Source organism: Nothobranchius furzeri, chromosome 13 (genome assembly GCF_043380555.1).
Source record: "Nothobranchius furzeri strain GRZ-AD chromosome 13, NfurGRZ-RIMD1, whole genome shotgun sequence".
NCBI classification, from domain to species: Eukaryota; Metazoa; Chordata; class Actinopteri; order Cyprinodontiformes; family Nothobranchiidae; genus Nothobranchius; species Nothobranchius furzeri.
Window position 1 is genome coordinate 44,162,488 of NC_091753.1, and position 144,179 is coordinate 44,306,666.

The 144,179-nt window shown below is 41.4% G+C and overlaps 3 protein-coding genes across 3 annotated transcripts; 2 read left to right on the forward strand and 1 right to left on the reverse strand.

The window, feature by feature from the left end:
- Positions 1-3,464: 3,464 nt before the first annotated feature.
- On the reverse strand, positions 3,465-42,710 carry cog6 (component of oligomeric golgi complex 6). The gene is made up of 19 exons (XM_015951329.3): positions 42,505-42,710; positions 42,216-42,359; positions 35,511-35,582; positions 35,330-35,388; positions 21,100-21,211; positions 19,914-19,996; positions 19,679-19,749; positions 19,050-19,143; positions 17,649-17,777; positions 14,699-14,790; positions 14,540-14,604; positions 14,327-14,418; positions 12,690-12,807; positions 9,831-9,962; positions 8,716-8,883; positions 8,170-8,277; positions 5,398-5,451; positions 5,228-5,307; positions 3,465-3,835 (listed from the first exon to the last, which is right to left on the reverse strand). Exons 1-19 carry the CDS (start codon positions 42,637-42,639, stop codon positions 3,688-3,690), a joined length of 1,956 nt encoding a protein of 651 aa, XP_015806815.3. The 5' UTR covers positions 42,640-42,710; the 3' UTR covers positions 3,465-3,687.
- A 3,717-nt stretch (positions 42,711-46,427) lies between these two features.
- Positions 46,428-120,154, forward strand: lhfpl6 (LHFPL tetraspan subfamily member 6). The gene is made up of 4 exons (XM_015951328.3): positions 46,428-46,760; positions 47,521-48,038; positions 106,227-106,325; positions 119,432-120,154. Exons 2-4 carry the CDS (start codon positions 47,654-47,656, stop codon positions 119,548-119,550), a joined length of 603 nt encoding a protein of 200 aa, XP_015806814.1. The 5' UTR covers positions 46,428-46,760; positions 47,521-47,653; the 3' UTR covers positions 119,551-120,154.
- A 14,354-nt stretch (positions 120,155-134,508) lies between these two features.
- On the forward strand, positions 134,509-143,430 carry nek3 (NIMA related kinase 3). The gene is made up of 13 exons (XM_054742630.2): positions 134,509-134,759; positions 136,528-136,621; positions 136,722-136,819; positions 136,889-136,972; positions 137,232-137,299; positions 137,374-137,460; positions 139,310-139,364; positions 140,009-140,209; positions 140,326-140,440; positions 140,513-140,656; positions 140,743-140,874; positions 140,946-141,063; positions 142,844-143,430. The coding sequence occupies exons 1-13, from the start codon at positions 134,643-134,645 to the stop codon at positions 142,902-142,904; spliced, it is 1,374 nt and encodes a 457-aa protein (XP_054598605.2). The 5' UTR covers positions 134,509-134,642; the 3' UTR covers positions 142,905-143,430.
- Positions 143,431-144,179: the final 749 nt, after the last annotated feature.

The window sequence follows — 144,179 nt, forward strand, 5'->3', positions numbered from 1 at the left end:
CTCCCCGCTTGTGTTCAAAGTTTACCAGAAGAGCAGGGCATGAGGCAGCTGTCCCAACGCGGCGTGTACGGGACAGTTTGTGAGACAGGGAGCTTCATCAAAACAGATAATATATTAACGTTGTGGACATCGTGGCAAGTTTAGTGTCACAAAGTCCATCGTTTCGTAATTGATTTCCTAACAGCTTCCTCCTAGATAGGAGAGGCTATCTGTGTGGGAAGATTAGGACACGTTCCCTGGAATGTGGTGGAGGTTTGTGATGGAGGCAGGTTTTAGTTGGGATCAAAGAGGACAAATTTCCTCTTTCATTTCCCATCTTTAAAGAGCAAGTCACCCCAAAATCAACTTTTTTTGCTGATAAACTGTATAAATGAGCGTCTGATCGTTCTATAGACACGTGTAGTCAATAATTTAGCATTTTGGTGCATCTTAGTTAAAATTTAAATATTCTGCCTGGTTTGCTTCTAATTCCTGAAACAGGAGCCTCGGAGCTTTTTTTCCCAGAGATCAAATCCGAAGGCATTTGTTCTAGACACCACCGCAAATGTGTTGAAAAAAGTAGAGAACTTGGTCCTAACCTTAAGGACACTTAATAGTTAACAACGATAACGTTAATAAAGGGAATCTTTGTTTATTAATGCTTAATAATGCACTAAGTAACTTACTAAAGGGACTGTTTTTATGAAGCATTTCCAGAAATGTTACGTACGTTTTATTGCAGCAAACCACACATAGTTTTTCAAACAACAGTTTAGATTATTGTTCTTTTAAATTATTTGAAGATGTAAAATAATCCGTTTGCCTTTGATTGCCCATAACATGGCATGGGTGCAAAAAATATTATTAATATTATTTTTTGCACTTTTGACTTGTTTTTATTTATAGCAATGAGGCTTGTAATGAGATGGAAACATGTTATGAGCTAATTCCCTAAAATATGTAATTTACCCTTTTTTCAAAAATCCCCATGTTTCATTTTTTTTATCATTACGTTTTATCTTCAATAGTGCGCCAGTTACTTTTCTGTAAAGTTCAGTGATCCAACAAACTACTGGGGTTAAAATGCTTAATTGTTGTAAAAACAATAAAAAAAATTTATTTCCTTCCATTTAGTTTAAGCAAAACCGATGAAGTGAAAACGAAACGGCTCATCACTCGTCACCGGGTAAAGAAAAGAGACGGTTTTCTCCTTTAACCCAGACTCCTGCTGGTTTCACGCTCCAGCAGGCAAAAGCCTGGTAACTGGTGTCATATGGAGCGGATGATGGGATGAATGTTCAGTGCGGTGCTCACTACTACCTGCCTCTAAGTGGTGACTCCACCACACCTCACATCTGCCAGCTCATTAACAGTCAGTGGGACGACAAAGCTCCCACATGCATGTGTTCACCTAGACCTGGCTGGTGGCTGAGTGAGGGAATCGTTACTCATTGAGATTATTTTTCAATGATCCTGCATCTCAATCATCATCCCACTTTTTTTTAAGGCTGCAGGTTAAAAACACAGCCGAGTGTCAGGAGCTGGACTATTTAAAGGATTTAACAACGTCCAGATGCTGAACTTTGTGGTATTCCATGTATTCCCAGTACTCAATGTCCCAGTAAGTAACATCCAGCGAGCTGGGGAAATCCTGGGACTTGGTGCTGGCAGTGCTGCCGGGATCGGGCAGGCTGCCATGAACCTTGATGTCAGATAGCAGAAATAAAGTGCAGAGAACAACACAGAGAAGCCTCTTTATCTCCACCGGTTTTTTATTAGCGATGAAGTTGTCTGTGTCAGATCTGCAGAGATGTGTTTTATCACAACACCACTTTGGCGCCATTTGAAGGATTTAATAAGACTGGAAGCTTTAATAGGATCATTTAAACAGTAGAGTTTATTTTAAAGAGGTCCTTTACTCATATTTTAATACATTTGGTCTCAAATAGGAATGAATGCGTTGTAAGTCGTTCTCTGTGGGAAAACAAGCTCCAGTGCACCTGTTTCAGCACAGAGAATTCAGGTGGAGGAGAAAATAGCTTCAGATGACAGGATTTAGAGTCTTATTTCCTGATATTTGGACATCTCGCCTCTGATTGGCTAACAGAAACACGACTCTACCACTGACTCTGTTTACTTTGCAATGATGATATTTAATCACCACAAATAACACAAGCCTGGAGGAGTTCTGCTGTGTGGTGGAGTTGCTAACGCTAACAGTTAGCTTATACTAGTCGAGATGTTCTCTGCCGTTTCCTGGACACTAAACCAACAACAGCCTTCCCCGTCACGAGTTAAAATGGGCAAGTCCATGATTGTTAAGAGAGTGTTGTAGATCTGTCAGGCTTTACAAATCCTAGCGTTTCACCATTTATTTTCTATCAGAAGCTAACGCAGAAGATAGGTGTAGGAGACTATTTTCATGAGGTACTGAACATTTTCCAAACCAGCGAGTAAAAATGGTTTCTCAGTGAAGGACCCCTTTGTTTTGTGGCTCTGACTGAATCAGTTTGGGAAAGTTAGCACAAAGGTTTAGCTTTATTTATTGTGTAAATATAAAGAGATTATAAGTTTTCCCCCAGTACTTTAAACAGGTCCAACATCTTGGTGAAAATTTTGGTCAAACATGGAAGCTGAAACAGAATTAATCTCATTTAAAGGCACACTTGGCAGTTTTGCTTGCTTTTAGCACCTCCTAGTGTCCATTATTAATTATCTGTGGTCAAACCGAAAATGAAACCTATCTCCTTGCTGTGCGTTCATTTTTTTAACACTTTAATGTAGCAGCTGAAATGTCTCCCCGGATCCACAATCTAAAACATGCAGGAAACGTGCTGGAACAAGACTGCAGCACCAGGTATGTCAGCTTAAATTTCTCTAAGTGCCAACAGAGCGGCCCGCCACTCTGAAGTTGCAAATGCGGTATTCTCGCCAAAGAGGGCGGTGGGGGTCTGAGTGACATTTCATTAACCCTGTAAAGGCTCGTTTTTGCACATACTGGCTCAAGACAATGATTTAACCCTAACCCTTTAACAGGAAAGTTATTCTAAAACAAAAAAAATTAGGATTTGTTTTTCTTTTTAAGAATAAGAATTTCCTAAATGTGAAATGTTTTAATGTTTTTAAAATGCTTTAATGATTCAAGACAATTCTAAATGTTTTATTTTATTGTAAGAAAACACTTTAAAAGAACATTTTTACATCGTGAAGGGGCCGGGTTGTACCCCCCCTCTTTCATAACAATGTGTATAAACGACCATCCAACTAATCCTGACCTCGTTCTTCCTTGTTGTCTCAGAAATAAAACAAAAGCTGACCCCGACGGTTTGGACAGATTCCATTTTTCCCTCCAACAACTCCAAACAAGGTGATAATAAAATAAACAGCATGTTTGTTCTGAAGTTTCTGAAGTTCCCCTTGGCACCACTGCTGAATATTTCAGAACACTTTTATGTTCGGAAAACAAGAATTCAGTTTTCGCCGGCTTTATGTAATGCTCGGGTTTTCTTTTATTTCCAATATAAAGACTTTATTTTCTACAATAACAAAGATGCTATAGGATGTGAAAACAAAAAAAGGAGAGACCAAATACCCCAAAACCGTTAAATAAGGGTTATACACATACATGCTGGACCTCCACAAACACGTTTAGACAATCTACTGTACACATTTTCATACCTAACCCAGAGAATGATCTGTCATGCGACATCAGGACAGCAAGGTCTGAACCTGCTGAGGTGATCTGGGCACCAAGTTCTCTGGATCCTTGTAGGCGTTAGCTGGGCTGGTCAGGGCTGCGTAAACTTCTCTATAAGCTCTGCACACCAGCTCTGTTGACTGATGGAAAATCTGCTCCCTGCAAAAACAGATGCAACTCATGAGGCTGTGTTCAGTCAGAGGACAGGAGGCCGAATCAGACGCAAAAAGAACTGATCAGTGTTGAAATTAGTGACTGAGGTAGAATTATGAGTGTGTGGTGCACACTGCCACCTATGGACACACACCACAGCGTGGAGATGCTAATGAGGGCGACTACCACAACAAATCCTTCAACTATGAAACTTTTCACAGATTTAATCATATGAGCAACAAGCTCTGTACAACATGGTGCTTTATTTGTTTTAATTATGAGTTTTAGCATCAATATCATGATCAATCAAAACCAATTTTTAGGATTTTCACATTTTAAATCAAACATAATCCAATGTTTGAAGTGCCGACGGCTACATTTTAATGATTTTAGTCACATTTTCTAACATTTTGAGTACAAAATACAATTTAAACCATAAATGTTGCAAAATGTCAGTGAGTTTCCTTAAACCTGTTCAATTTTATGATCTTTTTGAAAATGTCACCTTTTGCCAGACGTCTATAACCCATTTATTCCCAAATAAAATCCCCACATAGAATTAAAAGCTAATTTCTGCAGAAGAATAACTCATGGAGGATGTGATACTTTGACTCAAGAGCCCAGTGAGAGGATCCAAGGACACAATGGAGGCAACTCGGTTGTATTCCTTTCAGGCTCTTGAGAATTCTTTTTTTTTAATTGGCCCGGAGAGAGCCAGGCACCACTGTGAAGCGTACAGCATCTTATTCCATAATAAAACAAATGTGGAGCGAAGTAAGCAGTAAAAAAAGAGAATGTTGCTTTTATTTGTGCGCTTCCGGAGTGTTTTCAGGCTGTTTTTGTGTGTTTAGGCGAGTGGAGAAGCAGACGTGAGAGATAGCAGGAGAGAGAGCGAGGATGAATGATTTCAGGCAACCAGTATGAGTGAGAAATGGACCAGAAGCTAATTAATGGCGTCCTGCCCATCAGCTCTCCCATGTCCATTAATAGAGAACATTAACCTGAGGTACAGAGTGCTTCTCAAGCCTGTTGCACTTCCCAGCAAGCGTAGCTCACAGAGAGAACCCACCGACGCAGCTGGATTCAGCTAAAAGCATGTGCATTTTCTGATCATCGGGACAAATACGAGCAGTCCTGTTGACCATTCGCTCCATGTGTTGGCGGATTTAGCAATTCAGCATCCAAACTCGCCGTGCATTTAGCTGAGTGTTTTGCTCAGGATGCCATAGTGATTACATCAAACCTGGAAAACTAATAACCGCTGAACACTTTTAGGTAAACGTGCCTGATTTATTTATAACCCCTCTGAACGTGCTTTTCCCCAGACGTTACCACGTCATAAAGTCAACATTGCAAATGATGCAGGGAAAGTGAACATTGTAGACTATAGAGGCTCACTTTATGGCTGCGCTCAGAAGGAAGTTGAGCTGTGGCATCACAAGTGTGTCTGGTGACGACAAGTAGCGATCAAACTGGGTCTGTAATGTGACAGATGGATAAAAACACACGGCCACTAATAAGGTACTTGCAGATAAATCAGCATTATTGATGCATGTTGGGTAACTCACCATTGCTGCTTTCACAGAAGAGCTGTCCATACCGGGGAGGAGGGACAGAGGACCCTGGGGAAAGAGGACATCGACTTATAGTCCAGGTCAAGGTGACAATTTTTCACTATCAACGTACGGAGTCTCACGATGAGGAAAAAAACAAAGCAAGAGAAATCGGTGCCTTAGGTCAGTGTTTCAGCGCTGGGACTGTTGGGTGACAAATTAAATTAGAGAAAGTCTTAAAGGTCTTGTTCACAGAGAAACCATGTCAAATACAGTGATCTCTCGCTACTTCGTGGTTCGTTTATCGCAGATTCACGACTTCGCAGATTTTTTCTTTGGAGCCTTATTCAAGGGAAATTCGCAGATTCGCGGTATTTTTCTATGCGAAATATCAAGAAATTCCTGTTTTTTTTTTCATAAATTTCATCATAAAATGCACTTTTTCTAATAAAACTATAAAAAAAAACAAGTAAAAATACAGTACTATGTAAAGGGAGGGTTTTAAAAGTCTGAATACTGAATAACCTGTTAAATAAATACTGTAAATATGGTGTCACTACTTCGCGGATTTTCACCTATCGCGGCCAGGTCTGGAACGCATCTACCGCGATAAACGAGGGATCACTGTATGTTCTTTTTGAAATACGATTGGTCACTGATATTCACCTGTATGTCCATCGCCTGCATTAGCAGCAGAAAGGAAAAAGATGAGAAAATGATTGGGTCAGAAACAATGGGAAAAGGAGCATTTATAGCCCCGCCCACTTTAGATTGGGACTGCCCGCTGGAAGGAGGCGGCAGGGTATGTTTTGGTTACTAGAAGCTAATCGTTAGCAACGTGACTCCACAACCTGGCGGGACACATTCAGGATTGTGTTGTTTGTGGAGATAAAACATCAACGTTGCATTTTTAACCCAAGAAAGAAGATCGAACAGAGGCAGCGGAAGAGTCGTGTTGCTGTTAGCCAATCACAGGTGAGACGTTTGACTTTAGTGAATAATGAGTATGAAAATGTTCTCACAGTTGCAGCCTGGGGCTGGTGGCGATAAGGAGACACAAAGGTGAATTTCTGTTGGAGGAATGCTAAATAGGTACAAATTACACTTTTGTGACAAGTATGAATGGTCAAGTCGCATGCGTGGGTCAAGACATGATCGTGAACAAAGCGTAGTCGTACTGCAAGATGTGACAATTTATGTGGAAAACTCGTAGGCACTTCCCACACGTACAAGTATAGAGTCTTTGTGAGAAAAACAGATAATTTTGGTGCGTTTGTGTGGATGGAAGGTCTGTAGCTTTTCACAAACAATGACTCAGCAGTCTTTATCTCACACTAACAACAAAAGTCTTTTTTGCTTTTTTTTCTGTCTGTCTCACTTTATACTGATCCCGTTAGTCCTTAAATTTTAATTCCATGGGAGATGAATACCAGAGGAAATGCTAAGTTAAGAATTTTCTCCTTCTGTACATCAATATGTTGTTTACGTGGGGAATCTCGCCACCTACTGGCAACGATGTGCCGCACTCAACAACTCTGACTACTTTGATAGAAAATCGCATAATCAAGTCTCATAAATACTTCAGAAACTCCCTCGAAAATAACGTTAGCAATTTATCACCAACACTCAGAACCCACCGATGGTCTTTTATCATTCGTGTAGATTCTATGGAGCCATTTGGTTCAAAACTGTTAAATAATTATTAAAAGTATTGTTTTTATTTGTGGCTGAACTTTTTCCACTGTTTAATGGAAACATACAATCCATACTCGGTTTGATTTATTCCTTCTTATACATTTTTGATTTGAAGTAAAATGATCATATTACCTCTATATAAGTAAACACATGCCTGACACAGTGTAAACAGCAGCAGGTACTTTTCAGGCCATTAACCATCACCCGCTATCCAAAATGGTTAAATTAAGTCAAGCCTAAAGCCTAAATTACTGGTGTTAAGACTTGCAAATAACAGAAAGTGCAAAGATTGAAGTGGCAGAGCAGCAGCTAGAGCAGTTTTACAGTTACAGGCACCGTCGCAAACACACAGTCATAAACTCATCATCTTCAGCTACAAGATCTGCTTTTCACTTCATTCAACCCAGGCAACATGCTTCTATAAAGACCATCTTTACGTATAAGTGATGTGACATCTTGGATTTAGATGAAGCTACACTTTCATAAACACAACCTTATTTTAGGGCGGACCACCCAGGTGGAAGACAGAACTGAGGAAGAGTGACAGTCTGTAACTGAGCTCTGAGCTTCTGCAGCAGAAGGGTGTGGTGTGTCCTTACATGACCCAGAGTCGAGACTCGCATGCAAGACCACAACTATGGGTTTCAGTCAGCTCAGTGCCAAAGTGAGCTGGGGTGGGGGGGTGGGGGGGCTCTTATCTACACAAGACACTTCTGGAGAAGCCAATATATTTTAATAGAACATGACACAATCTCTTCCCTTCTCCTTTTCTCATCTGTAAATCTGATAAAAATGCTATTATGCTCTAATGTGGACACAGGTCTTGTGGTAACCATGGTGATGGTGACGCCTGTAGACATTGCCAAAGCCCAATGAGACAGTATAAATGGTGCTTTGGAGACTGTATTTTATATATTTATATATATATATATATATATATATATATATATATATATATATATATATATATATATATATATATATATATATATATATATATATATATATATATATATATAATATAATAGGACCATTAGATGGTCTAAAGGGGAACATTTGGAGAAGCAAAATAAGAAAACCCATGTGTTGGACCTGTTCAGTGCCGTGCTGCTGCACACAGTTGTAGATGTAACTAAGTCCAGCTCGGGTCAGCACGTAGGACGCCTGCTCGTTGATCAGCGTATCAAGGTGAGCCTCGATCTGAAAAGTGCAAAAGAGAGCGGCTGCAGGTTTATTCCATGCATTGTGAACCGATGGTACTCATGATTAATGGAGAGTAATGTGTAACTGATAATGAAACTTTGAAGAGCCCTTGTGGGGCTCAATTTCTAAAAGAAGAGGTAAAAATAGCAGGATGGATGGAGCATTGGAGCACGAACAACAATACATGACGCAGGCTCTTCCATGAGACAGTAAATTAAATCAAGAATATTTCAGCTGTGGATTTTTCAGTGAAAGGGACATGAATGATTAGCTATTTTCTGATGAACAATGAGCCTACAGACAACGTGACCATAAGCTGAGCCATCAGCGTTTGATGCTTCATCTCGTTTTATCTTAATTATTACAGCGTATTATTACAATTGTGACTACATTTTTATTTCAGGTATATGTATGCATGTGATAAATGAGACACACCTGGAACTCCAGCATCTCCAGCCTCTTGTCCGTGAACTCAAAGAGAGCCAGAGTGGTTTTCATGACATACAGCGAGTTGACCATGTATGTCGCCATGTCAGCTGTGCCAAGGTTACTGGCCGACACGGTGCATAACTGTAGGAGCGGGTCCAAGATACAGGACAGAACCTAGAAAACCAATAAAGAACAAAAAAGGTGTAAGCAAAGAGAGAAACGAGAAACCATGATTGGTTATGAGAAATAAAATAGATGTTGGAGGTAGTGTTGGAGTTCCTGTAAAAGCTTTTTGAGCATGCTACATTTTCTAAAAACACATTTAAAAGGTCCAACCCCCTTTCTTCAGGCTCCGCCTTTAGCCATCAGAGTACAGTACAAAACTAATGCTGTCAATCCATTAAACCACTAACTTTCCATACATTTTCGACCAGTTTGTTGAAGCTTTCATGCCGATTTAATTTAGTTTCAACCACTTAGCAAAATTCAAGGGCTTTCAATGATTTCAAGTACTTGTTTCTTTTGTCTCCATTGTTTTTTTTATTTTGAGAAACTAGTAGTATAAACTGGAAATCGAAGCTCCACAATCGTGTGAGAATCTATGAGTTCAAATAAAGTGAATACATAAAAATACAAATTACACTCCTGCAAATAGATCACTAGAAAGGTTGCACTTTGCCTCTTACAAGGTGGGCCATTTATATGAATACACCTTAATGAAATGGGAATGGTTGGTGATATTAACGTCCTGTTCGTGTCACATTAGTACATGTGAAGGGGCAAACTTTTCAAGATGGGTGGTGACCATGGTGGCCATTTTGAAGTTGGCCATCTTGGATCCAGCTTTTGTTTTTTCAATAGGAAGAGGGTCATGTGACACATCAAACTTATTATATGTGATGTATATCACCACTCATCTTGAAAAGTTTGCCCCCTCACATATACTAATGCGCCAAAAACAGGATGTTAATATCACCAACCATTCACATTTTTTAAGGTGTATCTATTTAAATGGCCCACCTTGTATAACAGATTGACGTTAGAAGTTGTTCAAGCCATAAAAGAGAGGGAACTTGTGCATGTTGTCTAATAAAAAACATCTTGTAAAAATTAATTAGTACCTGAGCAAAGTCGGCCTGACGGGCGTCCAGAGGAACTACAGAGGAGTCATGGGAGGTGAGCACCTCCCTCAGGAGGGAGAGGGTTTGATTGAGAGATGCTGTAGGCCCAAGGTCTGGGGGCGGCAGCTCCACCTGCTCAAACGGACAAGACCATGAGTGTAGATGGAAAAAACAAGAAAGAAGTTAGTTGGGAATAATAAGCTCACAGACAAATGAACTCCTCGTAACATAATCAAAGCAATAAACAACCCCCCTTACCCACGGTGTCCCAAAAGGTTCTGTGCTGGGGCCTCTGCTCTTCCTCCTCTATCTGCTTCCTCTTCAGTACATCCTGAGCTCCTTCAAAGGAATCTCCTACCATCTTTATGCAGATGACATCCAACTGTACATCTCCTTTAAGCCCCATGAAATGTCTAAAGCCGGGCGTACACTGTGCGACTTTTTCACTCGCAGCGTTCAGCTTCAGCTCAAACTGCACGACTTCCTCGCAGAGCAGATCTCACGAGTCATGTGCTCACACTGTACGACCCAGTTCTCGCATGCGACCTGACTGCTCACACTGTACGTCTGGTAGCAACACGTCGGCCCTAAAAATGTGCTAAAAATAGCAGTTTTTACTCAACACGTCAGACTTTTTTGTCTTGCCTGTTGTCCTTCGGGAGTGCTGCAGGAGGACACACAGGGATTTATGGGGGTTGGATGAGGAAAACGAAATAAAGAAAGTGAATCTGTGTTTTGTGATCAGTTTAATTTGACATGAACACGACAAACACGCTTTCTTGACAATCTTTGTGAGTAAAAAAAACCGTGTAGAAACAAAAACGAACAGCGTGTGTTATTAGGGAAATAGCGAGCGACCGGCCGGCGTTGATGCAGGATTGCGCGCGCATGCGCCGTGAGCGGTTCTGATACTTTTTGGATCGTAGCTGCTCGCAGCTGCTCGCAGCGCCGCTTCAACAGTGCGATACCCTCACGAGGGACGAGCGAAATATTAAACACACCAGAAGTCCCTGCGACCTCACGACTGCTGATCGGCAGCTGGTCACGTGGTGTTAATCGCCTCTCGTAACCCCCTGTACACTACACGACCGCTCGGCGCAAAACTCGCCCCGATGTCGTGGCTTCTCGCACGACTGGAAAATCGGCTCAAAAAAGTGAAAAAGTCGCACAGTGTACGCCCGGCTTAAGCTGCAGCTGTTACACTCCTGCTTAGACTCTATCAAAACCTGGATGGCTGGGAGCTTTCTACAGCTGAATGAAGATAAGACTGAGATCCTCATCTGAGCCCCAGACAAGCTGGTTCCCAAAGTCAGAGACTCTCTTGGTCAGCTTGCTTCACACACCAAACCTTCCGTCAGGAATCTTGGCGTAACCTTTGACCCAGCTCTCACCCTGGATTCTCATGTCAGTTCTCTTGTTCGCTCTTCCTTCTTCCATCTCAGGAACATTGCTAAGTTGAGTCCCATTCTGTCCCGCTCTGAACTTGAGACAGTTCTCCACACCTTCATCTCCTCACGCTTAGACTACTGTAACTCTCTTTTCACGTGTCTGAGCAGAACCTCCCTGAACCGTCTACAGGTGGTTGAGAACGCCTGTGCTCGGCTTCTGACCAAGTCCTCCAAATACACCCACATCACCCCGCTTCTCCTCCAGCTTCACTGGCTGCCAGTCAACTCCAGGGTTCATTTCAAGATCCTGGTTCTGGTCTATATGGCCTTACATGGACAAGCACCATCTTACATTGGTGATCTTCTTTAGTCCCTACATCCCCAGCAGGTCCCTGAGGTCCAGTGATCAAAGCCTACTGGTTGTGCAGCACCAGGCTAAAAACCAAAGGTGACAGATCATTTGCTGCTGTGGCCTCCAGACTCTGGAACTCTCTCCCCCTGAGCCTGAGATCAGTGGACTCAGTGGTCTCCTTTAAAAAGCAGCTGAAAACTCACCTGTTCAAGCTGACTTTTGTATGGCCTTCTTCACCACTCTCTCTTTATTCTGCTCTCCCCACCTATTCCACCTTCATCAGGATCCACTGATTTCCTTCTTCCTATTCACTCTCTCTCTTTCTTAACATTTTTTAAATCACAATTGTCTATTTTTTTAAATATATTTTTAACCATTTTCTAAATTCTTTTTTATATTTTTACATTTTTTGTTTTTGTGAAGCGCCTCGTGATTTTTATCTTGAGAGGCGCTATAGAAATGATATTTTCTTCTTCTTCATGTTAAGCATGCGTCTGAACCTCAATCTGTAGGGCTTTAGTAATGAAGAGGGTTGTGATTTCATTGGCCTTTGCACACATGATACCGAACCGAGCAAGGCCACCTTTGTACACCTAATAGAGCAAATTATGAAAAGGCTGTGTTCCTAGCATTAGCTGGAATAGACATCAAAAGCCCAAGGGCAACCAATTTGATTAACACCGAGCTGCAGAGATAATTCTTGTAACTGTTATTGATCAGGAGACTGACACCGTGTAATGTGGAAGAGCTCGTGCCCGTGCTGAGGTATATTTGGAAGCCAATTTAACTAAAGAGTACTAAGTAAAGAGTTTCTTGGCAGCTAGCTGCATTTTGCTGCTGTGGCCAGGAGGCTGGAACTGTTTACGCTAGGTGTGTTTCAGAAATAGCCTTGTTGACTTTGAGGGGTTTAGATAAAGAGCTGAAATACACAATGTGGTTCCGTGTGAGCAACACTAAGCTTCACTACACTTCCATTTAGACATTTTTATTAGAAGGGCATTGCTAACAATAGAACAACAAGGCCACTTTTTTCATCTCTCTTCATAGCTAAGGATGTTTTTTTCCAATTGTCACATTTATATCTAAACATTGCGTGAATCAAAGCTACTATTACGGCACCTTGTCCATGAGTCTGCTCGCATGAAGGCTCAGGCTGTTGAAGAACATCTTTTTACTGAGGAGGTGCATTTCCTCAATAGTGATGAGCAAAGAGGCCACGCTGGTACCGATGATGGAGCTGGATAGAGATCAATTTAGAGGAGAAAAAAAAGTTTAGACCTTTTAATTCACCCAATTATTTTAAAAGACGTCACAACCTTCAAGTTTTTTCTAGAATTCAAAACCCCTTACATTAGCATGTCCCAACCCACTTCATTTTGGCTAATTTATAAACGTAAGTGGTGGTGATGCTAACTGCAGAACAACACTTGCCTGAGCTACTTTAAACGCTAGCCTGAGCTACTACCAATGCTAGCCTGAGCTACTGCTAACGCTAGCCCGAGCTATAGCTAATGCTAGCCCAAGCTACTGCTAACACTAGCCTGAGCTACAGATAATGTTTGCCTGAGCTACTTTAAACGCTAGCCTGAGCTACTACCAATGCTAGCCTGAGCTTACTGCTAATGCTAGCCCGAGCTATAGCTAATGCTAGCCCAAGCTATTGCTAACACTAGCCTGAGCTACAGATAATGTTTGCCTGAGCTACTTTAAACGCTAGCCTGAGCTACTGCAAATGCTAGCCCAAGCTACTGCTAACGCTATCCCAAGCTACTGCTAACGCTAGCCCAAGGTACAGCTCACACTAGCCTGAATTACTGCTAACGCTGGCCTGAGCTACTGCTAACATCATTGTTGGATGAAACGAAAACAAAGAAGAATGTCGGAGCACACATTTAACATTCCAGGATGTACTGGGAATATACAGACTTTGAATGAATGCCAAATATTCCCATAGATTGCCTATTGAGTTATCTAGATACGGCGCACATAATTTCTAGCTTCAGGCTGCATCACAGTAGCCTGGCCTGCCAGACTCCTCCTGTTTAATTCTGCACAGAGAAAGGGTCTGGGAACTCTCCTATTCAAATAACCCCACCCCCTGAGAATTCTAACCGAGCCAATCAGCGCTGAGTAGCGTACGTCACACACCACAACCCCGAGTTTGTCATAAACATGGAGACTGAAGCGGAGTTCGCTGCAGCTCTTTCTGAATCTGTTCTAAATGATTTGAATGTCCTTAAAACCACAACATTTTAGACTACAGCTAAAAAACTACTGCGTTGCGCGGTACAGTCGGCATTTCCATCTTTTTTCTGATTATTATGGGCCATTTTGAATCCCAGTAAAGTTTCATATGTTACGTTATATTTAGTACAGATTAGATCATTTCACTATAATTAGCAGATTAATAACCAGATTTCTTTTGTAATTCCTCTGTTCTGAAAAAAAAAAGAGTCAGGGAAACATGCTTTTTGTGTTGAGGCTCCATGGGGCAGGAATACTTAACCTGTTAATTAAACGTCAATCACATCTTTTCGTTTGATTAGTAAAGTGGTTTATGAGCATGCGGCGCATGATTGTAATAGCGTTTTACTCCACTGCTTAAATATATGAATAAATAAAATAGAGGCTCAAAGACCAGATTCTAATTGTAAAAATAATTTGTTCAAAGACCCCTTTGATGGAAAGCATTCTTTAATGAACTTTTTACTCGTTTTATTTGGATTATCTTGCAGAATTGCCAACACTTAAACTACCTGATTGTGTGGTGGTAGAACTTTAGCAGGTTGGACAGCTTATAGAGCAGAACGGCGCCTGGTTCTGCCACAATGACTTGTTCTATCCTCACCTAGGGAGCAGATCAATAACAAACAAGTGGGTTCATGAGCAAAACCTGGCAGAACGCAGCAAGCAATCACCGGCAGGCGGCTCAGACTTTATTAGTATTTAAAACTGAATTGGCTGCCCACTTTCAGCGGCCTACAGACTCCCTCCGTGATGTGTCCCACCACTTCCTGCATGTTCTCCTCAACACCTGATGGAAAAGAAATCAACTTTTGATCAGCTAACAAAATGAAATGAAGTGTATTCAAATAAATAACACACAACCGCTTGTGATGTCTTTATACCTTGCAGTGTGACTTGTTTCAGCAGAGCTTCTAAATGCTCTTTCTCCGAGGCGGTCGCTTGGTGCAGCCAGGCTAACATGTCCCCAACATACCTGAAAGAGGGACAAAAATAACCTGGATGAAAGAACACACCACTGTGACACCCAGCAGTGTCACAATTCGCAATTTAAAGGATCGTCATGTTTTATTTTCATCACATTTACTGCCTTTTTGTTTCTTAACAGTCGGGGGGGAAAGGCTTTTTTAAAGCAGCACGAGAAAAATCTGGCAGTTTTTTGCTCTCGGGCTCCCCCCATAATTGTGGTTTGCACCACCAACAGAGCAAAAACAAATCAGTCTGAGTGCGGAGAGCCGAGAATGTGAAAAGGCTAAAGAAGCCAGGACAGACATGACTAGAAGCCACCAAATATGTGGAGTGACAAGGCTGGATAATGTTACAAAATATAACAAGACCACTGCAGAGGTTTCTATCATGTGATGTTGGACAAAAACATCAAAAATGCTAAGCAAAAAAGTGTTCTTTGATTTTTTACATTTTAGGAAGATATTAGGAAGATTTTTAATCCATAGTGGAGTTTGCACAATTAAAAAAAACAGGGTCTTGATTTTGCAAGGTTTACTAAAAACTGATGAGAGGATTTCTGGAGTTTGTAGCAGATGTTGTAACGCTGTGTTTGCTTAGAAACGTGTGACATAAACAATATTATTTAACTTATGAATGACGACAATGTCTTCAAAACTGGTGTGATTTAAAGGATCACACGTTCTGCTGTGCGACTTTATACTTGGTCGTTTTTGTGAGTGTTAGGGGAGAGGAGGACACGGGGCGAGTGTGAGCTGGATGTTCTGAGAACCGCCAAAGCCTCCGATGAAGAGGAGGTGATTCTGTGTTCTGAGAAAATCACCTATTAGACTCCTGGGCACAGAAAGAAGATGTTCAACAACATCTAAACAAAAAACACCCGCTTGGAACCGAATGTGACTGATTTACACACAAACCATGATAAACGTGTTGGGCACACTGAAATGTGTATTTATATCTTATTAAAATCCCCTATTTGTCCAGAAAAGTTAAACAACTTCTTTGATCTACAAAAACATTTCATAAAAAGATGGTTTGACTAAAAAGCCTAAACCCACAAACTGCAACAAGATACCAGAACTTAAAAAATACTTTCCATATTTTAAAAGCTGTGCAGAAATGTACTGACGCAAAACAGTGTCACAGAAAATCAGTCAATCATTATATAACACGTTTTATGCCTCATTACTCTAAAAAGTAGACATATTTGTATTAATTAAATCAATTACTGCATGAATAATTGTTTAAAATAATTCATTTATTAAAGGGACTTTTAGGAGTTTTGAATTTTTATGCTCGCGATTGCCCCCTCAGGCCAAAAGCGTAACGGCAGCTTCAATAGTAGGCTCATCCACAAGGCGCGCATGCTGTACGTGCACACTCCATAATGAAAATAACAGCTGAGACAGTCCCTTGCGTGTGTATGCGTGTGTGTGTGTGTGTATGCGTGTGTGCGTGTGCGTGTGTGTGTGTGTGGGGGGGGGGGGGGGGGGGGGGCGGAGGACAGAGGACAGGAGAACGTGCAGCTAATTAATTAAATAATTTGACTCTGTATCCTTTCTCTTCAGCACAGCCGACAAAGGTTTATGACGGGTCAGTCCTCCTGCATGCTCAGATCATTCCCTTCCCTTGCTTGAACAATTGTTCCAAAATGAAAGTTGAACCCACATCTTTTTTATCTGTGAATTCAATGCCGTTCGGCGAGTCTCAAATAAAAATTGGGCATCTTACTGTAAAAAAAATACCATTAATGTAAAAAAGAAACTCTAAATAACCTATGTTCACATCCAGAATCAAACCCAGGTCTTCTGCACGGGAGTCCGACGTCTTACTAGGTGAGCTTAAGCGCCAGTGATGTCCTTTGTATCTGTAACATTTATATCCTTGATGACAGCTGAAACAACATTCAAAGAACGGTTTGGAGCGAAGATGGCTATTTTGTTGCTAATTTGCAGGAAATACCGAGAAGAAAGTTCTACAGAAAGTAGCTAAGGGTCTTCAGAAATGTAGCTAGCTTTGTCACTAGGCGTTAGGAACAGCGACAAAGTAGCACTGCCTCTCTCTCTGCTGCTAAAGCTACTGATAGCAAATGCTACGGGCTATGCCTGAGCGTGAAAGCGCATGAAGCAGCCTGCTCGACCCGAGCAGCTCTCTTTTTCTGTGATTTTACAGAAAAACAGGCAATCACAGTAAAAATGCCAGGGCTCATTCTACAGGACCAGGGCATTGCAGGAGAATGTATGAAGAAGAAACTTATTATTTCTATACATGTTTTTGGCTGTCAAACTTCCATAATGCCCATTTAAGTAAAAAATAACACCAAATATTATCATACCTATGATAAATTCATTCAATACGGAATCAATTAATGAGGATATACAACTTTTTGCATGGTAAAACCAATTATTTGATCTTTTTCTTGCTCCCAGTGCTTCACTAAACTGTAATTGTGTCATCCACTGATTTTAATGTGTGAGGATGACTGATAAAATAATTAATTACATTCTTAAATAAACATAGTGGCTTTATAAATTTTAAAAATGTGGTTTTTTTTACTGACCGCTAAGCAAACATTTATTCGTTAAGAAAAAAGTGTTGATAATATATGTCAGTTCCAGTCAACATTAATACAACTTTAAATTATTAAGTATTTTGGAAGATTTTGACACTATTTTGGTAAAGTTTAAACATTAAAAGTGTCTGGGATGTCTTGGGTTAATATGGAGCCGTTGTGCTGAAAAAGGCCTTGCTGCCCTGAAGGCTTCCTTCTCCCAACTGCATCCGTTTTCCCAGAATCCACCAGGCGTCTCTGTTTATGGACCTGTTTTTGTTTTTCTGGGGAACATCCAAGTAAGACTGAACATGCACCTCAAAGGATCGTGTGAATGCATCTCTATGGGCCGTGGCGTTCCTCCTGGCCCGCCTCGGGTCAGGGCGTCGATGAAGCCTCGCACCACAGCACATCTGCGTGCGGTTCCAAACTCATCCAGGGTGTACCTGAAAAAAAAAAAAAAAAAAAGATGACATTTTCCAACACTCGTGTGAAAAAGCCAGGAGCTGCGGTCGGTTTTTAAACCAACATGAAGGCGATGTTTCCATAAAAGATGAAGTTTGGAGCAGCTCTGATGACTTGGCAGCAACAACCTCTGTGTCAGACTAAACACAAGATAGCAGCCTGGTCCCCAGCCTCAACAAACCCAGACAGAGCCTGACCTTGGACGCTTCGGGCCCACGGAGGCAGGTGCACTTCAGAAAAAAAATTTAAAATACACCAACAGAAGCAGGTTTGGCCATGAAAACATAAGTAAACATAATATCGTGTAAAACATTTCCTTGAAGTTCATTTCTTATGTTAAAGATAAAACAGTAAGCTTCTTGGCATCTTTCAAAGTGACGTTAGAAGAAAGGGAGCTGGAGGACTCAGGTGAGATTCCAATAAAGGAAACTACTACTAACATTTCAACGCTGCACACGTCGTCATCAGAGTTACATCTGGGTAGTTTAACACTTCGGTCACATACAGGTGCAGACAACTGATCCAGAGACCAGCTGTGAAGATACGTATTCTCATTGGTCTTTGACTCCAAGGGAGGAGGAGCCAAATCCTCCAAAATGACTTCTAACATAAGAAAAAGTTGCCTTCTTCCATTTTTTTAGTAAACAATAAGGATGTAAAAAAAATACTGATGCAGTGAAAAATTAAAACATTTCCTTTAATGATACTGAATGAAACTTTAAAAGCAGTGTATTGACTTTTTGATAAGGATTTACATGCAAACAATAAATATCGGTCTACTCCTTAATGTGAGCAAAAAAGAAATAAATTACAGAAAAAAATCTGTAAAATTTACTGAATAAAAAGACTATTTTTAATTCTAAGAAATGATTAAAAATGTGTCGTCGTGGATCAACTTAAGCCAACGTTCCACTAAATCTGGAGGAAGATTGCAGGAACATTTTGTTACCGTGATGATGGAATAAATGTGTTTTCTCTTTTCTTAAAGGTTCTGAAATCTTCTCCCCTGCTGTCTGATCGGCGCTGACATTTTCTGTTGCCTCGGGCCGTTTGCTTTGTTCTTTTATAACCAAAAACCTCGTTTCTCTCTCCAAATGCAATGCAGCCAAATAAATAAATAAATAAAATGTCCTAAGGTCTCCATAGTCATTTGATAGAGCCTTAAAGAGAAGTCACATTGAACTATGCGAGTTTATGTCACAGACGTAAGAAAACGATTATATGGTGCCATTTTAGGATCTTTTTACCCTTACTTATAAAGAACAGGACGATCCTGCAGGGCGTCCATGGCTTGAGTCAACACGGGGCTGATGTCACACGTCTCCTGAGTCACTCCTCTGCATTCATCTACATGGAGACGAAAACAAAAGGGAAGAGAAACGGGTCTTTACTGTAGGAGAAGCAGCTTTCTAGTAAACCGTTCACGTTGCCGTGGACTCGCCAAGAAGTCAGATGTTAAAACAAACTTCAGACGACGTGAAAACTGGCGAAAACACTCCACTCCTCGCTGCATGCTGGGAATAAAGGTCCAAAAAGAAAAGAAACGGGATCCAATCAAAGGAGAATAACTATATCTGCAGGACCGCAGCCGCTCCGTTTGTTTTAGTCTATACTTTGTTTTTGCACAATGTGAATTTAGAGGTTTGGAAGATCATAACAGTTTACTTCCATTTTGATTTCAACGCCTGGTTAGGATGTAGAAATGTGGGTTTACGGGCGTTCTCTCAGTGAAAACAGAAGATGTGAGTCATATGACTCACACTCGTGGAGTTTTTCTCACTTGAAAGAGCAAACTTCTCCACTTCAAGACTTTTCCTCTATTCAACACAATAAATTATCGTTAACTCCTCATGTTTATCACCAGATCTTAACGTGCACTCACTCTGAGCCCAGCGGTAGAGCTGCTCGTATGCCGTCTCCTGTAACACCGCCATCTGCTCCATGATCTCCAACCTGCAACGGGCATGCACGCCGAAAAAAACGCGTCACAAATGCACGGTGGTGTCAGACGCCGTCAGAGACAGGACTGCCGACCCGGGAGAGGGGTTTGCTTATTATAAATGTAATAAAAAGAGTTTCTGGTGCATCATTACGCTGGGAGACGTGGAGAAGCTTACCCTGCTGTTTGCTGGTTGGTCCTCAGGAGGACTTTCACGTCCTCGTGTATGTGTTTAACCCGGCTGAGAACTTTGAAGAAATCCTGCAAAATGTAAATGGCAAAAACTACAATTATGACCAAATTTACAGAATAATAGATTTGGGATAAAGAAAGCTTTCAACTTTGAACTGAAGCTGCCAGCTTAACCCAGCCTGAGACTCAGCGTAGACCCAAAACCATCACGAGCTCTTTGAGTCGAGTCAACAGCATTTGACCTATACAGCCATGATAGAAACTCACCTTTATGGTGTTTCTTTACCTTCATGTTAGATGTTTCTGTGGTTACTGGAGTATAACAAGCATTTTATAATACTTTCTATTGGCAATTACATTAAATTTGACAAAAGAACATTTGACATATCAATCAGCTTGTGGGCCTTTCAGGAACTGCTCTGGAGTGGTTCTCCTCTTATCTGTCTGTTCCTTCTCTGTGGCCGTCTCCAATTTTCAGTCCTCCACCACCTCCCTCGCCCACGGTGTCCCACAAGGTTCTGTGCTGGGGCCTCTTCTCCTCTTCCTTTATTTGCTTCCTCTGCACCACATCCTGAGCTCTTTTAAATGAATCTCCTACCATCTTTATGCAGATGACCTCCAACTGAACATCTCCATTAAGCCCCATGAGATGTCTAAGCTGCAGCTGTTACACAACTGCTTATACTCTTAAAACCTGGATGGCTGGGAGCTTTCTACAGCTGAATGAAGATGAGACTGAAAGTCAGACTCTCTTGAGAAGCTTGGTTCTCACACCAAACCCTCTGTCAGGAATCTTGGTGTGACCTTTGACCCAGCTCTCACCCTGGATTCTCATGTCCTCCTCAAACTTAAGACTATTGCAACTCACTTTTCATTTGTCTGAACAAAACCTCCCTGAACCGTCTACAGGTGGTTCAGAATGCCTCGCTGACCATTATTACTCCAACACATCAGCATCAAAAACAGAAAAACCAGAATCTTATCTCTTTGGTAGAGCTCTGGATACAGACTTGTCAGCTACCAGAGGTAAGCCGACGATCTGAAGCTGAAGAACTGCTCATGACATCAGCTAGATAAGCATCAGTACTTGATCCTACATCCTCCTATTCTGTGGCAGCCAGAGAACCGTTCACATAATCTGATTTATTAGTCTACATTATGATGGAGATTACCTCGGTAATGGGGGCATCTCGTGCGCATCGTAGTGTGGCCATCTCCTCATTAGAGAGCTGGAACTTGGACAGGAAAGCTTGAGCGACCTGAGCTCTCACCTCAAGCCGCTGACTGAAAGGACCAAGAGAAAAGTGATGTCATTTGAGTCTAAAGTTTATTAAATTGTCTAAAATTACACTGAAAGTATTTTTTTTTGTTTAAATTTGAATGATTTTAGAGAATAATCTTAGTGTTTTCTGTATATTTTTCCTCTATGAAGTTGTTTTAATTAATTCTCAGAGTTTCATCTTTGCCTTTTCTAACAATTCTACCTTTGGAGAAAACTGGAACATCTCTAAAAGCTTTCATCTAACTTTCATGTAATGCTCAACGTTCACCAGCAGATGGCAGTGACACTCTGCACACAAACACTTCACCAGAGCTTCAGTCGATTTCAAGGCTGGGATGCAGCATCAGTGGGAAAAGCAAACATCAGAGGGAATCACAACAGACCAAAAAAAAAGAGAGAGAAAGAAGTTGGATCCTGGCCAGGATTGCCAATGTCAACAGAAGCAGAGCGATCACTATCACTTCAGGAAGTGCCTCCACACAATAGCAACCATGGCAACGGCTCCAGTCAAACAGGGAACTTGACAATGGCGAGCAACACAACAGCAGGTCCTCCCTCTGTTCCCATCTATGTGCCCTCCGTTGGTGAAAGCAAAGCCTGAGCGCTAAATCAGCGGGTCCATTTGGTGGAGCAGAATAACCTGATGACTTTTGTTTCTCACTCGACCGCAGCCAGGGCTCAACCAGCTGCATGAAAGGGTTATAAAAATGCATCATTCCTTATTCCTCCTCTCATCCCAACAGGTCGGACACTCAGAGGACCTGAAGGCTTGATGCGCAGGTAAACCCGGCTGGCACTAAACAGCAGGCTTTAATAAAGCCACGACACCAAAACTGCAAGAAGCAACATCAACAGCAGTGATTTTTCAGCCCTTCATTAATTAAAACGGCCTTTAGAGGACTGTGCTCTCACCACAATTAAAAATAAGAGTTCAAGCTGTTATAAAAATCTGTAATTAAAGCACAATATCCCATTAACAAAACACAATTACACATTTAGGTGCCTGACGTACAAAACTAAAAGATTAAACTACATTTGGATTAGCTCCAGTGGAAAAACAACAAACAAATTGAAATAAGAAGCACTAAATCACCCTGATACCCCACTGCGATTACAATAACCTACAGAAGACAACAAGATATATTAATGAGACAATTTATTAAATCACAGATGCATAAATTAATGCAAATGTTTCATGAACGTTAAAACAGAACCTGTGCAGGGAGGGGTGAAACCCTTCGGATGCAGACGAGCAACTCAGATTTTACAGAAAGCTGTTAGAAAAGTCTAAATGAAAATAAATGACAGGATCAGAAACTGCACATGAATGTTTATGTTTATTTATTTAACAGATGCTTTTAGTCAAAGCAGCTTACAATGAGGAGCCTATTTATACCACGATGAAACGAAAACATCTAAACACGTCGTCTATATAAGTTACTACAAGCGTGACTGGATGGGTTTCGGTTCAAAGCAGTGTGGACAAATGGAAATGTATACACTCGAGCAGCAAAAACCTGAAACCAGGTCCTGGGATTTGCTTGCTAATCTGAAACATTTCAGTTCCTTTGCAGCGCTGTCAACTGTGACAGCAGCATGAAGATGCTGAGGGACAGCATGGGGGATCATTTTGTTCAGGACACAATATCCTCTTCTTCACTGAACACCAAAGAGGCAACATACATGAATCAGTTACGTTTGAGTACAAAGAGTTTACGTGGCAGATCGTGAAAAAGGAGTTCAACACGATGGCTGTACCGTGTTGTATGGAGAGATTTCAAAGTGTTTTCAGAGTTTTGATTCACAGAAAACGTGTAATATTTGTTTCTTTTGGCAATACGATTGGTCACTCTGATTCGTTTATCCGTGGTGAACGTGAAAATAGTCAACTCTCAAAGCCAGTCACAGATAACCCTAGCATTCATGGCCCCGCCCACCCTGGCTCGCGACTGCGTCATGGCCAAGTGGCAAAGTCCTAGCCTAGCGAACTAGGCCAAATTCTTGCTTTGCAAAGTTTAAATAATACATTTATTTAGTCTGGCTTGCCAGGCTAGCAAAGTCCACCTGTCAATGTGAATATTGCAGTTCCCGGCTCATCCACTGGGGGATGGATCCAGAAAGCAGGAAAATCCCATCCGTGTTAAAAATTTTCCAGCAGAAATAAACATGTTTACAGGCTGGTTCAAAGAAAACTTTTAGGTTTATTAAGTCAAGTTTACCATCATGACAACTCTGAGGAAAGGTGCATTTTTTTCTAACTCATCCATTTAGATGTAATTAAAGTTCAAAATTCTGTCCTTTTGATTGACAGGTGTCCGATAACCCATCAGCGCTAGCAGCTTTGCCCTCCTGCTTGCTCCAGGGAAGGCCTCAGCCTCAGCGTCACATCACACGTGTTACAGCCTAGAAGGGAGAGGGTAGCAGAGCTGCTCAACCACGGTTTTCTGGCTAAAAGTACCCGCCAACCTCCGTTAGTCTCAGAGACTGTTGGGTATTAATCATCTGCCTCCACCCTCACAGCCCCGCTCTCAGCTCTAGTCTTGTATTTTCCAGAAGTGACGAGAGATGTTATGTGGCCAAGATGGCGGTGGTGGGAGCCGACTTCAATTCAGGTCTTCAGAAACCTAAGGGTGATGGCGCAAAGGGTTTGTCCCTACCAGAAGCTAACCATTAGCATTAGAAACTCCAAAACATGGCAGAAAAGGTTCTGGTTTGTGTCATTTGTAGACATAAAATATCAGCGTTACATTTTTGAACCAATAAAAACAAGTGAAGTACGGCAACAGATGAGTCATGTTGCTGTTGGCCAATCAGAGGTTGGATGTTAGATGATCATGAATATTAATGAGTAAGTCTTGTAATCTTGTTGTTTATTTTGGATGACAAGTTTGTTTACATTTGTTCAGGCACACACAAACGCTGAAAATACCAGGGGCTGCTTAATTACCCTACGCAGCAAAACAGTTAGATTTACCCACCACCACTAAAAGACTGGAGAGCAACTGATTACTGTAGCGAGGGAAAACCTGATCAACTCACAGGATTCAAAACTACGTATGTGGGAGGGTTAGTCAGTACAATCTAGTGGGAGGCATTTCAAAGAACTACATGAAAACCTGGCATTCACAACCCTGTTAGTTAGCCACGTGACAGCGATCAAAGGCGACATGCAGTTACATCAGAAAAACACAAACAATGCTCACCGCCATATCCTCATTAGCACCAAGCCGGGCTTTGATGATGCACAAGTGTCATATTACACAGGTTGCATTCTCTCTCCGATATCCCTCAGTGTTGCCTGCAGGGTTTCTGCCCTCTTTATTAATTAATGAGTCATGCTGTGAGCATTTGCTTTCTTCACGAAAATAGCCTCGATAACACAAAAAGCCTAATGGCTGATCATTTATCACATGTGAAACACTTTGAGACATGAGCGCTGCCAGAAACAGAATTAGGTAAACATTAGATGAGAAAGCCAAAACGATTTTCACTGCACTACAAAGGTGGAATGGGGGGCGTTTATCTTGCTGTTCAAGCAAGCCACTTCTTAAAATTACACAATACAAAGGTCCAACCCCTTTCCTCACCCCCACCACAAGCCACGCCTCCAGAATACACAAACTCATAATTCTCGTTCCAGAGCGTTCAGTTTTACATTTTTCATCGGTTGTTGGTCCATATTCAACTATAGATCCATACATAATGCACCTACGTGACAGGATAGCAAATTAGCATGCTAGCTGATATAGTGTGGTGTTTTATTTTTTTGGGTGAAAAATGTGTTTTTAGCTTTCTTGGTTTATTCTTAACTTCAAAATAACAGCAGCTCAGCGCCACCAACAATCTGGGAAAAGCCTAACAACAAGTCATAACATCCAGAACCGTCCATAACCTCTTCTCACTCGCTCCTTGGCTCCTAATACACACACACACACACACACACACACACACACACACAAACACACAGACACAGACACAGACACACACACACACACACACGTTCCTAAGACAAAAGACGGACTGACAGCTCTAGCAACTGACAAAGATTAGTAATGATGTAAGAAAGTATCGATACAGTGAAATATTGCAATATTTAGTGTTGTGATACTGGATTGAGATTTAAAAGCAGTGTTTTTATTTTTATTTTTAGAAGTTATATTTAAAGTGACAATGTGCTAGCATCTTTGGGGGGCGCCGTGTTTCCTTCTGGCCGGCTCGGGGCCCTGTGCCTGCCGATGACGTCACACTAGATGATTGGCTGGACGAACGACCAACGGAAGTTATGTTATCACATTCAAAACATTTAGGTCGTAAGAAACACTAATTTAATAACACAACTGCTAAACTCTTTCCAACACCTATGTGAAAGAGCAAATATATTTTGGCCGAGCAGTATTGCCGTAGTTTGGCGCAGGACCCTGAGCAGATTTGTAAACGACAACACCAGAAAACTAGCATTGGCATTGCATTCTCTTGATGGAATTAACTGGACCATCAAAGTCTGAGGAGTCACGCATGCTTTCTGCTCCAGAGGTGACAACATTTACCGAAATGTTTATTAAACTAGCAACAGTCAGGACAACATGGTGTAAAACTACCCTGAAAAGTATACTGCCCCCTATCGCCAGCTAATTACACACTGTCACTTTAAATGAAACTAGGGACTGACGAACCAAACAGAACATTCAGTTCTTTTACACTAGCTAGCCTCGCTCTGGCTTTATTTCCTGGTTAGCGGAGAACACACAGTTTCTGCACATAGAGAGCAATGCACGGAGGAGGGAGGGACAGTCATTGTAGCAGTTTGATGGATGGATCAGGATCCAATCATTAAGAGCGGGACGTTCACCATGATTGTACATTTCATTAATAGTACTCCTACAAAACATTTTATTTATTGGTTACCATCTGTATATGAAATGCATTTCGAGCACTATTTCAAAAAGAGTTGCTCCAAAAAACATCATCCTTTCCACCTTTAACATGATCCTAACTGTACCTGTATAAACAACCTGGTATTAGTTCACTATTGTGTCACCTGCTGCCACTGAGGTCACACTGTCAACAGAAACATCTGCTCTTGAGATGTCTCAGCTTGCTCCACATAATAACATGCCACACTAATACAAATATCACACAGAGCTCAACAGGTAAGCAGCATTATGTTTCATTATGGAACAACATACAACATCAATTTGGTGCAGTTGATGACAGCTTCTTTAAACGGGCCTGGCCCAAAACAAAAAGCTAGGCTACACAGGTTAACTGCACCCTGCTGCTACCTTTCCTCCTGTAAACTACAAGAAGCTACCCAATTCTGTTTCATTAGAGTTGACAAATGACACGAGCGGAAAAGACGGCTAATGGCTAAGTACAGTTTTCCTCTGCTGTTTAGAAATCAAGAGAGTCTTAAATAACAACATGGCTCTCCCAGCAGAGCTGCCCTATGTGGGATCCTAGTACATATGTAGCACCGCTCTAATAAGCTTAAAACAAGACAGAAACATAAAAGCAGCTTGGGACTGCAGAGGCACATGTGACCTGAAAAAGATCTGGCCAAGAGGACTGAAGTGCGGGGATGCAGGAAACTGACTTCTGGGAGGCTGAAGGACAACAACCTGCCTGCACACTTCCTCTGGCAGCTCCTGTGAGATAAAATTGCTAGAGACAAGGTCAACGCCCGATGTGCACAAACTATCTAATCTGGCTGTAGGGTCATTGTAGTTCTAGGCATGAAAATGTCACCAAGACAGACAGCAGGTCCCAGTGGGAGCACTGCGCAAAGAAAAACAGAAGACCAGGGACTGCTCATGAGGACATTTATGTCAAACGTCTGACTGCTTTCATGAGCTGCCCGACATAAAGCCGTACAACGTCTTCATTCACTTCCTACACGTGCTCGCTGCTGGCTTTGTCTGCTGTCTTTTGCCCTTCTTAGATTCAGAACAAACCTTCTCTATTTTTAATCTTGCAGCTTTTTCTTTTTAAGTCAGCTCTTTATAGAAGGAGGTGCTGATGATGTGCCACTGGAGCATGAAACGCAGGGCTACACCATCGCTGTGTGTAATGTCTTTGCACAAATCCACCAGTGCCCCTGCCTTTATGTCAACCCACAAGGTCACTGAGCACCGCAATCGCGTCTGCTACAAATGATAATGAGCTCCGTCCCATCCCGACTCCCAGAGGACGCAAGCGGACAAAACATATTTACACTGCAGTCAACGGTGATGGATAAAAGAAGCCTGGCACGCTCGAAACATTTTCAAAGGTAACAAAAATGAGAAAAATCTGAGACTTTGCAATTAACGCTAACTGGAACATTTTGCAGATAGATTATTCTTTAACAAACAAGAGCAAACAAATAAACGAAATAAAAGAATTAAACTATTGACCTAGTCTGAGCAAAGCATTTGAGTACAAATGTCTTCACCTTACTGTAGCAGCTACCAATTTAACTGACCAAAAGTCGGTTTTGCCTGGAGAGGGCAGCAGGACACGTTCTAAAAGAGCAAATGATCAAACAGGAAGTCGAAGACTGGTCTGGATCGCTGGTTAAATGGCCAAAATCATAAATTAGCAATACTTAGACTACACAGGACACTGGGAAATTTAGAATACGGTGCAAACATTCATTCATTTCAGTAACTGAACTTAAAAAGGTGAAAAAAGTATTTGAGTATCTTGGGGTCTTGTTCACAAGTGAGGGAAAGATGGAGCAGGAGAATGATAGGTGGGTTGGTGCTGCATCTGCAGTGATGCGAGCGTTGTACCGGTCTGTCGTGGTGAAGAGAGAGCTGAGGCAGAAGGCGAAGCTCTCGATTTACTGGTCGATCTACGTTCCTACCCTCACCTACGAGCTTTGGGTAGCGACCGAAAGAATGAGACCATGCATACAAGAGGCTGAAATTACTTCTTTCAGCAGGGTGTTGGTGCTCTCCCTTAGAGATAGGGTGAGAAGCTCGGTCATATGGGAGGAGCTTGGAGTAGATCTGTTGCTCCTCCACATCGAGAGCAGCCAGTTGAGGTGGCTCGGGGATCTATCGTATTTTCCGGACTATAAGCCGCTACCTTTGTCCCACGCTTTGAACCATGCAGCTTATAATGAGGTGCAGCTTTACAGAAGATTTTCCTTCACCTGCCAGGGGGCGCTTTAGCAGAAAGTAAAACAGGTGGAAGTCAAAAGTGGAAATCGAAGAAAGTGCTCATTTTAATTTAGCACATGCAAGCAGCCGGCACGACGAAGAATTATTTTCAAGTCCATACCCCCTCATCATGATAACTACACGTATGAGTTCATATGATGCCGCATTTAAGTTGAAGGCCATCGATCTGGCAGTAAAGGAGGGAAACAGTGCTGCCGTACGTAAGCTTGGCATGAATGAATCCATGGTTCGGCACTGGAGACAGTAGCGGGAAGAAGCCAGCTTCACCCGGGGATAATGACAGCAACACGGACAGCAACACGGACATGCCAGTGACACCGACATCGCCACAGAAAAGGTAAGTGACAAAGCTCTTCTGAGGCTGTTCAACTCCGACACTGAAGAAGAGGACTTTAATGGCTTTAGTGCGCAAGAGGAAAATGAGAGCGAATGACTTTTTCTGGTAGGCTGGCAAGTGTGTTTTATTTACTAACCAGGCATGTTTTGTGTGCAGTTTTTATTTTCTAATCATCCAGGGATTATTAATGCTGTGTCAGCACTGTTCTTTTCTTCTAAACATGCATGCAAATTACCCGTAATAACGTGTCAGTTCTGTTTTTATTTTATAACCATCCAGAAATATGAATGCCATCAGTGCTGTTTTCCTTTCTAAACTTACAGGCACGTTCACCCATGTTTAAAATTTGTTTTGTTGAATTAAAACAACAACGAAAAACCTCCGTGTAGCGTCTTTCTGTCTAATTATCTTATGTTATGGCCATACATGCGCTGTGCACCGGAGACCTGCATGTGGCTGCTGCGCCGCGGCTTGTATTTGAGTGCGGCGTGTGTGTGCAGAAAACCTTTTTTTTTTTTGTTGGTGCGGCTTGTATTGAGGTGCGCTCTATAGTCCGGAAATTACGGTAGTCAAGATGCTTCCTGGACACCTCCCTGGTGAAGTTTTCCAGTCGGGAGGAGACCTTAAGCGAGACCCAGGACACACTAGAGCAGGGGTCGGCAACCTGTTCCCATCAAAGAGCCATTATTACCCGTTTCCCACAATAAAGAAAACACTGGGAGCCACAGCAGCTGCGGCGTTGTGGGCGGGGCCTACCCTCAAGACAGCAGAGAGCTGCTTTAACCAATCACAACAGGTGACAGCAGCCAGTACCGGTCGCTCGTGTACGTCAAAGTTATCTTTCATAAAAAGATAATCAATAAAACGATTTATATAAAATGGATCCAGAAGTTGTAGCCCGTCTCTGCCTAGAATGTTTAGATATTTTTCACCCTGTTGGTGGTTTTACTGAGCAGGTGCCACTTTTGTCATACGTTTCTTTTTAAAACATGTTTAGACTGTTCAGAATACAAATCCAGGCTCTGTCACGTTTGATTGTTGTAATTAAACTTTGTAGGTGGGGAAGGTCAGAAAAGGATCCGATCATTTTGTTTTTCCCTCATTTACAGTGATGGAGATAACGGTGCAGTGCGCCTGACTCTGGTGTTAATCAAGTTTAATTATATCTCTTTGCAACAATTTTCACAAGAAAACAGAACATGTACCTGGCCTTAGGCAAACCAAATATCTTCCCCCAGTCAATCTAGGAAAGAAACTTGAGTCCATAAAACCTCGTTTTTAGCAAAAACATAAGTGCATTCAAACACTTTCATGGTCACACCAAGCCTGTAGATGGCAGTAGTTCCCCAAGTCTTCTGCCTCTTTGCCAAAAAAACATCCTTTTGACATGGAACCCACAGTTTGTGAACAATAATCATCCTTAAAGCTGTCCTTTGCTTGTGGTCCACACACAGCAGTAACTGAGTTTGTAAAAACAAGTGAGTGTAAACACAGGCCATGATGTCAGAGCATTTTTGTTGTGGGTAGGGGTGCTGTGAAAGCTAAAACCCCGTTACTTAAGTCTACAAGCAAATACTGACAACAGAGAAGCCTCTAATTTGGTCAGAATTTTTAAAATAATTATTTTTGGCGCCCCTTTCGCATAGCCTGGCCTGCCAGACTCCTCCTCTGTTTAATTCTGCACAGAGAAAGGATCTGGGAACTCTCCTATTCAAATAACCCCACCCCGTGAGAATTCTAACCAAGCCAATCAGCGCTGAGTAGCGTACGTCACACACCATAATGCCGAGTTTGTCATAAACATGGCGACTGAAGCGGAGTTCACTGCGGCTCTTTCCTCTGTTCTAAATTACTTGGACACGTCTTTAAAACAACAAGTAAAAGCGCTAAAAGCCTTTCTTCTAATGAAAGATGTTTGTGCTATCACCAGGCGCCATTTTTGACAACAGCTTAAAACCTACAGCGTTGCGCACGTCACACACAGCGACGCTCAGTTTCTCATAAACAACGAAGACAGCGGCGGAGTTTCCTGTGGGTCTTTCCTTTGTTCTAAATGACTTGAATGTCTTTAAAACCACAACAAGTAGAAGCGCCAATAGCATTTCTTCTAAAAAAAAAAAAAAGATGTTTGCACCGTTGCCAGACGCCTTTTTTCACTACAGCTAAAAAACTACAGTGGCGTGCGGTACAGTCGGCATTTACGTCTTTTTTCTGACTGGTAATTTTTGAGCTGCTTAGTCCCGCCCCTCAAGTGCCTCTCTGTGAGTTTCCAGACTCATTCTCTGTGCAGAATTAAACAGAGGACAAGTCTGGCAGGCCAGGCTAGCTTTCGCGTGGATGACATGATAAACCATAGAGAAATATATTTGTTTTGTGAGATACCCGGCTACGTGTGTATCTAAAACAAGTCGTTTTAAAAAAATCTTATTGTGACATCACAATAAGGAAATGTACATAGAACGCCCCTGTTCTGTCAACACCAGATAAGTAGTGGCTCTACTCTGAGCCCCTCTCGGATGTATGAGCTTCTCAGCTCATAGCAGCCAGTCAGTTGATGGGTTGGCATGGCCAGTAACCTCTCATGTGCAGAATAAAACCACTGAAAACTTTGTGAGAGGGATTTTTTTTTTTGCAAAAAAACTCCATAAACCACCAAAATATATACCGAGCGCAGCCACAGCTGCAGCTCGCCACTCCCCATGGGGAAGGGCCAAAAAAGGAGATGTAATTTCACCTGCGTGTGATGATGCCTAATGGGACTTTAACTTTAAAGTACTATTATAACTTGTTTAAAACAGTATAATATTACCCCTTTTAACATTAAAAACATTATATTCATCACGAATGATGCATCATCTATAAACATATTTAACACAAGTTCTAGTAACGTGATTGGTTCGGATGTCTGCATCCACTAAAAACACATGATCAGCGAATCTGAAATCTCACAGCCAAACATAAAAGCATGCACCGTATTCAGAGTCTTTGAAGTTTATCTCAAGGCTGAACATCAAGACAAATAAGTCAAAAAATGTTCTATTAATGATGACCGCTGCCCTCCATACAATATGTGAATTTACAACTGCAGAAGTGATATTAGTCAGCCTCATGAATCATTCATCCCATCTCACCGGCCCTTCCTGTCTTGCCCTGAATCCATCTAACATTTACAGACTACAAAGGAAGTCTTCCACTCATTAGTGGATTATGGTTCAAATCTAACTGTATCTATCTGGATACATTTAAAAGTACTTTTTTTTTACACCTAAATATGCTCGGGTAATTATACAAGCAGTCTCCTTTAATCAAGAAAAAATCAAGAATTGCTAAAGTAGATGGTGTTACTACAGCTGATGAGTTTGAATGAAGTGTGAATTAAGTGAAGGACTGTGTGAATAAAACAGAAGAAAGATCTGTTGAAAAGAGAAAGAAATCCTGATTGATGACGGTCTTAATCATGGACAGAGATGGCAGATTTAGGTTAAAAAAAATTCAGATTTCCTAACAAGATTTCCCTTTGAGGTGAACGATACTAACAACAATACTCTCCCCTCAAAATCTCACACATTTTATGTAAATATACGTTTAGTTTTAGATTAGGATTTAAGTTTCTTGTTCATCCATTCATCCATCCATCCATTTTCATCCGCTTATCCGGAGTCGGGTAGCGGGGGCGGTAGCCTAAGCTGAGAGGCCCAGACTTCTCTCTCCCCAGCCACTTGGGCCAGCTCCTCCGGGGGAATCCCAAGGCGTTCCCTGGCCAGGTGAGAGACATAGTCCCTCCAACGTGTCCTGGGTCTACGTTTAGGTCTCCTCCCGGTTGGACGTGCCCGGAAAACCTCACCAGGGAGGCGTCCAGGAGGCATCCTGACCACATGCCCGAGCCACCTCAACTGGCTTCTCTCAATGTGGAGGAGCACCGAATCTACTCCGAGCCCCTCCCGGGTGACCGAGCTTCTCACCCTATCCCTAAGGGAGAGCCCAGCCACTCTGTGGAGAAAACTAATTTCGGTCGCTTGTTAGGGTTGGGCATTGTTTGATTTTGAACATTCCAATTCCAATTCCTCGTTTCGATTCCGATTCCCGATTCTGATTCTTTCAAGACATGACATGTTTAACATGAGCCAGCTAACCACAGGTCCTACTTGATGAAATAATCTTAACTTCAACATGAATTTTAATTCTATGAACAACAACATCACCTTCATTTAGACAAAAACATGTTTGGGAGAAAAAAAGAAAAAGACTTGCAGCACAACCAGTGTGTTTGTTTCTGACCACAACCAAAGTCTGGAAGAAGCCTCTGGGATGAGAGGCTAAATGTCTCCCACATATCCCGGAACATCCAGCTGTTTTCAGCTAAAACTCTCAGGATGATCATGTCCAGCATGACTGAGAACTACACCTCCATGCTGCAGCAGCATTCAGTCAGAACAGAAAGTGAAACTTAAATGTAGCTGCTGTCAGTAACAATCTAACAGATTTTAAACATTAAAACTCAACAGAAATAGTTCAGAAAGGAAATTAAAATGTTCACAACTTTGTGTGTGATTTATTATTATTATTATTATTATTATTATTATTTACTGTGGCAGAAGCTGGTGTGGTCCACCACAGAGAAGCTTCTCCAGCATGACTTAAATTATTCTACAGTTTATTGTTCAGCCTTCTGACACACACACACACACACACACACACACACACACACACACACACACACACAGAGTGTTGGTGAGCGGCTGCGTCTGACTGCTGACGCTCTCTGTGTGTTTTTATTTCTGCAGTGAGACAAACTCGCCTCACAATATCCAGAGTTTGTTCTTTAAAGCTTCTATTAAATCCACGTGTTGACGTATTTTAACAAGTTTCCTCTAGGTTACAGGAGCTGAAGTTTACATTATGGAGTAAAAGTTCGGCAGTTTGTTTATATCTGGGTGGGGGGAGGGGGGACTCAGTGCTGCACACCGACAGCTGGTGTGATCAGCTCTGATCACAATTTACAGATCACGTTTATTTTTCTCGGAGATCGGCCGCGGATTCCTCTTCCAGTCGGCATTCTACGAATCGAAACTAGGAATCCAAATAAAAAACTTTGAACGATTACGGGAAAAATGAACAGTTGGAACCGGTTCCAATCTATGCTTGATGCCCAACCCTACCCTTGTATCCGCGATCTCGTTCTTTCGGTCACTACCCAAATCTCATGACCATAGGTGAGGGTAGGAACGTAGATCGACTGGTAAATCGAGAGCTTCGCCTTCTGACTCAGCTCTCTCTTCACCACAACAGACCGGTACAACGCCCGCATCACTACAGATGCAGCACCAATCTGCCTATCGATCTCACGCTTCAGTTTTCCCTCACTCGTGAACAAGACCCCGTCTTGTTCATCAGTGGATTTTTTTATTTGAAATGAGTTAAATTGTGATAATTTAAATTTGTCCATGCTGGAAACTTACAACTGAGCGTATATAGCTGCACATCAAGATACCGAAGACTCAATATTTCATGTAACTGCAAGGTTTTATCCTTCAGTGTAAAAAAAAAAAATCATTTAGTCAGTTGTACTATAATTCTACTCATAAAACAAATCTAAGGCAGTCAAATGTCTTATTCTACTCTACAGTGTACCCCCCCCCCCCCCCCCAATAATTAATCCCATTATTGTATTTTAAAGGGGCATTATGGAAGTTTGACAGCCAAAACATGTATAGAAATAATACATTTTTACTGTGATTGCCTATTTTTCTGTAAAATCACAGAAAAGGAGAGCTGCTCGGGTCGAGCAGCCTGCTTCATGCGCGTTCACGCTCAGGCATAGCCCTCCGAACCGTTCTTTGAACGTTGTTTCAGCTGTCATCAAGAATATAAATATTACAGGTACAGAAGACGTTACTGGTGGTTTAGCTCGACTAGTAAGACTTCGGGCTTTCGTGCAGAAGACCTGGGTTCGATTCTGCATCTGGACATAGTTTATTTATAGTTAATTTTTTACAATATTGGTATATTTTTTTAAAGTAAGATGCCCAAATTTTTATTTGAGACTCGCCGAACGGCATTGAATTCACAGATAAAAAAGATGTGGGTTCAACTTTCATTTTGGAACAATTTTTCAAGCAAGGGAAGGGAATGATCTGAGCATGCAGGAGGACTGACCCATCTTAAACCTTTGGCGGCTGTGCTGAAGAGAAAGGTACAGAACCAAATTATTTAATTAATTAGCTGCGCGTTCTCCTGTCCTCTATCCTCCGGGCCACACACACACACACACACACACACACACACACACACACACACACACACACACACACACACACACACACACACACACACACACACACACACACACACACACACACACACACACACACACACACACACACACACACACAAGGGACTGTCTCAGCTGTTATTTTCGTTAAGGAGTGTGCACGTACAGCATGCGCGCCTCGTGCACGAGCCTACTATTGAAGCTGCCGTTATGCTTTTGGCCTGAGGGGGCAATCGCGAGCATAAAAATTCAAAACTCCATAAAGTCCCTTTAATTATGCACGAAACAGTCTAGTTTCAAGGTTTACATGAACACACAGAAAGAGTTTACTGCTTAGGAATCCACTCACTTTTCTCCCTGCAGCTTGTTGGTTTTTACAATAAGATCCTGAGTTTGCTCTTTTGCAGCCTGTTGAAGAAAAGTTGTGAAAAGTTTAAATATATTTATCTAACTCAAAGAAACTAATGAATAATAGATGGCATAAAAAAAATAATCAAAATACAACAAACATGCAAATCCGACTAACGTACCTTCAGCCTGTTGGTCATTTCTTCACAGCATGTGCTCATGGCCTGGACGTCCTCGTGGACGCTCTCAAGCTCCTACAGAGATGAAACAACAGGTTTGTTCAGATTCAGTTTTAAAATATTTACTTTACTATTTAGTAAGTCACCAGTTTTTTTACACATTATTTTATTTTTAAATGTAGTAAATTCAATCTAATCTTTTTCTTGTATATTTGTTTTTGTTCACCTTACCTCCTTTATTCATCATTCTTCTTTATTAAATATTTTTTCTTCTTTGCTCTTGTTGTGAATCTGATTTGTTGCTGTACAAAAAATTCTGCACTGAGGGACAATAAAGAGATTTTCTATTCTACTTCATTCTACTCTACTCTATTCTTAAGGAGTTTAAACGGTTGATAGAGGAATTGGACGCTTTAGCCGAATTTTATCTTTGACCACCTGGCTTTCTTCCGTTACTGTGCAGCACAACATTGCTTTTATTGACAATTTTAACATTTTTTGGAGCAGGAAGCATCTGTTTGGGCCAGACGGACTCCATCTAAATAGACACACTTAAAATGAGCCTGGCCTGCCCATGACCACCTCTACCCACCACACCACCCCCAGCTGCCCCAACCTCCTGCCCCCACGTCATGATGTCCCACCGGTCCAGGAACCTATGAACCCAGTTATGATTTTAACAGTAACTCACATATCGGACTTGGACCCTTGCACACCTCTCACATACCCGTCATCAGCAGAGAACGATCACATAAACATAAAACTAACCGGTCTAATCTTAATAATCTTAAACAGCTGTCAAGAATCTCACCCCCGGTAAATCACACAGTCACTCCATCTTTAGCTACTATCAATATGGCTCTTTGAAATGTTCGCTCTCTGCTGAACAAAACTTTTATTATAAATGACCTAATTTCAGATAATCACTTTAAATGTGTATTTTTGACAGAAACATGGCTGAGTTCAGATGCTCCTGCTGTTCTCACAGAGGCCTCCCCACCAAACTTTAATTTTACTTATTCAGTAATTATTCACCTACACTTTCCGCAAAACCTGTTTTATTTGACAACTTCACCACTTTCTAATATAGTGCAACCATTTTTAGCAATCTTCAGATTTTATGTGTTGCTGTTTATAGGCCTCTGAGGCACAGTGCACTTTTTAAACAGGAATTTTCCAAGTTTCTATCAATTCTGCACAACTCTTTTGATAGTATTATTTTAGCTGGTGATTTTAGATGACCCTGCAGACCCTTTTACCACTGAAGTTTTAAACATTTTGAGTTATATGGATTTTACACAACATGTTGCACAACCAATCCACGACAGAGGACACACCCTGGACTTGGTCATCACGTATGGTCTGTCCACCGGTGTGTCCTCTGTCGTGGATTTAGTGATCTCAGATCATTTCTGTATGTTTTTAACATCACCAGCATAAATCAGCAAGAGACCTCTGTGAGAACTGTAATGAAGTGGCTGCTGGTTTCCTGGAAACTTTTAAAAAGATCCCTCCTATTAATTTAAATGCCCCCTGTGGTTTTATCTTCAATGATTTTAACAGTAGACTTAAATCTACTCTGGATTTGCTCGCTCCACCTAAGATTAAAAAGCTACAGCCAAAACCGGCTTCCCCTTGGAGCAATGAAAACTTAAAAATGTTGAAAAGATCTTGCAGGGCGGCGGAGAGAAAATGGAGGAAATATAAGAACACAATTAATGAACAAATATACACTGAATTATTAAAATCATACACAAAGCAGTTAGAAATTCCAGAAATAATTACTTTTCTAAAATCATCTCTGAACACAAAATTAATCCCAAAATTCTGTTTTCCACAATTACAAATATTTTGGGTCGTGAATTTAGTTCTCTCCAGAAAACCCCCTCGGATGCTCTCTGTGAGGAGTTTGCAGCCCACTTCAGAGGGAAGGTAGACACCACCAGATGTAACATTTTTTCCTCCCAATGTCATGCTGCTCCCGATCAATCTGAGAGTGTGTGTCTACCTGAGGAAACACTGGACAGTTTTGTCTTGGTTGAAGCTGAGATTATTGATAAAGTTTTCTCCTCAGTGAGGCCCACCACATGTGTTCTGGACCCTATTCCCACAAGGTTTTTTTACACAATTTTATGACTCATTTAGAGATGAGATTTTAATTTTGATGGACTGTTCCCTTCAGACGGGGGTCTTTCCTGCTGCTTTTAAACGGGCGGTGGTCAGACCCCTGTTGAAGAAGAGCAATTTAGATTTTAATGACTTTAACAATTTTCGACCGGTATCCAACTTACCATTTTTAAGCAAAATTTTAGAGAAGCTTGTTTTAATACAACTTAAAGAGCAAGTCACCCCCAAATAAACTTTTTTTTTGCTGATTAAATATACGAGTGTCTAATCGTGCTGCAGACACATGCAGTCAATAATTTGGCACTTCAGTGTATCTTAGTTAAAATGTAAATATTCTGCCTAAAACTGGCAGTGTTGTGCCATTGTCAGGTAAAAAGTCTGCACTGTATTTGAATTTAAATCTGCCACCGCTATTGGCTAAGAGGTATGCTATGATGTAAACTGGTACATTATGATGTCACAATGCTGTCGTGAGCCTGTGTGTGTGTGTATTTGTTAGCGGCTCCGCCCTCTCGGTATGCCAGGCAACAGCATTTGTTGCATTTTTCAAACATGAAGTGGGAGTGGAGTTAGACTCTGGTAGGGGGTGACTTGCTCTTTAATGATTTTATCAACCACCAACATGTCCTAAAGAAATTTCAGTCTGGTTTTAGGGTGAACCACAGCACTGAGACGGCCCTTCTGAAGATTTTAAATGATTTTAGAAAAAATTATGATGCCCGGAGGGCAACAGTGTTGGTTCTGCTGGATCTAAGCGCTGCCTTTGATACAGTAGACCACACTATTCTTTTAACCCGTTTAAAACAGATCGGCCTCTCTGGTGTTGTTCACAGATGGTTCACTTCCTGACTTTTATGGTGAGTTTGGATACCTGTTGTTCCTCTGGGGTCCACAGCATCACATGCGGTGTGCCTCAGGGTTCAATTCTAGGCCCAGTGCTTTTTAACCTCTATGTGCTCTCTCTGGGCAACATCATCAGGAGACACGGGGTGAATTTCCACAGTTATGCTGACGATACACAGCTGTACATCTCCGTGTCTCCTGATGACGCACAGCCAATGGATACACTTTTAAACTGCATTTTAGATATTGAATCATGGATGACTGAAAACTTTTTCCAGCTCAACCAAGGCAAAACTGAAGTTTTAGTCATCGGTCCTGAGACCCAGAGAGAGAAACTTTTACCTAAACTATAATCAATGTATTTTTATCCGTCGCTACAAGTGAAGAATCGGGTGTTATTTTCAACTCTGAGCCGACTTATCCCCCACATTAAAAACATCACAGAAAAAGGTTTTTACCATCTTAAGAATATCGCCAGAGTCCGCCCCATTCGGGCCAATACGGAGACGCTGATGCATGCTTTTATAACCAGTAGAATTAATTACTGCAATGCAGGGTCCGAAATTAAATTTTTTACTCACCGGCCAAGTTGGCTGGTAGATGATGAAAATCTACCGGCCAAGCATATTTTTTACCGGCCAAAATTCTAAATGATTTAGATCTACCTAAAGCATGTAATTCTATATTATGTTGATTCCAAACAGAGTGACAAAATAATTAAAACATCAATTAATAAGAAAAACAACTCTTTTGTCATTTTTACTATTTATTTATTTATTTTTAGAGATGTTTTTATGAACTCTTTCAATGAAATCTAGTCAGACTCATTGTTTTCTCTGTCCATGAAGTCTGGCCTCCTGCTTCTGACACCGTCTTTGTGCCGAAGCATTACAGCCTCATTTGGGTCATAGTCCTTGATCTCTGGAGAACACAGCTTCACCATGAGAATATCTGAAAGTGTGTCAGGGCTAGGGTTGTCACGGTAACCGGTGTAGCAGTAAACCCCGGTAAAAAAGTTGACAATAAATAATAACAGTCTTGATTTTAAAAAATATATTATCTCGGTGGATTACCGTGGCTGCGGTGTAGGGGTGGTGACCCTTACCAGCCACCGTATCATCTGCTGAAGTAGCCGGCGGCACATGCGCACTTTGTTGTTTACGACCAAAACTTTCTTTAAGCTAAAGCTGAAATAATGGCAGGAGGAAACGGCAGCACTTGGGACATTTATTATCCCTCAAAGAAGACAAAGTCGGAAGTATGGGCATTTTTTGGATATTTGAAGAATGCCGAGGGACAGTTGATAGAAGACGGCTATCCTGTTTGCAGCACGAGCAGAAAAAGTGTCTGTGAAAGGCAGCAACGCTACGTGGCCATCATAATGCAGCCATTGTCTCACGACTCCGCCATCTTCAGTTCGCCACTTTTCACAAAATCTTCTGGTTGCCACTGGTCCTGGTGGTTATTCTTCCAGTTCGACGAGTTTTACTTTGGAAGGCTGGCTGACTCCAGTTAAAAACCGCCACATTTCACTGCTAGTTTTAACACGAAGCTAACGGCTAACTTGATAAACTGATTGAATGGGATAGGCGGAAATGACGTTGGATGCGGCGCTCACGTTTCGCGTACGTTTGTGTACGTTGCATGCAGGTGGGAGGAGTATCAGAAATCCATGGAAGATGACTGATAAACATAACTAATTTGGTGCAAACATTTATTCGCCAGGTGGCAGGTAGAGCTCAAAAATTTACTCGCCAAATGGAGCAATTTGCTCGCATTTGGCGAGTGTTAATTTCGGACCCTGCTGCAATGCCCTGCTTTCTGGTCTTCCCAAAAAGAGCATCTCAGGTTTACAACTTTTACAAAACTCAGCCACACGTGTCCTGATGAAGACCAGGAAGCGAGAGCACATCACTCCAGTTTTAGAATCACTGCACTGGCTCCCCGTATGTTTCAGGATCGATTTTAAGATTCTTTTAATGGTTTTTAAGTGTCTTAATGGTCTCGGGCCTTCTTATCTTTCAGAACTGCTTTTACTACCGTAATTTCCGGACAATAGAGCGCACCTCAATATAAGCCGCACCAGCAAAAAAAAAAGGTTTTCTACACACACACACACACACGCCGCACTCAAATACAAGCCACGGCGCAGCAGCCACATGCAGGTCTCTGGCGCACAGCGCATGTATGGCCATAACATAAGATAATTAGACAGAAAGACGCTACACGGAGGTTTTTCGTTGTTGTTTTAATTCAACTAAACGAATTTTAAACACGGGTAAACATGCCTGTAAGTTTAGAAGAGAAAACAGCACTGATAGCATTCATATTTCTGGATGGTTATAAAATAAAAACAGAACTGACACGTTATTACCGGTAATTTGCATGCATGTTTAGAAGAAAAGAACAGCGCTGACACAGCATTAATAAGCCCTGGATGATTAGAGATGTGGCTTCTTCTTGGGAGATGTTTAAGGGTGTTTCAGTTGGTGACATTTGCTCAGCTGCAAGCTGGGCTACACCCCACACCTTTGTGAGGTTTTACAGCTTGGATGTTTTGGCCCCTTCGGTGGCCCATGCGGTTCTCTCTGCTGGATCTGACTTGCCATGTTAGGTTGCAATCTCAGGCCAGGTTTGATTGCTGCTCATGGGGCGTTTCGATAAGCCCCATAGTACCTTCGTTGTACCGAGTGAATCGACTGAAAGGGAACGTTAGGTTATGCATATGGTAAATGGCCTGTATTTGATATAGCGCCTTCTAGAGTCCTGGAACCCCCCAAGGCGCTTTACAACACAATCAGTCATTCACCCATTCACACACACATTCACACACTGGTGGGGATGAGCTACAGTGTAGCCACAGCTGCCCTGGGGCGCACTGACAGAGGCGAGGCTGCCGAGCACTGGCGCCACCGGTCCCTCCGACCACCACCAGCAGGCAACGTGGGTTAAGTGTCTTGCCCAAGGACACAACGACAGCGACAGACTGAGCGGGTCTCGAACCTGCGACCTTCCGATTGCGAGGCGAGCACTTAACTCCTGTGCCACCGTCGCCCCACAACCACTGTTTCCTGAAGGAGAGGAACGAGGTACAACGCACGGCTGCCCAATTTCACAGCCCAGCTCGGTGAAGAGCGGCTATCGAACTGAGGAATGACAGTGACACGGTCGCTTATAAGTGGAGGGCGGGGTCTCCATGCAGCGTCACTTTCATTTGCCTTACAGGCGTGACTAAATGTGTCTTCAGCCAGGCCACACAAGGGCGTGATGTCCCATAGTACCTTTGTTGTACCTCGTTCCTCTCCTTCAGGGAACAGTGGTTATTTGCATAATCTAACATTTTGTTAGTGTCATGAAAACTTAGAGGAGTAAGAATACCACCCAAAACTTAACAGGTAGGGGGAAAGTGGGTGATTATCACAACAGTTTTGCAGTACATAACAAAAAATAAATAAAAATAAATCAACGTGAAAATGCATGTTCCAACTAACTTCATGCAGCCCAAGTTTTGAGTCTTATGATTTTTTAAATAAGTTATATTTCTAAAAAAAAATAAAAGTGTCTAAGCACCCTTGATTGAAGACCTGGCTTTTAAATCTTGAAATTGCTAAATAAATCTAAATCCCAGGGCTAATATCGTAAAAGAAAATATAATGCTACCATCACAGCAGAAATGACCAAATGCTACGGATTTTAATCAGGCAAATAAAGAATATAGCCATGGTGTTATCATGTTACCTCTTTCACATCTTTGAATATTCGTGCAAATTCTTCGTTGATCGTTAGACTTCTCCTTTCTATGTCACCACGGAGATTTCTCCTGGTGCGCAAACTGTTCTCATTAAAGAACCCCGACAGCGCTTTCAAAGCCTCCAGCATCTCCTGAAAACAAAATAAGCATCAAACAATGTCAGTAAATGAGTTGTCTGTCATTACAGCGAATCAATTTGCTTCACGTGAATCAAGCATTTTAAAGCCAGCTTTGGCGACAGTTAGCCTGCTAGCAGGAAGCTAAACTCTAACTTACCTTGTCATTGTCAAGTCTCGTCTCTAATATTTTGTTTAATTTCCTCGATAGCGGATTGTTGGGCTGAGAAGGCAGATTTGAATTCGACGCCAAAGCTGAGCTGTCAGGGGAGTTTTCTACTTTATTATTAGCCATTGTAAAATTCCACGTCAACAGTCGGACGACTGTTTTGGTCCGTCTGGAATTAACGTTCGTCTGGAGTCATGAAGCAGACCCAAACATTGTTCCGCCCAGTTATGACGCGTGTTTTTCTCTTGGCTGAAAACGAATCTTCTTTCATTCAAAGTTAATATAAGAATAATTTCGTATGTTATATAATATGCACATATGATAATATAAGTTGGTAGAAAAATATTATAATTAAACAGTCAAATATACATTTTGCCAACAGAAAATAGAAAAAAGATCATTAAAATAAATTTAAACATTATAGTAGTGTCCAAAAAAGCAACCAAATGAAATGTCTAAAAAATGTGTTATTATTACATTTTTAGAAGACCTAAAATGAAAATTATTTGACTGACTAACTCAGGTTTGTGTGACAAAACACCTGCGTTACCAAGTAACACAAAAACTATAAATCTTTTTAAACTGATTTTCATCTGTTTATCCTCTTCTAGGTATTACTATTAGTGTTTGAGAAATGTACTACAAAATATAATTACTGTCACAAACAATTTTTACTAAATGGAAAACATTATTCAATTTCGGTTTGATTAATCCTCTGATCATTATTGACTGACGTTCATTAAATGTATTTATTTGAAGGTTTTTTGGTTGTTGTTTTTTGTTTGTTTGTTTTTGGACATTACAGGACAATGATTGAACTTTTATGGTCAGCCTTGTTTGTTGCAAATAACCATGACATACAGTGTTTTGTTTTATAGTTTTATCATTTATTTTCAAAATTTAAGCAATTCTGTACAAAGTTTGCCCATCAATGTAAAGTAAACAAACATATAAAAATGTCCATCCAGATTCTAGCAGTTTTTTGTTTTAGTTATTGTGTGCCTAACAGAACCATTGATTTGGCACCTATTTTAAAAAAGTCCCCATTTGTGATCTCACAAACAAGAAATCCAATATCCAGCATATAATCCCCTCTCACTTCTCCAGGCTGGAGAAACAGCAGCTCTACTCAGAGCCCTTCCCAGATGTCAGAGATTCTCAGCATAGAGCAGCCAATCAGGGGAGGAGTGGGCGTGGTCAGTTCCAACTTGTTTTCTTAAAGTCATACGATGCAACATTTTGATATTCTTGAATAATTTTCTTGAGCTAGTGTGTGCTAAAATGACCCTTTACAAGGTTGATGAAATGTCACTCAGACCCCTACTGCCCTCTGTGTCCAGAACATTGCACTTGCAACTTCAGAGTGGCGGGCTGCCACCTGCTGGACTTTAAAAAATTGAGCTTACATGCCTGGAACTGCAGTCTGCTTCCAGGTTGTTTCCTGCATGTTTAGGTTTGTGAACACAGCTGATTGATTTCAATGATAAACCTCTTCTTAAGGCAGAGGAGAATTTCCAGCAGTGAGATTAAAGTGACGAACGCACAGCAAAGAGATAATCGTGCATTCGATTTACCCCGGAAGTCAGAACTGGGAATGATGTCACGCCAGAGTTAAATGCATTCTGGTTATCGTAGTCGGAGAAGTCGGGATTCCAAAATGGTGACGCCCATGAAAACTGCAGTTTTGTTAGCTCTCAACTAAAGCCTGATTTATGCTTCTCCGTCTGCGTCAGTGCGGAGACACGCAACGTCATTATCCGTCCTTGCGTAGGGCTCCGGCAGGCACGCAAGTGCGTACGGAGTCGAGCCCACTTTTTTAAACATCCGTCGAACGAGATGATTACGCAAGCTTGTGACTGGTCAGGACGCCGCTGTTGTTTACAGCGCCGCAATTGCAAAGAGAGCCGAGGATAACTAGCAGCAGACACGGAGAAGCGTGAAGAATACCTCGCGAAAAAACTCTAAAAATATGAATGTTTAATTCTCCCGTGACTGGAGGAGTGAAAAGATGCGCAGCAAGCGTTTTACTTGTGGACGGAAATGACAGGAAACGTGGGTTTAGAGGTGGGAGAATAAGAGACAAATATGCTCGTGTTAAAAGTCTCTTATATACACAAAAAACACAATATAAACACACCATCTTGGACCGATACATGACAGGATACCACAGAACAGCGCTACGCCCTCTGCTGTCCTGCCGGGAATTGCTTTGCAACACTCTCCAGGAGACGGAGAAGTAAAAGAGCAAAAGGCTTCCGTCAATCTGTGCGTGTCTGTCCCTTGCGGAGCTGACGGAGAAGCATGAACCAGGCTTAACACAGACAACTAAAAAGCAAGTATAAAGCCAATTTTCAAAAATAAATGTGAAGAAGGAAGTTCTTAGTTGCAAGTGACTCATGTAGTGATTTTAAATGCACTCTCATAAATGCGTCTTGTAAAATAAAAACATTTCAACCAAAATTTCCTGTTGTTCATATAGAGAGCTGCCATTTTGGATGTGAAGGTCAGAAACTCTTCCGAGTTTTCAACTGGGAGGTCCCACTTTGGAAGGCGTTTCATTTAATTTTTCCTACTTGGACATTGGGATTTCTGAGTTCCGAGGACAAATTGAATGCACCATTAGTTTCACTTTTGGTTCAATTAACACCAGAACTCCCAAGGCAGTCATTTTGACTGTTTTCATAATTTGATATGTAATAACTTTAGTTAGATGGATCTCATGTTGTCCTGGCTTCCTGGTTTTTCCTACTTTTATGTGTCCTTTATTTTTGCTATATAATTTCCATAAAATAATGTATCAAAAAATAAATATAGCTGTTTTTGTCTTTGTCTTCCACAAGCCGTCAATTTGACGGCTCTATTGATTACATAATAACGTTTTCCCACAGATAATGGATAACGTCACCGTTGCTAAGCAACCATCTTTCCAGCTCGCTCGCGCGCTCCCTCTCCGTTCATACTGCGTGTGAAATAGAGGCTGAAACAGCTTTTAGAAGAACATTCTCAGTGAAACAAGCATGAGAAATGAGTCTGCTTCAGGCGGAGAGGAGAAAGCTGATGAAAACTGGTCAGTAGGAAGCGGCAGAGACTCTGACAGCAACACGGAAGACGACCTGGTACCCCTCGCCCCCACCCACAGAGAAGATCAGTGTCAGTCGCCAAGCGAACAATAGAGAGACTTATTTTCGGGGTTTGGATTAAAATTGTATTTTCTTACTATTGTATTAGATTCACACACCCATAAAGACATAATTAATAACAAACTTGAACCATTTTGCTCCACAACATCATCGTCAGCCTGCATTTAATGGCCAAAATGACAGCCATCGAACTGACGTTCCTGAGAGTTTAGTGAAGTTAGAATTCTGGGAGTTGTAGTGTTAAACAGACTTCAGGGGGTGCTAAAAGCAAGTCAAACTGCCTACTATCCCTTTAAAGTGACAGCCCCTAAAGGGCTCATTCTGGAAGGTACTGAAACTGTCAAGAATAAAACAGCTGAAAGCACTCTACATGAGAGGGATTTTGTGCAAATAACTTCATATTGTATCACCCATAGTGCTATTATAACTTAAGAAAAAGTCATATCATGTCTCCTTTAAAGCCTAAATATTTTCTCTATTCTAGTTTGTTCAGTTATTTTAATTCATAATTTGATACAAGGACTCCATCAGGTGATTTACCTGCTTGTCAGAGACACTCTGTCCCCGACTTAAAAGGTTTGATGAATCCAATAAGTCTATCCCGTGTTATGTACAACACGAAAGATTCCCTGACAACATTCCCTGGGCCATTTCCTCTGACGCTGCATTCATATCTTGGAATTTTTCGAGGCGTCGTGAATGTAGCAGCAGGAGGAACCTGCAGGAAGGAGAGTCAGCGCTGGTCCTGCCTCTGGGTGGGGATTTGTGTGAATGATGGTCTCCTCCCAGCAGCGTTTCACACTCTCCTCCCTCCCTCCCTGAGCAGGAATGCTGAAACCCAGAGAGCGGTCGCTGAGCGCCGCGCTTCAGTCCGTCTCTGTACCGCGGAGGGGTAAATCATTGATCACCGCCTTCTCTTACAAATACTAATGAGGAGGAAGTGATCGGTGTGCAGATAGTGCGGCCACTTTCCTGCATCAGCCGCAATCATTCTCTCGTTTTATCCCGACTGGTGAAAAGTTTGCGCTACCAGGATCTGACGCAGCTGGAGTCCGCGGATGGGAACAGCTTCTCAGCCTTATCATCGGACCCCACGTCTCCAGACATGTAAGACTTTTTCCTCCTCATTATTGTGGCTTTTATTTTCCTCTCGACATAGCCAGAGGATATGTTCTCACTGAGGTCCCCCCTGAGCAGAATTCCCTGCATGTTCCTGGAGAAGTGACAGCAGCTCCTGCAGGGATCTGGAACACGTTCCCCCAGTTTAATGTCCAACATCCCTTTAGTCTTGTTAATGAACAAGTCATAATCCACAGTTTGAAGTTTCACCAGGCCACGGGGTCTGTTATATAATTACAAAAGTTACTTTAAGGCTGCTCCTTGTAAACAGAATATTAATTATGTGAACAAGCTGAATTCCTTCTGTTGCAGGAGGGAAGAAAAAACCTGAAATAAACATGTCAAGTGCAAAATAATAGTTGCATCCAGCTCATCTAGCGTGAATTGATCGGGCTATTTTCTGGTCCTGAGTTTGATCATGGCAGCGTTTTGTTTACTATTAATCAAATCACAATTATATTTAATCCATACTGAATAATTACTCTGAATACAAACAACAAAGTCTGGGTGAATCTCCCAGGAAGGGTGAAAAATAGACCTCACGGATCAGGTTTGTCCTAAAATCTGAGTAAGTCATGCGTGGAGGTCAGATGCTGACCTTTTATGATGCTTTTTGTTATTGATGATGTCTTTATAGCTGGGGACACATTTCTAGTTTCAGTTTATCACATTTTTCTCGTTACTTATGCAACAACTTGTGTGCATGGATAATTTGTTTCAGCCTGGCTGTTCCTCTTCCTCCTGACAGGGATCCAGAGTCACTGCGAAGGTGAAGATTGCAAGTGTTAAATGCTCACGCCGAGCCTTCCAGCAACACAGCGACTGCTCATTTAACTGCTGTCCCTTCAGTGACTGAGTGAACCATTTGTAGACTGTTTACAATGGCGTCTAGTCTGACATGCACGGGTGTTATCTGGGCCCTGCTGTCACTGCTGTGCGCTGCTGCTTCCTGCGTCGGGTTCTTCATGCCCTACTGGCTGCTGGGAACTCAGATGGACAAGCCCGTGTCCTTTGGCACCTTCCGACGCTGCTCCTACCCAGTGAGAGACGAGGAGAAGCAGATCACAGTGATGCTCGAGCAATGTGGGCGCTACGCCTCCTTCAGCGGCATCCCCAGTCTGGAGTGGAGGATTTGCACGGTGGTGACGGGCGTCGGATGTGGCCTCCTCCTGCTGGTGGCGCTCACGGGTCTCATGGGCTGCTGCATCTCCGACCTCATCTCGCGTACGATTGGCCGTGTGGCCGGCGGCATCCAGTTTGTTGGAGGTGAGCACAGTGATGTTAAGTTTGGGTTTGTAACCGAGCAGGGGTGGTTCTAGGACGTGTCCAGGGTGGACCAGTGCAGCACTGACCGCAAGCTTGGACCCCCCTGCTGAGGGCAGAGCAGCATTAATAAGTACAAATTATTATTTTTTCGTCATAATTTAGCCTAAAGCAAGATGTGGAACAAAAGCATGAGAATGCATTTATCTGGTGTTGAAAAGAAGTGCTGGGAAAATACTTTCATATTGTTGATGTAGATAACTTAAGACATTTGAAGCAATTGTAACTAAATTACTATTGCATCATTGCATTTACTCACAAATTGAAGTATTTAAAGATAACGTTTTCTTATAAATGTGCCCCCCCCCCCCCCCCCCCCAAAAAAAAAAAACTCCCATGCAACTGAATCCACCTTAAGTGCCTCTGGTGTCTATTAACTTTTTCATTCTGGTTTACCAGTTATTAAAGTGACAGTGTGTAGTTTCCCTGGTGATAGGGGGCAGCACACACCTAAATGAGTGCAAGCACGCATTACATTTGTGTTTAGGTAAGACCTTACCAATGGATGGCCATTAGGGTCAAAATCCCTGGGAGCGCAACCTCCTGCAAAATAACAAGAACATCAGAGTCCTTTTCATCACCGGCAACGAGTGAAGAGGTAAATGTGTAAAACAACAACGTTTATTAATGGTGAAAGTTTTGTAACCGTTTGTTACAAATCAGTAAATGCATTTTGTCCTCACGGGCTTCCGTAGAAGGAAACGTGGCAATATGGCGTCGCCCAGAGACTTAGGCCTCATGGACGTAATTTTAGGGGGGGGGGGACAGGGGGGACATGTCCCCCCCACTTTTTCCAAAGTCATGTTTTGACCCCTGCACTTTTTACCATCCAAAAACAATGTTATGCTATATTAAATTGACACTAGTTGAGCTCTAGGACCAAGCAGAAAACAACCGTTAGTGTTGAAGCCTGTTTCCTATTAGAGCATACTGTAAAGATACCCCCCATGTCCCCCCCACTTCCAAAGTGAAAATTACGTCCATGTTAGGCCTGCTCCCGTGTATTTTAGAACAGATTTCTGTGATTATATGTTATGAAACTGTCCATGTTTTTCAACAACTGGGCATCTTTTTGTTCATTTACAAAAACCTTTGATGGCTATTTCCAGAAATTAGTGGTGAAAACGACACATTGTCACTTTAAAAGTAATTCATAGTTGGAGCTAACTTTTTACAAACTTTTCTTCAAACTGAACACGTGAGAAGAAAAAATGCATAAAGGTCTTTACTTTGGCCTTAAGCCCTGTAGTCCTTGCAGAAAATTCCTGGTTTCCTCTGATGTTTTGCTGCACAGGAAATGAAAAGTCTCCTAGCGAGCTCTCGATTGTGCTTTTCCCATACTTTTTTGTTTTTAAGTTTAAAGAATTGTTCACATTCTTTTGAAAAAGACCGTTTGGAACTGAGCATAATCGTTTTAAACATGCATTTGAAGCCGTTGCACATCACTGTGGGTTGTTGATGTTTGTAACAAGCTTTGCTTTGTTCATAACTCAAAATGGACCACTTACGTGTTGCAAATATGATGAAACATATGCAGTTATGTAAAAGCCCTTCAAAAGCCAAACTTCATGCTGTTTTCCATTGTTTCCTTCCATTTTTTATATCCACTCTCTTTTACAGTGAATATTTGGCATTGGTTTCGCCTTTGCTTATAGTTGAGTGAAGTAATGGAAAAACCATCATGGCTGCCAATGAGCTTAAATTCCACTGTGAGTTTGAGTCAAAATGTGTTTCTCAAAGTTGAAGAGACGCCCACGACCAAACTTTTTAATTTTTAATTTTGCAGAATCCCTGCTGCGTCCACGCTGCAGAACCGGTTTTTGTTTGTTTGTTTGATTGCGGTCAGTGGGCCCAGCTTGGCTCGGCACCAGCTTTGTTTACGTGTGCTGTTGGTTTCGCACATGTGCACTCCTGGGACGTGAGGTCTGCGAGAAGGCTTCTACTGAAGCTGCAAATTTTCTCTGCCCCATGTTTGAGAAGCTGCGGCGCTCCAGCCCTCTCATTAACTCCGAAAACGTTTGCTTGCATACTGTGGCTCACCACTCAGCTGTTTACAATATCCATCACTTCAGCTCGGATTTAGAACGTGACGGAACGGAGAGGCAGGTGGCGAGCCGGTTTGATGGAGCTGCCGGGTTTTTCCTGAGGAAAAAATAAATCTACAGAGGAGTACCATAACACTCCGCGTGTCCTACTTCTAAAAGGCGTAAAGGCTTCTCAGGAACATCAGTATTAATGATGTATAATAAGGCGGATGATTAAGGTGAAGGCTGGTTGGGTTACTCAGAAATCTGTCCTTTTAGGAAAGCTCCTTTTAAGCTTCACAGCCACCGCACACTGCAAGCTGCTATATGTGGTTGTAGGATTAAAAAATTCCTGTCTTTCCTGCGATTTTGCCTTTTGCAGACTCACAAATCCAGACACGCATGAATTTAGACAGTGGGAAAGTGAAGAGCGGCGACGCACAATGCAGGAGACGCTGCTCAGGTCTTTTCATCTTGAACGCTATAGCGAGCCAAAGGGCAGAGATGTCTCAGAAGGGCTAATTGGAAGTGACACAACTGAGAAGCTCTGTGGGCTGTTGCATGTATTGTCTTCTGTCACTTCCAAAGTGGGCCAAAATACCCGAGCAGACGGGGGAAGTTGACAAAGAAATAAAAAGTACCACACGATCGAAACATTTGGCATTTACTTAACGGCGAATCTGGTTGAGAAATTCGGATCTGCAGGGAAACAGCTGGAGTGGGGGTTGGAGAAGTGTGGTCCAATCCCGGTGATTAGCAGGAACAGGGCGAGGAAGTAAATGTGATGAACAGCAAAAGCAAAGCGAGCCTCGCCGTTCGCTGTTAGATCACGGTAGCATGCCCCTTTTCTGTTTGCCCTGATCCCATTGCAGACCAGTAATGAAGAGCATTTTGCCTGTAGTGGCTGTGGGGCGGCTGCAGAAATAATATAGGCTTGTAATTCAGTTTCCCTTCCATGAGCGAGATTAAAGGTGAAATGATGATTTACCAATAGTGCCCTATTTCATTAGCTTCTGCCTTGATAGTGGGGAGTTGTTGTTTTGTCTCGGTTTTCTTCCAGCTGACGAAAACATTGTTAATTTTTCATCGCTGTGGATTTTTCTCCAGGACATTCAGTTTCAGGCTCGGTATGAAGCTGTTCTGGCTCATGAATCAAAGGTTGGGATAACCACAGCTGCCTTCGCTTTGGCCTCTACATTCAGCTACGGAGCGATTCCATCTTTAGCACAACAGAGACTCAGACAATTGGCTCGGATATTTAAAGATTCTTGACTTGGATTTGGTTGTTAGGGGACCCCCACCTCCTCCCCTCTTGTGTTTTGGCTTTTTTCAAACAGAACTTCACACAGCAGGAATAAAACTATTGAAGATTTGTTTTCAACAACCATGATTTAGAAGCTCACTATACCTTCTTTTTCTCCCCCTGCTCTATATTTTCTCAGTGCTTACTGACAGGTTGTTTATGGGGCTTTGGCATTTTGTTATTGGGTTGTGTAACAGTGGCTGACAGTTTGACAGCTTCTATGATTGTTTATCAACATCTAAATATTAGAGATTAAGCTTTTTATGATAATAGGAGGCTGTTTTCATTCAGAAATGTTTCTCATTGCTGTACGAATGTAAGTGAAACGCAGCGTGAAAACAAATCACATAGAAGCACAACACACACACAATTTATGCAACTTTTCTTCAAAGGCGTCAGCGAAGAGTTTGTGCTCCAGGAAGGGATTATAGAGAAATTAAATGGTTTCAAACACGTCCTAATCCAACCAGATTGGGTCCAGATCACTTGAGTTTGTCACTGATTGAAATCAAATCACAAGGGCGACATTGAGCTCCTGATCTCTATTGTTGACCTACTTTCTCAGGTTTCATACGGAAGCATATTTCCATTAATGAGAGGAAAACAAGTCCAAAAGCAGCATCTAGTAATAATAAAGTTTCTCGTTAAAACGCGACATAAATCTACCTTGTGTGAGAATCCATCATAACAATATATAAAGTTGTTTTAATAAGAAAGTCTCTCACAATGGTGTGTTTAATATCTTGAAATATCGGGAACGGTTCCAAAACTAAAACGATACACACTGTGGCATTCTAGTTCTAAAGAACAAGGCAGTTATTCCAGTTCTTGGTGTTTTAAAGCCATGCTATTGCAACATTTTCTTATTTTTAAATGTTCTGGAGCCAGTAAGTGCTAAAACGACTCTTTACAGGGTTAATGAAATGCCACTCAGACCCCCACCCTCTGTGGCCAGAATATCACACTTGCAACTTCAGAGTGCCGGTCTGGCCCTTCAGTTCCACTTTCATCTTTGTAATGTGGAGCTGACATGCCTGGCGCTGCAGTCTGCTTCCAGTATGTTTGCTGCATGTTTTAGATCATGAACACAGCTGATTTGTTTAATATAGTGATTAATCACTCCTGTAGAAACTAATGAAGGCTGAGGAGACATTTCAGCAGTTAGACATAGGCAGTCGCACAGCGAGGAGATGAGTTTCAGTTTTGGTTTCACCAACAGAACACTAGGAGGTGCTAAAGGCAAGCCAAACTGCAATGTATCTCTTTAAAGGGGCCGTTTGTAGTTTACCTGGCGATAGGGGGCAGTACATACCTAAGTGATTGCAAGCAAGCATTACTTTAGTGTTCAAGTAAGACCTTACCAATAGATGGCCATTAGGTTCAAAATCCCTGGGAGTGCAACCTCCAGCAAAATAACAAGAACATCAGACTCCTTTTCATCACCGGCAACGAGTGAAGAGGTAAATGTGTAAAACAACAACGTTTATTTATGGTGAAAGTTTTGTAACCGTTTGTTACAAATCAGTACAATTTTTCCCACAGCATTTTGTCCTTACGGGCTACAGTAGAAGAAAACATGGCATCCTATATGGCGTCGCCCAGAGACTTAGACCCGCTCCCATGTATTTAAGAACAGATTTCCATGGTTATTTGTTATGAAACTGCCAACATTCTTCATCAACTGGGCATCTTTAATTCTTTTACAACAACATTTCGATGGATATTTTCAGAGATTAATGGTAAAAACTACACATTGTCACTTTAAGAATTACAGCAAGTGCTGCGCTGCAACAGACAGAGGGAAATCTGCAGAGTGTACATTTGCGTGGACGTAAAAAATCCATGCGATGGCTGGTTTCTCTGTTGCTATCCGATTGGAGGATTGCAAAATACGTTCCTCTGATAGACAACAGCTTCTTAAAAGACAAAGGGGCTCCCTCCGACTCCATCTTCTCCTTTTGTTTCTTCTAGACGAGTTTCAAACGTCCTGCAAGATGTCACCATTTAACTATTATGAAGTATCTCGGTACTATCAGATACTACACTTGCTTTTGCGAGAAACCTTCTTGAAATGACGGGTTTTAGAATACCAGAATAAAGAGACACATTCACGTTATTACAAGATACTTCTTCAACTTTTTCTCCTTGCACCAATAGGAATACACATGTGTAGTTTTACAGTACTGGGCTGTAGTACCCAGCTCTTTACTGTATTAAATAAAGCAACGACTTTAATCAGGAACTGGGGCCCAAATAGACCAGCAACCAACAAAAATTAGCACCAAGTTAAAAAAAACTCTGTTAGTTTAACTTTTACTCTGCTTGATTAAAGAAAAAATACCCCCAATTTAATGAAAATAAGCCAAATAAGTAGTGAGATCACACAGCCTTGTGTTTGTTTTCATCCTCAATCAAGCAGTTAAAGCTGTTATAGCAAATCTACAGAACAGGCTAGGTTTTGAATGTAAACACGGTCACAGAGCACTCAAGCCTGGGGCACACCGGAGGCGGACGCGTCGCGCCCGCGGTTTTGAGAAGTCAAGTGGTCACGCAGGATGCGCTGCTGAGCGCTTCTTGGAAAGTCGCGTGATAGTTCCAACATCACGCAGGACTTGAGAACAGAAAGCGGGACGTGACTCTATGGTTTATTCGTGATCAGACTTGCCGTCGTGTTTTGTGAGACTCTAATTCACTAACAGGGGGCCTCCCTGGGTGCCCACTCTCATTAATTATAATGGCTTCTATCGAGAGGAGCCAGTTGAGGTGGCTCTGGCATCTGGTCAGGATGCCTCCTGGATGCCTCCCTGGTGAGGTTTTCTGGGTACGTCCAACCGGGAGGAGGCCTGAAGGTAGAACCAGGACACGTTGGAGGGACTATGTCTCTCACCTGGCTAGGGAACGCCTTGGGATCCCCCTATGGAGCTGGCCCAAGTGGCTGGGGAGAGGGAAGTCTGGGCCTCTCGACTTAGGCTGCTGCCCCCGCGACCCGACTCCGGATAAGCAGATGAAAATGGATGGCTTCAATTTAAAGTGACGGCGCGGTGGGTCTACCTCCGGTGACTGCAGGCTTCACCCCTTCCCACAGGTATCTTCTCTGAGACGCTTCTGCTGGAACCGGAAACCCACATTGCCAGAGGAAACGAGATAGTGCTAAACACCCGTCACCATTTTCTAGGTCCAAGCATCTTTTGTTGTCCGTGACTTCAAATGTTGTCTTTTCTTTTTGGAACTCTGGTAGTTTTTCCTAAAGTTGAGGTGGTAGCAGCCGGCTGTTTCTCCGTCTCTGATATTACTGAGCGGTGAACCTCTCTCGCCAGTGGTGTTCTGTTGCTAAATACGTGAGTGCACAATGAGTGGAGGACCCAAGAAAGTGCAGCAGTTCATCGAGCTCGACAGTAGTTGCTTTCGGTCTAAAACGTGTTATTGGTGGAGGTTTTTAGTCAAATGTGAGAAAACTACTTTATTTTATTTATTTATTTTTATAATATCTGCAATAAATTTTAGCTATTCTATGTTATAGGTATGAAAAAGTGTTTTAAGCTCATTTGTTTTCCAAATTTGCTATTGTAGCATTAAATGGGTCAGAACTCCACATAGAGCTGCTTGCACAGTTGCTGTTTTCACCTGAGTGCATTAGCACTGTGTGAAACACCATTTCTTAATGTAACTCTTAATGTAGATGTGGTCATTCTGCAAGTCTCTTCTGGGAAACACAAAGCTAAATTAAGCAAGATTGACAAAAAGTGTAAATTGGAAGATTTATCAGGGACAAAAAGGTCTTAATTGTGACATTCCTATTTGTTTTCATGTTTTTATTCACAATCATTTGTGGAATAAAAATAAAACTCTTCTGACATTAGGTTTTCTTACATTGCCGTTCTTAATTATCACCTTCCTAATCTTTATGTGTCTTTCTCATGGATTTTCCACAAAATAAATTCAGCTCTGTTTAAAGCCTGCAGATGTCTGAAAGCTTAATTCCCAGCCGAGGTTGTGTTTCAGGTCTGATCGAACGAGGAGATTGCCGTAACTGCCGTGTGCTCAGAATTGGCTCAGACATCTGGGTTTTTTCTCAAATCTTAAAAACTTGCCCAAGACGGTCTAATTCACTCACTGTGTGACTGGTTTAAGGGATTACCTCTGCAGACTTGTGATACGTCACCATGCCAAACTCGGTGATGGCTTAAAAATAAAATCTCTAAATTAATTTGAAACTGGCAGCGAGACGGCGCTAAGGTGCCAAAAAAGGAGAGAATGTGACCTATTTTTTTATCACACCTAAAATTAAACCGTCTTTCAGTTTTCAAAGATAACAACAAACTATTTTGTGTGTTTCTGTTTGAGAAAGAAAAAAAGGGATTCATTTTCACCTGCAAAAGCAGATTGCATGAATTGAAAGAAGAAAATTGCTTGAATTTCATTCATAAATGAGTATGAATTCTAAATTATGCAAATGGCCATCTAGTTTCTGCTTTCTCCTCCCTCTCCGTCCTCAGTCAGGTGCACTGGAGCTTTTTTTCCCTCAGAGCCCAACTTGCAAGACATTCATTATACTAGAGACCACTGCAAATGTGTTAAAATATGAGTAAAGTTGACCTTTAACATAAAAAAAGTTTTAATCCATCAAATTAATGTATTTGATTCGGGGGTCGGGGAGAGCGGCTTTGTGATGTAAAAAGTGGCGCTCAGTGATTTGAGGAAAAGCAGCTTTTATTATGATGCTCTTGTGTCCCTACAAAGCATTACGGTGGAGGAGGGGGATTTTTTTTCTGCTTTCGGTGATTTTAAAGCAGCATCAACACTTTTTATTAGGTCCGAGCAGCAAAAACGCTTTCCTTTTCATTCTTCTTCATCAGTGATTGTTACAGTTTCACAAATGTTTGTTCTTTGGCGAGATGTCGTTTCCTACTTAGTTACAACCAATCAGCATGACTTAACACCACCCAGATTCGGTACCAGGCCATTTCTGAGCGCAGACCCCAGTTCTGGTTCTTGGCTGGTTCCTGATGTGACCCGGAAAGCGGTCCTGTCGGGTCGAGCCGGTGAGATGGAGACACTCCCGTGTCGTGAAGGTCCCCTAAAATTACCCAGAAGTTCCCATAGTGATGTAATGTTCCAAGAACATGCTTTAAATCTTTCAAAAGTTTGTTTTGACCTGGAGAGGAGGTCAGTGGGACTGAACTGAATTTAGCTCCTGATAAAAATGTCAGGTGTTATAGGTGCCCAAAGCTGAAGGCTGGAGGTTTATTGGGGACACGTCGAACTGCTGAGTCCTCAAAAACCGAAGGTGAAATAACAAGACAAACACTGTGATGCATGACGGGCTGCAGTCGGCCTCTTCAGGGAGTTACCTGGGACAATGTTTGAGGCGCTGCTGCTGATTTAGAAGGACGGTGTCCCTCAGGGACGGAAGAAACCTTCGAAAAAGCACAAAGCAGCTTTTTTTTAAATCATAAAAGCAGACGTGGTCCGCAGGGAGTCTATCATCTCAATGTCTTTGTCACTCATGGGTGACAACAGTTTGAAGAGGACAATTCAATTCCATCACTGTAGGATGAAGATTAATTATTGATTAAAAGCGGTTAATGCACATTACATTAAATATTAGCCGAGAACTTTGGCAGCTCTGATGATCTAACTTTGGGTTCCTCTTGCAACAACTCCCCTGTGAGCTCTTTCAGAGGAAAACGACAAACTTGTAATCCATTTGAGTCACATTTATGTTTTCTGCACTTACAGAGCTTCAGATTTACTGAGATGCATTAGATTAACAATAAAAACTAGCTCAACGGAAGCTAATGTAGCCCTATCAGTTGGATTTTTCCCAACAATGCTGCATCATCGCTCTTATCTCCACGTTTTGCACAGACTTGTTTGTCATCCCTGGTGGAAAACATTCCACGCAGCCTCCGCTGCTGCTGCAGTTGATCTGAAATATCAAATAATCCGTTGTGTTGCCGTCTGGGAAAGCTTCTCCATTTTGTTTTCTGGTTGATTGGCTGTGTTTACGCCCCGCTGCCAGCTACTTGCCTGCCCACACCGATGTGGAAAGTCAGTAAATGAACAATCTATTACCCGACACTCAACCTTTTTCACTTTAGTCCGCTGTTCCCGGAGTGGATTCATTGCTACAGCAAAGGTGACCTGTTACACACAACATGTGATACAGAAATCTGGTCATGTGCAACTCAGGCCAGATGAAATTAACTCCAACACATCTGTCTGCATCTCCTTTGTGGCTCAAAGGGCAAATCAAGGGTACGAGCGTGCGTGATAAATATAAAGACGGGTCTATAAATTACACACGGGCAGACTTTAGGGCAACTTTAATGTTGCCAAGGGCTATTTGGCTCAGTCCGGCGTTGTCCTGTGTCAGAACAGAGCCGCAGCGGCACAGCCAGGAGCTTTGTCCTTGCGTCGGCTTTGTGAGCTCCGGCCAGCTGGATCCCACCCAGTCCCAGAATGTGTGCTTCCACTCCCCTCTCACTTCCAGCACTCACTTTCAAGAGGTAAAACAAAATGAAATCGCATCCATATGAGGACGGCTCTGGGATGAAGAGCTCATCTTTCTGTCTGGAACAGTGTCTCCTGGCACTCGTCGTCTGATGTGTCACATCGTAGCACGTTTCCGGAGCGGTCGGTAAACATTTCCTGCTGCGTGGTACCTTCTTCTTTCCATCCAGCACAGTTTGGTATTCCCTCCTCCTCGCTTTCGTGGGACGATGATGAACTGCTCTGTCGTGTCTGTCATGTAGGTTTTGAATAAAGCTAATGAGATTGAAGCAGTGAAGCCGGGACTTTTCGCTGTGGACAGAAACCTTGTGTGTTTGTGTTTAGAACGCTCTCTTGCTCCTCATCGCTTACGTTTCCGGCCTCTAATGGTTATAAAGTGGATGTCTCTTCCTCTGTGCTGATTGATCACCTAAAGTACAGACCACCCTTGCACCGTAATACGCTCATCCAGCCCAGCAGCGAGTTTTCCCCTCAGCATACACTTCCCTCAAACCCTCACCAACACGACTACAAGGATGTTTGGAGTCAGAGAGCCGTGAAACGTAGCCTGTGTGCCAGAGGCGCTGCATCCTCTCCACTGCTCCAGCCTTCCCTGGCTTTTTTCATCAGATGAACCCGTTCCTCCTTTTCTGCCCTTTGATCTTTTAGTGTTTTTTTGTATCACTTCCAGTTCCTTCAGTTTTTAACTCTCTTTCATAGACTTCTTTCACCTTTACCCTAATTTTGCTTTTCATCCACCCTCCTGCGTTCTTCTCCTTTCTTTTCCTCCATCCTGTTTCCTCACTTTCCTTCTCCTAGATTAGGTCAATAACTAGTGACCCAAAAAGTGGACAAGCAAAAAAAAAAAAAATTCTGTTAAAATAGCCTCAGTAAGTGAAACAGTAACAGAGAAATTGGCAGAAAGCCCAGCATCAGCAGGGATTTCGTTTTTCAAACAGGAAGTTGGAAGAACCGAACGGATGGGCAAAGTGGGGATTTCCGTCAACTCCTCTTTTAAGCTGTCATTTTTCTCTGTAGCAACAAGCATCCTGGATTTTTGTTTTTGTTTCGTTTTGTGTTCAAAAACTTCAAGAACCGTGTCCAGTGTCTCTGCAGTCATGTCTGGTGTTTCTGCAGGTGTGAAAACAAAGGGACAAAACTCAATAATCAAAACTTGGTTTATTGATAAATTGCTGCACAGAAAATGCACACATTTTTTTGTTTTCAAAATAACTCATGAGCCACCAGACGGATAAACATCTTTGGGTAGACAGCTGTCGGCTCCAGTCAAGATGGCCGCCTAAGCTAATTAATCTTATTAAACTAGAGGGATGAGTATTGGAAAGAATGGCGATATATGATATATATATATATTGCATTGCATGGAGAACGATACGATATAATGGAGAAAGTCAGATCTGTAACTCCTTCCTTTCATAAGATGAACCCAAACTCTGGCCTTGGAAGCAGTTGGTGGTGCAGATTTAAGGAGTAATTTATCTTTTCTCAGTTTCTTTTTCATTTGCGATTCAATTTATTTTGACTTGATGTTGTTTCTTGGATGAAAAAATGGTAAATGGCCTATATTTGGTATAGCATAGTCTAGAGTCCTAGAACCCCCCAAGGTGCTTTACAACACAGTCAGTCATTTACCCATGCACACACACGTTTATGCCCTGGTGGTGATGAGCTACATTGTAGCCACAGCTTCCTTGAGGCGCACTGACAGAGGCGAGGCTGCCGAACACAGGCAAAACGGGTCCCTCCAACTAGCACCAGCAGGTGAAATGGGTTAAGTATGTTACCCAAGGATACAACGACAGTGGCAGATTTAGTGGGTTTCAAACCTGCAACCCGCTGATTACGTACATTTCATGCTCAAATTTGACTTTTTATAGACTGATAATCAACATGACACAAGGTCCTTACAACCCTGCATTTGTTTTTGCTACTGGGACAGCAGGGTTTGTCCAGTAATCGGAAGGTTGCAGGTTCGATCCCGGCTCCGGACAGAGGATGCTGTCGTTGTGTCCTTGGGCAAAACACTTAACCCACATTGCCTGCTGGTGGTGGTCAGAGGGACCAGTGGCGCCTGTGCTCGGCAGCCTCGCCTCTGTCAGTGTGCCCCAAGGAAGCTGTGGCTACGTCGTAGCTCATCACCACCACTTCGCTATACAAGTGCAGGTCATTTATCCTAAATCTGACAGCCTCTAAGTGCTTTTTGTCTCTATGTACTGTTGTCACTTGACACAATCTGCTCTTGTTTTCACCAATATGGTTTATATATTGATTCTAATACTCGTGTCTGAATTGCTTGCAGTCACAGAGAAGCAGTGATTTGATATTCTGACTATTATTTATTTATTTGTGGCTTTATGTTAGAGAATTTCAACTGAGTGAATCCGGGCAAAGTGTGAGAAGTTGATAACAGCTACTCGTATAGCTCTAGGTGCACTTAAACCCTCATTGAAGAGCTTTATTGCATCAGCTGTTCTATAATGCCTGAGGAAGTCTGCGTTTGCAGCCACTCCCATTCACTTCCAATAAAATTTACACAATCACAGCATCTGTGGCATGATACAGTGAAGTGACTAGAAGGAAGCTCTGAAGACTAGCACCATGGCTCACTAACTCAATAATAGGACTTCAACAGACTGATAAATCAAAATATTTAAATTCTTTTATCTTTTGGCTCTTTGAAAGGCTTCAATTTTGGAAAAGATGTAGTTTAATTTGGATGTCTAATATAAAAAATGTCACAGTTAGCCGAAGACGCTACAAATCTTTGCATTACATATTTTGGGGGGGGGGGGGGGGGGGGTGATTTAGGGCAAACTATATCATCAAAGCACTTCCTGTTCAGCTTTTAGCACTTCCTGTTGGTATTTCACAATATTTCTGCCAGAATAACATAATAGTGTAAAAAAGGAATGGGTATGGCCTAAAATCTATATCGCAAAAATTTTTGAAACACACGAGATAAATATCACGATATATTCTTTTCTTCTGTTTATACATGTCAACATGAACATATCATATATAACATCACATATCAGATGGATTACAATACAAATAATTCTAAAAAGTACAGAATGGCATTTAAATTAGGTTTAGTGTTCAAAACAAATTGTTTTTATGTTAAGGTTCTTTTTCCAAACAATGTAATAAACATTTCTCATAAAATGATTAAAGATGAAGATTTTTAAGTTCAATTCAACCCAAAAGAGATGAAAACACCAAATTTTAAATTGTTAGAACTGAAGCGAAACATGTAAAAAAAACTAGTTATTTTTTTTGTACGTTCATTCTTTTTTTTTTTTTACCTTCGTTGTCCGTTTTCTTGTTCTTTTTCACACAGTTTAGTAAAAAAAAAAAAATTTTTTTAACCAGACATGTTTCAGCTAGTATCTCTAGTTATCATCAGAGATCGCCGGTGTTGGTGGCGCCCGCGGATACAAGGAAGTGAACAACACCGACACCGGCGAGTGCCCGCCGTGGGACTGGGAGATTGGAGTTCAAATCCAGGCCGGGTCATACCAAAGACTCAGAAAAAATGGGACCCAATGCCTCCCTGCGTGACACTCAGCATTAAGGGGTTGGATCGGGGGGTTAAACCACCGAATAGTTCCTGAGCGCAGCCTTGTCTGCCGCTCACCAGGGGATGGGTCAGATGTGAAGAACAAACTAGTGGGACTTTAACTTAACTTTATATGGATTTATTAGAAACGATGATGGTTTACCAGAAAGAGGGGAAAAAGCTACTTGTTAACACTTATGCCTGTGCCGTAGATGCCTGAAACAATATGTGCGAGTGGATGAATCACCATGCAGACAGATGCTTAACAGATGGCGGAGGCTCCACTTCTCTGCATCAGAGGTGAAACACATTGTTGAGGGCATGTTTGATGTCACCGCTGGAGCCTGAGCGTACAGTGAGCAATGCTTTAGTCACCTTAGGTCACAAGAATAACCCCCATTTCAACAGAAAAACAAATAGAGAACAATATATAAAACGTGCCTCTGTCGCCACATGTTCAATAGCAGATAAGGGAGGATAATGGAGGAGCCCCCGTTTGACCTGTTAGGCACCTGGCTGCCTTGGTTCGGCTGAATAAATGTATAAGTATAGATTGGCTGCGAGTCCGGTGGGATAAAGTAGTTTGCTCAGTATTCATACCTTGTTTTACAGTCTCAGTGGCACCGTGCCTGTAACACTCCAGTTAATTATCCTGTTCATCCTGCTGAGGGGAATGTGGGGACTTCTTTTGTGTTACCGTCCAGTGGGTCAAATAGTGGGTCAGTGAGAAAGTGGAATAGGGGCTAGGAGTGTGGAGGAAAATTCACAACTAATACGAGCAGCACAGAATAGAAAGAAGTCTTTATTTGCAGTAGAGGTTCTTAGTCATTTCCTGTCTTTAGTGTCTTTTCCCTCTGATGACTTTTCCTCACATGCTTTTTCTTGGAAACTTCCGTATCCTAAGAGGCAGAGTAAACACCCACTAATGCATGAGTCATTTTTCCACTTGAAGGTTGTTTTTTTTCCAATGTTGGCTAAAAGTCTGCATTTTATTATTGAAAAGCATTAACAAAAAAAAAAAAAAAAAAAGGATTAAAAATGGCAATCCGAGCTGCACGGAGAGCCAGCGTGTGCAACGTCCCTCTATTTCATGTAGAATTACATCAGTTTACTTCAATGGGGGAGGTCACTCAGTCAATTGTTGACATGCTGCTGGACGGTAACAGGTGAGTGAGGCGTAAAAAACAGTTGTAGATCAGATCAGGGTTAATGTTGGTCACCTGTGCGTTAGCCTTTTTCCCTCAGAAGTGTCCTGATGTTTTTTTTTTTACAAGACCTAATGGAAGTTGTATGTGTCAAAGGGACTATCGTGGGCACATTGTTGTTTCTCGTGTCTGCCCCCCATCTTAAACGGAGTCCCCGTATATATTTATATACATACAGCTGAGAGTATTAATAACCTGTCTGCTGAGGCGTGCATCTGCCCTTCCTGTCTGCCTCAAGGAATGTTGGGAATTTAGTAAACGTATTCCTATCTCCAGCCCTCATCAGAGCTGGAATATTAAAAGTGGAGGTTTTAAGTGAGCAAGCCTGGCTTAGTTTGTGATTTGAATGAGTGAGTCAACGATTTCCCTGTTACAGATTCAGCTTATGTAAATGAGAACTGACGGCTCCCTTGAGCATTTTTTGTTCAATAATCAATACAATAAAGAAAGATTTTCAAAGGCACCAATTTTGCATGTTTTTGTAAGACATTACGGGGTGTACAATCACACACCAAAGGCACCTTGGTGCAATAATGAGCTAAATGTCAGTCCCATCATTATCCTGAAGTGACAGCTTGCAAATGTGCGGCATGAATTTATGTCTTAGGCAGGAGGACTTGTTTTTCTTCTTTTGGATCCAGGTTGACATAAGCTGAAGAGTAATCACCACTTTGTGGCCCACTGCTGGTGTAGTCTCTGGGAGCTTTACTTCCCAGGCTGCAGTTGGTCAGCAGCAATTGGGTGGGCTTTTCCCATCAGATCCGGTTTCCACATCAGCATGTGGTGCAGACCCGCTGGAGAGACGGGAAAGAATGTCAGGACTCGTAGAAAATCCCCGGGGTCCCGTCTGTGTCGGGGATCTGTTGCTTTAGTTAACAGGTCGAGCCTCAAGTCGCCTCTAGAGTCACGACCAGCTCACCCACAGCCAGTTTGGCTCCCACTGTCTATTTTTACCCTCCTTGGGCAGATTGTTTTCAAGCCTCAACAGTTAAATGGCACCGTGTTGACTGGCCCTTAAGTGAACTTGAAAGAAAGAAAACATTTGGCAACAGCAGGAGGACACAAACAGAACCCAGAACAAAAAAATAAGTTCAAGCCACTCGTGTTTCCAATCTAACTAGCAGGCAAAGGCTGTGAAGCAAAGAGGCCCCAAGACGGGATTCCCATTCGGTTCGCCTCTTTTTGAGGCACCCTTGTGTAAGCATAGCAGAAGGCTTCTGGAATGCACAACGTAAGCTTCGTCTCAGGGAGTCAGAGGAGGCTTTAAGCAGGACAAAGAGTCCCCGAGCCATATTTGTCTGTGCTCGTGAAGATCGGCGAGAACTGGCGACCATATATAGAATTTCTGTTAAAGGAGATTTCTGGACTCGGAAGCAATCATGTAAAATGTCAGGAAAAAGAAGCAGATATTAGGAAGAAGCCGGTGTTAGAGGCTAAGCCAGAGTGAAGCTTGTTTTATAAGCTGCTGTCTGGTTGGTGGCAGGTACTGATACAAGCAGAGATACTTTATCTCTTCTCTCACCTGTTACAGGAGCAGAGAACATTAGCAAGACAATCCGTGCTTCGTTCCCACTCCACCTACACAACCTACCCCTTCCATGCACTTTATTACCATTAGTCACACACTCTCTGGTGTGTTCTTGTACCTTTCGTGTGTGTGTGTGTGTGCTCCTTTTCTGCACAAACAGAAACCAAATATCACAGAAAGTTAAAACTTTTGGTCGTTTCCAGTGGGAACACTGGAACAAAGAAAGTCTTTGATGCAGCAGAGTGACTTTCCTCTCTTATGTTTCTGTTTTGGACCATTGTGATTTCCTCCTAGGCCTGACATAATGGGCTCCCAACTGCCATGGCGACTTGGATCTTGTTACATCAAAATGTTAGAGGAGGTTTTCCTGGGTGAGATTTCAGTTTCGTACCCAGACTGAACATGCTTTATTTTTTTTATATATATATTTCCTAATCATATCCCTGCTATTGCTTCAGCTGGCTCATGACTCGATACCTCCCGTGAGAGATGGTGTGGATCGGCTGGAATGATTAAAAGTTATTTTCAGGCTTTACTCGCCAATGTAATGAAAACACCAACTTCACTGAGCGGTTCCAAGATAATGCAAACGACCACCACCGATTGCCTGCTTTGTGTTTTCATTTTCAATAACGACTCACACGGTGATGGAATCTAAATCCATTTCAAAAAGAAAACTGGGATCAAATGAATTTTATTCTGGTGGCGTCTGAGTTGTTTTGGTACCCAGCTTCTGCACAAAGTATTGATTTAAAAAAAATCACAAAATCGCAATGGTGGAGTAATTGTCTAACTCAACCACCATGACGTGGGCGAATTGGAGGGGGAAGCAGAAGGCTTTTAACAGAGACAACTAAACACAAGTGTGTCACTTGTTAAAGCAAAAACAGAATGTTGGATTTCCAAATATATATGGAGCGAAGTTCTGGTGATCCAAACCGTATCAAGCGTCCACCAGTCCAACACTCTCATCTTATCTGCAGCTCATGCCAGCGAAGACTTGGCCATAATTGATTATAGGGGTGGGAATTGATAAGTTTATATCAATATTAATGTCATTGTAAATCCAATTCCCAAGTAGTTCAATAGTGGCAATAAACAAACTGCACACACTCTTCTGCAGGACTGTCAGTTTATTAATGATAAGTTATTGTACCTGGTATCATTTGGAAAAATCTTTCCAAATACTCCGTTTCGTGCTCATTGTGAAGGCAGAGTCATCTTCTTGTTCGGTGTAGTGTTGCTGTAGTTTTTGCAAGATGGGAAAAATCTCACCACGGGTGGGACGGGTCACTAGAGTTTAGTGTGGAGGTGTGTGTATATAAGGCAAATGACGCTAGCGCGATAAATGATAGATGACCCGCACTTGTATAGCGCCTCTCAGAGTAAGGACTCCAAAGCGCTTTACACTAGAGTGTATCATTCATCCATTCATTCACACACACATTCACACACTGATGGTGATGAGCTACGATGTAGCCACAGCTGCCCTGGGGTGAACTGACAGAGGCGAGGCTGCCGAGCACAGGCGCCACCGGTCCTTCCGACCACCACCAACAGGCAAGGTGGGTTAAGTGTCTTGCCCAAGGACACAACAGCAGAAACAGGAGAGGACGTGCAAACTGCTGCTTCTGCGTTGAAGTTCACTAGTCTGGAGCGGGTCCAAAACATGACATTCACTTTAAGTTATTGAGCATTTTGTGCTCAAAGGCTTTTGCATGTTCGTAATGTTTCCTTCCTTTGATGAAATATCTACTTTGTAAGTATTGCAAGTTGTTCCTGCTGAGTAAATGCATAAGCTATGCAAAGTGCATGGTGACATCATTCACGCCGACTGGAATTGATAAGGAAGTCATTTGCAAAAATGGCAAACGATTCCTAGGATATGAAACATTGGGAACGGGTTTTCGATTCCCACTCCCATTACTGAAGGTGTCGTCCTGATAGCATTTCAAAGGTGGCATAACCGTGTTTTTCAATCTATTTTTCAATCTATCTGCTGTGGTCTAGTATAGATGAATGCCTTGTGGGTCGTCATCTGTAGAAAAAAGCTCCGACAGTCTTGTTTCAGGAAGTAGAAGTTTGTCTGTGGAATGGGGGAGGGGGCAGAAAATGACAGGATTTGGAGTCTTACTCATTCATTTTTACTATATGCGAACGTCTCGCCTCTGATTGGTTCATAGCAACACAACTCTTCCGCTGCCTTCGTTCAGTCTGCTTTCTTGAGTAAAAAATGCAACGTTGATGTTTTATCTCTACAAATAACACAAGCTTGATAGTGGTTCACTATGTTGTGGAGTTGCTAATGCTAATGGTTAGCTTCTTCTTACCGAGACACACTCTGCTCTCTCCTGGCCGCTAGGTCACTACAGCTTTCTGCAGTCACAGACAAAGGTGGGCGGGGTCATGTATACGTCTTTTCCCGGTGACGTAGAAGAGACTCAGAATGGCTGATCATATTTCAAAAAGAACAAGTATTATATGTTTTTCTGTGAACGAGACCTTTAATGGCACTAACACCCTCAAACCCTCACCTGCTTCCTTCCTTTGCAAAGCATTCATAGATAAGCAGTTTAAATAGAATTTGGCTCATTCGTAAAAGACACATTTAAGAGATCATTTCAAGGGGAGGTTAAACAAGTAGGAGTGCATTTAGATAATCTCCTTGTCTTTACAGCATTCCACCGGATCAGTGACTGTCCGAGCAGCCCGGACTAAAGGATAGCTGTTTAGAAGAAACTGTTATTTCTCCTAACATCGCCGAATCTCTGTGAGAGGAGCTTACTCAACACGTGAAATCCGCCAAAGCCGCTCAGCTCAACGTGTCTCCAGCTGACCGTGATGCGCCTTGCCACCTGACATTTGAAGATAACCATACAGGAGTAGGCGGCCAGTGAAAGTGTGGGCTAGAGCATTCAGCCTCATTCATGACGGATGGCGAATAGCTCTTCATGTGCAAAGAGGGAGATAATAGAAGTTGAGAAGTCAGCCCTGCTGATAACACGATGCAGACTGTCAGTAACACAGTGGAGTTGACAAAGTGTAGGTTGTACTTTAGTGATTGCCTGCTTGATATCTCTACTTGCATCTCTTACTCACAGGTGAATGGCCGAGCGATTCCTGTTTTTTTTTATCTGCTTTTGTAACTGCTCAAACCCTCCCAAAGTGGAATGGCAATAATGGTTCCAATAGTGGTGGGTAAGTTTGACATCATATTGTAGTTTTCACTCGTACATGGCGGTGACATGAAGGTCATTCAAAAAGACATCTGTTAAAGCGACTCCGGCAGAAAACACAAACTGTCAATAAAAGCAGCAGCAGCTATGTGACACACAGAGACCCAGCAATACCAAGCTGGGTGTGGGAGAGTAAATGTCCATTATTATCCCAGCGTCATTTTCTTCAGCCTCCATTGTGGTTGAAACGCTGCAATAATTTTGCATCCACTTTCAGGAACAGTAGTTGAGATTTTCGGCATAATTTTAGCCGCCAATCAAACAGACAAACTGCCTCAAATCATCTAAATTTGTTAAAATAGTTTTTGGGGAATTTTTGTGGAAAAGTTGCAGATAATAACAACCTTAACTGGTGTAGAGAGTCTTCAGTTAGTTCTTTTCAGAGATATGGTTATTTGTCATGTAAATAAAACTTAAAGCTGCTAAATATATACTTTCAGGTTAATGTTTTTGTTTTGAACAAATTCATGACTAAACGATGCAGCCACACAATAAATAATAAGCTGCTTTATGCTAACATATGCTATTGACGCTATTGTATTGCTACAGCTGGTGAACAATCTAATAATGATATAAATCATACATTTACTGTTAAGTTGTGATAACAGACTAAAGCTAAAAATCATCACCAAGTACACACATCCTTCCTTATGAATGTACACTAAAGCGATCAGGCTCAGGGTGTGTCACATCTAAAACCGTCCGGGTGGAAACTGTTCTGTCAGTTTTTGTCTTAGTTTAAATGTGGCGAATTTACAATCTCTCTGCTTATTCGTCCCTTTATTTAAAGACAGTGCACATTAATCAGCATTTCTGTAAATGTGCCAATGTTAGCCAGCAAGCTAATTTTCAACTGTAGCTGTGGTAGATCATTAACACATTCAAGTGAATGGTTATATCCAATAGGAAATTCTGCCATAAATTTCTTGAATGCAACTCCGTACTCAAAGTGTCCATTTGCACTGTTTAGGTGACATCACAATATTCTGATGCTCCTTAAAATGATTAGGAAGGGCTAGGGTATTTATTTTTAAAGATGTAATTTGTAAGACTGACATCCTGTGGTCAAATGTGGTTACTGCAGTCCACTTTATAAACAAAACCTTCACTTTCACTTCCGTTTCATGAGTTTATTGGCTGTTGCCAGTTAGTTACAAATTGGGACCAGAAAACTCTAGATGTCAAGCAAAGACAAGGCACACACAGTAATCAAATAACTAGATAAATACATTGTTAGCGCTCTTGGGTGTTTTACAGTAGGGAGCACTTACTACACTTATTACGGTAGTTTGTCTCCGGCCTTAGAGGAAGTCTGGTTGTTTGCCGTCTTGTTGTTATCTTGCTGTTATAGTTCTAAACAACTCATTAAAGAGCAAGTCACCCCCTACCAGAGTATTACTCCACTCCCACTTCATGTTTGAAAAATGCAACAAATGCTGTTGCCTAGCAGACAGAGGGCAGAGCCGCTAACAAATGCACACAGGCTCACAACAACATTGTGACATCATATGGTACTTGCTAACGTCCTAGGGTACCTCTTAGCCAATAGCGAATGGCAGATTTAAATTCAGATGCAGTGCAAAGTTTTTACCTGACAACGGCCCAACACTGACAGTTTTAGGCAGAACATTTAAATTAACTATTAACTACACGTGTCTGCATCACAATTAGACACACATTTATATAGTTTATCAGAGGGAAAAAAGTTGATATGGGGGTGACTTGCTCTTTAAAGCAAGCAAAACACCACGATTCAATCATCATTCACACCACATTAACATTTCACTGTAATATCGAGTTGTTGGTCATTTATTTAGCATATTTATAACTGAGTGAAGTTTAAATATGACCATTTTATTCCCAATTCAAGTCTTAAAATATGTAAATTCACAACAGTTTGAAATAAAAAGTCAAAGGTTCTTAAAATAATCTGACAGATTTTTATTTTTCAAGAGTTTTATTCGCCTGAGTTTGCTGCTTTCACCCCTCTTAAAATTCAGAATCGCTGCCTCTTCTTCATTCATTCCACCTTAAAGAAATATCAAAGAAAAGTGGCAAATATACGGTTTCTCCTCCTTCCAGAGGCTTTATTGTATGTGAGCTTCAGAGATGCTCGGTGTGAGAGACTTCAGAGGAGCTGAACGCTTCTCTCTTGGAGGTTGTTGGCCTGCTACTGGCAACTGGTGCGTGGAGATTTCCCCTGGTGGCGCACGCTCAGTTTGATGAGACACATTTAGGCTGCACATACGGCACACCACTCCAAACTTCAAATAAAAAAAGGCACTGGTTTTCTAATTGATTGTTGTGTAGTCGCTGCATTGTAACTGGGGAGATGCATGTCAGTGAAGTCGGACACTGCATGGTTTCTCGTGTAAAAAATGCATCAGCGTCAAACAGCAATTAGGTTTTTTTTGGGAATTTCATATGAAAAAAAATATGTTACTGAAATCCTGCATTAGGCTCCCCTGGGAACTTGCAAATATCCTTTCTTTCAGGACTACAAAACCAAAAAAAAAAACACTATCAGAAGAGATGTCTTAATGTTTTTTTGTTTGCCACTAAAGGCAAACTGTTCAGTTGTTCTTCCCTCTGCGTATCGATAGGCTCCCAGTAGGGTGTTGCTGAGTCGGGAAGACACCTGTCCTGAAGCACAACGATCCGTAATCATGATCAAAGCTCAGATCTGTCAGCTGGAAACCCACTACTGTCCTTACTCTGAGCTTTGTTACTCTTTTCGACTTAGTGAGCCCTGTGGTTAGACACACAGGAGGCAAATGGGAGACGTGGGAACAGTGGAGGGTGGAGGCCGACACAAGCATGCACCAAGCCCAGGCTTGTGACAGCAGCCTCAGCGGGACCTATTGATCTGTGAAGAGAGATCTACATTCTGTCCAGAGCACCAGCAGAGCTCCGTTTGACAAAGAATGTTCTGCTTTGCTGTTTACTCTCCTCTTTCCCGTTTTCCTACGGATGTCTTCATCTGTTCCCTTCACATGCAGCATTTTGTTCATTTCTTCCTGGCACCCAGCCACCGACATTCGCCTTTTGTCTTTAAAAATGCACCAAATGACTGATTCTACACCGTGTGTCTGATAATTAAAGTTCCCCGCTCACACAGACCAAACATATCATCCACTGACATCCTCCCGTCTCAGCCCTTTGTGATAATTACCCCTTTGCGAGACCTTGAGCTTGAGAAGTAACACCTCACCAAGGGCAACGTGCCGTGTGCAGAGCCGCGGTATGATTCATTGGCATGTATACGGTCAGCTGTATGTCTTCAGGGAAAGAAGTAATAGGTAGTAAAATGAACACGCTGAAAATGGGCTGCTGTCACTTCAGCGTCTGCTAATTTTGCTTTGCACTCGTGATATGAATCACCAGGGAATAGGATCCATTATTATTATTATGAACTAACAGATTAAACCCAATCTTGAGGCTCCCTGTGGGACTTCTATCAGGTGGGACTTATTTAAACGGCTCAAGTGTTGAGATTTCTAACCAACATCTAAAATTCTGCTCATAAGAAAGACTAATCGTTGGAAATGTTAATTCTCATTCAATTCAGTGATTATATTAGTCTCTTCTTTGTATTTATTGGCCCATTTCTTGAACAGGATTAAATAAATGCATCTTTTTTTTATCACCGAGTATGGTTATAACCCTCTCAGGGACTCAATGAGGTAGTTGCCACCGCACTTAAGAGACACAGAAGAACACTCCACTCTCTCAACCATCCAATTGCTTTTCTGCTGTGGAATGTCAACTGTGATGCAGACCTAATCTACTAGCCTGATGGTGAGGACCTACAGGGAGCCCAGGGCCCTATATGCCCATTGCCACTGCCTCATTCGTCATTAAGACAGGCAGGGACCAGCCTCACGCCTGTCCTGCTGTGCTTGCATATGCAGACTTACGAAGGGATGCCGAACCCAAAGCTTTCATCTGGTCACGAGTGGCTTCCCTCTAACCCCCCTGCCAAAACTCTCTTGGTGAGCATGGATTTTAAAAGATAGGCAACAAGCAACAGAGAGCAGGTGGGACTGCGCTCACACGTCGAGGTGACAGCGAGCAAACATCACAGGGAGCTCCTGGAGCTGAGCTGTTTGTGCAGCTTCCTGGTATCATGTCTGTCTCCTTTTTGTTTGGGAAGCTGCTCACACATCACACGTGCGTGCTTGCTGAAACAACATTTATTGGTTCTTTCTTCTTCCTGTTGTAAATTTCAGTTAGGGCAAAAGCTTGGAGAGAATAAATCACTCATACGTCCACGTAGGCGATGCAAAAAGTTTTTTTCTGCCTTTCATTGTGTTTGTTTCTGCATTATTCAAAGTCTTCAAGCAATATAAATCTCTGCAAGTCATTAATTTACTTTTGCAGCATTTGTTGGATTTGGTTAGAATTAGGAAGTTGATATCCCAACTTTTATTGGGGATGCACTGATGAGAAAATTTGGGCCAGTATCCAATATTAATACTTATGTTATGGCCAATGACTGATGTTTACGACAAAATTATACGTGTATTTATAACTGCACACACACACACACACACACACACACACAAATTTACGCTTTGAAGATTACTTTCAGTGTCACTCGATCAAACATTCGCTGCATGTACCCCTCCAACACACACACACACACACACACACACACACACACACACACACACACACACACACACACACACACACACACACACACACACACACACACACACACACACACAGCAACTAAATGGAAATAAATTTCGGTTCTAAATATCAGCCTGATTTGTTCAAAAATGACCAATACCAGTATTGATGCTGATGTACCATCCGTCCATTATCATCCATTTATCTGGAGTCGGGTCGCAGGGGCAGCAGCCTAAGCAGAAAGGCCAGAACTTCCCTCTCCCTAGCCACTTGGGCCAGCTCCCCCGGGGGAATCCAGGTGTCCCCTAGCCAGCCAAGAGACATAGTCCCTCCAGTGTGTCCTGGGTCTTCCTTTAGGTCTCCTTCCAGTCGAGTGTGCCCGGAAAACCTCACCAGGAAGGCATCCTAACCAGATGCCCGAGCCACCTCAACTGGCTCCTCTCAATGTGGAGGAGCAGCGGGTCTACTCTGAGCCCCTACAAGACGACCAAACTTCTCACCCTATCTCTAAGGGAGAGCCCAGACACCCTGTAGAGAAAACTCATTTCGGCCGCTTGCGATCTCGTTCTTTTTGTCACTACACAAAGCTCGTGATCAAAGGTGAGGGTAGGAACTTAGATCAACCGGTAAATCGAGAGCTTCACCTTCTGGCTCAGCTCTCTCTTCACCACGACAGACCGGTACAACGCCCGCATCACTGCAGACGCAGCACCAAACCACCTTTTGCTCAATACTAAAACTCCTTCAACATATGCTGGTATATCTTGCATCCATAACTTTAAAATAGCTATTGAATTTTTATCCGCTTTTATGTTTTATTTATTAAAATCTTCCATAAGAATTCCTTGCTTTGCAAGTGGCAGACAGCCGCACACATATCCCTATCGTCTAAACTTGTTCAAATAGCGTAAAGAAAAAATAATTCAAGTTTTACCAGATTGTAGGAAACAGACGGCCAGCCGTATGCTGACTTATTTGCTTTGGCATGCACACTCAGAAAGTCTTGCAGTTGTGGCCAAATGAATGACACGTCGTCCCCAACAAGGAGGCAGAGGTCTGTGTTTGCTCCATTCTAGTGGAAGTCAAATACAGCTGAAGTAAACGTGATCCTGTAACACGGCAGTAAAGCAGCCGAGCAGCTCGTTTCTGATGGAGCCAGATGCTGACTGATTATTTGATTAAAAATTACACGTTTTTTTTTTTCTACGCAGAAACGTAACCCATGAAATGAGCCGTTGGAGATAATGGCTCATCTGGAGTCATACTTTCCCTCCTCTCTTCCTGCTCCCAGCACTCTAAGACATTAGAGGATAATGAAATAAGAACATTTAAAGAAAGATTTGAACCAAGTGTCAGTCATGGGTGGAATATCACATTACTAGTTGTCCATTGCATTAACTTTCTCTACATGGAAGTATGATGATGCTCTAAAATCTGGTTATAGTGGAAATGTGCTCTTGCATCTGCAGGTGGAGCGGTCAAAAACAGACAGAAAACTTTCATTTCACTGTTATTGCTCGTGTGTGTGTGTGTGTGTGTGGGGGGGGGGGTCCTCTTCAGCAGAACTTTGCCTTGAAAATAGAAGACAGAAGCCGACGCCCACTCTCGCCACCTTTATTGATCTAAATCTTTGAAAGCGTGCAGCACGGAGAACTAAAACACCGTTTAAAATGTTTCCCCCCTTTTTTCTGACTCCAAACCCTCGTTCCTTTCACTTCTGCTGTTTTCCCTTTCCAGAAGCTGCTGGAGGTTGATGGGATTTGAGACTTGGGGGGGGAGGGAAGGGACTCAGGAGGCCGCCTGTGGAATCTTTACATACCAACAGAGAAGGTGGGAGGGATTTTTTATTTTTTTATTTTACCCCCGCCTTCCCATCTTCCCTCCCAGCTATAGCATCATAAACAGTGCAGCAGCAGCTGGTGTCAGAAAGGCAGAAAGGGAAGAGCGACGCCCTGCTATCTCGCGTACCATCTTCTTTAAATAAAAGCCAGTAAGCAGAAAAGGATGTGGTGGGAAGAGGAAAAGGAGGGGGGGGGGGGGGGTTACACTAAAGAGCAAAAGATGTGGCACCCATCCCTACAGCAAATCACCAGATGGAGTGGATCTAAATCAAGTTCCCCCTGCTATAAATACAATGGAAAACAAGTCGACACATACAATAATATGCAGCAGCAGATGCTGTGGTCAGCCTGTGGATAAAAAGGAGTGTTGTGCCTTCATGCTTTGCATTTCTCCTCTTAAGTCAACCATGAAGGCGTGCAGTTTAGCACAGACCACAGCAGAAGCTGCCCTGTTAGCAGGAGATGCCATCAGATTGTATTTCTATGGTGTCTTTATTGTGGAAAAACAGTTTATATCCAATGAAAATTAACTCGGATGATAAAACGCCGCATCCACCTTTATGGTCCAGTAAATATTACAGCAGTCTCAGCGCCTCATCGCGCTCTAATTATATGTCGAACATGAGGCAAGCTGGGAGGGGGAAGTCCGGTTTTTACAAAGCGTTTTTATGATTTTTGAATCGGTGTAGCTGGGTTTTCCGTTTGTTGGCCCAGAAGGATCAATTAAGCCATCACAAGGAGGAGACAGTAATAAGATGTGTAATGAAAAGTCTGTGTTTCACAGGAAAACTGTGTCGAATTGATCACCGCCTCATGTTCACACGTTTATCTCTGGCATATTACAGCTTGTAATCTGTCGCAGATGTCAGGGGTGGTGCTGGCTCTCCATCACATCACGCATTTTCACACTGCAGTCTGTGAGAACCCATGGGACGATCTCATGCAGGCAGAGTGAATTAATTACAAAGTCGTCATTCAGCAACAGATTTGTCTTTTATCTCTTATCTTTAATCATTTCATTTTATTTGTAAACGGACTGTCAAACAACTCCTGTCAGAATGGAGGTAAAAACTCAGCTCAGTGTCTTGATGCTGGTGTAGGTACCAGATCTACTAGATCTACGGTTCTGCTGACATCACACCACATGACTGGCTGGACGTTGGCACATTAATGTTGAAGATTTAGGTTAATATGGACAAAATGTGGAAGTTATGTTAATGTTAAAGTTCTCCAAACAAATGACATAAGTTACGTTAGCACATTCGTTTATTAGATTTGGATCCATCCAGATAAAATGTCAAAGTTACTTTAATATGTTAATGTTGAAGCCTTTGGCTTGTCCTAATAAATTGCGTAAGTTACATTAGCACAATAATTTAGTAAATTTAGGTTGATACGGACAAATATGGTAAGTTATGTTAGCACTTTAATTGTCGATTTTGGTTGATCTGAGCAAAATGTAGAAGTTACGTTAGCATGTTAATATTCAAGCTTTTGGTTTGTCCAAGCCAGTTACGTAAGTTATGTTAGCACAATAATTTAGTAAATTTAGGTTGGTACAGACAAATACCATAAGTTATGTTGGCACTTTAGTTCTGTCGATTTTGGTTGGTCTGGACAAAACGTCAAAGTTACGTTAACATGTTAACGTTTAAGCTTTTGGTAGGTCAGAACAAATTATGGGGCATGCGTTAGCATTTTACCGTAGAAGATTTTGACTGCACACCATCAATACATTTTTTTATATACTCAAATACATTTCCTGACATGGGAAAAATAAGTTTGGGGAGATTCTTATGAAATGAAGCGCCATTTTAAATAGCTATCTAAATGCCGCAACTTAAGAACAAAAGAAGTCTGCAGAAGAATTTACCACCTGTACAAACTCTCGGGTGTGTTAATTATATAAATAAAAAATTCACACAATGAATTGTTTTAAGAGCTGTTTTGTTGGTTGTGTCCGATACTGATTTTAGTGTCTAGTTAGGTAAAAAAAAAAAAAAAAAAAGGGTGGTAATGTAGCATTTCCAGGAGACATTGCCTTATGGGGCGATGATAGCAGATGATTAAAGTGGCTGGCCCGTAACCGGAGTTTTGCAGGTTCAAGTCCCATCTGTTTTAGTCATTGTGTCCTTGGGCAAGACACATAACCCTCCTTGCCTGCTTGTGGTGGCAGGAGGGATCAGTGGCGGCTCCAGAATTTTTTTCCTGCAAGTGCTATGAAGGAGCTAGTCTTTTTATTGAGGGTGCTATGAAGGAAGTGGTCGTGCATACCTATTGTTCTCTAAAACACCTTCAACACTAGCAGATACACATGTGTGCACAACACCTCAACAACACCTGAATCAATCATTAATATACATCATAAACATATGAACAATCGCTGACTTTTCCATGAAATCATAAACACATGCAGCCACACAGAAAACCATCTATAGTGTTGCAAGGTTAGCTAACGTTAGTGTTAGCATTTCCAGTGGCAAAACCCTCGACTGCTGCGGCGGTTGAGGGTTGACTCTTCATCCAGATCCGTAGGTTTTTGTGGGTCTGAGATCACTTCCAAAGATTTGTTCGTTTCTGACTGAACCCGTGGAAATTTGGGCAACAAAAACCGATCCATTTTACCACTAGCTCTACCTTTCACTCGTTCGCAGGTGGAAAATGAGGTCAAAGGCTAACATCAATTTCCTGTTTTGGTTTAAGTTTTTTACTATCTATATGATAATTTACTGATTATTTTTGTTTTGTATGTTAAATATGATCACATCCACACGTTAAATTAAAATTAAATGGTAAAAAAAAAATCTAATATTTACTTGGGGTGCTATGGGGGTGCAATGACTAATCCAGAGGTAGCTATAACGCCCCCTAGCGCCACCACTGGGAGGGATCGGTGGCACCAGTGCTCAGCAGCCTCGCCTTTGTCACTGCGCCCCAGGACAGCTGTGGTTACATTGTAGGTCATCACCACCAGCATTTGAATGTGTGTGTGTGTGTGTGTGTGTGTGTGTGGGGGGGGGGGGGGGGTGAATGACTGGTTGTGTTGTAAAGCACCATGGGGGGTTGTTGAACCCTAGGAAGTATATCAAATACTGGCCATTTACCATTGTGATGCCATCAACAGGCGCATGTCTCTGAGCACCGGTGCAGAGCTGAGATTAAATGCTGCGGCTTCCAGTGAAACCAGAACTCCAAGGGAGAGTTATGCAACCAGCACATGAAATATAATCACAGGGTGGAAATCAATATTTTTATCTCCGTATTATAGCACATATTACCGTCTGGCCAGCAGGGCGGGGTTAATCTATTTGCAGCCTTCTTCTCAGAGCAAGTTTCACACTTCTTCCAATAAACTGATGTCTGTGTTACACCAGCGGCATCAAAGTGCTGAGAGTCAGGTGTTCATGTCGAGTTTCCAAGGTGTTGTGCAGCAATTTTAATCCAGTAGTTATAAATGAGTGGACCACAAATAACGTGCACCATGTAATTGCTGTTTCACGATGAATGCCCTTCTTCACTGCCAAGACGCAACTTTCACTTTGCTGAATGTGGCCGGGAAAGAATTTCAACCACGCTGAGCTTTAGCTGACTGACGGCGCTCTCCTTCACTTGTGTCCTGCACATCACTTTCAAGTCTCTGTGCACTTTAAAGGACAAAGTCTTGATTCTCTTATCTGACGTTGGTCTCTCCAGGAGATATCCACCTGAACTTTAGACTAGAAGTCACACGTTACTGTCACGTTTTAAACAACATGAGCAGATTTAAAACACTTTTTTTTTATCCAAAACATTGTCCTGATTAGTTAAACTCACAACTTTCCCTTTCTGATGTTGATATTTTATTAGTTTACAGCTCAGAAATCAAACACATCTTTAATTCAATTCATTTATACAGCACCAAGTCACAACAGGAGTCATCTCAAGGCACTTCAAAAAATAAGCACTGAGTTCAGTTTATTATGTAAATTAGTTAAATGTTTCATATGTAAGGAAACCCAGCAGATTGCATCAAGACGAGACTTTACAGCAATCCCCATACACACACACAGTGGAGAGGAAAACTCCCCTTTAACAGGAAGAAACTAGGGATGTCCCGTTCCGATACCGATATCAGAAGTAATTAGATATCAGCCCAAAACCAGTGTATGAGATTATATCGGACGGCATCAAAAATTTCCGATACAAGCAGTCCGTTAAGGTTCACATTTTTGCAACCAATGGTTAAGAAAAAAAATGTTATTTTTTTCATACTTACTGTTATCGGCTCTTGTTCTCCGATTGAGTAAAATAACTTGATCAAGCCTTTCACACATTCCACACTGTGAAATAGGTAAAAGTATGTATGATTTGTGCTGATTTTGTATCAGATTGATATCGGCATCGGTCAGTACTGAAGGCTGCAATATCGGTATCGTATCGGAAGTGAAAAAGTCTAGAAGAAACCTCCAACAGGACCTGGCTCAGAGCAGCCATCCACCATATGAGTTATGGTTTTATAAAACTTTATCCTCTTTTGAAGGATTGTTTTTATTTCTAATGTGTAGTGTACCAAATGGTCAAGGATTTCATCAAAATGACCAAAAAGTCACTTCTTCACACAGGTCAATCTGATACTGCGGTGCCGATTTTTGATGAACTACTTGGCCATTTGGTACGCTACAAATGACATGCAGTAATTTCTATGAGGAATACTTGTTTAATGTATAAATGATTAATTAAAAAGTTTAGAGTAACCATATTGATTATGTTTATGCTTTCTAACATAATTTGTTAAAATCTCGTTTCAATTCATTTCTTCTCAGTCAATCAATACTAAAAAAGATATTGGTCCACTTTTAGAGCTTTTTCACAATAACTACATGAAATAAAAAAAGGCAGAATGTACCTTTAGTGGCTAAAAATACAGAAAATCTTTTTGAAAAGTGGGTTAAATTCCAGCACACCTGTGTTCAGTCACAGGTTCAGCACAGTCACCGCAAGAAAACCGATCCTGGATGTGTAAAACATAGTGGCAGTGAAAGCAACAGAAAATAACACGTGTAGACTTGTTGATCAGGCGGTGTTATACATCTAGGGTTTAATTGCGCTTCGTCACGCAGTTGTCAGCTCAGAGAAAAAAATTATTTATAGCACCTGCGAACATCGTCTCTGCACAGCCGCCACCATTTGTCAGATGAGGAACGGCTTCGCCGCACAAACCTATGTAAGTCCCCCTACTGTTACAGTGTTCTCATAATAACCCGCCACCATATTAGATAGATGGATGCGGTTGAGTTTATTGGCATTAAGACCGAGAGCAGGACTTTAGCTGTGGCTTTAATGCTTTTAATAAATGTTTTCACTTGTTTATTTGGCTCAGATGCTGCTGCATAAAAAAGAAAAATGAATCGGTGATCCAGCAAACTGTAGGTTTCATTCAGACACAAAGCCGAAGCTGCTCATTTAGGCTCAGAGCTCATGTGTTTAGAGCCTATTAGTGGCTGAAGAAGACTGCACTCAGAAATGAAGTAAGATTCAGTGTGTCAGAATGAGGTTGTTACCTTCAAAAGCCCGTTTTAGAGCTGAAACCAACTGTTGTCCAGTTGATTGTGCATTTTCTTACAGGTAGGACAGGTAGAGTCCTTGAGAAAACTGTTGCATCTCAGCTCCATTCACATCTCACCCGCAATAACCTTTATGAACAGTTTCAGTCTGGCTTCCGTCCCCACCACAGCACAGAAACAGCTCTCATCAAGATCACTAACGACCTACTCATTGCTGCTGATTCTGGTTTAATCTCTATTCTTATTCTCCTCGATCTGAGTGCGGCCTTTGACACCATTTCTCATCCCATCCTCCTTAATAGACTCTATTCCTTAGGCATCACTCACACCCCCCTCCGCTGGTTTCAATCTTACCTTACTGGCCGCACTCAGTTCATCCAGTTAAAATCCTTTACCTCAGAACCCTCCCCAGTCAAGTCAGGTGTGCCCCAGGGCTCTGTCCTGGGGCCCCTCCTCTTCATAGTATATCTCCTCCCTATCGGCAAAATCTTCCGCAAATTCAATATCCAGTTTCACTGCTTTGCAGATGACACCCAGCTCTACATTTCCAGTAAGCCCAACTCAACTCTCCCACCATCCTCCCTTACACTCTGCCTCTCTGAAATCAAATCATGGTTCACCTCTAATTTCCTCAAACTCAACGGCAATAAAACTGAACTTCTTCTAGTTGGCACTAACTCCACCCTCTCAACATCTGACAGCTTTTCTTTAACTATTGACAGTGCCACAGTCTCCCCCTCACCTCATGTCAAGAGTCTGGGTGTCATTCTCGACAGCTCCCTTTCTTTTCAGGCTCACATTAATAACTTAATTCGGTCAGCATACTTCCATCTACGTTCCATAAACCGTCTTCGTCCCTCACTGACCCCTCACACTGCCGCCATTCTCGTCCACAGCCTCGTCACCTCCCGTCTCGACTATTGCAATTCACTTCTTTATGGTCTCCCCAACAAACTCCTTCATAAACTGCAACTGGTCCAGAATTCAGCAGCCCGTATTATCACCAGAACCCCTTCCTTTCACCACATCACGCCGGTTCTCCAGCAGCTCCACTGGCTCCCAGTTAAATTCAGGTCCATCTTCAAAATTCTCCTCCATACCTTCAAAGCAATCCACAACCTCTCTCCTCCATATATCTCAGACCTTATAAGTATTCACACCCCGTCCCGTTCACTCAGATCTTCTTCTTCCATCCATCTTGCAGTTCCTTCTGCCCGTCTCGCTACCATGGGGAGCAGAGCTTTCAGCCGCTCTGCTCCTCGACTCTGGAACTCACTTCCCCCAGACATCAGGAACATCGACAGTTTTACCCTTTTCCAATCAAAACTCAAAACACATATGTTTAAATCTGCCTACAACCTCTGATTTTATTGAAATGTTTCTCTCTGTTTTTTCTTCTTTGGGTTTTATTATTGTTTTATTGTATTTTATTACGTGTTTTGTGTAAAGTGACCTTGGGTGTCCTGAAAGGCGCTTTGAAATAAAATGTATTATTATTATTATTATTAGGTAAAATGGTTTACACCGGTATCTTTAATAGACAAACGTGTTTGGCTGGAAATCACAGCGGATCTTTTAAAGTAAACATCCATAACAGAGACCTTGACTTGTGGTGTGCTGCCTGCATCGCGGCCTTGCCATATGGCGTTATTGGAGGAGCCAGCGCCTGGGGAGGATGCGCCCGTATGGTAGCAGGAAATAAACATGCACAGCGGTCTAGCAAAACAAAACCGGAGGGACGGAGCAGTCTCCTCCTTGCAGTTCACAAGGCAAACGCAATAAAAGTGCATGACAGAGACAAATGAAAGAGTATATTAAAATGGGCAAGGTCAAAAATGGCCTTTAAACTAAATTAAAACGTGGACTGCATATCTTTCCTTCAGGGAGGGACTGATGCGTCTTTCATCATCTCCTACTTTCTTTTCCAAACATCTGATAAAATCTGTTCTCTAAGGCCTTCTCATTGAATCCAGTCTAATCCCATCAGTAACACTACAAGTCAAATGCACATCTTGTGGCATTTTGAATGAATTTAGGTCCTTTCCTCTTTTCTACTCTAAAAAAGAACGAGTGAGGACTCCTCTGAGGAGCATTGTGGAGAAAGACTGTTGAGGCATCCAAAAGCCCAAACAGAAGTCAGTCTGAGGAGACTCTTGGTGGCAGTCAGTGGGTGGTCGAATAGGTGTGGGTGGCTGTGACTGACCTTTTCATAATGACTCTAAGGATTTGTGTGCCATCTGTGCCCTCTAGGTGCTTCTAATCCCGTTGCTGCTACTCTCAGCAGTAATAGGAACCTTAAACCTTTGCAATATGTCCCTGATCTTAGTCACAGACTTAAAGGGATCATATAGTTTTCTACACTTACCACCCAGCTTATTAGTTATACCCATTCAGTTGCTTGTTAAGGCAAACAGCTAATCAGCCAATCACATGACAGCAACTGTGTGATGCTACATGTCAGTATGGACATCATCAACACTTTCTTGAATTGTTAAAGAATTATAGGATTTCTGAAGTCGATACAAGCAAAATGTTCCTAAAACATGGCTGGTGATTGTTTTTCATGAGGTAGATTTTTTTTATATTTCTACAAATGAAAAATAGCCCCTCCCATTTGTAAGGTACCAGTTCCTCCCGATGTTAGAAGGCACCCTGCGTAGGATTCCTCTTATTCTCTCTTGACTCCATGGATTTTCACTTCAAAGTTCCCCCTTCTTCCTAAATGAAAGTGCTCAGCCTAGGTGTGTTTTCTGACTCGCTAGTCCTCCTCAGTTGATGCATCTGCCCTGCCAGAGCTCTGAGTGGGAGATAAAAAAACATCTATTGAGACTGAACACTCTCCTGCCTGCTGAGGAGAAACACCATGACAAAGGAAAAGTGAGCACGCACAAAGGGATTTCAAATACTGTATGCATTAAATGAAAATGCCACAAACTCTGATTTATGAATTAATTCTCACGTGTGAAGTGACGCCTCGTAAGCGAGCTCATTCTCACACTTCGGCGCAACCATCAAAGTCAGCGTTATTCTTGATGCCTGTGATCAATTCTTGGCATCCGCTGTCTGTGGTAACTTAATTTCCACTCTTGTCATGACAACTCAGAGAGTTTGCAATGTGTCAGAAGGCTTTAGCAGTTTGTTTTGTTTGACACTTGCTTCAGCAGCTTAGCTTCTTGTCAGGGGTGCTGCAGCTGCTGGAGGCTTTCTCCTTTCCCTTTCATGACTGTTCACCTCATTTTCCTTTGCTCTGGCTTCCCTCTTGTGGAAAACCCAATTCTTATACCCTGGCTCTGTTTTCCTCTTTTGCAGAGTGAGAGACAGTGGAGGATCAAAGAATGTCTTCCTTATGGTTGGTGAATGGGAGGGAAAAATGGAGGCTTCATAATATGCCACAGATTTCGCTTAGGGATTTGCTGCAGACTGCAAAACACTTCTTCACATTCTCCCTTGATATTCTTCATAGTAATTAGTTTTACTGCAAGCACATTGGAATTAGTGCAGGTTTAAAAACCTTTATGGCCCCATCAAGAGAATACTTGATGTGAAAGACATAAAACGTGATACAGGGACGTGTTTGCTACCTGAGTTAGATAAATCTCATTTGAATTTAGCTAGGAGGTAGTGGGAAAAAGGGATGCAGTCTATCAGAGTGATAACAGCAGGATGAAGGAAGCTCACAAGATTGACAGTCCGGCGTGAGTGGAGAGCAAACTTTACTGGATCTTCGCAGCGTGGCTGCATGCACTTCCTGTGATTTATTATTGCAAAGCGGCCATGCGGGACAGGTTTTTTGGTGTTTTATATAAATCTGGCTGAAATGTGTAAGCGCTTCCCTGAGGAATGATTCATCTCCAGGTTGCTGGGTTGCATCCAAGGTTCCCCAGCTCCCAAATGTATGACCCGCTTGAGCAGCCTGAAACAGTTCGCCTACCTGGTGTCTTCCTGCTTTTTGCTTGTCATTCGTCTCGACATTGATTGTAATTGTTGAGGGGATGGAACACGGGGGTGGTTTAAGGGGTGGATGTTTTCCAGGTAGTGAAGCCTGATCTGATTTTAACACCACATCCCTTCATTGTGATGATTTTATGTCAGGAATCATCAGCGTTTTAAGTAGAGGTGTTCAATATCGGCTTTTTTGTACAGATTTCCTATACGCTGATATAGTCTCAATCCCAGATCACACAGCAGGATCATTTAGCCAATTTTTGACCTGCCCCGCCCCTTCTGGCAATCTTAAAGTTGCACCCGATAACCTTAACGGCTCTAAAAAATAATCTTACCAGATAATCTTACCGTTTGTGGTGTTGTGCTTGGGAGGATGTCGGGCCAATCTGATCATAGATCCAGGCTTTCAGACAAGTTGGATTGTCTTGGTATGATTTTCCGGGACAAACAAAGTGCCGCCTTATTAATGTGATGCGCAGCCAATCAGAAAGCGAGGTGACGGAAGCATGCAGTGAACTCCTCCTCTGCCATGTTTGTTTTCTTCAAAGTCACATTTTATCTCACAAAACTTCCTATATGACTGGGAAATGTTCGTGGGTAAAAGCGTGTCATGTGTAAAGTCTCATAGTCATCACATACTGGTGAAATTCATCTCTGCATTTGACCCATCCCAGTGGGGAGTGGTGAGCTGCAGCTGTGGCTGCGCTCGGGAACTATTTGGTGGTTTAACTGAGTGTGTAGCTGAGTGTCAGGCAGGGAGGTTTGGGGTCAAATGGGTGGACACTCTGCCACTAGGCTACTGAGCTGGTAGTAGTGTGTAGTATTTACATAATTGCTGCAGACCACACACTGTGGGACCAAAATTCTCTGATTTTTTTTAGTCACCATTTGTGTGGTCTGTCATGCTTTAAAAATTGTTAAATTATTATTTTTTAATCCTGTTGTGGTAATCAAGCTTAACTTCTTTTATAAACTCCACATTAAAATATATGCGGGTTACTTAGTGTATCAAAATAGAAAAACAAAATGATTTTGGGTAAATATCATTAACAAGCAAAATTGAGTTCTCGAAACCTAAACCTTGGATCTGTCATTTCCAACACTTTAGTGAAAGAAGTGGCTGAAGAGCTTGATGTATACTTTGCGAATGGTCTGTAAAGGTTGTGTCATTAAAAACTTAAAAACTGATGCCATTCATTTCCGATTCTACAATTAAAAATTGTCGGCCAAAATCAGCCGATAATTTCGGCCAACCCTAGTTATACGTTAAGACTCTACTTGGTGTATTTAGGTCCTTGCATGCTGCCAACAGCACAGCATTTCCATACGAGATTGTAACACTGAAGCCTCCTACACTACTATGTCTAATCATCAGATCAGTAGCAGGCTAAGGACAGGGTGACCTTCAGGTTTGGGGGAAGGGGTGTCTCTCCTCTCCAGAGTTACATGGGGGGCTGAACTCAACCTCCCCTCCAGCTAGAATTCCCATGTTCCCAGACACCAGCAATTGTGTCTTAATGAATTCACTGAATACTAATCAGGCAGCCTCAGTCCAGGGGGTGGGGCAGGGCTCGACATCGACAAGGTTCTCTTTAAATATGCAGAGATTTTTTTTCTTTTGAAATCCCCCCCCCACCATATTCCACTTTAGACCACTTAATCTGGTCTGTTTGTTTCTCATGCGCCGTCCTGCCTCATCTATCAGCTAATACACTTGTTTGCCTCATTATGACATTGCGACAGCTCTGTTTTGATTAAGCCCGTGTCTTGGGGATACCCCGTGATTGTTTCATACCCACTGACTTCAAGTCTTTCCAATTGAGTGTGGATATATTTTGCAGCTGAGACCCCGTTTGTGTAAATCTTTCAGCACCGCTGACCAGAGTTTATATCTTATAACATTAATCAACACTCACCAGAGTTCTAATCTTTTATCCAAGTCCTGTTAGCCCCATGGACAAACACTTTATGGCTCAATCAATCACACTGACTAGCTCTGAAATGTCCAGTGGTACATTCTCGACAGCCCTTGGCAGGCTATTTAGTCACTGTGAGGCTGCCATAAACAAGCAGCAGTAATCAACATTCAGGGCGGAGAACCACATGCCTGAAAAGTGAGAGTTTGGACACGCAGTCGGCAATGATGTGGACAGCTCAGTCATGGAAGAATGATCAAATTGATCCATTCGGGAGAAGTTTGTGTGATTCGGACAGCAATGACGTTGAAGACAACTCTTCTGCCTCGTCTCCGGGAGTCCTGTTAAAACACGTAAATTTTGCTGTCCATAAAGCTCATCTCTAACACATCATTAGTGTTGCAGGCCCAAATTTTATCTCTTAAGCTTCCGAGGAGAGGTGTTCATGCTCATGAATACTGATGGAAACTTAGAGTGAAACTTTATAAAACTCTTTAAGTTGAAGTTTGGAGGTAACTTGTGTAAGTGAGGGGGATCACTGGTAGTTGGAGAAATGGTTGTAATTCAGTCATTTTCCAGCCTGGAGTCTTAGCAAAGAGCTGATCGCTGATCTCCAGGAATGCTATAAAAGAAACAACCCATTACTTATACGCTTATGTCTAATATCCAGTCGTCTATCAAACCATTATGTTTTCCTGTAAGAGCATAAAGAAAATAAACTAGATTTCATCAACAGAGGACAGCTTTCTAACTAGAAACAAATGAAAATGATGCAAACAGAACGAGGTACCTTGACGTATGATGGGAATGGAACGATAGCTTCCGGAAATAGCTTTGAATGAGTAATTAGTAGCTAATCGTTCTTGTCTCTTAGCAGCTATGTGAGCCTCACGTTGGTCCTGTTCTGTGCAAAATCAACACATATTGGTTAAGTTGCTGCAGCTGATTGCACACATAATAAATGAAAGTGTTCACTCATAACATGGAAGTTTAACTATTTTTCCCTATAATAAAAATTCGAAACCTGCATGATATCATTCGATAGGTCTGGTTTGTATTTACTTTTAAAAAAATTTGCACCTTTTGATGAATATATCTAAAATGTAATTTCATAAATATAAATTAATTGCAAGTATTTGTTGATTTGATTTGATTGTTTTAATCATTATTTTGACTCGTTTCCAAAAGCATTTCTTACCTTTTCTTCTCCCATGTGTATGTGTTGCTTTGCTCTACAGATACTGTAGAATAAATCATTTGTAAAAGAGTTTAGCTTTTCTCTGGCATCAGAATCGTTTCTGTTTTGGGCCTCATTGGGCTCTGATTAAGTGAACTTACACTGCTGTAGTTAAAAGGTATCCTGGTGGCTTGTGTTTTTTACCAGTAACACATAAAGGCACCAGTTCAAATGCTGATTATCTCCATGGCAACATAAACACAATAAAAGGGAACTGATATTTGACAGTTTGGTGTAATGACTTGTTGGACATGAATGGATGATGGAAACTATAATTTATTTTCCAGATCCAGTCGAGACTTTCTTTTAATCTATTTGTTTTGGGACAAGCTTGGCATGAAAAATGTTTTGGGTTTGAAAATGTTTTAAGAATTATTCATTTTTTGTTCGTTTCATTCTTTTTATTTATTTTTTATTTTTTTCCAGATAAACAAATGAGAGATACCTGGTTAATTAATGAATTATTCACAAATTTCTTACTGTCAGAGCAGTGCGAATTGTTTATTTGTGTTTTTTAGCAAAACACATTAGACATTAATTAGACTTTCAGAAAGTAAACTTCAAATGTGCTACTGATTAACTTTAGAAGTCATCCTAATTCAACATGGCTTCCACAACTAATCAACTTTAGTGAATACAAAAATGACTGTAGCTCAGGGCCCTCATTTATCAAGCTTGCTTATGCAAAACGGGGTCGGAAAACTGCGTAAGCAACTTTCCACGCAAACTTTGGCATTTATGAAAGAAAAAGTTGCGCACATTTTTCCGCTAAGTTAAGTTGACTAAGGACCTGGCTTACGCACATGTTGGACATGGGGAGCACCTGCAGTGCTGCTGCTGAGATGGATAAAATTATGAAATCCTGCAGCATTATCACTTGTACTGCTTCGTTTTCACACAGAACAAGACCCCCCCCCCCACCACCACCACCACCACCACCACACACACACACGCACGCGCGTGCACACACAGCCTGAAGCACAGAATATCAGCAGGGGGACAGATTGAGACAAAATGTCATGCGTTTTTGACAGTGTGTGTGTGTGTGTGTGTGTGTGTCCTGTCACTGTGACCCGAATGATCATGCGCCCTGCCTACTTGGACAAGGGAGATCTCTGTTCGGGTGACTGGTTAGCGTGTGTGACTTTCACCCAGGAGTCTTGGGATCGAATCCCGATTTTTTATATCCGCCACAGATCTCTTAAATTTGAATCATCTCATTTGTGATAGCCTCAGACAGATTTAGGAAAGTATTGATTGTTCTTTGCCCTTGTGCTCTAAACTGTGGATCATATCCACTGACTTGTAAGGCATGAGTGCCCGCTGCATGATAAAAGCCTTGTGTTCATGAGTGTACAAGTAAATGTTTGGTGTGTATTTTGCCAAACAGAGTAAGCGGAAACTCGGCCAGAAGTCGGCCCAGTTAAAAGTTCCAGTTTTATTAGGAAAAACATCACTTAGAATAAAAGACCCATTGTTTCAATATGCATTACATCAGGGATTGTCAAGTTTTCCTACAAGAGATCCAGGAGTAGGGTTGAAAATGCATTGCGCTGTGGTGTTTTTGTGTTTTTGAGCTGATTATCAGCCCACCTGCAAGTCCTCACCTTGAGTGTTCACATCTATCCAGCATTATTTCCCTAAATGTGAATTTAACCTTTCAAAACAAAATCACTACACAGTCAGTGGTCCAATCAAGAAGTGAGACATGGCGCTGCTCTGGATAAAGACCTATAGGAACACCGAAGTGATTAAAGCACAACACTGACACCATGTCTCTATTCAACGCTGTCCTCTTGAGTCAAAAGGACCTGACTGAATAGACGAGACTACGAGAATAAAAATAAGTCTCTGGAGTAGTCTCCTCGGCAACATTTTCCTCCATCTAATGAATTCTAGTTTGCCTCCCCACATGGCAACATAAACAGAATGATAACAACAAACCATACCAAGAAGGACTGCTGGCCCTTTCTCGACATCTGTTGATTTTCAATCTATGGAATCAGTGGGGCAGAAAAAACCTTTTATCCTTGAGCAGACAGGATAAACCAGATATTATTATATGATTATAGGATCACTATTCCTATTCAATACCAAACAGAATGCCATGAATGTGCTGGCTGATCCTGGTCTCTCCCCTCTGTTGCCCTATTGTATTGCTCACAGATTACTTGACATGGTGTGTATTGTGCTCTCATTTCTGCTACTCTGTATTTCACAAGGCCTCTCAAATGTCACGATAAGAGCTCGTAATGAAAGAGGAGCTACTAGAGCTGCTGTATTACCTTATGTTTTTTTGTTAATGCAGATAAGATAACATGTAAAAGATGACACTTCTTTATAGAACACAAACTGCCTGACACACAGTTGACTATGGCTGATATTTATTGGAGCATCATCTCCAACATTCTCATTCTAGAATTTGCATGAATGCAGACAAGAAATCTGTTGATGGGGGCAAACCTGGGAATCCAGCATGTTCAGGTGTATCCTGACATTTTTGACAGATGCCATCACTGCAGAGCAACAGCTGACCAACCTAATGAAACTCATGCTTCACCTTCCCTCGACAGGCTTAGAAGGTTAGCCCATGGCATGATGGGAGCATCACTTTTCATCAGACTAATTAAAGCTGGAGCCATCAAACTGTAGGAAATGTTATCCTTGTGTCAATTTTTTTAAACTTTATGTTGGCAAACTTAAAGCTGCTTTAGCGAATCTACAGAACAAGCTAGGTTTTAAACGTAAACGCGGCGGCGGAACCAGGGACGAAATTTTGATTTCAGAAGTGGGGGGGACACAGCAGGCTTGTGCGGATTTGGGGTGGGGGGTGTTATGTAAAGACCCCTTGACACGTCACTGCACATCTCAATAATTTTTCCATCCTCTCTCTCTCTCTCTCTCTCTCTCTCTCTCTCTCTCTCTCTCTCTCTCTCTCTCTCTCTCTCTCTCTCTCTCTCTCTCTCTCTCTCTATATATATATATATATATATATATATATATATATCAAAGTTAAAAAATGTACAACTCTATTATTATTTTTATTTATTATCATTATTGAAGTGCAGTTTTGGCTGTTGACAATGGATAGGCCATTGTATTTATTGTTTTGGGTCTTTTTTATTGTTTTTGGTGCAACCTTTTCTAACAGGGAGTGAGATTCCTTTTTTATTCAATTTTTGTTTGTTATTTTTATTCAATTAGAAGTTCTGGTTCTGGACATTTCAATGTTAAATTAAGGTTTATTTGTTGCATTTTAAAGGGTGTACTTGCATTATTATGATATATTAACATTATATTAGTGGTTATTTTGGTCTAGATAATGTTGACAATATCGTTTATCATCAACAATTTGTTGGACAAAATATCGTCCAGCAAAATTTGTTACATTCCCAGGCCTAGTCAAAAGTATAAAAATTATTTATACATAAACGGTCCCTCCTGAGATCTGGCCGTTTGTTCATTTGCTGTGTTAGAGGACAGGCTGAACTAATGCTTTACACATGATCATCACCCTAACATTTGAGTGTATAAAAACATATTAAATGTTTTTTCCCTTAAAAGTGTTTAAACAGTTATTGCATTTCAACACACAAAAAATAAATGGAAAAAATAAGATAAATCTAATGAAAAGTGTACATCTTTGACATTAAGCTTTAAAAAATCTGTTGACGATGATGATACTGTTCATTTTTCAGAGCTTTTTAATGTGAAAATATACATTGCAATAGATAAGTTTACAATAAAGTTAAATGATAAAAGTTTTGAAGTTACACTTCTACTACTACTACTACTAGTAATAATAATTATGATGATAATAGTAATAATAAAAAAATAATTATTATAATAATACGAATAAATTGTGTCTGAGGAGTCAGTTATGTGGAGGAGATGAGTTTGTAAAAGTTAGTTTTGAGTTTGTGTGTGAAGGAGGAGGTGAGTCTGAGCTTAATGCAGGGGTGTCACATGTCCAACTTACGTTTTGACTTTGAAAGAAGTCTCTTATATCCACTTTTCGTTTTCTTGACATGCTGCCTCCTGGCTGTGCCTAACTACCAAAGACTCACAAATGAACACTTATTCAAATGTTATGTAATGGAAGCTGAGCTGAGCTCTGATATTACACAGCGTCTAGTTGACGATGTGACTCAGTACCGGTGTTCCCTAGCGGCTCCAAACTAGCAAAACAACGTGAGCACGTTCTGACTGTTTACAACTTGAGTGACAGCAGCAACAGCCAATAATACGTTAGCAAGTATCAGCAGAGCCAATAGATTAGCTTTTGGGCGGGTCTAATAGTAAACCGGTTTCCGTTTCGGTCCTAGTGCTCAACCAAATCCATTTAATGGAGCGTAACATTGTTTTTGGACGGAAAAAAGTGCAGGGGACCAAAACTGCCTTTTGAAAAAGTGGGGGGGACATGTCCCACCCGTCCCCCCCAAAAATTACGTCCCAGGGTGGAACACTTACCCCTCTCTTCGGGTATCTTCCCTGAGATGTTTCTGCTGGAGCCGGAAACCCGCATTGCTAGAGGAAAAACAAGAGCGCTAAACATAAGTCGCCAAGAGAGAGGCAAGACATCCACAAACTGTGCAACTATCTCATGTCTTAACTTCCTTCTCCTCCACATCACTAAATGTTGTAAGGGTAATAATAAAAAGCAGCGTGTTGATATATTTGACTGACTCAATTTAAAACTGAGGGACCTGCAGAATCCTCCTAATCAGTAGGTGTTGCTAGAGAGAAAGCAATACAGTTGCAGGAAAGTCAGCAGAAGAAGAGTCTGTTGGACTCTTCATAGACAAATTCATGAAATGTTAATAAATTATTAATTTATGGACATTTTTCATTTTTGGATGACACCCTTTTACTGCCCAGCCCGGCCATGATTTCACTGCTGATTTTTATATTGCCCGGCCTTTTCCACCTGGTGCATAAATGGCACATGGCATAATATCCAAGTTTTCCACCGGGAAAGGCAGCTAGAACTTTCCAAGCAGCTGGTTCTGCGAGGTCACAAAATCACAGAAGCATTGCAAGATCAGGTGTGATTTTTGCAGTTTACCCCATAACAAGCAAGGGAAAAGATGGCAGCATGTATCCAGAAGGTCAGCTACAGAAGCGTCACAGGTAATAATGTTTATTTTATTTATTTTTTACTAGTTAATAGGGATTTAAGAAAAATCCATATGGCAATATATTGTGATATTTTTTCCTGAGATATATCAATATTCAAAAGCTGTATCAAATTTCTGTAAGAATTTACATTCAAACATTTGTGTATTTTCTTTTCTTTTGGTGCAATTCAAATCCCGAACACTAGTTGGCAGCAGAGTGCAATGAGTTTTGTTTCCACCATTGAAATGTAAATCCATCTATTATGGTTCAGATACCTGATGTATCAGTTTATTGAATTTTCCTACAATAAATTCAGCCTAAAAGTTAGCTAGTATTGTCTGGCTCAATACATCGTGTCATCTCTCCTGTATCGTAATATGTAATGTATCACCATAATTTCACCAGTACACACACCTACTAGTTAATCAACTGGAAATCTGTACGTGTCTTTAATTTTGAAAGTTGCCAGATGTTTGACAACCCCCCCCCCCCCCCCCCATATTTGGATGGCCCAATCTGAACTGCTGAGCTTGACACTTTTTTAAACGTAAAAAAACAAAGCCAAAGCATTAATTTTGTGGAATGACACGGCGCTGCATGCTCTTCAAAACGTGCTGCTTCGTGCTCGATGGAAACCCACCTATCCACTATAACGGTAGCTAATTTCTGCGTATGCTTTGCAGATGTTACGAGGTGTTTACACATCTGGTGGCCAGGCAGGTTATTCTGTGTGTTTTTTTTATTTCTTTATTTTATTTTACATTTTTCACCTTCAGCTGCTGTTTTCTTAGGTTTAGGCACAAAACACTATAATTTGGCTTGTTTTGACAACTTCATCCCATGTTAGAGGACACATTGCACTGCAAACTGAAATATAAACATCTATACTCCGCACTGATAAAAACTGGGATTTCTTTCCTTTTGGTGAGAAAATTGACATCATTTCCATTCATAAAACTTTTCGGCACATATTTTGCCCAGAACCTTCCTTGTGTGTGTGAAAAAACCAAAATTTTCTTTGAAAATAGATAAATTGGTACTCTTCAGTTTCTCAGCAAAGTAAACAAATAAGACTGTAAGGAACTGTAATTTTGCTGGTGGGTGGATATTTTGCACCGTACGGAAATTGGTTTCCTGCTGATTTCAGTTTATGTGCTAAGAAAACAGCCAGTTGCTGAGTGTAATTTAATCTGAATCTAAACACGACTTTCGGGGGAAACTATCTGCAGATTTCTCCAAATAATCAAAAAATCCCAAAGACAACAACATGTCGCTCTGTGCTCTGGTGAAATATTGTCTTTAACCGTTATTGATCTAAAGATGTGAAATAGCAAAACGCTTTTACCTAATTTTGCTTCTGGTGATTTATGCTGCTGTATTAATAAACCATTTAATGATGCTTCTAGTCTTTTAGGGCTTTAGGAGCAGCCTTGTGTCCTGTGGTGATTTCTACTTTCCCTTAATGTTTTTTTTAATATTACACCAAGTCCGAAATCCTGAAAGACTGACCTGTGAGCTTAGAGATTGTTCGATTTTTTTAGAGGAGGGTGAGGCACTTAAACTCCATCTAGCTCATGTCCCTGGGGGTAATAAGCTAGACTGATGTGTGTCCCAGAAGAGGAAGGCATGAAAGCACGCTGTGAAGTACTTAGTCCACTTGGCAGTGGGAGTCAGTTTTTTTGCGCCATCCCTGAAGCGTTTCATTGTCTTTTGAAAGCAGGCTCTTTGTGTTTGCAGCATAAAGCTGCTCACATGATGAGCCCCAGTAATGTCACAGTGGCATTTTTTGATGTCTGGCAGTTCTGTGTGGAAGATACTAAAACATTCATTGCATATTTGGATGCCATTAACATGAATATTACAGCCTCAATCGGCACGTCTTTGATATCCGTCTTCCCAGAAGGCCTTGCATTAGCTTGCTTACAGTTCATTATAAGGAGTAATTAAGATGGGAGCGCTTAGCCTTAGGGCTACGCAGACGTTTGGACATGTGCTCAGCTGTCATGCTTCTGTATCAGACTCTGTCAGTAGGAGGAGCATGCAACTGAACACATCAGACAAGACCCAGTTAGTAGAGCTGCACTTCTAGGACCCTGTAATGTGGATCCCACCCTGAGGAGGATTTTCATACCCTTTGGCTTTGTTGTTTGCATCATAAGCTTTCCTCTTCAGAGGAGAAAAGTCATCATGTTTTCAATTAAATTTCAGACCACTGTGCTAATATATTTGGGGAAGATTTTTGAAGCTATTTATTTATTTATTTTTGCATTTATTTTGCACTACTACTTTTTGTCTTTGAATTTCTTTGGTCACAATGAAAAACTTACACAAAACCTCCAATTGTAGGCCTGCACCCCCTCTGACAATCAATGCGCCTGATTACAACAACTCTAAAGATAATCTTATAAGATAATCCTGCCATGTGTGGTGTGTTACGAACACTCTGGTGTGTTCAGAAGCACCTCAGGGCTACTGTGATCATAAGTTCTGTCTTACAGACATTCTGTATTTTCTTGGTCTGATTTTCAAGGTCAAACAAACATTCTGCCTGTTGAAAGTGGCGAGCATCCTATTGGTGACAAAGATTTGCCGCACACACCTCCGTCACCAGAAGTTACGTTTGATCTCACAAGATTTCCTGTCTGACCGCTTGCTTGTCTGTAGTGTGTATTTTTTTGCCATGTTGTCGCACACCAAACAACGCAAGACCAAAACTAGAATATCTGTGGGTTTTTACTAGGGATGAGCCGGATACTCGTTTCAGACGAGTGGGCGTGGGCATAAATAGTTTTCAAATAAACAATACACATATCAACTTCTGATCAATCCATATCAATTTCAGATTTAAAATAATATATTGATGTAAACCACACCCACTTCCGGTTAAACCACGCCCACTTCCGGGTTATGCCACGCCCATTCCGAGTACAGATACAGATAATTTAGTTGGTTGAACAGATACAGATAGTGGTGTACTCGCTCATCCCTAGTTTTTACTACCACGTGTGAAGTCTGTGATTCTTGGAAAATCATGAGACAATTTAAAAATCCCACTTTAGACATAATTTATGTACTGTCTCAAACAAATCCTCAAGATTTTGTCTAAGCTAGGCATCTTCTGGATCTTTTAGTAAAAATAAAATGAAACAACAAAGTGCAGAAGCTCTGAACTTGGGGTTTTTGGCATTTTAAAATTCTTCAAACAGTTAAGCAGCAGCAGATCTTTTTTACTCAGCTCACAGTCATTTGTGCCAACCTGTCTCCCCTGAAAAAGACAAATAAACATATAAATTACATATCTTATAGTAAATTACATTTTTAAAGTCCGATTCCATTATTCCATCTATAGTCCTTACTTCCTATTAGCTTTTCCTTTCAGAAGGCTGAGAACATCCAGTTTATTTTATAAGGTCAGAAAAGTCAGCTTTGGTCAAGGTTACAAGAAAAAAATAAAAGAGTAAAATGACAAAAAAGTATTAATACTCCCTGAAAAAATTCCTCATTAAAATGCATTATCTGCATTTGAGGCACGTTCCACTTTCAGCTTTTGCTATTTTGCTGCATGAGTTTCTGCGGCTTGGCTTTAGGCTGATTCTGGTTTGAACCACTGCTTAATGAAGCAGGAGTTAATTTTCCTCGTGTAATTGGTGTGTTTATTAATTGCTGGTTTTAGTAGGAGGCTGTGTGACGAATGAACAGCGTGATTAGATAAGGGCAGCTCGTAGCTGAACGCCTGTGGTAAAAGCACTGAACAGATCAATGAAACACAAGCTTCTGGTTCCACCTGCGGGCTGTGACCAGTGAATGATGGGTGCCCGAGGAAAGAAATCTGACTTCAACGATTTAGCCTGTTTTGATATAATTATGTCATCAAAACCTTTAATGTTCAGATGTTGCAAACTTTTACAAAACTTAATAACATTTAAATAATTTAAGCATTTTGAAAGAAAGATCTTTGCATTTTCAGCATCCTCCTCATTTCGTCTTCCTCTGATTTTATTTTAATTTGCTTTGCTTCATGTTGCTTTATTTATTGTTTACATTTTTGCATTTAAATTTAGCAAATGACAGTCTACACTACTGCTGACAACGAGAATCTTAATCTCGTGTTTTGATGAGAAAACTGAGCAGATGATTACTGAAATTTACCAGATGCTCATATTTCCACCCTTCCAATTCATCTCCTCAATCACGTCTCTAACTAAAAAGTCAGACGCCAACAGAACATGTTGGTCCCAGAGCACAAAATTTGCTCATCCATGTTTTGTTGGTGTAAAAATAAAATGCATTTCCACAATTTGGAAGGTGAAAATGATCACAAAATCCAGTTTTCAGCAAACAAGAGCAGATTTCTTAGGGTATTAATGTCATTGTTTACAATATGCATCCATTCCATATCGCCTCATTTACACCGAGTACAGAACGGATGCCGTCCAGAATCAAAATATATAAATACATTTAGTCCAGCCGGGCCTTCGCACCAGCTGCAGTGCAGATCTGAATAGGGTGCTCCAGAAAGTTTTCGTGTGGAGTTGATGTTTTTTCTGGAAGCAGTATGCAGATCAGGTCATGCATTTAACAAAACAGGAAGTGATACGTGGTTCAGTGAGGTGCATCCAGTTTATTTCTAAATAAATCCTGTGTTGCATTTTTTTCTAGCTTTTTAAAAAAGGGATTGTTCACAGTGTATGATAGCCAAGCAAATTTCTAATCATCACAAGAGCAAATTTTCTGAGAATTTCAAACACAAACTGCAGTCGGTGTCAGCGGCGGTCCGTCAATGTGGGCTGATATCAGTATCTGCTATTAATATTGCTACTTTGGCCAATAATCAATATTTATAGTTATGTATGATTATTATACACACACACACACACACACACACACACACACACACACACACACGAATGATGCTGAGATTTTTTTTATCATAGTCACATAACCAAAGAATTACATCATGATCACATCTTCCCATCCAGAAACAGATATGCATGTTTAAAGTAAATAAATTAAATAATTAAAACCGGTCTAGCTTTCCTTTTTGGACCAATACTGATATGTTAAAAATGACTAACGTCAGCCAATACCAATGTTGATGCTAATGTATTGTGCACGACCTACTTACAATCATTATTTAACAATTATTTCAGCTCCAATTTCTTGCTTTGATTTATACGATTTAGAATTGTTTTCAATGTTGTTAAAAAGAACTAACAGCAAAATAAATGGTTGAAGGATAATACATTAAGGGTGAAATTATGATGTTATCATCAGCAGTTTTGGGTTTTCTAACGAGGTATGAAATCTTTCTAAAGTTTCTCATCAGCAAATTATTTATAGGGGTTTTTTTCTGTGTCATTAGAGAACAATAAATAAAAGGCTTCCCTTGAATGTGACCAAATATTTGACTGTGAGAGTGTTTGCTGTGGTTTGACCTTTCCTTGCTCTGAAAGCTGCAAATACCGGAGTGAAGAGAGCAGAGTTTATCCAGGACATTACGGTAACACTCCTCTCCAGCTGTCAGAGGGGGTTTGAGTTCTGGTGTCACTGACCTGGTCATCAATTTGTTCCCCAACGTTGAATCTTAAATACCCACACATTCTTGAGGAATAAAGCAAATTAAAAGAACTCAGGCTATTCTATCCGGTCATTTCTTGTAAACGCTTTACCGAAAGGTTCACTAGCAGGTGTACTGTAAAGCGTTATTGATCAGCAGAAGACCAGTGAGCTAAATGACACCAAATCCCGGTCGTATTTATGTGCTTCACTGTGAAAATCACGTCTCACATTCTCCACATATTTCATGCATTCCTCCTCTTTCGTGCCCCCTCCTCCCCCTCCTCCGTTTAACCACCTCTTACTTCTGGTTTCAAACTAAACTTCTGATATCCATCTTACTTGTGAGAGAAAAACGTACTTCAGCTGCTACAGCAGAAGAGCCCACATAGCTGTGAGTTCCTCTGTTGATCCAAGTCGGATAACAGAGAGAATGGAAACATGATAAGAAAAGCAGACGTGCATGCTGAGCATGTGGATGTGTGGCTGGTGTTTCCAATGAAGCAACAGACATGCCTCAACATGCAGAAACGAGTCAAACGGGCTCTCGAGCACAACGTGACTCTAAAAACCTATGGCTATGTTGTTTTTTTTTTAATTTGAAGCTTTAGTAAAAGAAAACAGGGAGGGAATGAAAATGAAGTTTTCCACGCATTAATATGCTAACAGTGAGGCTGAAATTGATCAGAATGACTGTGTTGCTCTTTGATGTTTGTGTTTACACTGTGCGCAATTCTTAGGCAATTGAGTATTTTGGCCATATCATAATTCTTAAGCATATTTTCCAACTTGAAGCTATATAAACTTCAGTGCTTATTGGATTTAAGCATTTCATAAGATGTGGATTTGTGTAATGAGTGAGGGTGTGGCCTAAGGAGATCAACACTCTATATAAAGGTGTGCATTATTTTTAGCCGTGTGCATTATTTTTAGCCTTTTTCTCTTCCCCTGGCTAAATGGACCAAAAAAAGAGATTTAACCCTCCCACTGTCTTTATGGGTGACCCCGCGATGAAAGTTGACCATTGAGCAGGATTGATGGTTTATCCCTTGAGGTCCACGTGGCAGGGGTGAGGTGGTGCTCACTCCTCACCCCTGCCATATGGACCCAAGGGATAAACCATCAACCCTGCTCAATGGTCAACTTTCGTTGTGGGGTCACACCCATTAGGACAGTGGGAGGGTTAAAGGACTCTGAAAAGTCAAAAATTGTGAAGAAAATCTTTCAGAGGGATGCAGCACTCTTGAAATTGCTAAGATATTTGGGGTGTTACCACAGAACCATCAAATGTTTTGTTGCAAGTAACAAACAGGGTCATAAGAAACTTATTGGGAAAAAAAATTAACCACCAAAGATTTAAGAATCAAGCGTGAAGCTACTAGGAACCCATTATCCTCCAGTGATGCAATATTCCGGACCTGCAACCTACCCGGTGTTCAGTACTTAGAGCCATGGCCAAGGTAAGGAAGGTTCAAACCCGACCACCACTAAATAAAGCACACAAGTTAAAACATCAACACCGGGCCTATCTAAAGACAGATTTTTCAAAGGTTTTATAGACCAGATGGATATGACCGTGCCTGGATCAGTAACAGACACAGAGCTCTACACTGACTCAAGATGTTAGCAAGGTGGAGGTGGGGTACTGGTATGTGTTGGCATTATTAAGGCCTTTACTGGCTAGCCATGCCGTGGAGCACTTTGATGCATGCAATGAAGTGTTGTCCTGCATAAAAATAATGGTCCTCTTGAAAGATGCAGACATTTTTCTGAAGAAAAGAAATACCCCATGGATGTGACAGCTATTGAAAAGAAAGGTGGTGATATTGGTCACTGATGAGTTTTTTTCATGTCAGAAATGTTCATATGTAAATTTTGAGTTGTTTTATTGTCTTCACTTAAACTGCTGAAAACAGTGATGTGGAAAAATGTTCGATTTTGTATTTAGTTGCATAATAAGTCTGCACGCTGGTTGCCTAATAAATTTGGTTTCATATATATATATATATATATATATTACAGGCCAAAAGTTTGGACACACACACACAGTCACACACACACACACACACACACACACACACACACACACACACACACACACACACACATATATATGTGTGTCCAAACTTTTGGCCTGTAATATACATACATATATATATATATATACATATATATATATATATATATATATATATATATATATATATATATATATATATATATATATATATATATATATATATATATATATATATATATATATTACAGGCCAAAAGTTTGGACACACGCACACAGTCACACACACACACACACACACACACACACACACACACACATATATATGTGTGTCCAAACTTTTGGCCTGTAATATACATATATATATATATATATATATATATATAACAGGCCAAATGTTTGGACACACCTTCTCATTCAATGTGTTTTCTTTATTTTCATGACCATGGCCATTTACAAAGGGGCCAACAAGTGCTCCTCTGGGAACTCCTTCAAGACTGTTTCAGGTGACTCCTCCTGAAGTTCATCAAGAGAATGCCAAGAGTGTGCAAAGCAGTATTTAGAGCAAAGGGTGGCTATTTTGAAGAAAATAGAATATAAAACATGTTTTCAGTTATTTCACCTTTTTTGTTTAAGTACATAACTCCACATGTTCAATCATAGTCTTGATGCCATCACTGAGAATCTACCAATGGTTATGAAAATAAAGAAAAAGAGGTAAGAAATCAGGTTCTCTCTCTCTCTCTCTCTCTCTCTCTCACTCACTCTCACTCTCTCTCTCTCTCTCTCTCTCTCTCTCTCTCTCTCTCTCTCTCTCTCTCTCTCTCTCACTCTCACTCTCACTCTCACTCTCACTCTCACTCTCACTCTCACTCTCACTCTCACTCACACACACACACACACACAACCTCACTTTTATTTGCTTTTAGGTGTGGTTGACTAAGACGATTTGAAAATCCTCACATATTTTCGTCATGCTTTGAATTAGCATTCATGGACTCACCAATCTTGGCTCATGATGAGGAAGGCTGTTTTAATGTCCGGGAATTGGCAGTGGATGTCTTGGCCAGTTTAATCTAACTGTTAACATTAGCAACACCACCACATGACAGAAGCTCCTCCAGGCTTGTTTTATTTGTCGAGATAAAATGTCCACTTTCCAAGTCAGTTGTAGTGTCGTGTTGCTTTTATGCAATCTGAGGCAAGATGTCCAAATATCAGGGAATAAGACTCCAAAACTTGCCGTCTGAAGCTCAGCTGTGAGATTGGGCAAGTTTTAGGTCTGAGAAATGGTGCACCGGCATACCCCACCCCTCCCCCAAGAATGACTTAGGCATTCATAACATTTGAAAAAGTTATCCGCAAAATTACTACTTGCTTCATAATTGTGCAAACAGTGTAATTATCTTGATAAAACCAAAAAATTAAAGCAAAAAATGTTCAAAAGTTACTATTTCCATGGCAAATTTGGATGATCCTTAGAGCCTAAACGGGATTGTTCTTATAATAATCCAGTTGGATTCAGGCCAATTCCCTGGTCACTAAAACTCTCCCCCGGCCTTTCCCCCTTGCCCTCTTTGGCCCCCTGAATGATAACCATGAATGGTATTGTCTCGGTATGAAGGAGGGTAAAGAAATTCCTCAGGTTTTGACAGAGAGCAAGAAAGCTTGACAAAAGCCATTGGCGCTGTGCAAATCAGAGACTACGGCTTGGGAGGTTTATGAAAAGGAGGCTGTTTTTCATTCAGGTAAAAAAAAGCCTCGACAGGAAAAAGAATGGGGACCAATAGCTCAGCTCTGATAAAAACTTCTTCTGTCTTTTCAACCATTGAAAATCTTTCTTTTCAGTTTAAACTACAATGATGAAATCTCAGGCAAGGAAACGGATCGCTATATTAGAGCAGAGGTCGTAGATGAAATGTTGAATGCGTGGGACTGACTGCATAGAGTCGATTCCATTGAATCCGACTCTCTCCCAGTTCATACTGGAGTCTTTCATAGGAGCCATTAGACCTGAGATAGTCACCCTGATAATGACCACATGGAGATCAATTGAAACTCGATCCATGAACGAGCTGCCTGGCCCCACGGATTCCCTTTCCTCTTCCTCCTGTACTAAACCTCCTCAACCATCAGCCAGCTGCCATAGAAACTGGAAGAAAACTCCAAAACGGGGAATAAATCGTTACTGGCAAAGTCCTGTAAGGGAAACAAACAGTCTTCCCAGGTGATAGAGCAGGGTTTGAACTCCCCCACCCTCTAAGCTGAAGGCATCTTAAACTTTGGATAGTTTGATGCTACCTAAAGAAAACCAACTCTTTGGATTCTTAGACTCTGTGAAAGGTGACTGGAGTTGGCAGATTCTCTCTTCGATTCACCTCTATAGTGTCATGTAGCTGCTGCTTTGCCTCCAAAACTGCTCTCTGATGAATTCCCCCAACTCTTCTTGTGGCAGCTTAGTGAAGTCTCGCAACAATTTCATCATGAGACGGCCATCTGCTTGGAGTAAAATTAAGTTGTTTGTGTCATCTGACAGAAGGGGATTTCCCGTTTGTGCTTTGGGGTGATGAGATGTTCTTCATTGTTGAGGAAGAGACTAAATTCAAGCTTTGAATTTGTTTCAAAAATTTTATTTTGTGAGATTAAATCTGTGCAGGGAAATCAGTTATATTAAAGGTAGGATGGATTTTTGGCCATATTGCGTGAGATGCTCTAAACCCATAAATTAAATGTTTTGTGAAAGAAAGATAAAATTCTAGTCACCTCTGAAACATACAATCCTGGAAAAACCTCAGTCATTGTGAACAGCCCAATCCTAATCATTGGATCATGATCCATCAGTCAAACACCCCTCTGACCAGTGGTGCTGCAAGGTAGGGGCCCCATGCCAATTTCCCTCTGGGATTAATAAAGTATTTTTGAATTGATTTGAATTGAATAGAATTGGAGGGGGCTCTCAGGTTAGGTCAGAGTTAGGAGTGAGACAGTCAAAAGTGCTGTCTCTTGTGGGGGCCCCAAGCATATGCCTGCCTTGCTTGTTGATACGCAGCGCCTCTGCCCGTTCCTCCCCTAACTGCACACACCCTTCTATGTGGACGGATCATGTATTCTTGACTCAGAGCAGCTAAACAGGATGAGAAGCCAGAGCTGGGCTAGTTGGTATAAAGTATGGAATGTTATGTTTTGTTTGCAAATTTCTTTTTAGTTGTTTCACGTGTTTTTTTGTTTTTTTTTTTATAGTCTGGCTCTCTTCTTGTTGGGAAACGTTTAAGTGACGGACCTGTTGTTTGGAAATGCAGCCAGTTGGCTGGCAGAGCCCTATGTTTAAAGCATGCGTGCTTGTGTGTGGGGAGCCAGCAGAGAGGGTTTGGTGGGGTTTGCCAAGATTGTCTGTGCTGCTAAGCAGCTGTGATTTTGAAGCTAAGAATAAACCAAGAAAGATAAAAACTGCCTCTTTTTTCACCATAAATAAACCCCAATATTTTAGCTAGCCTGCTAAATTGTTCTACGGTTACATTATGTTAGAAATTACTGCAGTAAATGCGTCAACAACGTAAAACTGAACCCTCCTGTAGTCTGGAGGCATGGATTATCCACCTTTAATAAACCACCAGGTTCACTTTTATACTTAGGCATCAATTTTCTTGAGTGAATTTCTACATTAAATTTAAGAAATGTGTGTGAATTAAGTAGAAAAACGTTCAGCTATGATTTGTAGTCTGTAACTAAGTTAGCAGCCAGCTTGCAGAAGCAGACAAGCACATGTGGAATGATACAGATCCCTGGTGTCTGTTTGTGCAAAATGTGGCGTATTGGTGTCATCTTTTGCAACATAAAGGACAGGAAGTATCTCCTCACAGCAGCATGGATGCAGAATCTCAGCCTAAAGGTAGTTACTTCTGAGAGGCCCTCATGTTTCAAACAGCTTGGCTCACAAACATGTTGTGAAAGAACGGTCTTACACTCTTGGTAATCTTTTTTTCCTCACATTCACCGTCTCCAGCCTCCCCACCTCCAGTTTTCAATAACCCACATAGTGAGTGTGGAGGATGGGATTTGATGGAATTAACCATCCCAGGAAAAATAAATAAATCAAATAGATAAAAGCCTAAAGAAGGAACGTGGGACCACATTTGATACAGACCTGAATTACACCTTAACCATTTGTTCATATTTTTATTCATCTGCCCCTGCGGTGATTTGCGTTATGCAGCGTCTGCCTTAATGGTGTCATGGTGAAATGTGACTGCTCACATCGATTTCACCCACTGAAAAGATGCCGGTTCTGTAAGTTTATCCTCAGAAACAACATGAAACTGTGGGAGTTTGTCGTCCACCTTATCTGATCCTTTTGTGAATGCACAATGGAAATCAACCCACGTCTTTTCTTTTTCATTATTTAAGGTGGAACTTTCCTCCCTGCTTGTAAATATGTTTGGATTTAAGAGTCGTTCTTGTTATCTGTCTCAAGAGTGTTTCCATCTCCCATTTCTTCCCTCTCCGTGCTCGCTGCAGGGCACAGCAACTTCATGGTTGTGATTGTTTGTAACAGACGTGTTATCAAAGTCTGAACCCTGTGAATCTTCACTGCTCTATAAAAAACATCCCTCATTGCACAATAGAATGTCCTTTTTTATCCTTTCTCGTTTTACAGAGAAAATATGATTATGCGCTGCTGTCTCTCTGCTTTGTGCTTTAAAGAGAATATTTTATTTTCTTTAATATTCATCATGAATATATAATTATGTTGGCATGCTTTGCTGTACAAATCTGAAACCCAAACACATTGAATATAATTATATAAGATAACATGTAAATTGATGTGTTTGCTCTTGAATGCACTCTGCAGATGTAGCCCAAGTTCACTGAGAAACCGTTTTACTTGTTGAAATATGATCGGTCTCAGTTTCGCGTGTAGGCTGAACATGAAAATAGTCTACCCCATTTGATGCATTAGCTTCTGACAGAAAATAGATGGAAAAATGCTCAGTTCAGAAAAGCCTGACAGATCTACATCACACTGTCACTTAACAATCATGGACTCACCCATCTTGGCCCCCCGACAGGGATGGCTGACAATGATTTAGCGACTAGGAGAGAGCAGAGAGCGTCTCGGATAGTCGTAGCCAACTGTTAGGTATTAAAAATTGGTATATGGCTATATTTTATATGCCTTCTAGGGTTCTACTTTTCAACACACTGGTGTTGATGAGCTACAGTGAAGCCAAAGTTGTCCTGAGTTGCGCCACCGGTCCCCCCAATCACAACCAGCAGTTAGCATTAGCAAATCCACCACATGGCAGAACTTTTCCAGACCTGGGTTGTTTGTGGAGATAAAACATCAACATTGCAGTGCACATGGAGTCAGTGGTAGAGTCGCATTGCTGTTAGCCTATCAGAGGTGAGATGTCCGAATATCAGGAAGTAAGAGCCCAAATTCTGCAGTCTTCTTCTCCCCTCTCCTCCGGCTTACTTCCACCTCCTGAAACACGAGCGCGAGACTCTTAGCATTCATTCATACTAGAAACCACTGCACATGTATCGGAAATGTAAAACAAAAAACAATTTGGACTTTAGGTTCATCAGTGTAACCAAAGTAACTGCCTGGACAAAAATGTGTTCCAGATGGTTTACTTTTCTTATTTGACATTCTGAGAAAAATGGTTTAGTTGGTACATATAAATTTCCCTGAGTCCCCTCTGATACTGAGCTGTAATGAAAAAGACACACACACACACACACACACCAGTGCATATACCCCTATTCTCATCAGTATGCCGGAGTTCCACTGAATTGCTTTTCTACCAGCAATACCAAAGTCAGCCACTCTGTTTTCCTCACAGAACTGCATTCCTGAAATCTGTTGTCCTTTTGACTTTGATGAGGTAGAAAAAAAAACTCACAGATGTCTTTTGCACTTAACCCGGTCCACCTCAGATGTTAGCCGGTCCGTCCAGCCCACTTCCATTAGCATGTTGGATTATTTCCTGCCGGTTATCAAGTTCAGACGTAATAAGGCAGCCCTGGGTGGTAGGTAGGGCGAATCACTTTGGAGGGCAGCGCTTTCTTACCTTCTTTTTTTCCCAGCTGCCGTCCTCACGTCCCAAAACTGATAGCAGGGCAGACGCATCAGAGAGGATTAAGCTAATGTGACGGCAGAGCCACCTACCAGGGGCCCCCACAGGATAATTTTAAGAGACAGTCCTTGACATTCAGGGAATAACTTGTCAGGACCTGGCTACAGGCAAATATTGAGGATATTAATCCTTAATGTAATGGCCTTGACTAGATTTTCCTCTTGTCTCTGGAAGCAGCTTTAAGCACACTCATAAGTCTCCTTAATCACTGACATAAAGCAGTCCCTCAAGGATTCTCCTGAGTTTTACAGTAATTATTGCGTACCAAAAAATGCCTCTGTTTTTCATTCTGGGCTGTTTGAAAATTTGCCAGGCTATTTGCATAATGTTTGTTGTTAATTTGCCAGAGTTTGATGACACGCTGGCAGAGGAGCGCTTTGTTTTGTTGCAGTAAAAAAAAATGTGAAGAAGAGTAAAAATCACAGTCTGAGTCAATTTATTAAATATATCTTAGCAGTTAGATCTGCGTCTCGGCTTCGGTCTTTGCCTGTTTAAATCACATTGCTGCAGATTTGAGGGTTTAAATTAAAGCATAAAGGGAGAATTGACACAGTTTGAATTCAGTTCTACTCGCTGCAGATCAAGATAGAACTGTGTCATAAAATAAAAGACAACATGCGGCTGTGCATTTTTAGTTGTATTCATAAAAGATTATACGTTATAATAAACCACAGAGACATGTAACAAATCTCAAAAGGAGCCTAATGATTACAGTTTGTCCTTGCTGCAGGTTTGCTCTCATATGTTGCATCAGCTTCCTGCTTTTTTTTTCTTTCCATGATGAGTTGCATTACTGATCACTTCTTCTGATCTTGTCCTCAGGTCTGCTCATCGGGTCTGGCTGTGCACTCTATCCACTGGGATGGGACAGTGAGGAGGTCAAACAGACCTGCAGCAACAGCTCAGACCAGTTTAAACTGGGTAAGATGTTTCACGCCTCACACACACACACACACACACACACACACACACACACACACACACACACACACACACACACACACACACACACACACAACCAAAACACCTGAACAGAGTAGTGTGACCAATTGTCCTCTTATCCTCCAACATGTCCAACTTTAACTCTGTCTGGGGCATCTGGAGTGTTTCATAGATTGATGAAAATGTGTGGGTTTGTGTAAATTTGAAGGGACAAATAGATGTGTCCAAATTCAGGGGCAGCATCCTTGTAAGGACCCATCCTACTTGGTGCTTGTAGGGGAGCCGGCCACAGACCTCATATATGTAGATGCGACGTAAACTAGGGCTGCCCTTTTGGAGCTTGTATGGTAGAGAGCAACGCCATCTTGGATGGGTCCCCAGTCGCCGCTAGTGCATTTATTTCTACTGAAGAAAGTGTTTACCCGACTAAAAAATAAATTTATTATGATTTTAAACAAAATCAGACACGTGGTATGGCATGATAATTAAAATAGGAATATTAAGATAAAATAAACTCCCAACAGGTAGGCCATAAAAGTCATCAGTAATCCCACGTGAACTGTTTTTCAATAGTGCACTGGTTCTTGCAACCATAGGTAGCCTAAAAATGGGCATAGTTAACCATCCTGCATTGACTCCAGTTGGGTTTGGGCGTTAGGAACCCACCCAGTATGTGGCAGATACTGTTACACTCTCCAGTGCCCAATGACATGTCTACGTATTCATGTCTATGGTGCTGGCGCTCCAACCATGCTGACCATTGTGAGTGACAGCCAGCCCGGGCGCAAGGTCTCGAATGCCACCCCCATACAAGCTCTTTTACGAGTAATTTGTTTTATTTTAGGCAAAAAATATATTTAACAAACAAATATGCTTGCGGAAAATACAATCGCATTAAGATTACAACATTTTCACCACCAGACATTAATATATTAGCATTTAAAATTGTATCCCTCTCCAGCTCTATCAGCCATTACAGGGTTTCCCTTACATAGGCATAGCCGTGGCGGGCCGCCACGGCTGAAATCCCACCGCCACGCCTACAAGATCCCAAGTTTTTTTGTTTTTTGCGCTGTTTCCCGAAGAAGCAGCAGGAACTACTATGTTGTCGCTTGTGATCACAGCCGGCGGGCAGCAAGGAGGAGTAGGCAGGGCAAGGTGAAGTTACAGCATAAGTTACTGAGTTTAAAATTAGAAAGGTAGCAGTGGATATAATGCTTTTTGGTTTACATGTTTCAGTAGCATTAAGATAAACGAGTGTTGACGATCTTGACAGGGTTTCCTCTGGTGCTTATTAGGTCAGATTTTCCTCCCCCCACCAGGCTAAGCATCACTTATTCATGTAAAATGTATTAATTTTTTTCATGACTGACTTTAGTCGCATCTAATACTGTATTACGGCGTGAGCGCAACAGCGACAACTTAAGATCGATGTGTGAGCAGCCTGAGAGGTCGGGTGTTTCATCTGAACCCTAAAACCTCCAGCAGGCTACGCTGCACTATTGACGTGTTAGCGCGCGGCGTCTCGGAGAAAGCGTAAAAACACGTTGGACGCTTCTTCTGAAGCAGGAAAATAACACTTCGTAAGCAGAGCATGACGTTGCCTTGGCTCATTCACGGCCGAGCCGGACTGAGCTCGATAACATTGACCCAGCACAGCCACTGGGTCGTTGGAGCTGCCCCGTGACTGCCTGATGGAAAACCAGCGGGTTTCATCAGACTCGTAAAGTTTATTGTTTTTGCTGGGGACCCCCTGTATTTTACCGCTCCCTCCTGCAGTCTTCCCCTATTAAAATTTAAAATGATTCTGTAAACTCCGTGTATCAATAGAAACAATCTCTGCCTCTGCCAGCTGCAGTAAATGTAGTCTCCAAATAATAAATAAGAGGTGCATTTATCTGTGTATCTCCTTCGATCTGCATTAGTGATATTCTCAGCACCAGAACAGTGAAGCAAAGAAACAGATTCCTGAGTTTGTGTCTAATTTTATTTATTAGGTGCTTCTAACCTGTCCTATTTCTCTCTGAAATGAGACCAAATCAGTGGTTCTATGGGTTGTCTCCACTCTGCACTAAAAAATTTTACTTTGTTTAGAGAAGTGTCATAATCCCCCCCCCCCCCCCCCCCCCCCCCCCCCACACACACACACACACACACACACACACACCACCGCCACAGCTGGAAAAATTCCTAGGGGAAACACTGCATTATTACAAGAACAAACCTGCAATGAATCTGGGGATAGCCTTGACCAATGATGAATACACTTGACCCATCTTCAAAATTGGGGAAAATGAGGACGCATTTTGAGTATCGGTCAAATTCGAACAGCCTTGCGTTTAGTCCTTAAAATGCAGATGCAAAATAATGCATCCCCTGGATTTCGAAAAATCCAGTATTGATTTTACTGATGTGATTAGTTGGTCCAAACAAATGACTAAAGTTAGGCTGGCATTTTCACACTGAAGATTTGGTTTGTCCGTACTAATTCCGAAAGCTACGCAAGCACATGGTGTGCTCACGGTAATCAGGCCTACTGAGGTTTTCTGCTGGTTGTATTTCTTTTTCTTTGTATGAAACATGAGCAACTTTTATGAATAAAGACATCATTACATTTGTAACTGATGTGTAGTACAATTAAAAATCTTACAATGCGCCATAAATAAAAATAGTTGAATTAATTTCCTCACATGGGAAAAATGAGTTTGGGTTATTTTTCTTTTTATGAAATACTGCACTGTTCTGCATAAGAAACAATCGTTCAAAGGCTGATGAATACATGAAGGTTTTCAATTTTGATTTAAAAGTGTCTAGAACTACTTAGTTGAATAAATAACAGCATTATGAGACAAAAACAAAGTATACAGAAAAACACAAACATCCAGCTGTGTTCACTAAACGCATGCAAACATTCCCACATGAACTGTTACCAGAGCTGTTTTATTGATAGTTTGATATTGATTTTAAGGCTTAGCCGGGTTTAAAAAAAACAGAAGAGTCAATCTAGTTTGTCTGAGCGCCGTTGCCATGGTGTGGCATCATCATCAGGCGCCGTTCCTTGAGCAAACCTATCATATTTTTTTAGAAATCTAAATCAAGTCGCACTTACAGGGAGGTCTAAATTAAACTAGTTTAAATATGTCCTGCAGCACAATTCCATTTCCAGAAAAGAGGAAACCCGTCTCACCACCACCCTCGACACTCTCACCTTTTTCCGAAAACAGACACACGTCCTTCATGCTGTCATGCACGGTGAAGTCATGAATTTTTGGTGTTGTAGATGCATGTTAAAGACTCAGGCAGTAGCTGGTGAGCTAGTGGTCCTCTCTATAAATGTGTGCTGAGAATAACTAGGAGTCGGGTCTGTGCTCTGTATGCAGCGGGTGTTAGGAGGACTACCTCACAGTCAGTAATATGCTTCTTTATCAGACACCAGGGAGACGGGAGAGCTTTTCATCTCACAGCTGCTGCTATATTTGATGCTAATCAAATAGTGTTGAATGTTTTACCGCATTTAAATATTTTATTTTTTTAAATCTACAATATCAGCAAACTTAAGAGAAAAGATCAAATATATACTTGATAAGATAAATATAAACTTTAGTTATAATGAGATCAGATTTTTCATAAACAGTTTCATTAATTTTTGCTAAATCTAACCCTTAAACTGAAAAAGCTGTGGAGAAATTCCCTGTTACTTGCCCTAGATTAAATGTTTTTTTTATTTTTATTATTATTCCATAAGAAATTAGCTTCACCTCACTGAGCATATGGACACTGAATAGCCACAGTTTGTGTCCATCTGCTCCGTTCTGATCTCAAAAGGAAAAGCGTATTTTTCTGAGTTGGATTTTTTCACTTTAGCAGCATAAACCATTTCACCCTCTGGACTCAAGCAAATACTCTTTTTGCCTCATAAAACTGGTAAACACTTCTGCGCTGTACTAATGCCTGGAGAATTTGTTAATCTCCATTTCTGCCCTGATTTTTCTTATTTTGAAATTTCAGATGGCCTGCCTAGTGCTGATGGATGTCCTGGTGAAACCAGTGACACGTCAGACTAGTCTGATATATTTAGTACAACCCAAAATAGAAGCAGCATTTGCACCAAGTCACTTGAGCAGATCTTTCTGAGACTGACATCAGCCACAGAGGAAAAGCAGATTAAACAGTCAATACATTTAAAAGAAACTGCTCTTTTGATTACAGAGCAAACTCTTCTTTCGCCATTTAGCATCAGGCATTCATACTCTTGATGCTTCTGCATATTTGCAGAATTGTCAGGAGAAAAGCGTTTGAGGAAAATCAAAAGGGGCAGATGAGCAAAATGTGACTTTTTTGGTTACTTGGACTTCCGTGATGAGGTCTGGTGACTGTGGAGGCTGTTGGAGTCCAGTGATGTCATGGTCATGGTCATGCTGGAAGTAGCCATCAGAAGATGGGTCCATGTGGTCGTAAAGGGATGGATATGGTCAGCAGCAATGCACTGCTAGGCTGTGGTGTCTAAACCAGGCTCAGGTGGTACTAAGGGGTCCAAGGTGGGACCAAACCCCCCTCCCCCCATGCTTTCATGCTGTTGATACATAATTCCAACCCAAACATCAGATTGTTGGAGCTGAAATCCAAACTCAGACCAGGAAAGGTTTTTACAGTCTCATATGGTCCAGTTCTGGTGAATCGTAGCCTCGGTTTCCTGTTCTTAGATGACAGGAGTAACACCCGGTGTGGTCTTCTGCAGTTCTTAAAGCTACAGTTGCTTTCCTATCATCTAGAACAGGGGTGTCAAACTCAAACTCACAAGGGGCCGAAATGAAACTCTGGGGCGGAGTCGAGGGCCAAACTTAATATTTTTGAAAAAGTGACGGCAAATTTGCACATTTTCTTTATCAACATATATGCAATTTTGAACCTTTAAATTTGGAAACAAACGTATTTCAGCATTAACACTGAATGTGGAATAACCAAATTACACACGAGCAAGTCAGTTTTAAATAAAAGGCATCAGTGGTATTCATTATTGTGGTATAATCAGCATTTTTAAAATCTATTCAGGATTTATGTTTTCTTGTTTATTCATTTTTCTTATTTTTTATTCTCCTTTTTTCTCCTGTAATAAGTGTCATCGCTGCTGTGACATCTAGCTTTCCCCACTGAGGAACAATAAAGGGATTTTCTATTCTATTCATCTATCTGCAGCCTTTCCACTTCCTGTTTACTGTAGGTTAAATCTTTTCTCACGGGCCAACAACAAAATAAAAATATCATTTTATCTTAAATGAAAATTTAACATCTCACCTGTTAACTTTCATGTTTTGGAGCAGAAAAAGAGCATAAAACCAACATATTTAAAGCTCAGTTTGTTCCACTGGTTGTGTTGTGCCATAAATCGACTCGCTGCCAAAAAATGATTAGCCACTAAAGAAAGGAAGGGGAAAAAAATCTAATCGCTGGAGAATTGTTTATTTACATTTATACAACGTTTACATTCAATACAGGGCGCCATTTTACATTGTTTATTTATTTTTTAGTATCAAGGCTGTAACATAAAGAAAGCCAGTTCTTACCACAAACCATCTTTCAATCACAAATATTGCAAAAAGGATTAATATATCCTCATTGTGAACGTTTAAGACGAATAGCAACACAAAACAACTTCCGAACTGGAAAAAACTAAGCTAATCATTTTTTGGCAGCGAGTCGATTTATGGCACAACACCGGCAGCAGGCGGAAAAAACACAAAGGAGGGGGCTTCGTCGGCTCCGCGCTGACGCCGCAAAGCATCATGGGAGTTGAAGTCTTTGCGGTAAAATCGGCCAGCGGGCCAGTTTTAATATATTTTTGATATTTGTCTCGCGGGCCACATAAAAATGCTCTGCGGGCCGCATCTGGCCCGCGGGCCTTGACTCTGACATATGTGATCTAGAACCAGTCTGACCAGTAACCTCCGACCTCAACAAAGCGTTTTTGTCCACACTACTTTTACTCTCTAGATATGTTCTCCTTTTTCCACACCCTAATCTGTAAGCCCTAGAGATGGTTGTGGGTGAAAATCCCAGTAGATCACTAGGTTCTCTCACTTAAGTCATCTTCACCACGTCGAGGGCCCAGTCCCAATACTCGCACCTTGCACTCTTGATTTGCTCTTTGCCAAAATTCATATCGACGCGGACTTCGATACACAATCCATTGCTGTGTGGGGATTTTGAGGAGAAGGCGGAGCTAGGGCTCCAGTACCCTTTCTCACAAATACATATTTATAAGTATTATAATCAAAATATTGAATACAAATGTTTCTCTGTTAAAATGTGCATTACTAGTGATGTGTCGGTCGCGAACGAACCGGCTCTAAGAGCCAGCTCTATGAAGTGAACGACGGGAGTCGGCTTGTCATTGGGAGCCATTCACCCCACCCCCCTTGCTTTGGTGAAAGCCACAGGCGATTGGTCAACATGTGTGACTGCTTGTCCAGACAGTCCACACACAGAGTAGTAGGGGCGGGGAAGAGGGACGATCAGACTCAGACAGATAGCAGAGCACATGCGGGCGGAGGGAGACGAGAGGGAATAAGGAGGAGGAAAAAGGCGAGCGAGAGAGAGGAGAGTGTGACAAAGACGGTGAGAAAATGAGCGACAGCAGTCGGAAAGGTGAGAGTTCTTAAAGTGTTCAGTCAATAAATCCACATAAATGATACATATTTGATATACTGCATTTTTTTACATTAGTAAATCATTTTACATATACACTCAACAAAAATATAAATGCAACACCTTTGTTTCTGCTCTGATTTTTTCATGAGATGGACTTAAAGATCTAAAATTCCTTCCAGATACACAATATTACCATTTCTCTCAAGCATTGTTCACAAATAAATCTAAATGTGTGATAGTGAGCACTTCTGCTTTGCTGAGATAATCCATCCCACCTCACAGGTGTGCCACATCAAGATGCTGATCTGACATCATGAGTAGTGCACAGGTGTACCTTATACTGCCCACAATAACAGGCCACCCTGGAATGTGCAGTTTTGTCCCACAGCAAAATGCCACAGATGCCACAAGCATTGAGGGAGTGTGCAATTGGCACGCTGACAGCAGGCATGTCAACCAGATCTGTTGCTTGTGCATTGAACGTTCATTTCTCCACCATGAGCTGTCTCCAAAGGCGTTTCAGAGAATATGGCAGTACATCCATCCGGCCTCACAACCGCAGACGACGTGTAACCACACCAGCCCAGGACCTCCACATCCAGCAGGTTCACCTCCAAGATCGTCTGAGACCAGCCACTCAAACAGCTGCTGAAACAATTGGTTTGCGTAACCAAACAATTTCTGCACAAACTGTCACAAACCATCTCAGGGAAGCTCAACTGCATGCTCGTCGAGCTCATCGGGGTCTTGACCTGACTCCAGCTCGTCGCCGTAACAGACTTGAGTGGGCAAATGCTCACATTCGATGGCGTCTGACATGTTGGAGAGGTGTTCTCTTCACGGATGAATCTCAGTTTACATTGTTCAGGGCAGATGGCAGACAGTGTGTGTGGCATCGTGTGGGTGAGCGCTTTGCTGATGTCAATGTTGTGGATCGAGTGGCCCATGGTGGTGGTGGGGTTATGGTATAGGCAGGCATCTGTTATGGATGAAGAACACAGGTGCATTTTATTGATGGCATTTGAATGCACAGAGATACCGTGATGAGATCCTGATGCCCATCGTTGTGCCGTACATCCATGAACATCACCTCATGTTTCAGCAAGATATTGCACGGCCCCATGTTGCAAGGATCTGTACTCAATTGTTGGAAGCTGAAAATGTCCCAGTTCTTGCATGGCCAGCATACTTACCGGGCATGTCACCCGTTGAGCATGTTTGGGATGTGCTTGACCAACGTATACGACAGCGTGTACCAGTTCCTACTAATATCCAACAACTTCGCACAGCCATTGAAGAGGAGTGGCCCAATATTCCACAGGCCACAATTGACAATCTGATAAACTCTATGCAAAGAAGATGTGTTGCACTGCATGAGGCAAATGGTGGTCACACCAGATACTGACCGGTTCTGAGTCCCCAGACCCCCAATAAAGCAAAAAACTGCACATTCCAGGGTGGCCTGTTATTGTGGGCAGTATAAGGTACACATCTGCACTACTCATGATGTCAGATTAGCATCTTGATGTGGCACACCTGTGAGGTGGGATGGATTATCTCAGCAAAGCACAGGTGCTTACTATCACACATTTAGACTGATTTGTGAACAATGTTCTTCAGGAAATTTCATATTCAGTTTCACTGCTACGCCGATGACACCCAGCTCTACTTCTCAACCCAACCAAACCCCCCGCTCCCTTCATCCTCCCTTCGCTGTCTGTTCCTCGCACTCGTCTCAGTACTATGGGAGCCAGAGCTTTCAGCCACTCAGCTCCAAAACTCTGGAACACTCTACCGCCTGACCTCTGCAATATAAACTCCATCTCAACCTTCAAGTCTCAACTCAAAACTCACATGTTTCGCCTGGCTTACTCATTGTAACTGTCCTCCTTCCATCTACTCTTTTTTAGTCTATTATCCATTGTACTGCTCTGACTCTACCCATGGGAATTACTGTTTGCATTTATTTCTTGTTGTTTGTATTGCTTGCTGTTCCTTATATATTGCCTTGTACAGTGACCTTGAGAGCTTTGAAAGACACTTGAAATAAAATGTATTATTATTATTATTAATGTTTGAGAGAAATGGTAATATTGTGTATCTGGAATGAATTTTAGATCTTTAAGTCCATCTCATGAAAAATTGGAGCAGAAACAAAGTTGTTGCATTTATATTTTAGTTGAGTGTAGTTTTGCTTTATTTTTGGTGATAACTATATTTTACGCAACAGAAAATCTGAGGAGCCACTTGGGAGCTCTCTAAAAAGAGCTGGAATTCCCATCACTATGCTTCTTCTTCTGGCTCTTGGAGAGTACAGGCGCTTTTTTCCTGCTCTCCTCCCTATCTTATCCCAAGGCTCATTGTCTGTCTCTGGGTGTACGGCACTTCTGCATTTTTTCTGGAAAACTGGAAACTGAAATTACTAACATGTACCTGGTCAGTTGGTCTCTCAACGCGATTGACAAAATTTTTTCAACGATGAGAACAGGAGAAGGGGCTCCTGGGTGCCCCTCTGGGACAGATCCAGTTGGGCACATCATGGACTCCTGGAAACAGTGGAACCTGATTTGCTGTCTGTAGAGGATTCTAAAGACGTATGGATATTTGTGGTGTTGGTGTCAGGTTTCCTGCTTTTTGGCCTGGGAGGTTACCTGGCTTACCGGAAAATTAACGAGCTGTCGAGGAATATTGGCTCTTTCCCGGAGGTCAAGGATGGATTATACCGCGCTGTGAATGCACAGACTCATATAATTGTCGAGATGAGTTGTAAGCTTGGAACTTTGCCTGAGATTCATGTATTGCCACAAATGTGATCAAGGAGTGAGTGGACGAATCAGCACGGATTGGGATAGATTAATTTGCGCCATTATTGGATTCAGAGGCGTTGAGGACCAACGGAACTTTAATACAGTATCTCTGTCTGGTCCCAAAACAATTTCTTACCTGAATCTGGTGCCCTTGAGCCTGTGAGGCTGAAATGAACCCCCCCCCCCAAGAAATGTGGAATGCTGCCGTTGCCATGACAACTCTGTCTCCCTATTCCAGCCTGGGTGGGACTGCAAGCTGTGGAGGCCGCTGAATCGCTCCAGGAATCACTGTATCCTCTAAACCCAACGACCTCCTCCCCCTGTCCAGACTGAGGTGACGAGCGCTGCTCATCACGGCTGCATTCACTGACGTGTGGAGAGTCCCAAACCCTACCACCCCACCTAGTGGACACTTATGTTGTGTTATGTCTGAAGTGTTTTTGAAAATATGCCAGCAATCAAATTACTTGTTTTAATTTCATCCAGTAAAATGTTACACACTGCAGCAACAATGAAATGTTGAGATTAAAAATAATTTTAAAAAAATTCTCTTCTAGTCAGGAAAAAAAAAAACATTGGAATGTTTATGGAATATCCAATCTTCAGTATTAGAACCAAAATGTTATCATTTCCTCTTTTACCCAAAATAAAACAAGTAAATAAGATGAATAATTATATTTATCCATGCTCTAAATGTTTGAGACTAAGATTTTATGTGGATAGCAATAAATGCAAATGTTGTCAAATAATTGTTTGAAAGTAGGGATGCACCAATAGGAAAATTTTGGGCCAATGCTGATATTGATATTGCTGTGATTGCCAATAACCAATATTTGCATATACCGATTTATTATATTACACACACACCACACGCATTTACGCTTCTGAGATGAATACTGCTAATGTCACATGACTTAACAATTACACATCATTTCCCCCCTCACCCTCTGAAAAATACACAAATGGAAAAAAATTAGTTGTTGTTTTCGGCCCAGTTTTACGTATTGGACTCATACCGATACCGGCAAGACCAAGAAAATAAACTATATATTAACATGTTTCTGTAGTGTTTTGCAGATTTCAGTGGGATCCATAAATAAAATGATCCCCGTCTTATTTAAATGAATAGTATTTTTGAACATTTTAATTTCCTAAATAAATCAGGACTGAAATTTTAGGTCTTGAAGCTATTATGATTTACATCCCAATTCATCTCAGCTCTTACAAAAGGCTGTGTGTTATCATTAGCAAGTATCAGCGTGCTGTTTATACTCCCGGCAAATTAAATTTTCCTGAGTTATTTCAGAGTCAACACAACTCTCGTTAGCATCATAACAAGCGGGTGATTTTCTCCCGTTCTGAGCAGCGGATTTCCCACAAATGATGAGTTTGCCACATGAGAATTTCTCCTTCATTAATTCATGTCTCATTTGTTAATCATAAGGAGAAAAGTCCGCTCTCAATGGCTTGGAAATGGTGTTGTAGATCACTAATAATGGATGTGCGTAATTTGAAGTTAATCAAACATAACGGAGTTTTTAAAACTATTGTAGCTTGCCGTTTTTGACCATTCCAACACTGATCATTTTAAATTATAAATGCCTAAACTGGAATGGTGAACTGTTCTTTACTGAGTTTGAAACAGACACGAAAAACTGTAAAATGTGAGAAAGCATCACCTAAAGATAGAAACTTTTGACCTTTGAGTCGTATTCCGAGTGATGAGATTTATTGAAATACCTTCTGTCTAGTTTGTAATTATTGAGCTCTACTGTCAGAAATTCTCTTCAGTGTCCCTTCTGTTTCACGATAATGAATTATTACTTGCTGAGCAGAGTTTTAATGTTCAGTTACTGAACCACATTTGCTTTTAGCACCCCCTAGTGTCCGTTTGTAGAACCGAAAGCAAAACTGCTACTGGGAGACGAGATGAATGGGGCTCTCATCGCTCAGCTTGAAAACCCGTTCAAAAGATTTGATTCGTTCATAAACGTCACATCACTTCTTTTTATGTTTATACTTTTAAACTTTATACCCGTTTAATTTTTTTACCTTTTATATATATATATTTACATTTTTTAACAAAGAGAACGAGAAACAGCATTTCAGCGCACTTGTATGTCCTGAATATATTATGAACGAATCAATTTGATTTGATGAAATGCTGTGAATTTTAAATAAACCGTTTAATCATGGCCTTTGTCATGCTTTTGTGTGAACTTCTGTTGATTATTCTTTTCTACTTTGTCTTCATTCTGCCAATTCTGCCTTTCCGAGGATCTTGTATCACCTTTTTTTAATTCATTTATTTTTTCCTTCATGTTTTTTTAATCTAATTATATATATATATATATATATATATATATATATATATATATATAAATTTGTTTATTTATTTATTTTTACCCATTTTATTACTACGAGAGAGGATTAAGGCCACTGAGAAAAGTCAGAATTTTGTCTTTAATGCCAGAATTCTGACTTTTTTTCTCTCCTCAGGATTATTAAAGTCAGAGTTCTGAGAAAAAAGTCAGAATTCCGACATTAAAGAGCAAGTCATCCCCTACTATACCTTACTCCACTCCCACTTCAAGTTTGAAAAATGCAAGGAATGCTGTTGCCTGGCAGACCGAGAGGGCTGAGCCGCTAACAAATACACACAAACAGGCTCACAACAGCATTGTGACATCAGAAATATACCAGCTAACGTCATTGTGTACTTCTTAGCCAATAGCGATGGCAGATTTAAATTCAAATTTAGTGCAGAGTTTTTACCTGACGACGGCACAACACTGACAATTTTAGGCAGAATATTTCTTTATGTAAGATACACTAAAGAGTAGAATTATTGACTAGATGTCTCTACAGCACAATTAGACACTAATTTATATGGTTTATCAGCAAAAAAAAATTGATTTGGGGGTGACTTGCTCTTCAAAGTCAGAATTCCAACATTAAAGTTAGGATTCCCTTCCTTTTCTTTTTAGTGGCCCTAATCCTCTTCTGTATATTACAATATTTTTAATAATGTTTTAATTTTTTTTTCATGATTTTTATCTTGAGATGCTATATAAAAAAATTGTTGCTTTTTCTAAATGCTGAAAATCACCTCTCAGGGAACCGTGAAAATGTCTCTCGTCTTTAGTTCTGCTGGTTTAGCTTTAATGAATATTTCTTAAAGCCTTCAGCAGATACTTGACACATTCCAGGTTGTTTGAGGATAAACTATGTTCTTTGTACGTTTGTTTTCACATTTTTGTCACAAGCAGAAGAGAAATGTAGAAGCAGCTTGAACGTCCATGTTTAGCTTCCGACCCCGTTCCCTGGGCCCACCACCAACATGTTAAAGCAGGATCAGAGATGTAGAGCAACAGTCTCCAGATACGTGGCACACTTCAGCTGTTAAAGGAGACATGTTTAAATTATCTTTCAGTGTGAGAAGGTTTGGTGCATCCATTACATTTCCTCGTGTGAAGCATATAGTCTCAGTGGAGTTTTATGAATTCTTAATCAGTTTTACAAAGTTTTATTGTACAATTGAAGATAATTCAGCAATTTTCAGTAAGTGCAGACTGCAGAGGGAGTTGGATCTGTACATCATTTCCCTAAACTCAGCTTTTTGTTCTGCAGGCTCCTGTCAGATTGGCTGGGCGTACTACTGCACGGGGGCCGGCGCAGCCGCCGCCATGCTGCTGTGCACTTGGCTCTCTTGTTTCGCTGGAAAGAAGCAGAAGCATTACCCGTACTGATCAGAGTATTGGTGAGACGGGGACACACGGAGACCTCAGGCGGTACGACAAAAAGGGAGAGGACTCCGTGGACCACTACAGCACATCGAGCACCAAAGACGCCAAGTCATTACGGTGCTCTGCACATCTTGGGATACTTCTCATCTGACAACTGCAGGGACTGTTACATAATGCAGCACACGTATGATGCTCTTAAATGAAAATGTATGGACCAATCCTGTTTGTAAAATTGGTACACCCCCCCTTTTCCAAAAGAGTGTTTTTTTGTCTTCTATAGTTATTGATGTTTATGTGATAGTGCGGCGTGTGATGAGCAGAAAATCCCTTCAATGTTACCCCCAAGTGTTTCCATTTCCTCCTGGTATTCTTGCCTTAAACCTGAAAATGCAATAATCCCTGAAACAGGAAGCAGCCCCATGTCGGCTGCCTTCCCTCTCACCTCGGACTTCTCACATCCCACAGATTATAGCAGTTTATTTAACACATCCAAAAGATATACAAAGTATACGTTAATGTATTCTATCATGTTATCACGTGTTTTGTATTGGCTCGCAGATTATTCTTCGTCATGCTTTTTGTTTTTGTAAATAAATGTTTAATGAAATCCTTCCTGTCTGTTTTCCAGCCGCCGCAGCACGCCCCGAGGCTAAATGAGCACTCACGTTCCTAAAAGCTTTTCCCACGACCTCTCTATCTTACGAGTGTTTTTTTACCACCCTAATCAATAAAAACGATGAGGACAGGCAGCTATGTGAATTTAAACTTTTTTTCTGTTATTGATGAGTTAAGTCTCGTGACCTCTACTCTTGAGTTTTTGCCTTTTCTAACCAGGTTTCTCAACTTCAAAGCCTTTGCGTTTTCCCGACAAAGCCAGAGATGTAACAGACCCTGGGAAATTGAGTGGCTCTGCATCCAGCAAGGGGTATCTTAGAGTTCCTCGACCTGCTCGCACGGTGTGAATAACAATAATGATAACCTCTCGCTAGCTGTTACCTCCTCTGGATGTGTCATTAGAGATGTGAGCAGCACGCAGCTTTACACTCACTATTTTTAGCCACTGAATTTTTTCACCTTTGATTAACCAACAACAAATCCACGCCTATGTACGAAGTCGGCTCATTTGCTATGCAGCTGCTCTCAGTGTATTTGGTCCTCATTAGCAGCTCCATTTTCTCGCAATGCTCAGCATCCAGCAGATAATGGATATGCACACCCTTCCTCTCCAGCCCCACTCGAGAAATATTCTCTCTGTGCATGCTCTGATGTGTAATGTGTTAGTATGGCTCCTCCGCATTCTGCTTCGTCTTTCTGATCCGGCATTGCTGATTGATATCAGCTGCGACTGTAATGGAGAGTCAACCAGATGCCTCATCAGCACGGGCAGACATATTGGGGTCACGTTGGAGCATTCCCTCCTTCACGCCAACGCCTGTACCTTGGTCTGACAGAGTGCACTGTTCAATCTGAGAGCTCGGCAGCGGATGGTTTTAAAACATGCAAAATGCGTAAATCAGAAATGTCAGAGGTGATGTGGATTTAGACCGACAAGTCTGCACACTCACTTTATTCGTAATGCTTCCAGGGCCACGGACATCCTTATTACTTTAGCGAAAACTAAAGAAACTCGCACTGATAATCCTGAAGCATCTCATGCACACAGACCTTTCAAATCCACATAACCCAAACATTTCTTTAGAAGAAATGGGAATCCCTTTCAACCGATCTGAAATAAAATTCAAGTTTGATCAAACTTGAAAGGTTAGAGACGAGCTGTGAAAACAACAAGGCTGATGAGCTGTGAAATAAATCTTGATAGGATGTTCGTTAAAGTGAAGCTAACTCGACTTAACAAGAGTTCTTTACTTTGATTTTAAAAATCCACACATCTATTTTATGTCTGCCTGCAAAGGGCTTCAGTGAAAAAGAGCCGAATCTGGGTGACTTGGGGATGGGGTCCTGACTCGTAAGCTGCCGGGAAGAAGGCAGAAACAAGCGGCAGTGCATGGCCCAGGCTCAAGGGCTTCATGTGGACCTTGGCTCCTCTGAAATAACAACAACTCTGACCCATCACGGGGGAGGGGGAGGACTCAACCTTATCTGGATGTCTCATGTCTTACATGTTCTGGAAGTTGTGCAAATGCAGGGATGGGAGCGGATATTCTGCTGGGGTGGAGCTGGATTGGTGCCCTCGGACTCTGTGAGGCTCTGCGATACTGCTGTTTTGGGCCCTGGCGAGATGGGCTGGGGTCTCCATGCCCTGAGGGGCCTTTTGGGAACGGAGGTGCCTTTTGGTGCCAGCAGAGGAGCTGACTTCCTGGAGGGCTTAGGCCAACCAGCCATTCCTCCCCATCCCCTTACATTTTTTTCCTCCTGCTCCTTCACATCATCACAGTCATGCACATAGGACCTTGGGGAGTGGGCTAGTCAGGGGTGCGGGTATGGATCCCATTTGCACATTCCTGTGGCAACTTGCCACCTGTGCAGCAGCTCATCAGGCTCTGCAGACACCTGTTAATCACCTACTAACTGAAAGCAGGTGTGTTGAAGTAGGGTTAGAACCAAACCCTGCTGGATAGTGGCTCTCGAGGCCCGGAATTGAACAGCCCTAGTCTACATGATCGTTTCATCACTGAATTAAACAAAACAGCTGTGTTCACAGTCTGAAACATGCAGGAAATGTGTTGGAAGCAGACTGTAGTGCCAGGCATGTCAGCTCCGTTTTTTCTAAGTCCAACAAATGACGGCCCACCACTCTGAAGTTGCAAGTGAGAGTCTGAGTGACTTTTCATTAACCCTAAAGAGTCATTTCAGCACACACTGACTCAAGAAAATGATTTTAAAATATGAAAAAGTAGCTTAGTTTATTTTTAAGTGATATTTTATTAGTTATTTATCTACGATGAGGGTCCTACTCGATATGACGTTGCTCAAAGTGAGTGAAGTCTCTAGAAACAGGAAGTGTCCTCTGACCAGAACAGCACTCATTTCTGTTATTTGAAACAACTCTTTATGTAGAAATGACTGACTTAAACTCTTTGTACCACAGTTGTTCTAGTCTAGTTGCTCTTTCTCGCACTCCGTCTGTAGAACTGTAATTTTTTTTATTGCTGTGTATTGAGCTGTAAATCACCTTTAGACACCTAATCTGTGGCAGCCAGATAAACGCATCCACATCAATTAATTCCATTTAATTATTATTTTCCCCTGATAGTACCCTAGCCTGGTAATTGCTGCCCTCAAGTCCAACTCCACTTATAAAAAAGGAAAGATTTTATGCCAAACGTTGCACGTTAGATATATCTGCAGGATAGCGGCCACAGAGAGCAGGAATAGTGGGACGCTGATCCTTACACACATATTCATATCTAAACAAATTGGAACACACTGGATTGAACTGGGCTGTGCTTAGATGTGCTATTTTAACTTGTCTTCTCTGTAATGTGTGCTGAAATTAATTAAATCTAATTTAGTTAATTTTTATGGCATCAACTTGTATGAATGTCATCTCAGACCTCCATACAGAAACCTAATCCGGTTCTAATCAAGTTAAGTCAAATCAAATGGAGTTTAATCTCATTTATTTCAATTCCTCTTCAACCCGGATCAAATCAGATGAGTCAGTGGTTATATTGGTGTTCGTATAAGGTCACTTTTAGGTTGTCGAGCCCAAGCTGTGGACAAACTGCTTTGATTGCTCACATTTGAGGAATTTCTCTACATTGAGCATGCGAGGCAGGGGGACATCAAACAGAGCATGATTTAAAGAGGGCGGCCATCTGCCTCTGTGAGAAGAAAGCAAAGCGCCAGAAGTGTAGAAATAAAAGTGAATTGAACTGAACATCCCTTGGCAAGATTTCATTTTCATGTGCAGCAGCAGGATGTAAAACCATATGCAGAACACTCTGGATCTCTTTTAAAAAAGGCTAAAATGCTTAAACTTCAAGTTATTTATTGATGAAAACCTTCAGCTCCGTGCTTTTCCAAGATCGTCATTCAAGAAACATCAATAAATTCAGCTATGACTGCAAACCAAAATGAGCATCCTAGGTCCCCTTGTGCCATTCAAAATGCATTTCCAGTCAATGTTTGCTCTGATTGCATCTCAGCACAGAGACTTCAACGGTGGAAAGGGTTAAAAATAAAATACCTACGGACATCTGCTCTCCCCAATTTGTTTCTATACTTCAGCACAACTCGCTGCTCTGCTAAAAAGGAGCTGCCAATCAGCTGTATTTTGTGTCATTTTAGAGATCTGACAAGCACCGTATTAGCATGGACAGGGAAGTAGAGTGAATCCATGATAGCATGCAGCGGACAAACCGAATCAACCGAGAGGATCAGAGGCCGTTTCTCAAAGCTCACACATGGACACGGACGGATTACAGCTCAAGGTTCACTGGTTCTCCCTCCTCCTCAGGGATATGCGGGCTGTGGTTACCAGGGTCTCTAAATTAGCAGCTTGTTTGAAGTTAGATGAAAGATAAAGGCCATGCTGGCAAAGGGATGTTAGAGCAAGAAAACATGCAAAGGGCCTGTGCTTACCTTTCAAAGACCATGCACAGGCAGGTGTTTTCAATTCAGACTGATTACCCCTCTGCACAGGCCCAGAGTGACTGGAGCGGTGCTGCTCATTAACGCCGGGCTGCTGGAGTCCAGAGCAGGCCGGCAGGCATTTTGAGTTACAGCAGCAAAAATGCTCAGGGGATCAGGGAACATTAGCCACGGCTTAGCTCCATTCAAGTGGTCCGGTAAGCCGTGACAGAGTAAAAGTGAGCAAATATAAATAAAAACAGGAGTGTGAGAATGAATCGGGTGTGTGTGTCCTGTTTTTAGATCTTTTTAGTCTTCAGTGGTGAAAATATCATCTCACACTGGTTGATCTACATTCCAACCATCACCAATGGTCACTGAACTAAGGCCTTGTCCTTAGGTGTGAGTGTGTGTGTGTGCATGGTTGCTTGTCCTGTGTGTCTCTGTGTTGCCCTGCGATGGACTGGCTCTCTGTCCAGGGTGAACCCCGCCTGATTGCCCATTGACCGCTCGAGATAGGCACCAGCACCCCCCGCGACCCTACGTGGACAAGCGGGTTCAGACAATGGATGGATGGATGGATGGATGGATGGATGGATGGATGGATAATCTGACTCATGCTTTTAACACAATAGGCAGTGTGTAGCCGAACACACCCGTTGGCCATGAACACACACTCAGCACTTGGCTGCAACAAATTCAGCACCAGCAGGTTATATGCATTGCTTCAGCTGTTGAAAGTGATAGAGTGGGGCAGCACTGAGCCCTGCCCCAGTCCCCTTTTATTCTATCGGTCCTTTCAGAAGCCCAAAATACAAAGTAACTTATTCCGACTCAGCCTAAGCTGTCCCCCAGAAGAAAACAGTTAGAAAGTTCATGAATCTTTCAGAATGTTCCATATTTTTACATAATTTTGATGTATTCATCCTCAAAGTAGACTTGGAAGACAACCTAATATGATTAACTTTTTAAACTATAAGGGACCAAACTGAAATGTTTAAAGAGTTTTGGATCTTTTGAAGGTCAGATTGTTATTTTGTTCTGTCATTTTCATTTGAAGAAAACAAAACACCAAAACTTCTCAAGACCGCCATCTCTGAAAAGACAGATTGTCCATAAAATTCTCTTGTAAGTCCTTATGGAAACCACAAGCTTCCCACACATGGACCGATATTATTATTCATGAGTTCACCATCAAGAGAACACAGAGGAACAATGGCATGCATGCCAGAGCTGCAGGGAGAAAAGCCGCTGCTCCTTGATGATTTCTGGTTTTGGGCATGTGCCTCCGCATCTGAGCCAGAGTGGGCTGCCACCATTGATGGAGCAGAGCACTGGATTCCAAATTATTCCAGAGAATTCCACAGGAAAATGCCAGGGCATCTGTTCACAAGCATCCCCAAAGCTCTTGAGTCATTCCTTTAGGAATATTTAAAGATGGGCAAAGTTTTAAATGAGCCAAAGTCAAAGTTTTAACACCATAATCCATTTGTGGGAGAAAAAATATGTTGTATACATGGGCATGCCAAGCCTGTAGAAACCTAAAACCCTAGTTATTTACACCCACAAGCAACTGCAGGGAATTCTCCAATCTATGCTTTGGTCCGAGTTTTAAAAGAGTAATTTTTGGTGCCGTTTTTGCTTCACTGCACGGTCCAGGATGCACCATAGACCATAAACTGTGGTGAACACACTACACATGTAGGGCCTCATTATTTATGTATTAAATGATTTAATAAGTAATTATTTTCTTCAATAATCAGACATATTTCCCTCTGGTTGATGAAATACTTGCATAATAATCTAACTTCTTTTCTTTGACTTCCGTAACAGAAGTCTATCAGTTTTCTCATTTGGCTTCTGCATTGGTTTTTCTTATACATTTTTGTTCTCTTCTCCAAAACGCTCCTAGAATATAAAAAAAATGAAAGGAACAGAGCTGGATTTTTTTTCAGTACCCCCTTGATGGATTATTGTTCGTGTTTGTATGCAAGCTCAAACTCCATGTTTGGTTACAGCAGCTTTATAAGTTCTGAAGGGCTAAAAAATAAAATCCATTCATTTAAAGATATCAGAAATTGTATCTCCAGGCACGCTGCACTGCAAGCTTCATAAAGTCTGTCAAGTTGGCAGTTTTTAATAAATGCTGAGTGATGTTTTGCTGAACTATTAAAAAAATCCCCTTTCACAGCCTTGTTTCCACTCACGGAACATAAGCCCTTCTGGAAATCTAACACGGCAGACAATTAGGAGTGATAGTATTTAGGGTCCATATCAGACCAGCTGTAATGTAAGATGTATGCAGAGAAAAATGCAAGGCCAGCTATTTTTACTGAGACGTTATCTGCAAATTATAACAAAACTGTAGCTCCATTTGTTGTAATCAAGTCAGTTATCAACACTCTGCAAAACAGAGACCTCCCAGGAGGAACACCAGCGCTCTCGTTTTTTATTGCGTTTTAACACGATAAAACATTTTAACCGACCCCAAAATGTAATCCCTGCTTCGCTCTTCCATCAAGGTGGTCTTTGATAAAATGAATTCCAGCATCTTATCAGTCACAAGCAGCTCTGCGGCGGTCGATGGTCTGTATCTTGATCCGAGCAAACAACGGGTTTGTCTCCATAGCTGTGTTGCAAAGGTGGAGCAAACAAAATGATTGCAAAAGTGAGACACTGTTACATTTGAACAAACCAAAAGAGGCATTGAAATTTGTCAGAAATGAACGGATGTGTCATGATTGTTGTCCTAATCATCCCTGACATGAACGGAGGCTTCCTCTGAAATGTGTCGGGCATTACCAGACAGACGCTCTGTCTGGACCGGGTTGCTGATAACCACCTTGTTTGGTCTTTTCCTACTTCCAACTGATTTACCGTGCATCCTGGACCATGCAGGACTTTGGATTACATCACACACGCACACGCACACGCGCACACACGCACACACACGCACACACACACACACACACACACACACACACACACACACACACACACACACACACACACACACACACGTCAGCCCCTACTCCCTAGTCTGAATTCTGAATAATAGAAGAGTCAGAATGAAGTATAGTTATAGAGTTATTGTTTGTTCATATGATAGCAGATGTTTCTACAAGGGGGCTGGGGGGCTTCGGTTTGGTCGCTAATGAGGTGTTGCTGACGATTTTTGGTGCCATCTTTGTTTCTACCTTCACGTCTGACCTCTCCATTGCACTCACAGGATTTACCGCTGCAACAGCACTGGGCCAGTTTAAAAGCCTTTTGTTTAATTCCGATGCCCCAATTAAAATGTTTTTTTCTGTGCCTCAACCTCATCCGCAAAGGGACAGCAGTAGAGCAGGTTGTCCAGTAATCGAAAGTTGCAGCTTCGATCCCGGCTCTGACTAGGAAGTATCTTACGAGAGAATACTGCTGTTGTGTCCTTGGGCAAGACACTTAACCTGCCTTGCCTGCTGGTGGTGGTCGAAGGGAACGGTGACGCCGGTGTTTGGCAGGCCTCGCCTCTGTCAGTGCGGCCCAGTGCAGCTGTGGCCACAGCTCCTCCCCACCAGCGTGTGAATGTGTGTGTGTGTGAATGGGTGAATGATTGTGCAGTGAAGTGCCTTGTTGGGGCGGCAGAACTCTAAGAAGGTGATATACAAATACAGGTCATGTACCTCAATATCAGTCTTAGTAAAGTTGCATTTTCTAGACCTCTTGGTTGCTATGGTTACATGTGAAATGCCACAGACCAGCCAACTCATGTGTGTGCAGAATATTCATATGTGCTTTGCATTGAATGTTTATGATAAAGTGGGTGTGTAGGTGGGACATGACCCAAAAACAACCAAGTGCATTTCTAAGAAGAGTGTGATTCATAAAGCAGGGATTGCATGCAGCTGTGTGTAGGCAGTGTGTTATAGGTCCAGAAATCTCTTTATATGGAGCACAAGTGGAATTTAAGGATTCTACACAAAGTTTAATAAATGAGGCCTGTGATCTTTGAAAGTGTGATCAGGAACAACTAGTGTCCTATCTAGTATTTGTATAGACATTTTTGCAGTAGAATCTGTCTGCAGAGGCACCTACTGTTGATCTCTTTGCAGGAATTTTAGAATAATTCTAGCTGAATAGTCATAAAGTATGAAAACTTTGGCAATGCAAAGATACTAGTCTGATCAAAGCTAATCTCGGTTTCTCCAAAATGAGGTTGTTCATGGAGACATTTGGAGTATAGGTAAAATGTTACCTGGTCACACCCATTTTCCAAAGTACAGTCCTAGTGAACATTTGTGGCCCCCGCTGTGAACTTTGTCTCTCCAGTAGGATTTTTTATGTAAAATGACGCATTTAAGATTTTTATCTTCATATTTTACTACTGTTTATTTTTAAATAATTTCAAAAAGTACAAAAAAAAATGGCCATAAGAGAATGTTTGCATACATAAGCACATTCAGCCGTTTTAAACTCAGTTGTAGGGTTCTTTATCGACCCAATCTTTGCGTCTACTAACAAGGACTTTGAGCTGCAACAGATCCTCTGAGGAAGTTTTCCATATTTTAGATGAAAAGGAACATTTTGTTCTTTTCTAGGATGATGAGGGCTGGAGGCCATCCCAGCCAGAAGCAGGACAGGTTCATCGCAAGGCTATACAAAGTCAAATACTCACGCTCATATTTGGTCTGAATTTAGAGTCTTTAAGTGCTCCAACAGAAGCAGAAAACTTAGTCATGGATGAGGAAAACATGCAGATTCCACAAAGAAAGATTCAAACCAGAGACCATCTTTGTGTGAAGAACAGTATTTCGAGTTGCAGCAATTGAATTTTGAACACTTTAAGACAAAACTATGTAGTGTTCACATCCTTTAATGTTGAGGTAGTTTTGGTTGCAGAAGAAAAGAAAGAGGAGCAAGAATAAGAAACAATGCAGTAAATAGTTCTGGAATACCTGCTTCTACCCACCGGTGGCTCTGGAGCAACTTTGACCAAAAATGTCTTTGAAGACAGACTTTCCACAGACGAATGACAGCAAGACAAATAAGCTGCTCACCATTATGTTTGTTTATTTGCCCTTTACATTATTTTATTTCAACATGCAGAGCCATTTCCTTCAAAATCCAACACAAGACAACGGTTTAAGCATAGTGGAACAAAATGGTTGCAAAAGAGAAAGTTTTCCACATTTAATGGAATATTTTTATAGCCGATTTAATGCTTTACCATCTGTAAATAACTGGGTAACCTCTTTACTCATGTTGCACAAATAGAGATCAAAATTCTGTAGAGCAACATAAAAGTCATTTTTACTTCTTTTCATTTTTGTCAAACATTTAAATTGTAAAGAAATGGAACTTCTAATTTGAACATCTTAAGTGATTTGTCTTCATTGGTGCCCTCAAGGGGTGGCCGGGGGTGGCCATGGCCACCCTTGGAAAATTGCTGCCCCCCAGGGAAGACCAGTGTTAACTAATCATATTAATGTTCACTCAAACCATATCATCTTATTTGATCAAGACATAAATGTGAAACCCAATTTTTAAAAAGTACAATCAATGAGTAAAGAAATATTCAGAATTTTTTTTATATCTTTGTATCTACCGATCTCCTGGTCACCATCAAAATAAAATAAGTTTACATCTCCATAGTTTTTTCTGAAGACAGCAACAGTTGAAATAAACTAAAAAAAGAAATTTCTAAAAGAATTAAAAAACATATTTCAAATAACTGAATTTTTTTTCTGAAATGTTTGTGTTTCTCCAACTCGAGTTGAGTGTTTTGGATACATCGTGTTTTTTAATGAGAAGAATAAAGGAGCAACTCAGTGCATCAACACAGGCTAAACTCTCCCAGTTACCAAAAGGAACTTGGTGTGCCACCCCAAAATTTTATTTGGCCCTGTCTGGCCACCCTTATAATATCCCCCAGAGACCCACGGTTGTAATATTACAACATCAAATTTAAGTCTACAAAAATAAACCTTCCCCATTTTTTTTTTCTTTTTAAAACCACATTTACATTGCTAATAGGTCCTATTGTTCAGTTCTGCAACACTATTGGCTGTTAAAATGTGTAAATAGGCCCGTTTATCTGGCCTAGAACAACATGTGAAAGGTTAAAAAAAGATTTTGCAGTTGTTTTCTAAATTTGGGTTTCTGGGGGATAAAGATGTTTTGGGGGCACCCCTGTTTGTGGGCAGCAGTAGCTCAACAGGTTGAGCGGGTTGTCCAGTAATCGGAAGGTTGCAGGTTCGATCCCGGCTCTGGACAGAGAATTCTGCTGTTGTGTCCTTGGGCAAGACACTTAACCCACCTTGCCTGCTGATGGTGGTCGGAGGGGCCGGTGGCACCTGTGCTCGGCAGCCTCGCCTCTGTCAGTGCGCCCCAGGGCAGCTGTGGCTACATCGTAGCTCATCACCATCAGTGTGTGAATGGATGAATGATACACTGTAGTGTAAAGCGCTTTGGAGTCCTTACTCTGAGAGGTGCTATGCAAGTGCGGGTCATTTATCATTTATCATTTGTCTTGTGCAAACTACATCTCAAATGTACAAACAAAAACAAGCACAAACCAGCACTTTACTGCTGCAGCACGTCAGTGAAGCAGTAGATTAATCCAAAGATTCCTTTAATTGTTATTGCTCGAGTATAAAATGAAATGTAGTCACCCCAGCTTAGGAGCAGCCGCTCATCGAGGAGGTCGTAAAGGGAGGATCTAATTCAGATGATCCATAAACAACAGCAGGGCCGGCCGGCCGAGAAGGGTAGCCATCTCTGAGAGGATTAGCATGTGTGTCTGTGTGTAAAAGCTGGTAATAAATTCTTCATGAGGCTCAAATGAACCCTAAAATTTTAGGTAAACTGGTTCATAAAACAGAAATCCATCCATCCCCCCCCTCCATCCCCCCCCCCCCCCCCCCCACACACACACACACACACACAACTCCGTGGCATCCGCTCAAATTTAAGCAATCTCTCATTTTCAGCTTATTCATTTATTCGGTTTGAACTGCTGGTCGATTTTAAGACGTGGGCAGCGACTTGGAGCTGGCCTGCAGAAAGTTCTCATGTCTCAGTGAGCATAAAACAACCTCACTCTTCATATTTTACTGGTTTTATTATCCAATTTCTAGCAGGGGCTAAATTTAATGTAATTTGTCCTTTGCAGTAAAAAGTTTTCCTTGAGTCTTGGCAGTTTATTGCTACAATATCTAACGGAAGAACACACATATACAGCTTTCTCTGGTTCTTCAGTGCATCTTTGCAGAAAATAGATTTTTAACTATTTTAGTGTTTATCCTTTTTGTGTTTTTTTTATTGTAAAACTTTGTTTAGGGTGTTAAATTGCAACAAACATTCAAAAAGTAATGATTTAATTAAATTCTTTACACCAAGAGTTTAATTTTTTTCAACTACAAAGCTGCTGCAAGACCGTGTCCCCTAGAAATGATTGTGTCTTTGGAACGGACTTAATTGAATAAATGGGTCTTATAATGATTAGTCTTAATATTATGCAGGGAAAACTCAACCGGCTAGAGAAACTTGTTCTCCAGAGAATCTTAATTTTAATTTTGTATTACTCCACAGCTGCTTGCAGAACAAACAAGACAAATCATTTTGCATTCAGAGGCTCTCTCCGTATCGGAGCACAACAGCAGCAACGCCGCCTCTCATGAAAAATGTTCTCGCTGCAGGTCGTATCTGTCACCAACATTAAATCACCTGGCTTTGTTTTTGTCTTGATTTAAGAAATTCTTGATGCAAACTGTCCAGACTCTTCAATTTGGAGAACTTCCTCAGACTTCCTAAAACCCAAGAGGAAGGCTGAAAATGTCCACTACATTTCCCTCTGAACAACTTACATAGCACATTTCACACACTACATGGACAGACTGGTCTTTGCTGCCTTGTTGTTGCTTTAAAGGGACTTTGCAACTTTTTCATATTTTTAAATCATTTTCTTGAGCCATTATGTGGTAAAACGACCCTTTACAGCACATATGTCAGACTCAAGGCCTGCGGGCCAGATGCGGCCCGCAGAGCATTTTTATGTGGCCCGCGAGATAAATATCAAAAATATATTAAAACTGGCCCGCTGGCCAATTTTACCACAAAGACTACAACTCCCATGATGCTTTGCGGCGTCAGCGCGGAGCCGACGCACCCCCTACATTGTGTTTTTTCCAGCGCCTGCTGCCAGTGTGCAGCTCCGCTGCCTCGGACAAACTCCTCTCACTCAGCGCCGAACTCACTCAGCTATTTTCTGACATTGAAGCCTAGAAATGGAGATTCTAGCCACTCAGTAATGTGTTCACGACTGAAAGAGAAAGTTTTCCAACTAACGTCCAGACAGAGCTGATACAACTCCAGAAAACAGCGACACGCTCAAACCAGCACGGCTCTGTGGCTGCTGTCGTGTTTCCTCCCTGACACACAACAACGCGGTCAAGCTGCTCAGACATGTTCATCAGCACAAACCTATGTGAGCACCTGTTGTCATCTAATGTTGTCATTATTATGATGAAGATGAACAAAACAACAGGAGTCTCCTCCTCAGCTCAGATCAACCCCATGATGCAGGTATCTGGCTGGAACAGGTGAGCATCACAGTAAACCAGTGGAGCAAACTGAGCTTTAAATATGTTGGTTTTATGCTCTTTTTCTGCTCCAAAACATGAAAGTTAACAGGTGAGATGTTGCATTTTCATTTAAGATAAAATGATATTTTTATTTTGTTGTTGGCCCGTGAGAAAAGATTTAAAAGATTTAAAGATTCAAAAGATTTAAAAAATGCTGATTATACCACAAGTAATGAATACCACTGATGCCTTTTATTTAAAACTGACTTGCTCGTGTGTAATTTGGTTATTCCACATTCAGTGTTAATGCAGAAATAAGTTTGTTTCCAAATTTAAAGGTTCAAAATTGCATAAATGTTGATAAAGAAAATGTGCAAATTTGCCGTCACTTTTTCAAAAAATATTAAGTTTGGCCCTCGACTCCGTCCCAGAGTTTCATTTCGGCCCCGTGTGAGTTTGAGTTTGACACCCCTGCTTTACAGGATTAATGAAAGGACGTCCAGCCCCTATCGCCCCCTGTGGCCAGAATATTCCACTTGCAACTTCAGAGAGGCAGGCCGCTCTGTTGGGACATACCTGATGCTGCAGTCCGCTTCCAGCACATTTCCTGCATGTTTTAGATCATGAACACAGCAGATATGTTTAATTTAGTGATGAATTACTGCTGTAGACACCAAGGAAGACTGGAGAGCTGTTAGATTAGGGTGTTAAAAAGACAAAGACACAGCAAGGAGATAGATTTTGCTTTTGCTTTTGGTTCTACTTTGCTTTTGGTTCTACAAATGGACACTAGGGGGTGCTAAAAGCAAGCCAAAACTGCCTAGTTCCCCTTTAACGTTTCTGCTGCAAATTATATATAGTTTTGGTGGAACCAGGGCAGTGCCACGATCCAAATACAAATTTGAAACATTGAGGTCAAGGCTTGGGAACTGGACCCACCATTGCTTCACTATCCAAGAAATTCTGACCTCTGAGATGATCATCCTGGCAAGTTTTCAAATTTAAGTTCCTTATCTGTTAAATCACATCTATGTTGTGTTTATCGTGTGTATCCCGCACTTAGTTTCTTTAATTATCACAGAGGACACAGAGATCCTATGCTGTCTATGTTACCATGGTGATGTGAGTGCTTTAATATAACCAATCATAGGAAAATTTAAATAAATCTCATTTCAAAATACAGAAATATGTTGGTGGCTTTTGACAGACAACACTTTCTATATAGAAACACACTGCTTTATTATGCAACCCCTAAGCATACTTGAGCTGTTCAGCATCTCCGTAACGCCCTCTAGAGTCAGCAGATGGGTTTTCACATTCTCATTTTTCCATCTTTTCCTTCTTTAACAACCAGTCACACTGGCTCAGGTCCAGATGTCTCCATCTGTGCAAACTAACGTCAAGCTTCTCCATCTGTAACATATTACAGGCCCTTGATGCTGTTAGACATTTTCAGCCTCCCTAATTACACTTCTGTCTCTTTCATATCTTTATATCCCTTTCATGATCTCTAGATCCTGCATCCAGAAACTATCCGTCCACCTCTTATGTATCATTTGTAATCCTAGCATAAAACAGATAAACGGCCCTGACCTCTCTTCTTTTTTTCAAATAATTGCCATAATTATTAGAAATAATTTAGTTTTTCTGACTCACGGAGATAGAATGTTAGTAAAAGAAAATCATTGTTTTCACTGAAATAAAACAAATCACAAAGCCCAGTTGGCCAACTGGAGAACATGACAGACTACAAATGAGGATCTGCCACCATCTAGTGGCCGCGCAGCGCGGTTGCGTGTTGACGTCACACAACAATAAGGAAGTAGCGCCCAAACAAACTACACGAGTGTGTGTTGCTGGTTAACAGATTTGTTTCCATTACGGAAGACGCGTTTTTCTGAATAAAGTAACCACAAATTAAGACTTTTCTCATTTATATGAGGCTAACGAGTGTAACCGGCTGTTTTATGTTCGTTTTTGTGTTTTCTGGACAATCGAATGGAGAAGTATTCCCACCTGAGAGTCATCGGAGAAGGCTCCTTCGGTCGGGCTTTGTTAGTACAAAGTAAAATCACCCAGGACAAATATGTGGTGAAGGAAATCCAACTTCCACAGGTATGTAGAAAGAAAATCATCTCGGTGTTTATAATGTAGCGGTCGTCGCGAGCTCCTATCCAGCTTGTTCTAGTTGTTTCCCTGCTCCAACACACCTGTTTAATCAGCAGGTGATGACAGGCCTGATGAGCTGCAGAACAGGTGTGACCCGTTTTAACAGATGTGTGGTAGCAGGGAAACAACTGATCCCGACATTTCAAATATCTAAATTAATCCAAATATAACATAAAATTGTAAATGTGGTTTGGGATTTGTGTAGTCCTTATTTAAGCTGTTTTTGGGCCACATTAGAACTAATTAGGTTCTAAAGCTACAATACCTAGACTGTTGGACTACGGGCAGAATCCTAAAAATTCTAATTGTGATTTGTGAAACCATTAATAGAGGGTTTTTTATAGTTCTGTACAATTTTATTTTTGCAGTTGGATCAATTTAGAATTGTCCAAAACTTAAAAAAATAAATAAATCAACTACCAGTTTAATTGGACTGAATTTTTACAACAAAATGACACTGAAAGTACCAGAAATAGTTTTAGATCTATTTTTTTTTTACATAATTTTCCAAACATAACATCCCATAAAGAAAAATATTCATACTGTTTTCGCAAAAGTTTTTTTTCTTATTTCTAAAACCCAATCATAGAAATCAAAGTGTGTTTTTGTTTGTTTTCCAAAATGACGACAAATTCCTTATTGTACATATATATATATATATATATATATATATATATATATATATATATATATATATATATATTTATATATATATAAATATATATATATATATTTATATATATATATATATATATATATATATATATATATATATATATATTTATATATATATATATATATATAAATATATATATTTATATATATATAAATATATAAATATATATATATATATATATATATATATATATATATATATATATATATATATTTATATATATATATATATATATATATTTATATATGTGTGTGTGTGTGTGTCTTCTTTTTTTTTCAAATAAATCATGTAAAAACTGTGAAGGTTTACTTCTAGTGGACTGAGAGTGAACAGTCTTTTAAAGTGCTTTTCAAGATAAACATGATGAGGTACTTCACAAGAACAAAATTAAAACTAAAAAATAACAATAATAATTAAAGAATATTAAATGCAAAAGCCAGCCTGAACAGGTGACTTTTCAGCTGCCTTTTAAAGGAGACCACTGAGTCCACTGATTTCAGGCTCGGGGGAGAGAGTTCCAGAGTCTGGGGGCCGCAGCAGCAGATGATCTTTGTTGATCTTTAGCCTGGTGCTGCACATCCAGTAGGCTTTGATCACTGGACCTCAGGGACCTGCTGGGGGTGTAGGGACTGAGAAGATCATCAATGTAAGATGGTGCTTGTCCATGTAAGGCCCTATAGACCAGAACCAGGATCTTGAAATGAACCCTGGAGTTGACTGGCAGCCAGTGAAGCTGGAGGAGAAGCGGGGTGATGTGGGTGTGTTTGGAGGACTTGGTCAGAAGCCGAGCACAGGCATTCTGAACCACCTGTAGACGGTTCAGGGAGGTTCTGCTCAGACTGGTGAAAAAGTTGCAGTAGTGTAGTAAAGGTTGCAAACCGCTGGTGTAGAAGAATATTCATGTTTGAACACTCTGGTACTATAGGTTTAGAACGAGACCAAACAGCTGATTAAAGAACATTACTTTTGCTAGAAACCAAACAACCCCCCCCCCACCACTGAGACTTTTCCTTCTACATAACATCTGTATTTTTATAGAACCCTTCCAAAGCTGCAACTTCTAGGAGAGAAGCCGTCCTCCTGTCCAGGATGAAGCATCCAAACATCGTGGCCTTTAGGGAAGCATTTGAAGGTGATACCACGCCCAACCTCCCAGATTAAAACATTACAAGATACTTTAGGAGACGTGATCGTTTGGTTACAGCGTAGGAGATATGATTGTGTTTGTTCAGCCAGCGGCCTCTTGTGCATCATTATGGAGTTCTGCAGCGGAGGAGATCTGCTTCAAAGGATTCAGAAACAGAAATCCACCCAGTTCAGAGTTGATGATGTAAGTCAGACTCGTATATAAGTATTTCTTATTATTAAAAAAAACTGTGAACGAGCCTCTTTTTTGCAGATCTTGAAGTGGTTTGCTCAGATGTGTGCGGGCGCGAAGCACATTCACGATAAGCGGGTTCTTCACAGAGATCTGAAGTCCAAGGTACAGTCGTGTCCGTCTATTTGTTCCCTCTCTGGGGTCTCATTAATAGAAGTTCTAGTTTAAAATCAACACATAGCAGTTAGCAGCTGTTTAAATGGATCAGACACATTTATGTAGAAATAAAAGTGAGGGTTTTTTTCACCATGGTGGGATTTAATGGGTACGAACTGTGTGATGAGAGTCATTTTGCTTCAGCTAGCTGCTCCTGCACTTTTCCTCATATTAATTCAGCGATCCCGCCTCTTGTTTCCTTCCTCAGAACATTTTCCTGGCAGACGGCGGCTCCATTAAGCTCGGGGACTTTGGCTCGGCTTGCGTTCTGAACAGGTGCAGCCGGAGAGCCACTTTGGCGCTGTTTGCCGCTGATGTCATTTTAAAGTTTGATTTTACATTTGTGGCAGCTCTAAAGCGTACGCTCGTGCTTACGTTGGGACGCCGTATTATGTGGCTCCGGAAATCTGGGAGAACAAGCCGTACAACAACAAGAGGTAAATCACTGATTGCCCCGTTAGTGATAAAAACAAGCAGAACGTTGTTTGATTTGCAAAATATTTGTAAAATATGAGACACAGACATTGCATACGTGCAAAGAAGGCACAAAAGTTTAGGAAAAAGCAGGTAAAAACTAACGTAGAAAAGAAAAGTGGTTTCTTCTATTGCACTGATTATTTATTCTATTATAAGTGGGACACCATGTTTGCTGTCAGAGACCAAAATCCCCAATTATTTCTAATTTAATAAAACAAAAATTGTTTAGAAGCTAATTAAACACGAAAAAAGCAACAAAATCAGTAAGTCAGAACAAAACAATGTTAATAATTACTCACAGACTGAATTTCATCTCTTGGAAAACTTTCTAAATTGCTCATTTAAACAAACTGCATGTTTTCCACAGTTGCTCCTTGTGGGGTAAACTACAGCTCTGCTCTGGTCAATAGTCATCAAAGCTGCCAATAAATACCCTGCAGTGTTGTTTTTATTATTGGAGGATAAAAAGCTGCATCATGTTAGTCTTTTGTTGTTCTTACTGAGGGAATTATGTTAGTTGCTGGTTTTGCTTTTCTTCCTTAAACCCTAGGCCTATTTTCACTGGCCTACTGATCAGGTGCCTTATTTGCTCATGTTTTAATTATGTTTTGTTTTGTACCATCTTCTATCTATCATGCAATGTGTGTGTGTGTCAGTGGGACTAGAGATGGAAACTAGCTTCTCTCTAACTCCTGCATATTTATGTATTATGTGCTTTTATCAATGTGCTTTGTCCCATTAAAACATCTAACCGGATGTGTAAACGGGTTTGAATAAGCAGGGGAAAACACACAAACTAGAATAGTTTACTGACATGTTTGCAGGAGTTTTCCTGAGGCTGGTGCAGATTTTCTAAATAGAATAAAGTTTCATCAAATCTACAGTTTATTCAACTTAAGACAGATATTTCTTTGTGTTTGACTTTTCTAGGCTTTTAAATAGAATTTTTTAGTAAAGTTTTTGATTACATTTAGATTTTTATTCAATTTTATGCTGTTATCTTTTTATTTCTATTTATCTATTTTGTTTCATTGATCTGTTGTTTTATATGTATTTTATCTGGACCTAAGAGTCTGTCAATAAAGATTATCTATCTATCTATCTATCTATCATCTATCTATCTATCAATCTATCTATCAATCTATCTATCTATCTATCATCTATCTATCTATCAATCTATCTATCTATCTATCAATCTATCTATCTATCTATCAATCTATCTATCTATCTATCTATCTATCTATCAATCTATCTATCTATCTATCTATCTATCTATCTATCTATCTATCTATCTATCTATCTATCAATCTATCTATCTATCTATCTATCTATCTATCTATCTATCTATCTATCTATCTATCTATCTATCTATCTATCTATCTATCTATCTATCTATCTATCTATCTATCTATCTATCTATCTATCTATCTATCTATCTATCTATCTATCTATCTATCTATCTATCTATCTATCTATCTCTCTCTCTCTCTCTCTCTCTCTCTCTCTCTCTCTCTCTCTCTCTCTCTCTCTCTCTCTCTCTCTCTCTCTCTCTCTCTCTCTCTCTCTCTCTCTCTCTCTCTCTCTCTCTCTCTCTCTCTCTCTCTCTCTCTCTCTCTCTCTCTCTCTCTCTCTCTCTCTCTCTCTCTCTCTCTCTCTCTCTCTCTCTCTATCTATCTATCTATCTATCTATCTAAATGACATCCTTTTTAACTGTCTAACTGTTCTGGATGTTTGGTATTTCGACGACTACTCCTGAACACGGTGACTGCTTAGTTTGAGATGGCGTCTTGTCTCTGTGTCCTCCTGCAGTGACGTTTGGTCTCTGGGCTGCGTCCTCTACGAGCTTTGCACCCTCCGACACCCGGTACTTCCTCTTTCCTGCTTCTGCACTTGAACTGTTGCCCTTTTTTTTGCCGGGTATCCGCGGGTCCTTAAAAAGTCTTAAATTTGCTTTTCCAAATTTAAGGCCTTAAAAATCCTTAAAAATGACAAATAATCCTTAAATACAGTTTCCAAAGGTCTTAAATTACCAAAGACCCAATAAACAAAATTATTTTGTTTATTAAATTTTGTGAAATTTTAGTTAGTGTTCAGCATTTTTTTGTGTATGATATTGGCATAAGCAGAACCGTACACATTCAGTTGGTTGTGAAAGGATTAATTTTAGATGAGCACATTAGCTGGTTAAGCTAGTGGGAGCTTGCGCCATGGGGAAGTGCAAGTTTAATGATAACTGCCTGGATGGCTAATCCCACTTTTGCGATGTGGTTAGCACCGGTTCCAGGCAGTAGCTAGAAATTATAGCTTAAATTTAATTTCAAAAGTAGCTTAAATTTGGTCAAAGTGGCCTTAAAAAAGGTCTTAAAAAGTCTTAAATTTGGCTCCCTTAAACCTGCAGATACCCTGTTTCGAGTGAAACACACTTCAGCTACAGCACAGCGTTTCAACGGAGTGACCGACATCGTCCGAGTTAGCTCTCACTCTCCCATTTGTCTTTCCCGTGTCCAGTTCCAGGCGTCTAGCTGGAAGAGTCTGATTCTGAAAGTGTGTCGGGGTGCGTACCCTCCCCTCCCCGCCCACCTGCCTTACGAGCTGCAGTACCTGATCAAGCAGGTTTTTAAGATAAACCCAAAAGACAGACCGTCCATACACACCATCCTGAGCTCCCACCGGGTTTCCAGGCTCCTGCGTTCCCATCTGCCCTTGCAGGTACAAGCTCGAGTTTTAGAGACAGCTGTGGTAACGCTGTGTGGAATCTGATCTGAGATGAGCTGCTGTTGGTCCAGATGTGATCTGAGCTCGTTTCTTCACTCGTACCTTTACAGGTCATTGAGACCGAGGACGCAACAAGACCTTTAGGTCGATGGAACAAGGAGGAGGGAAGGAAGGTGGCTAAGTCTCTAGGAGAGAAAACTTTATTAACAACTTCAACAACGGAAGGTAAAAATCAAGAGCAAAACAAAAAAAGAAATGTTGTTTATTAAGAAAGCAAATGAAAATGTCCCAAACTAGGATCCTATGAAGAGACGGAGCCGGCTGTTCGAAAGCAGTGGGGATCGGAGCCTCCAGACGCCGTCCTGCAGATGTTAGCCTGCACCAGCCTGGTCTCATCAGGCAGCGTGGCATCTACCCAGCAAATGGCCTCCACCCAAGAAAGTAGGACAGCTGCAGCTTCCTTATTAAAGAAAAGGCGCACCTTTGAAGAGAACATGATGAGGATGTTCTTTTCCTTGTCATCCCAGGTGTGTCGGATGATCCGGGAGACGGCAGGCAGAGGAGACGGTGGGACAGGGGTCCTCCTGAGAGGCTTCTGAGCCTGTTGGAGAAGGCCCAGCCGAACAAAGCTTTTAGCACCTTTTTGATACAAAGAGGAGGTAGTTTTTAAATGAAAGATTGATTTTTATTGTTGTAAATTAACAACAGAGTTTCCATGATCTATTTTTAGATGACAACCCTCTGATGGGGCCCCTTTCCCCGCCGCGGGGCGATGACATTGACGGCTCCAAGCCGGAGGTGGTTTTAGACGAGGGCAGAATGCAGCCACGCTCAGATGATGAGGACACGTAAGACGCGGCTATTTTTAACACGACGGATGAAATGTTCTTTTGTATCGCATTAATGCACTAGTGATCGAAATCGGCCGATCCGAAACTCAAAAGGCTTTCCTGTTCTTTAAACTGAACAAAGCTAATTGAAATCAGCCAAAGTCAGTATCCATATTAGGGTGAGTATTGGCCAGTACCGTATTTATCACAATACAGGGCCATATTTTATAAGCCAGACGATATTCGTAATGAGAATCAGCTCCTCTAAATCCAAGACCATGGTCTTGAATCAGAAAAGGGTAGAATGCCTTCTCCAGGTCAGGAATGAGGTCCTGCCTCAAGTGGAGGAGATAAAGTATCTCTGGGTCTTGTTCATGAGTGAGGGAAAACAGATGAGATCGATAGGCGGATTGGTGCTGCATCTGCAGTGATGCGGGCGTTGTACCGATCTGTCATGGTGAAGAGAGAGCTGAGCCAGAAGGCAAAGTTCTCCATTTATCGGTCGATCTGCGTTCCTACCCTCACCTGTGGTCTTGAGCTTTGGGTAGTGACCGAAAGAACGAGATCGCGGATACAAGCGGCCAAAATGAGTTTTCTCCACAGGGTCGCTGGGCTCTCCCTTAGAGATAGGGTGAGAAGCTCGGTCATCCGGGAGGGGCTTGGAGTAGACCCGCTGCTCCTCCACATCGAGAGGAGCCAGGTGAGGTGGCTCGAGCATCTAGTTAGGATGCCTCCTGGACGCCTCCCTGGTGAGGTTATCTGAACACATCCATCCAGGAGGAAACCCAAGGGAAGACCCAGGACACGCTGGAGGGACTATGTCTCTCACCTGGCCAGGGAACTCCTTGGAGAGGGAAGTCTGGGCCTCTTGGCTTAATCCTAATTTATATTTCGTCATCAGCTCCACAAGGGAGAGACACTCACGCACAGACGGAGACATTTAGCTCTCGGACTTCTCCGTCTCCTGTGGAGTGTTGCAATGCAATTCCCTGCCAGGACAACAGAGGGCACAGCGCTGTTCTGTGTTTCCTGTCATGTATCTGGTCCAAGATAGTGTGTTTATATTTGGGTTTTTTGTTGCGAGGGATTCTTCAAGCTGCTCTGTGTCTGCCTCTAGATATCCTCAGCTCTCTTTATGTTTTTGAGGGTGCAATGGCGGCTTCCTAACCAATCAGACGCTTGTGTTCTCCATCTCGTCGGACAGATGTTTAGAAATGAGAGCGCGACTCCATCCGTCCTTGCGAGCCTGCTGGAGAGCCCTTGCAAGGACGGATGATGGCGTTGCGCGTCTCCGTTCCAACGCAGACGGACAAGTTAGACTTTAGGCTGCTGCCCCCGCGACCTGATCCCAGAAAAGCAGCTGAAAATGGATGGATATTTGTAATTTTAAGACTGAATTCAATCGGAAAACTCAGGTCAGACGCTTCCAAGACACATCCAGTGTCATCGAGAGCTCTCGTTCTGTCAGAAGGAAGGCGGTGAAAGCTGCTGCCACCTAGCAGAGTTTAAATTGCACCACATTAAAGGAATACACAAAAAATTTGAATGTAAATTCTTAATAAAAAATTTGAAACGCTGCTTTTAAATATCGATCAGTCTCATGAAATGAAAATTCATATTTCAGTGAATCGCTATTTTCTAACGTCCCTATTTAACACCGATTTGCCCACAAAACTAGGAGTGCATCCGTATGTTAAACACTTTGATAGAAGTAATATTTATATTCAGCTTGAACTTTGAATTTGCTGATTGTTTTATTTGTATAAAAATATACTTATTGTTTGTTCTCCACTCACAGGGACTTTGAGGAAGAATCTTCATGTGACTGGATGGAAGAAATGGAGAAAATCTTTTCATAACCTGCACAACCAATCAGCTGTCACCATTCATGTTTACTATAAACACAAACGTTGTGCCAAGCTTTAATTTGCATGTGGTTTTAAGGAACATTTGTAGGAATTTGTGACGATTGGATGCTTTGAAAACAAAAACACTAAAATTTTAAGCTGAATGCTTTCATAGAGTTTACGTATGTCTTTGATTTAATGAGCTGTTTGGACCGTCGGTGAGAACCATAGACTGTACATAGGGTTAGGGTTAGGGTTAGCGAGAACGCTCCCTGGAATTTGAAGGCCATCGTGGAAGTTTGTGTTATCCTCTCTGAGAAAACAGGAACTATTAAGCTGCATCTTTTAAAAGTTGATTTGAATTTCTGAAAGTAGACAAAACATTAACATTGTTTGGCTTTGACACTACCCATGCATCTGTGGCTGCAGGGGCGTGTTTAGTGTGTTTTGCACTACTTCAACCACTAGATGGTGCTGATACGACTGTGCACATAAATAAACTCATTTCAAAATCCTGTAAATAAACATCCAAGTGTGATTGCCTGGTTAGATGTGAGATTAAAGGCACGACTGTCTTCTCATTCATTCACACCCAAGTAGAACCGGCTAGTGTCTCGGTTTCCCCGAACAAAAGCCTCACGCTGGAACAATAGGAAAACCACCACAGACACCAAACCCATGCAGGTGTCGCCCAGTACAGTTAAGGCTCAACGACATAAAAAAACAGCCAAGAACGCCACGGTGGTGATGATTCACCAACAGTCGTTCGCAGGATGGATTATCCAGCTGGCAGGGTTTATCCTGTGAATGAGACCTCCTAATGGCTGAGGGGTGAGCTAGCTCCATGTTGTGCGACTCTTATCGGCTTCAGATGTTATTTTATTCATTTATTGAGGAAGCTCAGGGCTGCTGCTCTGCTCTTATCTTGAAGTCCCAACGAATCCCCTTCCAGGGCTCACACTCCAACCCCTCTGCCCTCGCTCTCTGTCATCCTTTTTCTAAAATATTTTCACTTCCTTTTTTAACCCCCCCTCTAAAAACTGTTCGTGTTCAGCAAAGATACAGATGAATTAATGCAGCCTGTTACAGCATCACTGTGTTCTGTGTCCTGCAGATAGGAGGGTCTCCCGTCAGTGGGCTGACAAGTGTTCTCAGACGTATTCCTCATGGTTTTATACCTCAAATATACTCAAATGAGAAGCAAAGCTCACATTTAAAAGTGTAGATTAAATCCCGTTACAGGTCTGAATCCTACAGGTATTATTTATTACGTAAATATATGCACAA

What these genes read in the sequence shown, in the direction of transcription:
- cog6 (XM_015951329.3), bottom strand. Translation starts at nt 42,639, where the DNA reads ATGGCTAATAATAAAGTAGAAAACTCCCCTGACAGCTCAGCTTTGGCG. An exon ending in AAATGACCAACAGGCTGAAG is followed by an intron (nt 35,389 to 35,510) that starts GTACGTTAGTCG and finishes TTTCTTCAACAG; the next exon opens with GCTGCAAAAGAGCAAACTCA. An exon ending in CGAGCAGACTCATGGACAAG is followed by an intron (nt 9,963 to 12,689) that starts GTGCCGTAATAG and finishes CCGTTTGAGCAG; the next exon opens with GTGGAGCTGCCGCCCCCAGA.
- lhfpl6 (XM_015951328.3), top strand. Translation starts at nt 47,654, where the DNA reads ATGGCGTCTAGTCTGACATGCACGGGTGTTATCTGGGCCCTGCTGTCA. An exon ending in CGGCATCCAGTTTGTTGGAG is followed by an intron (nt 48,039 to 106,226) that starts GTGAGCACAGTG and finishes TCTTGTCCTCAG; the next exon opens with GTCTGCTCATCGGGTCTGGC. An exon ending in CTCAGACCAGTTTAAACTGG is followed by an intron (nt 106,326 to 119,431) that starts GTAAGATGTTTC and finishes TTTGTTCTGCAG; the next exon opens with GCTCCTGTCAGATTGGCTGG.
- nek3 (XM_054742630.2), top strand. Translation starts at nt 134,643, where the DNA reads ATGGAGAAGTATTCCCACCTGAGAGTCATCGGAGAAGGCTCCTTCGGT. An exon ending in TTTGCACCCTCCGACACCCG is followed by an intron (nt 139,365 to 140,008) that starts GTACTTCCTCTT and finishes TCCCGTGTCCAG; the next exon opens with TTCCAGGCGTCTAGCTGGAA. An exon ending in AACAACTTCAACAACGGAAG is followed by an intron (nt 140,441 to 140,512) that starts GTAAAAATCAAG and finishes GTCCCAAACTAG; the next exon opens with GATCCTATGAAGAGACGGAG.